The sequence below is a fragment of the Mus musculus genome, chromosome 7 (genome assembly GCF_000001635.26).
Source record: "Mus musculus strain C57BL/6J chromosome 7, GRCm38.p6 C57BL/6J".
Taxonomy (NCBI): Eukaryota; Metazoa; Chordata; class Mammalia; order Rodentia; family Muridae; genus Mus; species Mus musculus.
In genome coordinates, this window is record NC_000073.6 from 28,356,366 (window position 1) to 28,494,360 (window position 137,995).

At 49.8% G+C, this 137,995-nt stretch overlaps 7 protein-coding genes, 1 non-coding gene and 1 pseudogene across 24 annotated transcripts; 4 read left to right on the forward strand and 5 right to left on the reverse strand.

Annotated features, from left to right (window-relative positions):
* Window positions 1-3,237: 3,237 nt before the first annotated feature.
* Window positions 3,238-16,316, reverse strand: Plekhg2 (pleckstrin homology domain containing, family G (with RhoGef domain) member 2). Of its 10 annotated transcripts, none has more exons than XM_006539441.3 (19): window positions 15,495-16,316; window positions 14,750-14,880; window positions 14,513-14,677; window positions 13,873-14,132; window positions 13,696-13,796; window positions 12,456-12,522; window positions 12,314-12,360; window positions 11,926-12,076; window positions 11,609-11,746; window positions 11,270-11,470; window positions 9,088-9,180; window positions 8,917-9,003; window positions 8,552-8,585; window positions 8,360-8,461; window positions 8,106-8,267; window positions 7,933-7,949; window positions 6,461-6,634; window positions 5,443-6,343; window positions 3,238-4,896 (listed from the first exon to the last, which is right to left on the reverse strand). In XM_006539441.3, exons 4-19 carry the CDS (start codon window positions 14,110-14,112, stop codon window positions 3,440-3,442), a joined length of 3,972 nt encoding a protein of 1,323 aa, XP_006539504.1. In that variant the 5' UTR covers window positions 14,113-14,132; window positions 14,513-14,677; window positions 14,750-14,880; window positions 15,495-16,316; the 3' UTR covers window positions 3,238-3,439. The 10 variants fall into 10 exon arrangements, with proteins under 10 accessions (XP_006539504.1, XP_030097801.1, XP_006539500.1 ...); XM_030241941.1 differs by having other exon boundaries at window positions 13,873-14,129; window positions 15,495-16,036; NM_001083912.1 differs by lacking the exon at window positions 14,513-14,677 and having other exon boundaries at window positions 3,239-4,896; window positions 8,106-8,144; window positions 8,220-8,267; window positions 13,873-14,129; window positions 15,495-16,297.
* Window positions 16,317-16,633: 317 nt separating this feature from the next.
* n-TIaat16 lies at window positions 16,634-16,728 on the forward strand. Its single transcript has 2 exons — window positions 16,634-16,671; window positions 16,693-16,728. It is a non-coding gene; the product is annotated as a tRNA-Ile (tRNA).
* A 3,690-nt stretch (window positions 16,729-20,418) lies between these two features.
* Zfp36 (zinc finger protein 36) lies at window positions 20,419-22,863 on the reverse strand. The gene is made up of 2 exons (NM_011756.4): window positions 22,809-22,863; window positions 20,419-22,128 (listed from the first exon to the last, which is right to left on the reverse strand). Exons 1-2 carry the CDS (start codon window positions 22,830-22,832, stop codon window positions 21,193-21,195), a joined length of 960 nt encoding a protein of 319 aa, NP_035886.1. The 5' UTR covers window positions 22,833-22,863; the 3' UTR covers window positions 20,419-21,192.
* A 6,018-nt stretch (window positions 22,864-28,881) lies between these two features.
* Window positions 28,882-36,325, reverse strand: Med29 (mediator complex subunit 29). Its single transcript, NM_026042.3, has 4 exons — window positions 36,086-36,325; window positions 34,725-34,783; window positions 34,447-34,531; window positions 28,882-30,659 (listed from the first exon to the last, which is right to left on the reverse strand). The coding sequence occupies exons 1-4, from the start codon at window positions 36,296-36,298 to the stop codon at window positions 30,417-30,419; spliced, it is 600 nt and encodes a 199-aa protein (NP_080318.2). The 5' UTR covers window positions 36,299-36,325; the 3' UTR covers window positions 28,882-30,416.
* Window positions 36,326-36,630: 305 nt separating this feature from the next.
* Paf1 (Paf1, RNA polymerase II complex component) lies at window positions 36,631-43,018 on the forward strand. Its single transcript, NM_019458.3, has 14 exons — window positions 36,631-36,889; window positions 37,304-37,333; window positions 38,678-38,770; window positions 39,053-39,174; window positions 39,264-39,330; window positions 39,406-39,507; window positions 39,587-39,692; window positions 39,769-39,837; window positions 39,919-40,022; window positions 40,245-40,361; window positions 40,456-40,584; window positions 42,083-42,188; window positions 42,294-42,384; window positions 42,461-43,018. The coding sequence occupies exons 1-14, from the start codon at window positions 36,843-36,845 to the stop codon at window positions 42,883-42,885; spliced, it is 1,608 nt and encodes a 535-aa protein (NP_062331.2). The 5' UTR covers window positions 36,631-36,842; the 3' UTR covers window positions 42,886-43,018.
* A 138-nt stretch (window positions 43,019-43,156) lies between these two features.
* On the reverse strand, window positions 43,157-79,826 carry Samd4b (sterile alpha motif domain containing 4B). Its single transcript, NM_175021.3, has 13 exons — window positions 79,773-79,826; window positions 67,071-67,472; window positions 57,507-57,977; window positions 51,571-51,810; window positions 51,104-51,213; window positions 50,866-50,952; window positions 50,004-50,322; window positions 49,589-49,674; window positions 49,124-49,242; window positions 47,499-47,697; window positions 47,255-47,378; window positions 45,459-45,542; window positions 43,157-45,252 (listed from the first exon to the last, which is right to left on the reverse strand). The coding sequence occupies exons 2-13, from the start codon at window positions 67,264-67,266 to the stop codon at window positions 45,224-45,226; spliced, it is 2,064 nt and encodes a 687-aa protein (NP_778186.2). The 5' UTR covers window positions 67,267-67,472; window positions 79,773-79,826; the 3' UTR covers window positions 43,157-45,223.
* Window positions 79,827-81,103: 1,277 nt separating this feature from the next.
* Gmfg (glia maturation factor, gamma) lies at window positions 81,104-91,865 on the forward strand. 5 transcript variants are annotated; one of them, NM_022024.3, is made up of 7 exons: window positions 81,104-81,209; window positions 85,069-85,165; window positions 85,304-85,353; window positions 86,855-86,904; window positions 88,488-88,570; window positions 89,552-89,625; window positions 90,007-91,865. In NM_022024.3, exons 1-7 carry the CDS (start codon window positions 81,207-81,209, stop codon window positions 90,076-90,078), a joined length of 429 nt encoding a protein of 142 aa, NP_071307.1. In that variant the 5' UTR covers window positions 81,104-81,206; the 3' UTR covers window positions 90,079-91,865. The 5 variants fall into 5 exon arrangements, with proteins under 5 accessions (NP_071307.1, NP_001277479.1, NP_001034281.1 ...); NM_001039192.2 differs by lacking the exon at window positions 81,104-81,209 and adding an exon at window positions 84,572-84,676; NM_001377092.1 differs by lacking the exon at window positions 81,104-81,209 and adding an exon at window positions 84,626-84,703.
* Window positions 91,866-95,527: 3,662 nt separating this feature from the next.
* On the forward strand, window positions 95,528-111,877 carry Lrfn1 (leucine rich repeat and fibronectin type III domain containing 1). 4 transcript variants are annotated; one of them, XM_006540438.2, is made up of 5 exons: window positions 95,528-95,679; window positions 98,132-98,164; window positions 101,594-101,648; window positions 102,262-103,698; window positions 110,224-111,877. In XM_006540438.2, the coding sequence occupies exons 4-5, from the start codon at window positions 102,293-102,295 to the stop codon at window positions 111,116-111,118; spliced, it is 2,301 nt and encodes a 766-aa protein (XP_006540501.1). In that variant the 5' UTR covers window positions 95,528-95,679; window positions 98,132-98,164; window positions 101,594-101,648; window positions 102,262-102,292; the 3' UTR covers window positions 111,119-111,877. The 4 variants fall into 4 exon arrangements, with proteins under 4 accessions (XP_006540501.1, NP_085039.2, NP_001135393.1 ...); NM_030562.2 differs by lacking the exon at window positions 110,224-111,877 and adding an exon at window positions 105,630-105,767 and having other exon boundaries at window positions 95,620-95,679; NM_001141921.1 differs by lacking the exon at window positions 95,528-95,679 and adding an exon at window positions 95,873-95,971 and having other exon boundaries at window positions 110,224-111,183.
* Window positions 111,878-120,912: 9,035 nt separating this feature from the next.
* Window positions 120,913-123,510, reverse strand: Gm6518 (annotated as a pseudogene).
* Between the last annotated feature and the right edge of the window lie 14,485 nt (window positions 123,511-137,995).

The following is a 137,995-nucleotide window of genomic DNA, read 5'->3' on the forward strand; positions in this document are numbered from 1 at the left end:
GGTCATTCCCATAGGTGAGAAAGGCTCCATGAATAGCAATGACATCTGGCAGAAAAGTGGAGTGAGGTTTGCTGAATAGCAAGTAGATGCGTGGCTCAGTATTACCTGACATGGTGGCCCTGTGATGGTGAAGGGGGGTATCCCTGAGAAAACTTAGTGGCAAAAGTATGCTCTGCAGCAGCTAAAGGCAATGAAAACCGGAGAAGGGTACGTACCCCACCCCACCCCACCCCACCTGCCTTTTTTAGAGACAGGGTCTTTCTACAGTGTTCTGGCTGTCCTGGAACTCCCTCTGTAGACCAGGCTGGCCTCTAACAGAAATCTGTTTACCTCAGCCTCCAAAGTGCTGGGGTTAAAGGCATATGCTATTATGCCTGGTCTGGTGTCACTCTTTAAGAAGGGCTTTTGCTGTGTTGCCAAGGCTAGCCTGGGGTATCCTCCTGCTGCCTCAGAAGCAGCTGGGACTCCAGGCACCAATGTCCTCCAACTCCTTTTTGAGCCTGACTACAGCTGTATGCAGGTTGATGGGTGGGCAAAAGCCCTCCTGGTCCTGGTAATCTGGGGCTTTGAAGCATAGATAGGAGCTGTCGTGGGATAAGGAATGGAACTCATCAAAGGGAGACGGGGCTGAGGCTAGCCTGGAACCTAGAGGCACAGCTGGAACACATCTGGAGAGGGGAATTGCTTTTCTTCCTCTTGCCAGGCTCTGGAGCAGACAGCCCTTTCTCCCTCCCTGCCTCCTTTGAATGCCGGGAATTCCGGCGCCGCTGGGAGCCCAGGCCAGGCTGGGAACTTTCCTACAGCTGGGGGTGGCTGGGAATGTGCAACTCTGCAGAGGAGGGGAGGGCCAGCCTCAGTTCTGACCTTGGGGGAAGCCTCCAGTCACCAGGGTGTAAGGGGGAACACAGGACTCAGCTGCTGCCCCCAGACAAGAGTCCAGGCCCAGTGGGCACAATGGCATTCAGTAAGTAGACAGCTCCTTGGGCTGGTTGACTCACAAGTTCCCTCTTGTAGCCCTGGTGGCTCTTGGCACTAGATGGGCAACTCAGGCTGAGAGGATTTGTCCCTGCTAAGCCCCTTCCTAAGAGTGAGACTAGCTATAGCTAGGTAAGGCACCTTCTTTGTGTCTGTCTCCTCTTCCTATTTTTTTGGGTTAAGAGTGAATCTCGCTCTGTAGCCCAGGATGTTTCCTTATCTATAATGCTTCAAAACAAGGAGCTGGAGAGACGTTTGTGGTTAAAAGTGGTTAACACTGCTCTTACAGAGGACCAAAGCTCAGGTCCCAGCATCCATGCTCATAACTACCCACCCACCATGCCCAGCTCCAGGGGCATCTGACTCTTCCTATAGACTCCAGGGTCACTTGTGTAGACACACATACACAATTCAAACAAATTCCCCAACAATGAAGGACTGGGTTGAGATGAGGTGAAAGTCCAAGGTCCTACATTCAATGCCCAACACTGCAAACAACACAAAAGCCATCCTCACCCTCGCTGTGTCGGGGAGATAGCTCATAGCCGAGCTCTCCAAAGAAAAAAGCCCCAGTTTGGTTCTCAATGCAAAAGAAAACCAAGTAGAACCCTCATTAACCTCTTAGGGATGCCGAGGGCCAGGACAGGATGAGCTCACAGTGACAAGCTTAAAGCCAGAAGCTCGTTTGCTCTAAAGCACAGCCTCTGGCTGTTAGCCAAGGGCTAACAATCAGATTCCTGAGCCCCGTAGGTCAGGACTGGACCTTGTGTGTGTGTGATTAGACTGACTCCCTGGTGAGTCACGGGTTAAGGTGTCCCTGAGAAGTGACAGGATATGTTTACTGAATGCTAAGCTCATTCTGAGAAGTGGCTAAAGACAGGAAAGCCAGAGCTCTTCGAGGAATGTCTCACACCAAATACCACCCTGGCCTGGGGACGGATGCCTTAGAATTCTTGGGAGGATTATAGACAGTGAAGGAAGGAGCTGGCATTCTGTCATCAAACAAATTGTTTAAATTATGCTGCCCTGCAGAGCACTGCTGGGCGGGGGTAGGATTTAACAAAAAATACCCTTTGTCTCCACTACAAACTTGAATTATTCTGTGGGAGGCAAGAGTATACTGAGGAATTACAGAGGTCCCAAATGAGGAGGGATGTGGGGTGTGTGTAGGGAGGTTGGACACAATAGTCAGAATATTCATGGGAAAGGGGGGCCTGGGTGTTCCCAGGAAAACCAAATGAGGAACAGAGCTCCCACAACCCCATCTTAATCTGCCCTGGTGTCAGCATGGAAAGGTCCTGAGGTGGTGTTTTGTTTTTCGAGACAGGGTTTCTCTGTGTTGCCCTGGCTGTCCTGGAACTCAGAAATCCGTCTGCCTCTGCTTGCCGAGTGCTGGGATTAAGGTGTGCGCCACCACGCCCGGCAGGTCCTGAGGTTTTATGGTACCTGGAAGAACCCTATCAAGGAGAGACGGCAGTGTGGGTGTGTGAGGTGCTGATGATTAGAAATGGTGGTAGTAATGAGGTGTGTAGATGAAATGGGTAGATGGACAGATGGAAGGATGTGTGGGCAAATAATGGGTGGAGATACAGATGTAGATACTGGATATATTCAGATGGGAGAGTGGAATGAGTCAGAGGTGGGATGAAGAATATAGTTGGATGGATGAACAGGAGTGTAGGGTAGGAGTTGATGATGTGTAAGATACCTGAGAGGAAATGGACAGAGATGGATACTGGGGACATGGATTTCAGGTCTATCTGGAGGAAGGTGCTTGACTTTGTAGCCTAGGTTGCCCCCAAACTCCTGGGCTCATGGGGTCCTCATTTCAGCCTCCCAAGCAGCTGGAGGTGTGCACCACCATGCATGTTCAGCTTTCTTGGACAGGTTAGCATAGTTCTGAATGCCTCAAAACCACAAACTAGGATCTGACAGTTTCTAACGGCCCCCAGGGAGCTCTAGGGGCCCCGTAACACACGCTGGCTTTGAACTTGCTATGTAGCCAAGGATGGCCACAAATATCTGACCTAATCTTCATTCTGCACAGATTTCAGGTATGCACTATCACACCCAGTTTTATGTAGTGCTGGGAATTGAACCTAGGACTTTGCACATGCTAAGCAAGCACTCTACCAACTGAGCTACATGGCCAACCTAAGCTACAGCAAATATTCTTAAGAGCTTTGACATTTTGGGCCACATCAGCCCTTCCCATTCATGGTGTCTGCCCATTTCCCATTACCTCAAGAAAGGCAAAACACACAGCGTTTCATAAAATTAATTAACAAAATAACCATGACCTCAGGAGGGCCATCTGTGGACACAGACTCCTGGGCTAGAAAGCTACAGCCATTTCTGGACCTGCGTCCAGGCTCTGGATGTCATAAGGATAGGTGGCACCTGGTGAAGAAAGTTCTTGAAGCTTAGGAAGCCTAATGTCCAGGCTTACATACGGAGAGCGGCATCAGGAGCCTCCTGGGCCCTGGGAAGGCCCAACGGCTCCCGGGTGAGGGGCTGCCAAGAGAGCAGGGTGGTTTAGCCGGACCTGAGCTTTGGCTGGTCGTAGCCGCCCACCACCTCCTACCTGAATACTAACTGTGGTGGCATAGCTGAGCCTCCTGGCTGGAGGGGCTGGGGGCTGGGGCTGAGGTGGTGGTGAAGGTGCCCGTGATGTGGGGGCAGAGGAGGACCAGTGACCCTGGGAGGCTACCGTGCCCTCTCCCCCAGGTCCCTGGCGCCTAGCCAAGCTCTGGCTGATGTATGAAGCTGCCAGGTACCTTGAAAGGGCAGCTGCACTGGGGCCCAGGAGCTGGCGAGTGGAGAGCGAGGGGCTATGCGGTGGGGTCAAGTCCAAAGACTCTGAGGTGGCAACACGAGAGACTAAACCCCTTGGTTTGGGTAACTCCATGGTTGTCTGAACTGGGGAAGTAATTAGGCCTTGCAGATCCTGAGAGCATCCTTGTTCAGTCAAAGGCACGGCAGCTGCTGAAACAGGGCCATCTGTGGTGTTCTGTTGGCCCAGTGAAGATAAGAGTCTGGGAGCTGGTGTGTCTGTGAGGCTGGGCTCTGGACCCAGACACTCTGGAGCGTCCTCCTGCTTGTGGGAAGACAGGGGCACTGTGGCCCTGGTGTCTGTAAGGCCTTGCAGCTGGGACACAGGGATGACCGCTGGCACCTGAACGTCTTGGGACAAAGATGGTAGAGGGTTGCATGGGATGCTGCAGTCCGGACGACCTTCCTGTGTGGGCAGAGGTAAGGCACCAGGACCCTCCATGTCTGGGAAGTCAGTTGACAATGGCAGTGGGGTGGTGGCTGGGATCTGCTGGTCAGGGCTACTTGTGCACACTGGCAAAGGGCTGACAGGCCGGCCACCAACAACAGCTAGACCCTGATCAATGCTGACGTCTCTTTGCTCGGCTCCTGGGGCCTTGTTTGGGTTCTGGCTGTCTTCATGACCTTCTTGCTTGGACAATGCCACAGTGTCTGCCTGACACTCTTGGCCAGGAAGGGAGGTGGTGGACTGAACCTGGATCTCCACACAGTTTCTATGCCCAGCTGATGGAGTGGCAGCGGGAACTTGGCTTTGGAGCTGGCTTGTATCAGGCAAGGTTGAGGCAGTTGGGACCTGGACATCTGGAGGCTCTTGCTTAGGCAAAAGGGATGTAGAGGGAACCTGTATGTTCTGGAAGTTGCTTTGCCCAGGTAAAGGGACAGGCGGTGGAATGGAGTTACTACTCAGATGGCCTTGCTTGGACAAATCTGAAACATTTAGATTCTGGCCACTCAGGTCATCTCCTTGAATACACAAAGGTGTGGCAGCTTGAACCAGAACAGCAGGGCCCAGAGGGACAGACTCCTGGGTGCAGTTCAGTGGGAAAGCCAGCTCACATACAAGCACATGTCCAAATGCAGGCAGGGCCCCTGTATGCACACAGACACACAAAAGGATCAAAAGTTAAGTATGTAGCTCAGCAGGTCACCAGCCTAGACTCCCCCAGTGAGGGGCTGGGGGTGTGGCCCAGTGGTAGAGCCCCTGCCTAGAATCCCCCAGTGAGGGGCTGGGGGCGTGTCCCTGTGGTAGAGCCCCTGCCTAGAATCCCCCAGTGAGGGGCTGGGGGCGTGGCCCAGTGGTAGAGCCCCTGTCTAGAATCCCCAGTGAGGGGCTGGGGGGCGTGGCCCAGTGGTAGAGCCCCTGCCTAGAATCCCCCAGTGAGGGGCTGGGGGCGTGGCTCAGTGGTAGAGCCCCTGCCTAGAATCCCCCAGTGAGGGGCTGGGGGCGTGGCTCAGTGGTAGAGCCCCTGCCTAGAATCCCCCAGTGAGGGGCTGGGGGCGTGGCCCAGTGGTAGAGCCCCTGCCTAGAATCCCCCAGTGAGAGGCTGGGGGCGTGGACCAGTGGTAGAGCCCCTGCCTAGAATGTGATAAAGACCCGAGGCCCTAGCACCACAGGGGGTAAAATGTTTTAGTCACCTGGTTCAGCCTCTTCCTGGGGTGGGCAAGGGGATGGCTGGGGTTGGGCCAGGACTCGAGGTCTGCGGCGGGGTGCATTGGTGGATGCCCTAGTCTCAGCTCGTTGCATCTGCTGGATACGCTCACTGTAGAGCCGAGCCAACTCTCGCACCCGCGATGCTGACCGCTCTGAATGTGGCATTCCTGTCTTCCCGCTGGTGCTGCCTCCTCTAAGATCAGAGTCCTCCAGGATGAGCAGAGGTTCTGGGAAGCCAGGCCGGGCCAGCTGCCCCTGCTCCAGAGCTTGCCAGGCACTCCGGATTTCTGAACAAGAGCGGTATTCCAGTTCTTCCGGGAATCCTTGGACCGAGGTGCCAGCCTCCCTCTGCACAGCTGAGAATGACACGCCTTCTGTGTCATCCTCCTGCCCCTCTCTGCTTTCTGAGGGGGACTCACTCAGTCTTCCTGGATTGCTCCCACTCAACAGTTCCCTCCTGGTGGCTTGAGGCTGGGCTGCCTCCTGCAGGGGTCCAGGGAGCCAGGAGCCACAGGGAAAGGAGGGGGTGGTGGCCAAGCTGGGAATGTCAGGCACAGTGGATGTGGGTGAAAGGCAGGGTACCTCAAAAACACCAGAGATATCAGAGAGACAGGGAAGGCAGGGAGCCTCAGGAATTTCTGGAAGGCTGGGCACTTCACTGGGAATGTCAGTAAGGCTGGGAATGCAGGGAATTTCAGCTGCGCTCGAACCTTCCAGCCCCTCTAAGACGTGCAGTGGGGAAGGCTCGCGTTCATCTGTCTCCAGGTCCTCCTCCTCCTCCTCTTCTGAAGACTCTCGGCTGGGCAGGGATTGGAACGGGAGGGGTTCGCTTTCAACTGGCACCCGGGAGTCTCTGGGGAACTTGGGAATGTCGTGGGTGGCTGGCTATAGTGGGCACACAAAGAAAAGCCAAGATATCAGGCCAATGGGGTGGGCAGACCGGGACCATGGTCTCTGCCTGCCCAAGTGCTTCAAAACTACTGCCATGGCCTGTCAGCTCACCCCCGAGTCCCTGAGGCCTCTCTGGTTCAGCAGTTCTAGGATCTCCTCAGTTATGGAAGTCCCCGACGGGTCCAACGTGGGAGGCCCAGCATCCTCCAGGTCTTCAGGAGGGCCAGAAGCAGACACTGGCTGCAGCTCAGATGAGGGGTGGAGCTCTCCTTCACTGCCAGCATGCTGTGAGGAGGAAGGGCGGAGAAGCAAAGGCCAGGCAGGCTCTGAGCCCCAAATGCCCAGCTCCCCTCTTGCACACTAAGTAAGTCAGGATGACCCCTCCACCACCGTATCATTTTCTTTTCTTTTCTTCATACAGGGTCTTATGTAGCCCAGAGTGGTCTTGAACTTCTAATCCTCTTAACTTCTCACCAAGGTAGCCTAGCTTCACCACAACCCCCCTTATAAAATAAGGTGTTTCTGGGATGGAACTCAAGGACTCCTGCATCATACAGGATATTCTACCACTGTCATTTCACGCCCATTCCCCCCCCCTCCAAAAAAAAAAAAAAAAAAAAAAAAAAAAAAAACCTCTTGAGAGACAGGGTTTTACTCTATAGCCTGAACTGGCTTAGAACTCAGTATGTAGACCAGGCTAGGCTGGGCCTGAACTCTAGAGATCGCCCCGCCTTTGCCTCCCATTAAAGACCTGGATTTTGCCAGGATTAAAGATGTGTGTGGTACCACACTACACCTGACCTCCTGACCTGCTAGCCCTTTTGTATTTTTATTTTCACTTGTTTGGTTTTCTTGAGACAGGGTTTCTCTGTATAGCCCTGTCTGTCCTGGAACTCACTCTGTAGACTAGGCTGGCCTCAAACTCTCAGAGATCTGCCTGCCCCTTTCTTATCTTTTTTTTTAAAGAATTATATTCATCTACTTTATGTTTATGAGTACACTGTAGCTGTCTTCAGACGCACCAGAAGACAGCATCAGATCCCATTACAGATGGTTGTAAGTCACCATGTGGTTGCTGGGATTTGAACTCAGGACCTCTGTAGAAGCAGTCAGATGCTCTTAACTGAGCCATCTTTCCAGCCCTCTTTTTTTTTTTATCTTGAGACGGGAATTCACCTATGCAGCTTCAAACTTCTGATCCTCCTGTTTCGGTTTCCAACATAGTTTGAATTGCAGGCATCTGCCAGGACACCTGGCTTAAGGCCCCCTCTCCCCGCTTTGAGAGTCTCATATAGTCTAGGCTAGCCTAGAACATGCTTGTAGTCAAGGATAACTGACCTCCAAGTCCTCCTGCCTCTATCTTCTGTGTGCTGGGCTTCCAGGCTTGTGCCAGCACATCTGGCTTTATGTGCTGCTAAGGGCTCAAACCTAGAGTTCTGTGCATGCTGGGTAAGCACGGAACTAACTCTGCTATGTCCCCAGGCCTTTAACCCATGCTTATTCTGACCCAGGGTTGTATAATTTCCCGTCTCCACCAGAGCTGGGGATTTAGGTGCCCAGGCTCCGACAGGGGCCTTTCTTACCTTGACTTGAGGCTTATCTGGGGATGGAGAAGAAGAGAAGAGACAAGAACAAGACACAGGAGTAAATTATTCCCAGTGACTGATCAGCTGCCCCCTTCGTCCCCTCCCAACCACTCCCAGGCATCCCTGGAAAGAGACATGGACAGACTGACAGACACAGACCAGTCACTAACCATTCTGGGGAAAAATGACATAAGCTTCCTTTGCTGGCTCTGGGGGAAGGAAAAAGGATGTCAGGAGGCCAGGCCATTGGCTCCCTGGGTCCCCTTCAAGTGGTGGGTACTCACCAGACTGCCTGCGGCCACGGCGACTGCCAGAAAGTCTTGGAGATGGAGCTGTGGGAGGAAAGGTCAGAACTCAGTGTGAGCACAGCCCCTCAGCCTTGGGAGATGGGCTGGGGTCTGAACCCACATTCTGTTTCGATTACCTGGGTTTCTTCTGCCGGGGGTAAAACCTGGAGCATCTCGAGGTCGGGGAGAGTCCAGTGGGGATGTTGGGGGTTCTGGGATATGTTTGCTCTTTGGAGCACCTGTGGCGAGAGTTGGGGGACTGTCTACTTTCTTGGAAACATTTCCTCTCTTGGCATAGGCTCACAGGCAGCCCTAGCCCCCGGACTCACAATGTAGGCTGTTTTCCAAGAGAACTTGCTTTGCCTGAAAGACAGAGAGGTGGAGAAGTGTTGGACGGATAGGGTTGGGAGGGCAGATGCTGAGAATCAACCATTCCCAGGAACAAATGGCTGCTTCTGATGCCAGGCTGGTGCCTGGCAGTTCTTGCCCACAACCCCACAGTGGAGTGTTACTGTCCCTCCAAGAGATGAAATGGAAGGCTGGCAATCACAACGCAAGATCGTGCTGGATTCCAAAGCCAGAAAGCAGAACTCTGCATGTTTAGCCATCAGGGAGCACAAGAGTCCCACTGGTATTACTCAAGGGTCTGCTGCGGAGACTGGCTCTCAAGGCCACTTTTTGGGCAGGTCCATACCTTGGCAGGGATGGAAGCCGGGTGGTTCTCAAAGAAGAGGCGCTGGAGACAGTGGATCCACAGCCGTTTCTCTTCCTGGTTCTTGGCCTGGGGTCAGGTAGATGGAGGTGAGGGGTTCTGGGTTCTGAGCTGAAGCGGGAATGGGGTCAGCCCAGCGCACCCTCTGTATACCTGGAACAGGTGTCTGTGCTTGGGGATGGTCAGGTCTGACACCTTAAATCCTAAGGGGTCCCGCGGAGTCTCGCTTACGCTGAGGTTACAGCACTGAGGAGGGCAGAGAGGGCAGGAAGCTGAGCGCGTCCTGCACAGGCGCCCTTCAGAAAATACCGGGGCTCCCATCTGCCACAAAGACGCTTCCCACCAGCTGTTTTGCCTCTTAATCCATCACTGATTCTGGTCACTCTCTTACCAGACTCCTCCCTCCTTTCATGAAGATACACTCCCTCCTCTTTCTGACTCCCACTAAGAGACTTTCCTCGAATTTTTAAATGATGCCCAAGTCTATCTCTTTCAGGTATTCTGACTGACTACGTCCTAAAACTTGATCTGCAGGTCAGGCTGGCCTCAAACTCACAGACATCCACCTGCCTCGAGTGTTGGGATTAAAGGCATGTGCCACCACCACCAAGCCCCTACCAACATTTTTCAAAAGTCTGAGACTCACTATGTAGCTCAGGCTGGCCTCAGAGTACTAATTCTGTTTTAGCTTTTCCAAGGCTGGGGTTATAGTCATGATAACCACACAGCGGGTTTCCCCCACCCCCTTTTGTTTTTGAACTCAGATCTCACATCTCCTCAGTTGGCCTCGGTAAGCTGTAGTAGAGGAGGATGACCAGGGACTCCCAGAAGGACAGAATCCTGTCTGTCTTTATCAAGTGCTGGGATACCAGGCGTGCACTGGCACAACTGGTTTATTCTGGGTTAGGGATGGAACACGGGGTTCTGTTCATGTGAGACTCTAACCACTGAACCACCCCTGCTAGCTCATGGCTCCTGCGTGCTTTTTTGTTTGTTTGTTTGTTTGTTTTTCTGAGACAGGGTTTCTCTGTGCAGCCTTGGCTGTCCTAGAACTCACTTTGTAGACCAGGCTGGCCTCGAACTCAGAAATCTGCCTGCCTCTGCCTCCCAAGCGCTGGGATCAAGGGTGTGTGCCACCTCTCCTGGTTTCCTGCATATTTTTTAATTCCTGAAAAACTGCTGGCTAAATATGATGACACACACCTGTAGACTTAGGACTTGGGAGTCTGAGGCAGGAGAATTAAAGCAAGTCTGAAGTTAGCACGGCCTGCATAGCAAGTTCCAGGCATCGAGGCTGGAAGGAGGCTTAGTGGGGCAGAAGCACTGTGTGCCTCCTGAAGACTGGAGTTCAGCACCCCATCTCCCCTTCCTGTTTCCACAGGCGGCAGGACAGAACTGAACGGAGAGCTCTCCCTACCACCCCTTCCTCGCACACATGCAAGTAAAATAACGTGTGGGCATCACATGTGGCTCTGTCTGCCCGTCTGGGCTTGCTGCCTTTGCTTTCTCACATTCTAAAGTCCTCTCTCGTCTTTAACCCCAGCACTCGGGAGGCAGAGGTACTGTGTGTTTGTTAGAGGCCATGCACAGCTATACGAGACCATGTCACGTGTATCTGGGAGATAGGCTATGGGCATGTGGGTCCATGTGTCCCTGGAAGCCAGAGGCTCTGGACCCCCTATAGTTGGAGTTTAGTGGTTTCGAGCAATCTAATACAAACACTAGGATCAAATCTGGATGCTCTACAAGAGCTCTCTCTCCAGCCCTTACATTTCTATCTATTTTACGTGTGTATGGGGCATGTATGCATCACCAAGTGGCCAGTGGAGGTCAGCGGACAAGTTTGTGGCATCTTCACACACTGGTTCCTGTGGCCACCAGCTACGCTCACTGTTGCTTTTTTGGCTGGGTTTTGAGACAGGGTCTGGCTCTCTTTGTAGTCCTAGTTACCCTAGAACCTGGAGATCAGTGTGCCCTCCTGAGACAGGATCTCACTACATAACCTACGCTGGCCTTGAGCTCACCTGTCGGTCTTACTGGCCTCAGGCTTTTACTTCAACCCCCCTGCCTCCCCAGTGAGCTACCATGCCCTACTTCTAGCCGTTAATGTTGTTTTAATCAGGCTGCCCGGGACTGGTCTTGAACCTTTTCTGTAGCCCAGGTTAGTCTTGAACTTTTGGTCTTGTCTCAGCCTTCCCAGTAACTGGAATCAAAGGTCAAATGTCACTGGGCGCAGCTAAATATGGTCCTTGGAAGCCAGTCTGTCCCCTTTCGGGAACTCAGGGGAACATACATTAGTTCTGACTCTCTGAGCCAGACCCCACTCTATACTCACAAAGATGTGGCCCTTGTAGGTGTATTCAGGCCCCCGACGCTTGGCAACCAGCAGCATCCGGGAGAACAAGAAGAGGAGGCGCTCACCCCCACGAAGCCTGGGGCCTCCCCCGCCTCCCCCTCGGAAAGTGCCTTCCAGTACTAGCTCTCCAAAGGCGCTGAGCTCCGGGCCAGTCCAGCCACCCAGCCTCCGCTGCACTTCCTGCTGGGACCACATCAGGCATAGAGACAGGCCCAGGTTGGTGGCACACATATACAAGCCAAAACAGAGGCGTTAGTGACCGGGACACACTGAGCAACATCCCCCAGCTCAGGTGCCCCAGCCCACCCCGGGGGCCACCTGCAGGCGTGCAGCATGCTCTTGCTTGCGCTTCATGTCATTGATGTACCAGGCCACTGCAGTCATGGATACAATGGCTTCCTCCACCATCTCTCGCCCTCCACTGTCTGGGCCCTCTGCCCAGTGCTTGCCCAGTTCCTGACAGTCATCCAGCAGGGTAGAAGGATGGGGGAGAAAAAGAGAAAAGAGGAGTGAGACAGGAGGCAGAGCAACATGAAAGGGGAGGGGCAGACCACAGACAGTCAGGGTACCAGGGGTGGCTGTTAGACCCAACCATGCCCCCTCTCCACAAGCCAGGCCTCAGGGGCACAGCTGACCTGCAGCAGGAGATGGTACTTCAGGATGCGCTGAACAGGCTTCAGCAAGAAGCTCTGCAGAGGCAGGGAGTGACGGAGCTGGGCCTGACGCTCCTGTAGCCACAGAGTGGCTGGCGGGGACACTGACAGCTCTCGGAGCAGGGCCAGGGAGCTGGGGGGCACAGCATAGATCAGTGGTGGCTGGCACTCCAGCAGGCAGGGCTGGGAGGAGGTGGCCAGGGTCAGGGATGATCAGGTCAGGGTAGTTAAGGAGGCCAGTGACTATCAAGGTCTAGAAGGGGCTGCCCCTGGGCACAGGGTTGGGGGCGGTAAAGGGTAGGGGGTAGTGGTTTGGCACATTGGCTCGTGGGAATACCCGGGGGCCAAACAGGGACTCCCTTTGCCTCACCTTGGGTAGTTCATGCAGTACAATGTATAGATGTCAAAATCTTCGCTCTGTGGGGACATGGGAGTCAGCACCACCTAGATCCCCATGGCCCCATGAATCCCGGCCCAGCGTCCGTCCCCCAGCCTCAAGCTGTCCTACTCACTCTTTGCACGAAGCACTCGGCGATGCCCCCTGCACTGCTGCAGCCTTCCAAGTCCTCCAGGAGCTCACTGTGGGCGGGCAAAGGGGAAGGTAAAGGGCTTGCCTGCCCCCCTGTCCCATGACAAGACTCCAGAGGGCAACAGACAGGTAGGAAGGAGCCTCAGATGGCTACCCCAGAAATTCTGCCTCCTCACGGCTTCGTACTATTCAGCCTGATAACCCTGGCATGGCTGGCATGTCGTGACCTAGGGAGTGACACCACAGCCCTGGGAAAGGGGGTGTTGGTAATGCCCAACTAACTTAGGCAGCTTAGAATGTGTTGTAAGCCAGGGAGTGGTGGCACTATCCTGTGATCTCAGCTATTTGGGAGGCAAGGAAGGGGGACAGAGAGTTCAAGATCACTGTGGGCTACTTAGTGAGATTCTGGTCTTAAAGCAGCAGCAGCAGCAGCAGCAGCAGCAGCAGCAGCAACAGCAACAACAACAACAACAACAGAGAAGAGCTGAAGACATAGCTCTGGACGCTGAGGCAGGAGGATCTCAATTTTGAGGCCAGCTTGAACCACACCAGGAGACCCTAGGTGTGGTCGTACATGCCCGTAATTCCAGCACTGGAGAAGTGAGGGCAGGATAATGAGCTCTGTATCTTCATCCACCGAGCAAACTCCAAGCCTTGTTAGGAGAGGCTCTGTTTGTCTCAAATAATAAGACAAATTTAAAAAGCTTCTCTTTTACTGGGTGGTTGGTGGCGCACACCTTTAATCCCAGCATAACAGAAAGCAGAGGCAGGCAGATCTCTTGAGTCTGAGGCCAGCCTGGTGCACAGAGTGAGTTCTAGGGCAGCCAGGGCTACACAGAAAGACCATGTCTTGACAGCTCCATTCCCCCTAAAAGAGCTTCTCTTGGGATTCTGAGATGCTACACTTGGGCCCCAGTGTCTTCTTCACTAGGGCAAACAACCAACTAGGTTTGTCCAGAGCTCAGGGTGTCCTAGGCTCACAGAAGTGCAGTAGTAATTTGGGACTGGACATTCAGACTGGAGGTCTGAGAGCCCAACATGGCATCTGTATGGTTCTATACTTCTTCCCACGCTAGGTCCTCACTGTCCCCATCATGTCACCACACTTCCCATGCCAGCCCACACAAGGCCACTGACTAAGAGGCACTCAGGCTAGTGTTAGGCCACAGCCCCTCCCCTGCCACAGCAGCCAGTCCCCTTGTGGTCCCCTTCCTGTCCCTCACCTGCTAAACTCATAGATGTCCTCGATGTTGGCAAACAGTGTGCCCACCTGCTCCATGTTCAGCCCCAGGGCCCTGCCATCCATCAGAGGGCCTAGGTAGTCCTGTGGGGATGACTGGTTACAGAAGCCGAGGGCCTGGCTTGGGTCCCCACTGTCTTCAGGTACCTGCCCACCTCACCTCCACGATGCTGCGAAGGTCGCGAACATACGCCCGCTCTGTCTCCACAATCTCCCTGGCCACTCGTTCCAGCCTGGAGGGTTTCACCGAACCCTGGATTCCCACAGGCAACAGGTGCAGGCGTATGGGGGGCTCCGGTAGGGGCTCTGGCCTGGAGGCTGAGCAGGCTGGAGATGGGTCCCCCTCGGAGCCCACAGTGCTCAACGAAGTGGAGCTGCCAGAACCCCTTGGAGAAGCCATGGTGGTGGCTGCCTGCGCTGCTGAGGTAGGGAGCAAGTGGTCAGGGCTTCCCAGACACACGGTCTTACGGTCCCCATGGTCACCCACACTCAGGTGACAGTCCCCACAGGTCTCTGCTCCACTCCTCTACTTCTCCAGTCTGATTCAGTACCTATCAATGCTCCTTCCTCTCTGGGACCTAAACCTCCAGTGCTTTTATTCACATCTTCCATCAACCACACCTATCGTTGTGAATCTGCCCAACTGACCTTGTCACTCACATAAGCACAGGCCCTTTATGTTCAAGTCCAAATTCCTCACACGCACGGGGCCCCATCTAATGCAGCCATGGTAGAACCCTTCACCCAGTTCCCTTTCCACCACTCAGCTCTCAACAGCCCCCCACCTCTTCACACTCAACTTTGTCCAGTTACTTAAAGGTGCAGCTGTGAGCCTCTGCACATACTGCTCCCTGCATGCAGAATTCTTCTTTGAGTCCAACTCCTTTCTCCTGAATTCTCAGCTTAGCAGTCTCCTCCGTGGTGACAGGGCTGGGCTATGTTGGCCATGCTCAGCACTAGGCCAGCTATAGAGGGATGCTCATTGTCCTGAAGGAAGGGACAAATGCCCACAGGCTCCACCTGTCTGGGCTGCTCACCTGTTGGAGTGTCACTCACTGCTGCGCAGTCGCAAACTTCACCTTGGTGGCCACACCCGAGCCTAAGGCTGGGTTTGGGCAGGCTCAATCCCCGGGCTCCCTCGGGCATGATTGAGTGGCACAACTCCGACCTACAGAAGAGACCCACTTCTTGGGAACTAGACTTCACCGGTCTCTCGGCCGCTCCTACTCACAGATAGGGTGCTGGAAGCTGATCTAAACTCAAGGAGGGGCCCCAAGAAGATACAAAGTGACAGGAAGAAGGGGCTGAGAATACAAGCCAAAGATGGAAAAAGGTTGAGACAAAGAACGAAGACAGCAAAAGTGCCTGAGTCTGCAAGTCCCATCTGTCTGGGGGCCCCCCTCCCAAGGCTCAGGGATCCTGGGAACTCTCAGGCTCAGGCTGAAGCTGAGGGCGAGGGGCAGGGCTGGGAAAAACCGTGGGCGGGAGAGGCCGCGGGGTCCCAGGGGAGGGCGGAGGCTGGGGGACCGGATGCCAGGGTCCTACAGACTGTTCCTTACCCCGCCCAAGACGGCGTACTGGGGCGCTGGCCCCGAGTCCTCCACCCAGCTCCAGTCGGTCCCTCGGCGCCCCAACCGCGGTCCCCACCGTTGGATTCTCCCCTGTGCAGTTGCAGCCCCCAACTCCAGCCGGCGCCTCCGCTACCCCCCGCCGGCACGCCCCCTCATTGTTCCGCTTCGGCGCCGCCCCCTCCCCCAGCCCCGGGCCCCTCGCTCCCCTCACCTCCCGGGGAGCCACGGGCCTTGGGGTCGGGAGTCCCGCGCGTCTGGACCGTAACGCGCGATCCCTGGGGAGGCTCACAACCCAGACTTAAGGTCGTGAACTTGGGGTTCTCGGACTCCAGAATCCGGGGAGAGTTGGGATCCGGAGTCCGAAGTCTCGGTGTTCTAAATAGAAGATGCTGCAACCCTCTACTCGAGTCTCAGACCAGGGCGCTGGGGACCCAAACTCCTCAGTCTTCTAGGTAGGGCTGTGTGTTGTCGGGAGCACCGGGATTCCAGAGTTTCCAGAACCCGAGGGGCAGGAGTGAAGTCACCTCCGGGAGGGACCGCAAGGACTGGCTAACTCCTCGGTCTCCTGGAGGTGATGGATGCTGCAGCCCTAAGTCGAGGCGCGAGGTCCTGTCCCCAAGTGGCTCCAGGAGGGGGTCTTGGACTCAGAGTTGGGACCCCGTGGGAAGGATGCACGGCCACAGATCCTACGGTCTTCGAAGCCGGGTACGGGACGGGCCTCCAGCCTCGGGGCTGACTTCCCGAGCCCCGGGCTCCTCCAGGAGGGGGCGCTGGACATCAGAGGTCCCGGCCCCTCTGCGGGAGCCGGGACTTGCGGGTCTCTTAAAACGCGGGACAGAGTTCCCGGACGCCTGGGCCCAAGACTATGAACGCCTCGGGCTCCGGGATGAGTGTCCTGGGGCTCTGGGGGCAGCGGCAACGCCGCATCTGGGGCGGGGAGAGTCGGGTCCCAGATGTGGGGCGGGGGGCGGCCGCCCAAGGCTTCTCCTCCCCTTTGCCGCCGCCGCGGCTCACATCCTGTTCCCGCCTGCTGGGGGGAGGGGCCGCCTTCCGGCACGCCCTCCCGTAAAGGCTTTTAAAATCCCCGCCCCCTACTCTGAATAATTGCAAGCAAGCGGTTCCAACGGCGAGTCACCGCCCACATTCCAAGAGCCTAGAGCCGGGAGGACTTTTTACCTTTTACAGCAAGGGCCCAGGAGGCGTGAGAATCTGGAATAGTCTCACACTCTTGTTCTTATTGGTCGATCGGCGGGCTTTATATTTGCATATGCAATGTTGGGCCGAGCCGTTCAACAAAGTCCTGCGACTACAACTGACTGAAGGACTTTGTGGCGCGAGGGTGCGGCCGGAGCTCCAGTGGCGCAATCGGTTAGCGCGCGGTACTTATATGTCAGTGCTAGGCGTAAGCGATGCCGAGGTTGTGAGTTCGATCCTCACCTGGAGCACTTCTTTTTTTAACTCATCTACCTCTTTTCTGGTGTTCTCTCATCAGTTTAGAAGTCTTCACATTTTATAATTTCAATCAAATGTTTTGGCTTGTTTGAGACAGGGTCTCACCATGTAACTCTCTGGCTGGTCTGGAAGTCATTATGTAGACCGGGCTGGCCTCGAACTCACAGAGAGCGCCTGCCACTGCCTCTGCCTCTGCCTCTGCCTCCCTAGTACTGGTATTAAAGACGTGCGTCACTGTACCCGGAAACTACAGAATTTTTGAAGAATGAACATTTCTTTGTGAATTTTTTGCAATGGTCTGTGGAACAGTCCCAAAGTTGCAGTTTCTATTCTGGTCGCCAGAGGGCAATAACGTCTCTTATTAGATGGCCTGGGCGTCAGATAAAATCCAAATCTCAGATCCCAGGGATGGATGGATGCTTACAACACACTCTTTATGGATATTTGTCTTCTACAGGTTTCTGAACAGATTTTTTTTTTTTTTTTTTTTTTTTTTACTGACCACTCACTAGGAACTGTATCCTCTGTCTCTGAGGACTTGACTTTTTACTAAGGAGACTGAGTACTGAAAGTCTACGAATTAAGTACTTTTTTTTAAAATTTGACTTTCCCTATGTTACCCAGACTGGCCTAAACTCCTGGCTCCCTCACCATCTGGGAGTGTAACTGTATCGTTAGATTAGCTACTGATAAGTATGGATAAGTAGGGTGGGATGCAGATTATCATAGCTGTCATGGATGGACTGTTTTTATTTTATGTGTATGGGTGTTTGGCCTGCAAGTGTGTCTGTGTACCATGTTCATGCTTGGTGTCCAAAGAGACTGGAGGAGGGCGGCAGATCCCCTGGAACTGCAGTTTCAGAGGGTTATGGTGCAGGGAATCAAACCAGGTGCTCTGTCAGAGCCGCCAGTGTTCTTAACTGCTGATCCATCTCTCCGGCCCCAGGGGAGATCTTTGAACAGACAGACACCTGGAGGAGGGGAAGGAGCCATGGGAACACCAGAGAGATGTTCCAGATAACACTCTAAGGCTGAAGATGGGTGTGTTCGTGGAGCAGGTGAGAAGAGGTGGGGGTGTGGAGATGCAGGCTGTTGGCTGTGGTGAGGATTTTGACCTTTGTGATTTGCCTCTGGTGTTCTAACAAGCTTCCGGGAGCAACTTACTACACAGGTCCTTTTAGAACTGGATACTAGTAAGGTGGGCTTTCGATGAGAGGGCCCTGGAGGCTGGAGTGAGCTGTAGTCTTGGCTGTGTCTCCGGAGCAGGTCTAAGGGGCTGGTGTCACAGCATTCCTAGTGTCCAAGGAGGCCAGGAGAGGACTCTGGATCCTGTGAAATTGGAGTTGTCACCTGTCATGTGGGTTCTTTGCAAGAGAAGCAAGCCCATTCTCTTAATCTCTCAGCCATCTGTCCAGGACCTGGAGAGGTTATATACTTAGACCAGGATTTTTTTGTTGTTGGTGGTGGGTTTTTTGTTTGTTTGTTTGTTCTTGGTTTTTTGAGACAGGGTTTCTCTGTATAGCCCTGAGCCCTGGCTGTCCTGGAACTCACTCTATAGACCAGGCTGGCCTCGAACTCAGAAATCTGCCTGCCTCTGCCTCCCAAGTGCTGGGATTAAAGGTCACTACTGCCGGGCTAGACCAGGGTTTTGCAGACGCTGAGCAGGCACTCTGTACTTAGCTACACCCCCAGCCCATGGTGAGTGAGTGAGTGAGTGAGTGTGTGTGTGTGTGTGGTGTGTGTGTGTGTGTGTGTGTGTGTGCACGTGGAACATGAGACTTTTTTTTTTTTTTTTAAGTTTTCGAGACAGGGTTTCTCTGTGTAGCCTTGGCAGTCCTGGAACTCAGTCTGGCCTGGAACTCAGAAATTTGCTTGCCTCTGCCTCCCAAGCGCGCCACCACGACCGGCTAACGAGAGACTTTTTTTTTAATTATTCTTTTTTTTCTTTATTTTGTTTATGAGTATACTGTCACTGTCCTCAGACACATCAGATTCCCATTGCTGTGGTTGTGAGCCACCATGTGGTTACTGGGAATTGAACTCGGGACCTCTGGAAGAGCAGTCAGTGCTCTTAACCACTGAGCCATCTCTCCAGCCCCCGAGAGACTTTTTAAAAGGCACCAGTGCCAGGGTAGTAGCTGTGTGCTTCTGTTTTCTAGTGTCCCTCCGTTTCTTCCTCTCAATGTCCAGTGCTTGCTTCTTACCTCTACCTTCCGGGTGCCTCGGGGAATTTTGAGTTTGTTTCCCTCACCCACCCCTGTTCTACATACCAGGGCCCGAGCTCGGTCTCACAAGGGAGGCAGTTTCCTGGGAGAGGAGATCAAAGGTCAGCAGAATGGAGTGAAAGAGAGGCAGGGTGAGAGGAAGAGTGAGGTTAAGAGTATACAGTTAGGAGGGAAGCAAAGGGTCTAGCAGGGAGGGCTACAGTGGGAGCTCATTTCAAAAACAAGCGGAACAAAAGTCTCAGGGGCTAAGAGACAGAGGGGAAACGGGGAGGAGCTACAGCAGTGGGTGGGAGGAGATGGGGAGAAGAAGAAAGAAAAGAGGAGGGCGGAGAGGGAGGAGGCTGCGAGGAGGGGAAGAAGCGGAGGAAAACGAAGAGGGGCGGGGCGCGGGCCCTGACGCGGGCAGCTTCCGGGCGCGGCCCGCCCAGCCTAGGCTGGCTGCCGTCGCGTCCTTTTTCCTTGTATGGTCGGACGACGAGGCTGCCCTACTCCTGCGCCCCGCGAGCCGAACCAGACGAAGTTCCGGAAATGCCCGATCGGGGTCTGCAGATGCTCGAATTCTGGCCAAGACTCTTAAAGTGTCTGGAGACTCCCAAGTTGCCTGGTGCGGGGGGCCGGAGATTCCAAATGGAGCCTAGAATTCTCACACGTCTTTAAAGCCTCTGTCCCAAACCGGGAGGGTTCATATCTATAATCCTAAACATTCATAGGGTTGAGGCTGGAGGATTGCCAGGAGTTGCTCGGGGTTCATAAGGATACCCAGTCTTCCCTTTTTCCCTGCCCTCCCCTACAAACAAACAAAAAGTCCATAAAGGGTGAGAGGGCTCAGCAAGTAAATGCGCTTGCCACGAAGGCATAAGACCTAGTTAGATCCCGGGACCCACTTTGTGGAAGAGACCCGATTCTTGACTAACACTACACATTTACAAGTCAGGCATGGTGATCTGAGCTTGTTATCCCAGCAGGAGGTTGCTGAGAGTTCAGATAAGTTTGAGCTAGGGTCGACTTTATTTAAAAAAAAAGTTAAACTAAAAAAAGTCCTCTATCAAGTCCGCCCAAGCTGTCTGCGCAGGGTTCAGAGTCCCCTAGGGCCCCCGGCTTTGGGTGACCCCTGACCCTGGCCGCCTGGGCTCGCCTTCCCGCACATTCCGTCCTCGCCGCCCCGCCCCACCCCGCCCTCCTTCCTTGGCCCTGTGGGGACGGAAACATCCCGTTCCTGCCCGAGCTGGGTCAAGAGCCGGAGGGACAGGACCAGAGCACCCCTTACGCCAGAACTAGCTCTCCTTGTTCCTACTGGGTGACCTCATCTCGCCACGCCTCCTCAGGTGAACACCCGGGCTGGTAACGTCACTTCCTGCCAGGTAAGCGCCCCCAGGCAGCACTGCTCACGGAAAGGTCTGGAGGTCAGTTTACCCACCATCACAAGGCTGTGAGCCGCGAAAAAGACAAATTTCATCTCAGTTCACACTCAAGATTTTATTTAAAAATTCCAACCCCCCCCAAAAAATAGACTTGTACGGTAGCAATATATTAATATATTATAGCATATACTTAATACAGTATCAGTTTTAACATTACAAAAAGAAAAACGGAGTAGACGACCCAATATATATAAATACTATAAAATCTTAATACAATAAATAAAGTCGTCATAAATAAAGGGCCCACTGGTTGGGGGAGAAGGGATTTGGCAATGGCTTTGGCTATTTGCTTTAGGAGGGAAATTTGAGCACCAGGATTCTCAGGAGAGGCTTCGACCACCGGACACTGAACTTCAGGGTCTAGTAAAAATTAGGATAGTATTGTGGGAGCCGGCTCTTCACAGCACTTAAGATTCCAGGAGACCAGAGTTGCAGAGGGGCTGGTGCATACCTGTAACCCCAGAACTTGGAAAAGGCTAAGGCAGGATTATATTGAGTTCAAAGCCAGCCTGGGGTACCATAATAAGCTCCTATCTCAAAAACAACAGAAGACTTGGGGCCTGGAAGACCAACTGTCAACTGTCTCCCTCAAACATCTTAGGTACCCTAGGAACGGATCCACCCAAACACTGAATTTGCAAACTAGGGACCTGCCCCAGCCCAGCACCAGGGAAATGGGTTATTGCATCTTGGAATGTCCAGAAGATGGGACTTATTAACTTAGAGGAGTGCCCCAGGTCCCCACAGCAATGAGCAGTCCCTGCCCTCTCTTTGAGATCTAGCTGATCCATACTGGGTAGGTAGGCACTTGTCACTCAGAGACAGAGATACGATTGAAGATGGGGAGACGCCTTGGGGGTGCAGGGGTCTGGGGAGGCCCAAACACCCCTGCCTCAAAGACAGGTGAGTCTGACCCCCCCAGGCTGCTGCCGCTGCTGGCGTAGTCATCAGGATCGGATCCCAGAGAGTGGGCAGATGGGCTCCGAGCCAGGCCACCCAAGGGCCCCCAGATGGTGCTGGGGGTAGTAGACCTTCGGCAGGAGGGGCAACAGGCCTGGTTAGGGTCTCTTCGAGTCACAGGGGTCCCAGGGGCAGCAGAGAAGGCAGAAGGGGAAAGTGGAAGATCCCCAGGGGGCGGTGGGGAGCTGGAAGGCGAAAAGGAACAAGAGGACAGGGAAGGGCCAGAAAAGCCTGGAGGTGGCGGCGAGCTTCTGCGGCCTGAGGGCAAGCCGGAGAAGCTGATGCTTTGTCGCAGCACATGGGGCTGGCCAGGGAGAGCTAGGTCCTCGGTGGGGTTGTGGATGAAGTGGCATCGAGAGCCATAGGGGCAGCGGCCCTGGAGGTAGAACTTGTGGCAGAGTTCCGTTTTGTACTTGGGGTGGCGATTGGCTTGGCGAAGTTCACCCAGGCCGTGAGCAAACTGGCACTTGGCCCCGTAGCGACAACGCCCGCTTTCTGAGTAGGTCCGACAGAGCTCGGTCTTGTATCGAGAGGAGGTGGTGGGAGTTGCAGTAGGCGAAGTAGGTGAGGGTGACAGCTCAGGGCCTGGGCGGGGAGCCAAAGGTGCAAAACCAGGGGGTGGGGGTACCCAGCCACAGCTTCGGCCCTCCACCAGGCTAGTGGAGCGGCCAGTCAGGCGAGAGGTGACCCCAGACGGGATGGAGTCCGAGTTTATGTTCCAAAGTCCTCCGAGGGATTCGGTTCCTCCGTGGTCGGATGACAGGTCATGGCTCATCGACTGGAGGCTCTGAGAGGAACAGGGTTCGGTTAGGCCACCAGAAAAGGTAAGGTGACGTCGCCCCGCCCCTGTTGTAAAGCACTTCACGAGCTTGCCAGTCCGGTTTGTGGGTTCTCGGCCTGAGCCCCACCCGGCTCACACAAACTCCAGGGAGAACCTGACTACAGAGATTTGAGTGTTTCCACATGACTGAAGGTAATCCAGAAGGATCTAGGAAGCCCAGTATCCCCGATCGAGAGAGGGTTCCCCCCCAAATCAAAGCACACTGCTGCTCGCCAACTTTGGGCCTCTAGGACTCCCCCCCCCCCCATATGACCGCCCACCGGGCGCTCGTTTCACAACTTGAAGGAGCCGGCCAAAGCTGACCCAGGAGGCCAGATCTCTCTAGAACTCTTACCCTGTCAACTCCCCCCCTACCTCAACCTTAGCACCTGCTTGGCCACCAAACCGCGCCATGGGCAGCGAAGGGCACTAGACAGGTGTGATGCCGCTTCCGCCCTACGCGAGTGACAGCAGTGTGCCAGCTTTTCGTCCCAAGGGGATCGCCGGTATCTGGACCGAGGCGCTAGGCTCGCTGGCTCCCTCTCTCATTTCCAGCCAGCCAGGGCTAGTCTGAGAAGGTACGGAGGCGTCCCGGGCCTAAGTTTGGTGCGTCGGGGATCCCGGGATGCTGTCTAACAGGTACTCACCTCGTAGATGGCAGAGAGATCCATGGTGGCGCGAATGGCCTTGGTGAAGAGACCGACTGTCGGTTCGCAGAAGTCAGGCTGTGGCCCGCAGCAGGAGCTTTCTCCTTTTATGGGGCGGCCTGGGGGCGTGGCCACTAGAGCTTCCGGGACGCGCCCCCGCGGCGTAGCTCGGCCGGCCTGGTACTAGGCCCCTTCCGCCTATCTGCTGGTTAGCATGCAAAATGTGCCTGAACTTGGCCCTCCCGCAGCTCCGGCCCCTCTCGGGGGGTAGTAGGGAGGGTTGTGTACGACCAACTGGAGGTGATGGTAGCGGGGCGTCCTAGTGTTTTTCAGAGGTGGAAGGCAGTCGGGAAGAGAACTGGGGCAGAAGTGGGGGCAGGGCTCTAGGGACAATTGACAAGGGCAGAGACTGAGGGCGTGTGCGTGTGAGACAGACGGGGGCGGGGAGAGACAAGTTGGAAGAGACAGAGATGGCCAGAAGCCGAGAGAAAAACAAAGAGACAGTGAGAGACATTCACAAGTAGGATCTGCTGGTTTAGGACTGTGATTCCGGCCCCTCAGGGAGGCTGAGGCAGGAGACTGGTAGTTCAAGGCCTGGCTCCACTATACAGTGGGTTCTAGGGCAGCTTGAGTAACTTGGTGAGACCCTTTTCTTAGGAAGTAAAAAGATGCCAGATCACTGATGGCCCAAACTTTTAATTTCAGCACTTGGAAGGCAGAAGCAGACGGATTTCTATGAGTTCGAGGCTAGCCTGGTCTACAGAGTGAGTTCCAGAACAGCCAGGACTACACACAGAAACCCTGTCTTTTTTGTTTGTTTGTTGTTTTTGTTTTTCGAGACAGGGTTTCTCTGTATAGCTCTGGCTGTCCTGGAACTCACTTTGTAGACCAGGCTGGCCTTGAACTCAGAAATCCGCCTGCCTCTGCCTCCGGAGTGCTGGGATCAAAGGCGTGTGTCACCATGCTCGGCTGAGAAACCCTGTCTTGAAAAACAAAACAAAAGACAAGACAGTGGCATATGGTTGTAATCTTGGCATTTGGAGGTGGAGGAAGGGGGATCAGGCGTTCAATGTCAGACTAAGCTATTGATTGAGTTCCAGGTCCTACTTTTAAAAAAAAAAAAAAAAAAAAAGAGAAACCACGAAGGTAAGGAGGAAGTAAAACGAAGTCTCAGCGACTTGGTATGTACTCCTTAGAGCCAACCCTATTATAGAAAGAAAAAAAGATGACATTTACAAAGTGGGGAGACAGTAAGACAGGGAGAGGGGACTGGGAAACAAATCTAGGCGAGGAAGTGGGTTACAGAAAGATAGAAAGGCGAAATAAAAACTTAAACCTGAAGGCACAGAACCTGTAAGACAGTTGGTCCAGGTAGGGACCGCTCTGAGCTGTAGCTCAGCAGTGCCCTTCCAACCCCCTAGTCTAGCATGGCTGGATAGCACATTTACCCAAGCTGCAGTTTAAATTAAGAGGTTTTGCTTCCGAAAACTCAAGGTTGGAACAGCTTACGTCTTTTATTAGGGAGGAAGCTCTGCTCTATTGAAAGAATGGGCCACCTTCAACGTTGAATGGGTTTCTAGTAATGCAAGCAGTCTTAACTCAACTCTCTGGAGATCTGTAAGGTTTTTGCTTTTCAGTCGGTCTCCTTAGCCGGCTTGGAACTTGCGATCCTCCAGTCTCCACCACCCAAGTAGTGTTAGGATTACAGGCATGGCCGCCACACCCAAGTCAAAAGTGTTATTTCAAGGATATCTCCAGTGAAAAAGAGTTCTTGTGTATGGGGGTTATCATTGCCAGGAGTGTAATTACCATGCTGGGAAGTTCTCACACGGTGCGTTGCGTATCGAGGTAGGGAGATTCTGCCAGGCTACTTACTGGCTTGCCTCATAGGAGAGGGGGTTGGGGGGAATCCCTGGTGCAGCGCTTTCTGGGGCCAAGGGGCCTTCCTGGGCTGGTCCCGTGAGCAGGGCGGGCCATAGGCTGCTGTGGCACGGTTGCGGCCTCCCGCTCGCCCGTGACTCACTCGCTTAGGGCGGGGGAGGGGGGGCTTCCTGGAAGCCGTGACGAGGACGCTCAGCCCGGACGCTTGGGTTCCTTCTCTTGTAACCAGGGTTCCAGTCTGTTGTAAACAGTCTCGAGGACAACGGGAAAAGAAGGGAAGGAGGGGCACAAAAACTTGCCTCCCGCCCAGTTTACAAATCCCTGAGCCAGCCAATTTTAGGACCAAACGCAAAAAGCGAGGGTTGGGGTGGGGCATGTCGGGGTTTTTTGGAGGCCAGCAGGGACTGGATCATGGAGGAGTAATTCCAGTTTCGATTCCCTGGAGACTGGGAACCTTTTGCCATTCCTGACTCAGCCTGGCCCCCTCCTCTATCTGCTGAGTCACTGGGATTAAAGCTTGGATGCCTGGTATTGGGCTACTCTCTAAAGGATGCGGGCGTTGGGGATAGAAGACGGTTTAAGCAGGACAACCCCTCTGAAAATGAAGACTTTAAGCCGTAGGACTCACAAAGTGTGTCGTCATCTAAAATACGGGGCCAGGTGCTAGCTCTTTTCTGCCCCACACCTTGTGCCTTGGCTCTCAACCCGTTCCTTTCCTTGTCCAGTGGTCCAGACACACAGATCACCTCCTTCAGCACCAGGAATCCAGGCCCCACTTATGCTCCCTTAGACTCGCGGCCCTCTTCCCTCCGACCTAGAGGTCTAAGACTTAAAGATCTAGGCCCCAAGCCCCTTTTCTCTGGATCTAGGAGTCCGGGGTTCTGTCCAGCCCCCGCTTGTGTGCCCCAATCCCAGGAGGAAGTTCATAGCCTGACTCCTCCCTGCTCCCCACGTAGCCAGCGGGGAAAATCCGCGGCCCAGACAGTGGCCGGGAATCCCCTCTGGAATGACGGTGGGGAAGGGGATGGCCAAGGTCCCTCAGGGCAGGCGGCCACGTCCTGTGCGCGCTGGGGTTGGGGGCTGGGGTAGAGAAAGGGGCGGAAACCAGAGAGGCTAAAAATATAGCAAGCACTTCCGGCCTAGGGGGAGGTGAACTCTGAGCTGAGTTTCCAGAAAAACAAGCAGGGACGGGAAACGCGGGGGTGTGAGAGCCAGTGGGCGGGCAGGGGCCGTGTACTCGCAGCACGTGTGTGTGTGTGTGTGTGTGTGTGTGTGTGTGTGTGTGTGTGTGTGTGTGTGTGTGTGTGTGTGCCACACGCAGCACGTGTGTGTGTGTGTGTGTGTGTGTGTGTGTGTGTGTGTGTGTGTGCCAGTCGTGATTGCCTGTGAGTGTGGTCCAGGCAGGGAGGTTGTTGCATGGGAGGACAACCAGTATGCCACCTGTACTGTGCCCACTGTATGGGGAGCTGTGCTCACTCGGCATGTGTTACGGGAAGTTCCTAGTTATGTATTTGTGGGCGCGGGTGCGGGGACGCGCCTGTGAACCAGTGCTTAAGGTCCCCATAGAACAAACAGGGTAAATAAATTTGAAGCCACCTCTATGTGTGTCACTGACTACTCCTCATGTGCTGCAAGTGGCCTCTGGAGAATTGTCAACTGTAACTACTGCAGCTGTCTTTGAAGGGACTTCATGAGAACTGTCACTTCCACCCCACCCCCACCCGTCTGTGTGTAACTGAGCCACCGTGGGATCTGTGCTAAGTGTGTCATTCCTAGCAGGTGCCTGGGTGGCAGGATTGTACACATAGCTTTCTGTGGCTCACTCAGCACTGTTAGACTCTGTGTACAAATATTATTTGTGGGTCTGTGCCCTTTATGTGGCTATCTTAAAGGTTGCCTGTTCCTGACAGTGTGGTAGAATTGAGTCTGGACATAGTTCCTCTATGGACCCGTCATAAGGCAGTGAAACCAGTGAACTTTGGTGCTTGACGTAGCTGCAGGCGCGTGATGGGGAGGGCTGCTGTGCGGCGCTTCTGTGTCTGCTTCTGTGGGCAGAACAGACTTGCACACACTGGCATCTGGATGCTGAGTGCCTGAGCCAATCTTATCTGTCCCCAGCGAATGAGGCGGCTCTGCCGCAGAGCTGAGTCAGCCTGTGATGGGCAAAGTCTTGATGGGGTGAGAGATAGTGGGTTAAATGGTGGTTACAGGGTTGGGTAGTCACGTGGTTAGATAGTTGCTTTAGTGTTTGTGGCACTTGGTCATCGAGCAGGGTCCATGTGTGTGGGAGGATGGCCAATGTGCTAATCTCTGCTGGGGGGTGGGGCATGTGCCCACAGTCAGTCTTTGTCTTTGGGGGAAGCAGCCTGTAGAATGTGAAGCAAGTTGGCCTCGAACTTGCCGCAAGCCTCCCTGCTTCTGCCTCTCAAATGCTGAGATTACAGGCATAAGCCACTTTGGCTGGCTGTGGTTTTTCATCTCACACACATCGTCCCTAGTGTGGGGTCCCTAGTGTGGGGTTATCGTACATGCCTACTCAGCCTTCCTCTGTGCCTGTAAGGCAGGGAGAAGGCTAGTCTTAGCAAGGACCTTCATGATCCATTCGGGCTTTCTCCCGTGCGCTCCCTGAATCTAGCTAAAGACTCTTCACTCTTCCTGTCAGAGGCTGGCCCGTGCTCTGCAGTTCCTTCACTTTTGCTGTGTGTCCAGAAGACCTAATTCCTTCTCCTTCAAGTCTGCTGTCACTGGCTTGGCAAGGGTTTCTTTGACACATCAGCTTATTTTTGTTCAGCCTGGTCTCAAACCATCCTCTTGCCTCAGGCTCTCAAATGCTAGTATTATGAATGTAGGCCATCAAACTCCTTTTAAAAATGTGTGTAGAGGTCAGAGGACAACTTGTGTGAGTCAGTTGTCTCCTTCCAACATGCAAGCCTGAGGGACTGAACTAAGGTCACTTGGCTTGGTAGCAAGTGTGGTTACCCACTGAGCTACCTCAACAGCCCAGACACCTATCTCCTTTTTCCTCTTACGAGACAGGATCTCACTATGTAGCCCTGCCTGACTTGGGAACTTGTATTGGTCCTCCAGCATGTTGGGATTACAGGATTAGGTACCATGTTGTATCTTGTTCATCTCTGGAATCTTCAGCTCAAAAACTGCCATGTTTTTTGAATGAATATAAATTGGTGCTTATCTTCTATGGTGTGGGCTTGTGAAAAACACACCTGTCACCCCATGGTCTGTTGTCACCCAGAGTGTGGTTTTAAGCAGTAAGGCTTTGTATCCTGGGTGCCACGCCTACCTGCATGTGGTGTGTCGACATCACCCCAAGGGGCCAGCTATACTTGTCTCCTTGAGCCACAAACTGCCATAACCCAGCCAATGTATAGTGAGCCCCTGGCTGGAAACTGACGTGTTCTGCCTTGGACAGGATCAGTGTTTTCAGTTTTAGGCCAGAACACTAACGTTAACAAAGAATGGTGAAGGAGATGTGCGCCCGGTGCACAGATGACAAGACCCGTGAGTCTGATGCAGCACTTTGGGACCCAGCTCATTGCTAACCACATAGGAGTCTAGGGATTGCTGAATGAAGGCTTGGCTTTTCTCTTTTGGCTGAGATGAGGTCTTATGTCACCCAGAATGGCTTTGAACTTGCAGTTTCCTTGCCTCCACCTCAAGACATCAAGGCATTTTCTAAGTATAGTTAAAGTCCATGGTGGTACAGCCCTATAGTCCTAGGACTTGGGAGCCAGAAGCAAGATTTCCAAGTTCAAGACTAGTTTGAGCTACACAATGAGACCCTAACTCAAGAAGCAAGATGAATATGGTGATGCACTGTAGTGGCAATTTTGGTTTCTTTTAAAACACAGAAATATAAGAACGTTTCCATTTTAATCCTAGGGGTGGGACATGGGGGCTGCTTTGGACTGTTTGAGGCAGTGGACTATGATTTGCCTCGTGCTCTAGCAGAGGCATGGCTTAGCCATCTACAGATAGTTTCTGCGACTGTGTGATGTTTGGAATTCTGGAACTTTTCAGATGGCATAGAAGTGGTAGAGCCCAGACAGGCTTGGTGGGTAGTTGTTGATTGTTTAGGGAGGTTGGCTGCGGTTTGTTAGTAGCCATGGTCAAAGACAAAACAACCATGGTCAAAGACGAAACAAAAGGAAAGAAATCAGATTCAGAGGTTTTCTTAATTCCTCTCTGCCTTGTTTATCCAGTATTAGGAGGTAAAACTGGGTCGGGGAGGGTAAAGGGTAGGGGAAAGAACCACAGTGCACTGAAGACCAGCTAAAGTGCACACCTGCAACCAACACGTGTACAGCAAAGTGGGAGCGCCTAAGCCGGCCGGTGTGTGCAAAGGGCCAAGCAACAGGATGGCAAGAGAACCTCCGTGCCTGAAAACAGGAGAAACTGTGGCCTAAAAGGCTTTCTCTATCTCCACACAGGCACCCCCTTCCATACACCCTGTACGTGTAAGCAAGCACTCCCCACACACTCACACGATATAATCACAATACTTGGCAAGTAATAGCAGGTAGGTTCTGTTCCATGGCAGCCTGGACTATACTGTAAGGCTAGCCCCGGCTATGGAGTGAGAGACTGTCTCTACAACTCCAAATGAAAAGAAATGAGGCCCATGATCAAACTGGTGGAACTCGCCTTCCCTGCAGAAAGACCATGCAATAGTCAAGCTAGGCAGGGAGGAATGCCTGAACAGTGTATACATTCTCATTTTGATCATTTTCCACTTTTCCTAGTGTGATGATCTGGGTTCCTGTACATCATGGAGGTCTCCACAGTCTCTGGGACTTTTGTAGACACAGGAACCTGGTGACATGGGAACCAGGGCCCAAAAGATATGGGGTGGGGCAGTTCCCTAACCAGTCTGTCACGCTAGCCTTTCCACTGGCAGCCGGGCCTGGTTTGTAGTTCCATCCAGCACTTGTCCAGGCCCACAGGCTGGGGCCTCCCCTCCCTCCCCAAAGCCCCCTCCCCAGGGCCTGTTTCCCGGAGGAGCTGGGGTCTTCCCCAGAATCCATGATTCACTCAAGCTGGGGCCTTTTCACTTCTGCTTTGGAGCTAAAAATATAGAGACCAAGGAGTCTTGTTGAGCAGGCCTCCCCACACATTGCACAATATCCCCCCTCGGCCCCTCCCCAGAACAGCTAGAGAGCTCTGCTGACGCAGGGTCCAATGTGGACCCAAACTTCTCCTAGGTTGTCTGTGCTGAGGTCAGGGCTTACGTTCACGCGCTGCTTTTGTGAGCCAGAAAGTCCCTTCCTGTAGCCCTAGTAACCCAGGCATTTTGGTTCCTCTTGTATAATACGATCCCAGTTAGGTGTTGGGGGCAACAAAAGGGGACTGATTGAGATAGGATGGCAGGACTGGAAAAAGGTGGGTTAAAAGGAAATCCATACACTGGGACAGACTGAGGAAGGTCTAAAGGGCTCAGTTAGTGCTAACCCAGGGCCAGGTGGGGAGTCAGAGTCCCCAGAACAGAGGTAATCATCGGCCCAGTGGGAAGGTCCACTCCAGGTTGGGGAGCAGCGTGGGTGGAGGCAACAGTGGTGTGGTGGTGGTGGGGTTTGAGGTCTGTGCTGTCTGCAAGACTCTGCTGCCCCCTGCTGGTTTCAGCTGCATTACTGTGGCACGGACAAATCAGCAACAGGAACCACCTGTTTTGCCTCAGGCCATACTTCATTCTCTGCCCCTCCCCGAAAGACCTCAGAGGCTGCCCCCAGGGCCAGTAGAGGGTGCAGTAGTCTTTCCAGTGACCTTGTTGGCACAGTCCAGCAGGGCAGTATGAATGTCTTTGGCACAGGTGATCTGGGCTTTGATGACAGCCAGGTACTGTGGGTAGGGCAGACTGTCTGGCTGCACTGCATCTGGCTTTGTGGCTGTGGGTACCAGTGTTGGAGAGTGTTTGGCGCTGTCACAGCTCTGTGAAAGGCACTCGTGGGCCAGGCGCTGTGGAAAAGAGAACAACAGCATCACTTTCCTGGATGCAGCCTCCTCTCCCCCCAACCTGGAGCTAAACTGATGGGCAGCCAAAGTCAGACTGGGTCACCCAGCACACGTGCCTACTTCTCTCTGGGATTAGGCTATTAAATGTCTTTGCTGCCGGGCAGTGATGGTGCACACCTATAATCCCAGCACTTGGGATTTCTGCAGGCGGATTTCTGAGTTTGAGGTCAGCCTAGTCTACAGAGTGAGTTCCAGAACAGCCAGGGCTACATAGAGAAAACCCTGTTAAAAAAAAAAAAACCAAACAGTTTTTGCTATTCAGTTAGAGATTTGCTACGTAGACAAAGCTGTCCTCAGACCTTTTTTATTAACTTATTATTATATGTAAGTACACTGTAGCTGGCTTCAGATGCACCAGAAGAGGGCATCAGATCTCATTACGGGTGGCTGTGAGCCATCATGTGACTGCTGGGATTTGAACTCAGGACCTTTGGAAGAGCAGTCAGTGCTCTTACCCCCTGAGCCATCTCGCCAGCCCCGTCCTCAGACTTTTTCCTCTACTGCTTCATCCTCCTGAGAGCTGGGATCATCAGTGCACATATCTGAGCTGGTCAGTGGTCTGTCTGTAGGTAAAGATGCTTGCTATCAAGCTTGAAGACCTGGGTTCTATTCCCCAGGACTCACATAGTAGAAGGAAAATAATCACCCCACGATGCCTGCTGTCTCTGCGTGTGCACAATGGCAGGGCCCGACGACAAGAAGATGCAATAATTAAAAAAAAAAAAATTACCCAGGGCTGGAGAGATGGCTCAGCAGTTAAGGGCACTGATTGCTCTTCTAGATGTCCTGAGTTCAATTCCCAGCAACCACAAGGTGGCTCATAATCACCTGTAACGGGATCTGATGCCCTCTTCTGGTGTGTCTGAAGACAGCTACAGTATACTCATATACATAAAATAATTAAAATCTTTGCCTGGCAGTGGTGGTGTATGCCTTAAAACAGAACTACCAAGTGCAGTGGCACGCCCAGTTCCTTAAATGGGTCGGATGGTCACCTCTCCTGCCTGGTGAGAGCAGGTGACAGACAGATGTGTGCCACAGGAGATAAGTGATAACTGTCCTAACTACACCCAGGCTTGGGGTCCACTTAATGGCACTGCACTGGCAGCTGCCTTCTGTCCTGGTTCCCTCCAAGGCTGCCATTCTCTTCACTGCTCAGGTCCCTCCCAGCCTCCCACCACCTCCCCAGAAGGCTTTTTCTGAGTCCTTGCCTCAGAGGTGACTCCCTTGTTAGGAGAAATCGTCCTAATTCAGCCAAAGTAACTTAATCTTGCAACAAAACTCCATTTAGCTGTACTGTGTGCCAGCCTGTAGTAAACCCTGTCCTTCCCATGGCTGGACAGTGTTTGCTGAGGCTAGCAGAAACCTTGATAAGAGCCAGGCGTAGGAGTATAGGATGGGGGTACGTGACCGTACTCCCAACTGAGAGGTGGAACAGGAAGTCCAGTCATCCTTTGCTACATAGCAAGTTGGGCTCATTTTAAAAAATAAACAGTAAAATTGAAGGTTGGTGGCAAGGGTTGAGACTTCGCAGTGGTGTGGCTGGCCGTCCAGTCCTGACCTCTCCCAAGCCCCAGCCCACAATGTGTTACATGAGCTCACATCACCATGCTGCACTCTGAACCTTGTTTTAGTGGCTATGCCCTTATTTGGAAGGTGAACAGAAGTTTCTTCTATAGCTCCGGCAAAATCATTTCATTTATCACCTTTCCTTCCTAATTCCCACCATAGCCCTGGGAACTCTTTCCCCAATAGTCCATCAGTCTTTTGGCCTGGCAAAGCCTCCAAGTTTCTGTCTGTCCCCAATTCTTCCTCACAGCTCAACCAGGAGCCTCCTTGGGCTCCCAGCTCCAGGCTCAGGCATTTTTAACATGCCCCTCATTTCCTCAAGAAGAAATGTCCTCACTTCAAACCCTCCAGCACTCTCTGACACAGGGGTTACATGCAGTCTAATAAGACCCAGCCTACCACAGCTCCGCAGGCTCTACTGACAGGCCTGGAAGTGACTGAGTGGGGTCCTGGGGATTGAACTTACAACTTTACTTGTGTTACAGAAATTCTGCCACTCAACTAAGTCCCCGCTTCTCTTGGCCCCAGTGCTCCTAGCCTAGGCTAGTCTGGAACTTATGGCAGTCCTCCAGCATCAGCCTCTCAAGTTAAGACTGCAGACTGGGCCGGGCGTGGTGGCGCAGGCCTTTAATCTCAGCACGTGGGAGGCAGAGGCAGGCCAATTTCTGAGTTCGGCCAGCCTGATCTACAAAGCGAGTGAGTTCAGGACAGCCAGGGCTACACAGAGAAACCTTGTCTCAAAGAAAAAAGATTGCAGACTGGAACCAACATACCTAGTTCTTCTTTTTCCCTTTTAAAGCAAGATGTCACCCAGCCACTCAGACAGGTCTTGAACTTTGATCTTCCTACTTCAGCATCTTAAGCAGTGGGATGATAGGACTATACCACAGGCTTGCTAGCCTAAGGGAACTTTTGTGTGTGTATGGTTGAGGGTGTATGGCCAAAGGTCAACCTCATATGCTGTTTCTCAAGGCTTGCTGCCCCGCCCCCCTGGTTTTCTTTAAGGTAGATCTCTCACCAGGACCTGGAGCTAGCCAATTAGGCAGAGCTGGCTAGCTACTGAGCCTCACACATCCAGTTAGCTCTATCTCCCCAGCTCTGGGGCTGTAGGTATCCACTGCCATGCCCACTCCCCCTGACCCCCCAACACAGGGTTTCTCTGTGTAGCCCTGGCTGTCCTGGAACTCACTCTGTAGACCAGGCTGGCCTCTAACTTAGAAGTCCGCCTTAGCCAGGTGTGGTGGTGCATGCCTTTAATCCCAGCACTTGGGAGGCAGAGGCAGGCGGATCTGAGTTCGAGGCCAGCCTGGTCTACAGAGTGAGTTCCAGGACAGCCAGGACTACACAGAGGAACCCTGTCTCGAAAAACCAAAAAACCAAAACCAAACCAAACCAAACCAAACCAAATAAACAAAATCGGCCTGCCTCTGCCTCCCAAGTGCTGGGATTAAAGGTGTGCACCACCACCACCCGGCCATGCCCACCTTTTTAATGTGGGTGTTAGGAATAAAACCTTTCCAATCACACTACAGCCTAGGTGTTACTGCCCACATCTCTCACAGTCCTGGCCTAGGCTTTATCACGTCTGCTTCTCGGTCTGCTCATTCAGGTCTCCTCAGTTTTGCCCTACCCCCAAGAGCTGAAGCCTTAAACTCATATCAGTCCCTAGTAAGGAAGCATAGGTCCCCATACCCTCCTCTCAGGCCCTGTCCTTGTTGCCCTTCTGGCCAGATTGTCAGGTGGAATTCCATGTTCCACCAGCAACCTTCTGTGAGTCACTCTCTCACATGCCCCTGGGCTTCCTCACCCCACAGAGCTTGACCACTCTGATCCAGGCTGTGTCATCACAGCCTTGACCACTCTGAGCTGTCCATCTTTGGTCTTGTATTTGTCATTCCACTGAACTAGCAGCTCTGTGAGGGTGACAATCAGGATAGATTTCGCCCCCAGCTTCAACTGAAGCGCATGTCTAGCACAGAGGAAGTGACCGCTGGCTGAAGCTGGGCATGGGGGTGCATGTCTGTGATCTTAGTACAACCAGGCCTGCTTGGTCTATAGACCTAGTGCTGGGAGAACCTGGCTACTAAGTGATACTATCTCAAACTGTTCTTATGGTGAACTAAGCAGAGCTTAGTCACAATGGCTCTAGGGAGCTCCTCACCAAGCAGAGTTCCAGCTGATCACAGAGTGCGTAAAACTCCTCCAAACACTTGTCAAAGCGCTGCAAGGGTGCGTCACTGCTCTTCCTACGGCCAGAGAGAAACAGTGTGAGGAGGGAAGTGACTTCCAAGTTGAAACATCTGTATGTAGATAATCAAGTGACCACCCAAATCCTAAAGCCAGGCCCAGGGGAATCCAGGTAGGGCTTAAAAAGGAGGGGGTGGGGCAGCAGGGGAGGGGTTTCTATGGTTGAGGCAGAGAAGACAGAAGTCCACTTACTGTCCATTGTCAATGTTAGTGTTCTGAATCAGATTCTGGGCTGCAACCTTCATCAAAGTCTAGTTTTAAAAGGACACAGAGAGAGAGAGAGAAGTAAGATACAGGAGATGAATGTGCACAAACAGGATAACTCTGTGTTGAGAGTCACAGGCCTTTTCCGCTTACACCTCCATCCTGATGCTAGAGACTAAAGCTCACTACCACCCCCATAGCAGTCTTCCCCCGCCTCCATCCCTCCCTCCTTCGTTCCTTTTTTTGTTTGTTTGTTTTTTGAGGCAGGGTTTTTCTGGGTAGCCCTGACTGTCCTGGAACTCACCTCAAACTCAGAAATCCGCCTGCCTCTGCCTCCCAGGTGCTGGGATTAAAGGCGTGTACCACCGCGCCCGGCCTTTCTAAAGGACTTTATTCTTATAAGAGTACACTGTAGCTGTCTTCAGACACACCAGAAGAGGGCATCAGATCTCATTACAGATGGTTATGAGCCACCATGTGGTTGCTGAGATTTGAACTCAGGACCACTAGGAAAAGCAGTTAGTGCTCTTAACTGCTGAGGCAACTCTCTAGCCCCCAATCTCCCTGTAATTTTTCAGTAACCTGCTCTCGTTTGGAATTACCACTAATAGCTTCCTGGACATACCCTTTATCTAGTCATCATGGACTGAAATGACACTTAGGCCGTACTTCTGCACGGAACTTAACCAGAACGGTTTCTCTTTTTACTCTTCTCCTCCTGCCTCCCCCACTTCCATCTAGTTTTTTGGGACAGGGTTTCTCTGTGTAGCCAAGGCTGTCTTGGAACTCAAAAGATTTACCTTCCTTTGCCTCCAGAAGGCAGGAATTAAAGGCTTGCACTACCATACACAGTTAAAATTGTCATTCATGCTGGGCATGGTAGCGCACGCCTTTAATCTCAGCACTTGGGAGGCACAGGCAGGCGGATTTCTGAGTTCGAGGCCAGCCTGGTCTACAGAGTGAGTTCCAGGACAGCCAGGGCTATACAAAGAAACCCTGTCTCGAAAAACAAAAAAAAACAAACAAACAAAAATTGTCATTCATCCTCATCTCCTTTCTCTCCACAGGGTTTCACTATGTAGACCCTGGTCGGCCTGGAACTCTATAGACCAGACTGGCCTCGAGCTCAGATCCGTCCCCCTCTGCTGTCCCAGCACGGGGATTAAGAACGCGCCACCACTACAGCTGACCGGAGCTTCACTTTGGTTAGACACAAACACAACACAGCTAGTCTGTCTTCTCTTCCCGACCTACGATCTCTCCTTCAACAAACAGCCCCTCGGCGCTCGTCCCCGGAGCCCGCCCGCCCGCCAGCCAGCCCCTCTTGCTCCCCGCGCAGGGCCCATCACCTGGAGACTCTCCTTCAGTTGCGGGATGAGCATCTTGTAGCGCTGCACAGGATCGAAGTCCTGCTGCTGCTGCTGCAGGAGCCCGCTCTGGGCAGAACCCACCAACTGGGTCGGTTGTGGCTGTTGCTGGGGACCCGGACCCCCGGCAGAACCCGGGCCTGACACACCAGACGCAGAGGAAACCGCTGCAGCCTGTGGCTGGGGCGCAGCCATTTTCCTCCGCTAGAACGCCGGAAATGCGTCATAAATGCGTCTGCTCCGGTAGCTCCTCAGCTTTTTCAGTTGGCTGACCTCCTAGTTAGCCATGCCTTACCGACAGATTAGCCAATGGGAGAAGAGGATATGCATTTTTCTCCGCCCTCCCAAATCCGAGGCCATGAGTGGAATATCTTTTCGCCAATCATAAGAGGAGTTCCCCCACGGCTCCGCCCCTTCACCCACAGCTCGCCAATCACTGTGAAGGACTGACCAAACTCTATTTCCCTGAAGGCCTTGCGGCCAGGAGCGACCTGTCTAGTCTTCTGCGTCTTGGTAGCAGTCGGAGCGGGAGCTGCAAGTCTGTGTCCGACGCTGTCTGTGCTCTTACTTCAGTCACACCCGAGCCCTTCTCGTCGGCCCACTTCATCCCCTTTCCCCGCGGAGCCCGGCGTCTACGGGAGCCTGTCCTTGGATCCGGCGTCTCTCAAAGTCGGTACGCCACTCAGCGTCCGCCTGCGGCCAGCGAGGACGCCTACCGCGCCGCCGTCGCCTGGTCGCGATGGCGCCCACCATCCAGACCCAGGCCCAGAGGGAAGATGGCCACAGGTAGGTCTCCTGTCACCTGCCGCTTCATTTTGTTTTGTGAGCTGCAAGCTGGGGACTAGGCCGAGGGGGGCTGCTTGCGACATCACTGATTCCCTCAGGTCGGCCCCCGAGGTCGCGCAGCGCTCACCCCCGATGAAGGGGCGGTCCCCCCTGGGCTCTGCGGTCGCTTCCTGGTCCCCTGCTATTCAATTTCGGAATTGCACCTTGCGGGAGGGAGTCAGACCTCAGTCTCCTTCAGTGAAGCTTCTGGATTGCTCTCCTCAGGGGATTGAGCATCTGGCTTCATGCTTTATCACCATCATCACCATCACTCCTTCAGAAATTCGGGGGCCGGCCTTTCCACTCACATGGCCAACTCTTGACATCTCTCTCTCTCTCTCTCTCTCTCTCTCTCTCTCTTCTCCCCGAAACCAGGCCCAATTCCCACCGGACCTTGCCTGAGAGGTAAGCTCCCAGCTCCGTTTTCCAGGAGGGGTGGAACACGAACAGGGGAGGCGGTTAGGGGGCCTTTTTTGTGCTTTGGAGAATCTCATAAAGTGGCCCAGACTGGTCTTTGTGCCCCAGTCTCATGGGTGCCGGGATTGCAGCCTTATGTGCCCAGCAGCACAGGCCTAGGGTTGTGTGTGTGTGTGTGTGTGTGTGTGTGTGTGTGTGTTTAAATTGTACACACCTTAGCTCTGAGTGGCAGTCTAAAGACATTTCCTTAGGCTGGACAGCAGGCACTTTCACCTGCTGAGGTATCTTGTCAGCTTGAGGCAGGGTTTGTTTGTATGTAAGTACACTGTAGCAGTCTTCAGACACCCCAGAAGAGGGCATCAGATTTCATTGCAGATGGTTGTGAGCCACCATGTGGTTGCTGGGATTTGAACTCAGGACCTTAACTGCTGAGCCATCTCTCCAGCCCGTTTGTTTTTTAAAGATTTATTATATGTGAGTACACTGTAGCTGTTTTCAGACACCCCAGAAGAGGGGGTCACATCTTGTTATGGATGGTTGTGAGCAACGATGTGGTTGCTGGGATTTGAACTCAGGACCTTTGGAAGCCGCAATCAGTGCGCTTTTTTTTTTTTTAAAGATTTATTTATTATTATATATAAGTACACTGTAGCTGTCTTCAGACACAACAGAAAAGGGCGTCAGATCTCATTACGGGTGGTTGTGAGCCACCAGGTGGTTGTTGGGATTTGAACTCAGGACCTTCAGAAGAGCAGTCAGTGCTCTTAACCGCTGAGCCATCTCACCAGCTCTTCGAGCCTGTTTTTTAAAATTGTTACTACTACTCTTTCTTTTTTCAAGACCGAGTTTCTCTGTGTAGCTCTGGCTGTCCTGGAACTCACTCGCTCACTCTGTAGAGCAGACTGGCTTCAAACTCAGAGATCCACTGCCTCTGCCTCCCCAAGGCTGGTATTAAAGTGTGGGTACTATTAATTCTTTTGAGACAAGAGTTTCACTTTGTATCACTGACTGGTCTGGAACTCACTATGTAAACCATCACTAGCTTAAACTCTCAAGTGATTTGCCTGTCTCCCAAGTGCAGGGATTAAAGGCCTGTGCCACCAACTTAAGCCATTTATATTTTTAATTAGATGTGTAAGTATGTACATGTTTGTGTAGCTGCCTACAGAGGTCACAGGTGTCAGGTTCCCCTTGTTACAGGTGGTTGTCAGCAGCCTGATGTGGGTGCTAGGAACCAAACTTGGGTCCTCTGCAGAATAAATACTCCCTCTTAACTGCTGAAGTTATTTCTATAGGTCTGCAAGACCTAGTTCTGGGCCTCTGTTTTCTTAGGTCTGGAGTAGTCTGCCGAGTCAAGTACTGCAATAGCCTTCCTGACATCCCATTTGACCCCAAGTTCATCACCTACCCCTTCGACCAGAACAGGTAGGACTGAATTCAAGAATGGAAAAACTACTAAAAAATAGTTCATTGATGGCAAGGACTGCTTATTTCATTGCCTCAACCTTCCTCGGACTGGCACATAGGAGGTGCTCAGTAACTACTAATAGAGAAAGCAGTATGCAATACCCTTCTTACTCAGAAGTTGCCAATGCTGGACGCTTGCATTCAGAGTTCCTCTCCATAGAAGCTTAGCTTCTAGGAAGGGAGCATGTTGGGGCGTGAGGGTGGATCATAAAACTGTAACAGTCATGTTTTCCCTTCTAGGTTTGTTCAGTACAAAGCAACCTCCTTGGAGAAACAGCACAAACATGACCTCCTGACTGAGCCAGATCTGGGGGTCACCATTGATCTCATCAACCCTGACACCTACCGCATTGATCCCAATGGTGTGTGGGGAGACAGGGAGGGTCTGTTCCAGGCCAGCAAAGGCCAGGCCTGGGTATCCCTCATGGTCCTCCTGCCCCTTACCCCCTAGTTCTTCTGGATCCGGCTGATGAGAAGCTTCTAGAAGAGGAGATTCAGGCTCCCACCAGCTCTAAGAGGTGAGGTGGGTCCCACAGGTACTGGGTGGACTTTGTCAAGCATGGGACCCTGAGGTGCCTGGTTTTCCTCTTCAGATCCCAGCAGCATGCAAAGGTGGTACCGTGGATGCGTAAGACAGAGTATATCTCCACTGAGTTCAACAGATATGGCATCTCCAATGAGAAGCCTGAAGTCAAGTAAGTAACAAACAGGTGGGAAGGGGGCAAGACTTTAGCAATGTCCAGAGGCCCTTAATGACATTTTCTTCACTGCTAGGATTGGGGTTTCTGTGAAACAGCAGTTCACAGAGGAAGAAATATACAAAGACAGGGACAGCCAAATCACAGCCATTGAAAAGACTTTTGAAGATGCCCAGAAATCGGTAATTGGGGGGAATAGAATAGAGGCAAGAGTGTGGCTCAGGGTCTTCCTCTTTCTCACCCTTTTTGTTCTATCAGATCTCCCAGCATTACAGCAAGCCCCGAGTGACACCAGTGGAGGTCATGCCTGTCTTCCCAGATTTTAAGGTCAGACTCAGGGAAAGAGGCGGGGGTTGCTACTTGTGCCTGTCCAGTCCTTACTAACTTTAGTATCTTTCTATTTCCCAGATGTGGATAAACCCATGTGCTCAGGTCATTTTTGACTCAGACCCAGCCCCCAAGGACACAAGTGGTGCAGCTGCATTAGAGATGATGTCTCAGGCCATGATCAGGTCTGTGGTCTTGCTTTCTACCTTGTGTGCTCCTTGCTGCCTCTCCCATGTTTGAGTATTTTTGAGATGGGTTATGATCCTGTTGTCCTGGCTGACCTCTAGGCTCCTTGCATTCCTCCTGCCTCAATCTCTGGAATGTTGAATGTATAGGCATGTGTCACCACACCTAGCTTTGTTACTTCTTTGCTTTTGACCTTTGTACCCTCTTCTCCCCCAAACCAGGGGCATGATGGATGAGGAAGGGAACCAGTTTGTGGCTTATTTTCTGCCTGTGGAAGAAACACTAAAGAAACGAAAGCGGGACCAAGAGGAAGAGATGGACTATGCACCAGATGATGTGTAAGTGGGTTAGGGTTAGGGTCAGGGTCAGGTTTTAGAATTCAGAAGTATGTCTCCTCCTCATGAATCAATGGGCTGTGTATCTTCTTCCCAGGTATGACTATAAGATTGCTCGGGAATACAACTGGAATGTGAAGAACAAGGCCAGTAAGGGCTATGAGGAGAACTATTTCTTCATCTTCAGAGAGGGTGACGGAGTTTACTACAATGAGCTGGAGACCAGGTACTCGGCACTGTTTCATGACTTTGGCCCTTTGTGGTCCCCCCCCCCCTTTTTTTTGAGACAGGGTTTCTTTGTGTAGCCCTGGCTGTCCTGGAACTCACTTTGTAGACCAGGCTGGCTTCGAACTCAGAGATCCGCCTGCCTCTGCCTCCCAAGTGCTGGGATTAAAGGTATGCACTACCACGCCCCCCTCTCCCCCCTTTAAAGACCATGCTAGGACAGCTACAGCGTACTTACATATAATAAATAAATAAATAAATCTAAAAAAAAAAAAAAAAAAAAAAAAAGAGAGCAGCAGGAGCCTGCTTATAAATGTAGGCTGGACCTGGCTGTGGTCTTAATGCCATAAACCAGAAAGAAAATTTTCACATAATGCAGGATATAAATCTAGTCATTTTTCTCACACATGATAGGCAAGTGCCCTCCTGTATGATACATTCCTAGTCTCAACAGTTTTTTTTTTTTTTTAAAAGATTTATTTTATTAATATATGTAAGTACACTGTAGCTGTCCTCAGACACTCCAGAAGAGGGAGTCAGATCTTGTTGCGGATGGTTGTGAGCCACCATGTGGTTGCTGGGATTTGAACTCTGGACCTTCGGAAGAGCAGTCGGGTGCTCTTACCCACTGAGCCATCTTACCAGCCCGTCTCAACAGTTTTAATAAGCTTTTTGTATGTGACATGTTTATGTTCATGCGTGCACATACTGGAGCCAGAGGTTGCAATCAGTTTTCCTTTGTTGCTTTTATTTTGTGTGCATGTATGCATATGTATATAGTCATATGCATGACCTGGCATGCACTTGGATGTTAGAGGATAACTTGGGGCAAGAGTTATTCTTTCCTGTTCCACCATGACACTTTACCAACAGAACCATCTCCTATACCCTTCAGCAGGTTTTAAATACTTGACACAACTTCAAAAGTGTGCCCTTGTTGTGTGACCTCAGAACCTTTCTCTGAGGGCTGAAAGCTAACTTGTCCTAGTGCCAGTGGTTCAATATGGCTCTGATCCTGTTGTCTGGCTGGAGATGTGAAAACAGGCAGTGGCATCACCTTTAGTGAGTACTACAATACAGCTGCAAGTCCACTGCTCTTCTATTTAAAATCCAGAAACACACGTTTGCCATTTTCTTGGTTTTATGCTTTGGATAAGAGGCCTTGGAAAATGACTTAGCAGTGATGAACACTGGCTGCTCTTCAGAAGACCTCAGCTTATATCCCAGTTCCCAAGAGATTCTGATGCTCTCTTGCGGCTTCTTGGGGTACTACAACACAACACACATACAGGCAAACCACCCATTCAATTAAAATCTTGAAACAAAAAAAACCCTGAAAACTTAAAAGTTGGGTAAGTCAAACCCGAAATACCATCTTTCACATCCACTGTATGTATACTTTGTCCTCTGTTATGTTCTGGGTCAAATATTGATAGGGAACCAGATGTTAGACTGGTCCTAGTGGAGCCCAACTCCCCTTCTGCAATTGTCCACTGCAGGGTCCGTCTAAGTAAGCGCCGGGCCAAGGCTGGGGTTCAGTCAGGTACCAATGCCTTGCTTGTCGTCAAACACCGTGACATGAATGAGAAGGAATTAGAAGCCCAGGTAAGCTGTACTGGCCCAGGATGCCCAAAGGGAGTCTAGTGGGTAAGGATGGCATCAGAGGTCTGATAGATTTCTTTCATCTTCTTCCCAATTTGCTGGTTTCAGGAGGCACGAAAGGCCCAGTTGGAAAACCACGAACCAGAGGAAGAGGAGGAGGAAGAGATGGAGGCTGAAGAGAAAGAAGCTGGGGGCTCAGGTAAAGGATTAGTCACATCCTGGGAGCCCTGGGAGGGTGGGCATTGGGATCTCACCAGTCCCCTACTTCCTCACAGATGAGGAACAGGAGAAGGGTAGCAGCAGTGAGAAAGAAGGCAGCGAGGATGAACACTCTGGAAGTGAGAGTGACCGAGAAGAGGGTGACAGAGATGAGGCAAGTGACAAGAGTGGCAGCGGTGAGGATGAAAGCAGTGAGGATGAAGCACGTGCTGCCCGGGACAAAGAGGAGATTTTTGGTAGTGATGCTGATTCAGAAGATGATGCTGACTCTGATGATGAGGACAGAGGGCAGGCCCACAGGGGCAGTGACAATGACTCGGACAGCGGCAGTGATGGTGGTGGCCAGAGGAGCCGCAGCCAGAGCAGGAGTCGTAGCCGGAGTGCCAGCCCCTTCCCCAGTGGCAGTGAGCACTCAGCTCAGGAAGATGGCAGTGAAGCAGCAGCCTCTGATTCCAGTGAGGCTGACAGTGACAGTGATTGAGCCTCAAGGCTTTCTAATGAGATCAGCACAGACACCATTTTTAGGGCAGGGAAGCACTTTTCTAGTTGTCTGTTTTGTGAGCTTTTGTCACTACCCCTCAATCTTTGCTGTTAATAAACCTAACTTCTCTTGACTTCATCTCCTAAAGTCTCTGTTCCCCTTCACATCATCTTGCCGCTGCCGCCCCCCTTCCCCCCCCCAAGAAGTACAAAATCAAGTCCCCATGGATTCCCAGGAAATGCATCATAAGAAAAATGAAGAGTCTTTTTGGTTATTTTGTTTTTGTTTTTTTTGTTTTCCAAAATAAGCCCAGACCATTAACAATCGAAACTTCAACAAATAAGTCTTTTCCAACAGCGAGAAAAATGTACAGTTACTCAAAGCTGATTCTGCCAGTGGGGCTGGGGACAGAAGTGGGTAGGGTAGGGTGAAACCATGGAGGGGCATGGGGGTGGGAGGGTCAGGGTCCTGCCTGTCAGAGCGAGGCCGCCTGCGTCCTGCACTCTGCTGTCAGATGGGTGGGAAGCTCTCACCTCCCTCTTGGGGAGGGTATCCCTCATCACCTTCCAGTGCCAGGCAGGGTCAGTCACCCTGATGGGAAGTGAACAAGACAAGACTGGACCGGCTTGTGGGGGCGAGGGTCCCATGAGAGGGACACCCTGCTTATTCCAAACAGGTGGCCTTTCACCCCACTTCCCACTGTTAGTGGGAGGGGCCGGAGAAGCCTGGGAGTTAAGAGGGGGAATGATCAAAGGCACAGAAACCTGGAGGGCCGGGGTGGGGACTTGCATAGGTTGATGAGTGTGCAAGAGGTACATAAATACACCTGACACCCCGCCCAGCCCGGCACTGGGAGAGGTGGTGGGGACCACAGGCAGGTCCCCAGGGCCACTCTACCCCCTGGCTTCTTCTCCCTCCCTGGGCTCAAAGCAGGGGAGGTCCACAGACCAGGAGGTAGGGGCAAGGTCTGGGGGGATGGGCTGATAGTGCAGGGAAGGCTTTCTTTTTTCCTTTTTTTTTCTTTTTTCTTTTTTTTGGTTTTGTTTTTTCCCAACATTTTGTATCTTTAATAACATACACAATGGTTACCAGCCATATTCATAACAAAAGTTATTCATAAAATGTATCTAAAAATAACATTTTTTTCCTTTTCGTGTGAAAAGCTTGAGAATGTCCCAATGAGGGTGTAGGTTGAGGGGAAAGAGGAGTTTGGAATAGGGGACCCTGGCTTCCCCACAGCCTGAATCCCAAATTCCCTCCCTCCACCTGGGCCCCAGCACCAGCCCTCATCAAGAACAGGGAGTAGAGGGTTTATGTGACTCAGGCTGGGCTGCACCTCTGGGTTATGATATAGTGTTCCACTTACATGAGGTCATGACATAATGGGGGTGGGAAAGTTTGACAGAGAGGGTAGGCAAGAAAACAAAAACCCAACACCCCCCATTCCCTGGTTCCTACCCTCAAGTCTTGCACAGACCTGGGGAACAGAGAAGGGTTATGTTGGTGGGGGGAAAGGGACATTAAGGCAACAGACTTCCTGACCTCACTGAGGGCCTGGGGCTGCCCACCTTCAACCTCTGCATCTGGGAGCCGGGGCTGGGATGGGGAAGGGCAAGAGGGTCTGCAGGAGGGGGCTCTGCCCTCTCCTCATAAAGTTCAGGCCCCCCCTGCCACTGTCCTGGCTCAGAGAGAGGCCTAGGGATTCTAAAAATGACAGGGAATGATCAGAGAAAAACCGTTAAGAACTATATAAATATGTATCTTAAATAGGCCTAAGAAATTAATTGTAGAGAACCTCTGATAAACAGGGTAAGAAAAAAAGGAGGAAGGTGGTGCCTGTCTTCAGGAATGGTAGGAATGATGAAAGGTAGGAGGTAAGGGAGAGGGGCTCTTTTCCAGTGACATACTGGTGGAGCAGGCTGTCCACACTGCTCATTCCCCCACTGTCATGTGTCTGAAGGGCAGGTTGCGCAAGGTGACTGTCAGTTTGTCTCTGAGGAAGTCTGCTCTCTTGGGGAAGGACAGGTGTCAGCAGTCTGAAGGAGGCAGGGGTAGGATGGGGCTAGTGGGGGATTTGGGAGGGAAAAGGCAGGCAGTCTGGCCAGTCCTTGCCTCTGGCTGCCCTCTCTGTCCCTGGCCTCAGCTGAGATCCCTCAATGGGCCTGGGAGTGAGCAAGGCGTGTGCCAATGTTAAACAAAAGTTAAGAGGATGAGTAGAAAAATATCAGAATGTATAGCTGCGCCAGCCCACCCTCTCGCTGCTGAGGAGAAGCCTGTTGGGGGATGGCCCCCGCCCGCCGCCCAGGGAGCCTATGGGTGCGCTGGGCTGTGGGTCCCGTCAGATGGTGGAGGTTTTGTCTGTCCCATCTGTGGTAAGAAAGGGAGGAAGGGAGGAAGGTCAGGAGCTGGTGGGAGGCCTGAGCAAAGGCACTCACATAGCATGTCATCCCAGGCAGGCCCTCCCTGGAGTCTGGCCTCCCCTTGGGACCCTCAGGATGGCTCCAAGTTGCTGTGTTCAGAGCTGGAGATGCTGGGTAGGTGGGAGCTAGGTCAGGGGAAGAGGAAATGCTCACCACCCAAGGCGTGTTCTGTCATGCTCAGACACAGAGACTCCAGGGTAGGATTGATCTCCAGGTCAGGCCCAGGTACCGGGCAGTCTGAGTGGGAGAGAAGAGAATGGTGGTGGTGAGGGGAGGGCCAACCAGAATGGAGAGAGGGAAGGGCCGGCAGACAGAGATTGCTAGCATGGGGTTGGAGCCAAGAGATAAAGAGCCCAGAAAGCATGCATACAAGGGGGTGGAAGACATAGCTGAGAAGAGACAAACACAGGCCTAGGGATGTCACAATGTAGACAGGGAGACAGCCAAGGTAGGTAGGAGTTGGGTAATGCAAGAAAGGCCAGACTTTCCAGAGAGGAAGTGATGTGAAGCCGAGGGGGAGTTCTTGGGGGCCACACACAAGCTTTGACTATTTTGGACAGGGACTCCAAGTTGCCTTGGGCAGTCTGGGCAGACACTGGGCAGCTTCTTGCTGGTTGATGGCCCATTCGCTATGCCTGGTGTAAAGCTAAGCTAAAGCCCTTCCTGTGCCTACTTGGACTTGTTCCCGCAGACAGGATGCAATCCAAGCAGGCTCAACAGGTGGCACAAAACAGGACAGCAGCTATGGTGTCTGTCCTCAAAGTACTTCTCAAAAGACCTCTTTAGCACCTGCACAAGAGCTCAGGTACCACACTGCTAAGTACTTTGCCTCATCTCAGGATATCTGAGCTTTTGAGCTGTACTCCTGGGGTCTGGCTCCTATCTTAAGCCTCATTTCATCCCAGTTCCAGGAAGACCTGTTTCTCTATAAAACAACCTTTGAACTTGAATACTCTTTATAGTTGAGTGCTAACTGGTGAGGCGAGAACACATTTGAGCACCCTTCTAATGAGTATCAGGGAGGGCTCCACCCAACAAGTGTAGGAAGGCTGCCTAATGGGCTGGTTGGAACAGTTCCCACCTTTTGCACCTATGGCACACCCATTCACCTGACACCATTTACACAATATATATCCCTATGGTGTGCTAAGCCTCACTCTAAGATGAACAGACAGGAGATCTCTGAGATCACAAATGGAAGCCTACAGTATTTCATCAATTCACAAACTCCACTGACTACAAAGTTTCTGACTGTAAGAATTTATGTCACCTCCAAATTTAAGACGTGTCTAGAACAACTCACTGAAGCCAGCTTCCAGTCACAGATGTCACACCTAGTCCAAGCATGCAGGAATACACCAGCCAGATACCACTCTACCTTGTCCAGTCAAGCAGGGACCCAGAGCTGCCTTATTTTTGATCTCTACATGCCACTAACCCTCCTGGCCTCTGACCTCCAGGCTGATGTGGGCAGAGGGGAGTGAGCCCACTTTCACTACCAAACCTCATTAAGAGGTATAGTCATTGGTTCCAGTGGTCACCAGCCTCTGACAGAACACAACTGTCAGGTGGGCTGACAGGTTACAACTCTTCCACAAAACCTTCACTGACCCCTCAGGTTATAAACCCTTCTGAGTTTTAAGTGAGCCTATAAAGAGACAGTGACAGAACAATACCAACACTGAGACCATGGCATAGGGAAGGAAAGACATGCAAACAGAGGGGGAGCTGAGATAGTCAGTGAAGGGGAGAGAGCCCGATAGACTTAATGGACATACAAGGAAAACGCCTCCCTAAAGATGTAGGGACATGGGGGATGGTGCATAGCCTGGTGAGACCTGCTACAAATCCGTAGGGGAGAGTGAATGTGATATCCAGGTGAGCAGACAAAAGTCAGCTAAGGAGGTTGGCCAGGCTGAATGACAGAGGACAGAGGCAAGGCACCTCACCTGGAGGGAACATGAGAATAGCCTGGGGTGACGAGTGAACTGGGAGCGAGTGAGTGCGCTGCACAGAGCTGCGGCTCTGGCTGGGCATGCTGTTGCTGCCTCCAGGATTGGCAAACCACAGGTTCTACATAAACAGGGGGAGAAAGTGTCAGGGTGAATAGGAGAGGCCCAGGTCCAAACACACATCCCAGGTACTGCCACCTCAACTCCAGAAACACCTGGACCTGGATAGCAGCCGGCTCACCTGTCGGCCCTGACCCCCAAGACTGGGGCTGGTAAGGGCATGTCGAGGAGAGACACCCCCAATGCCTGAAGGGCTCAGGAGGCCCATCCTGCCAGGTGGTAATGCCCGAGGAGGCATTGGGAACTGCCGCTGGGTCCGCCGGGCAACACCCATCCCCACAGAGCCAGCTATGGGGAGCGAGTTGGAGCCAAATGCCCAGCTGTCAAGAGAGCAGAGCACAGGCTATTAGCTTAGGTAGAAGGTCCATATCTCCTGTCCTTCCCACAATTCCAGTGGGTAGGACAAAACAGCAATCTGTTCTGAGCTAGGATCCCTTGACCACGTCTTTGCACCCTATATTTCAGTTTCTTCCTGACCCAAGGTGGAGGTGGGGAACAGAGTGAGGTTTCTTTGTACCCTTCAAAGCAGTTCTTCAAATGTCACTTTTCAATGAAGAAATGTGTTATCTGGTGTGAAAAGAGACCTCAGAGCCCTCTACATACCGGTAAGGAGACAAAGGTACAGGAGTAGGGTCCACTTGACAGATATGTGCTGGGTTTTTGTCACCCTAGCATCTATGTGGTGCTGGAGATAGAAGCCAGGGCCTTATGCACAGTAGACAAATTCTCTGTACACTTGTATTGTTCATGGTTGGATTAGACTCTCTAGCTGCCTTTCTTTGCTCTCTATTCCAGCAGTCAGGCAACATTCCTTGTATCTTTTTCTCTCCGGGACAGAGAGCTGACAGGAAAGTATACAGTGGGTCTACAAGATGGCTCAGCAGGTAAAGGTGCTTGCCATCAAGACTGATGACCTGAGTGTGACCCCTGGAATCCAGATGGTTTAAGGAGAAAGCTGACTTCTAAAAGTTGTCCTCTGACCTTCACATGTGCACCATGGCATGGGTGTACCCACACATAACATAAATAAACGCTGGAAGAGAGTATTGTGCTGTGACCCTGCGGGCCCTCCTTCTAACAGCTGCAGATCACTGTCATGGTTCTACCTAATACTTACTTCTATGCCCTATGGCATGTAAGCTAGATCATGTGGCATAAAGCTACCCACTTTGTTCTCCAGATTTGAAAGCAAAAGTTCCCTCTTCTCTCTCTTCAAAGCTCCACTGTGGCTGCCAATGACCATGATGCAGTTTCCTTAAGAAGCCTCTCTGACTGAAGGCTTGTTCTCCCTCTTAAGGACCCCATCTCTTAAATTCTTCTCAAGGATAATGAAATGGCAGTGCCTTTCCACAAATCAAGCTCTCTTTCCATGAATTCCCACCTCCTCATTCTGCAAACTGTAGAAATCTACTTGCCTCTGCCTCTTGAGTTAGGATTAAAGTCCTGTGCCACACCACAATTAGCCTTTTTCTCTCTCCCTCCCTTTCTCTTTTTGGTGTTTTTTGAGACAGGGTTTCTCTGTGTAGCCCTTACTGTTCTCGAACTCAGAGATCCAAGTTCCTCTGTTTCCCAAGTGCTGGGATTAAAGGTGTGTGCCACTACATCTGGCCTTTTTTCTTTTCTAAGTTGTAAACTCTGTACTGATGATCTGGGTAAGTACAGCAGGGGGCCTGTTTCAGAACACAGCAATCATCCTTTTAGGCATCCACATGCCAACTCCATCTGCCTAGGGAGGTGCCCACCTACCCCTTCTGCTGCCGGTAGCTCTGCATGTCCAGTGCAGCTTTTCGAGGGAATGTCCGGAGGAGTTTCAGCACTTGCTGCTTCCAGGACAGCAACCGCTTCTTCTGTGTCTCTGTGAAAGCCTGGAAAGGGGGAAGAGGAGGATGCTGGACACAGAGGACCACATTTATAGGTTAGCTTCGAGAGACAGGTACATAATGGTAACTGAGTGTAGTTGTCTCTCCCTGTCATCAAGAAGAGCAAGATGCAAGAAACCCTGACCCAGCAGGGGTGCTTTTTGAGTTGACTTGGGAAACTTGGACAAATATTGGCACCAAGAGCAGGGATGAGCAGGTAGAAGGTGGCCACTCCCCACAGGTGTCTACAAAAGCTAAGCATCTGAAGTCAGCACTGGGAAGGATGGGATGCCCCGGGGCACCGCTGAGCTCTGAGGGGGCTCCCTCTTGGGAGCCCTAGCAAAGGTCCTACCTCATGAGTCAGGCACTTTTCGATGAGCTGGAGGTAACTGGTGATGTTCTCCTCGTCTGGTCGGGACACCAGCAGCTGGGTGCATACTGAGGAACATGGAAAAGCGCAGAGCTTAGTTCTAACATACCCTCTGCCATATTGCAGCCTTCCCAATACCAGCTGGTGGGTAGAGGAACAAGAAACATGGGCTAGATGAGTCCCAGCTCCTTTGCTTAGAGGGCAATGGCTAGTATCATCACCCAGACAGGCATGCTAGAAGAGACCTACTCATACTACATCTCACCTACTCACGAGGTTCACCTCTAGGGTCTTTAATAAGAAGCAATGCTTCCCTTCTCTAACTTGGACTTGATCCCCGGTGCCTGGGTTCAACTGGTATTCAGCCTCAGGATTCTGGGCTAGACACTACTCTCACCTTTGCCCATCACCCGTGTAAACTGGCTGGGGATGTCTCCGTCGGCGACGGGAGCTGGGGCTGGCTCACTGCTATCAGAGGGGGCTGGAGCTGGTGGAGGAGGATAGTTCTCTGCAGCTGGAGGGTCCTTGGCCTCAGTGCCCTTGTCTGATCCAGGGTGGGTGAGGGGAGGCTCAGCACCTGGCAGCAGCGGCTCCCCCCGACCCTCATCCTTGGCAGTAGGGGTGGCCTGAAGGACACTGTAGGCCTTGATAGGAGTGATGATGATCTGCTGCAGTTCCTGCAGAGCATTCCGCAGATTGCCACCTTCCAGCACATCCTACAAGGGAGGACATAGCTAGGTCAGGCACAGACCCCAGGGTGATGAGACTCTGAGACGCCTACGCAAGGTTCTAGCAGAGGCCAGAAGAGGGCAGCTCTGGCTCATCAGCCAGTTAGACTCCTTTTTTCCTCCAAAGAAGCAGCAGACTATCAGACTAAGACAGTTAAGGAGAAGGAAAAACCAGAAGAAGGAAGCAAGGAAAAGACAGAAGGAAGATAAATGGAAGCAGATTCAGGATTGAGTGGAGAAAAAAGTCAATGAAAGGAGCCCTTACACATCTGCAACTCATCCACGAACTCACCCACTCAGGTCTACTGATAACGGATGGAGACATTCTGGAATCACAAACCAGGACAGGGAGGGAAGACAGGGAGAGCATGAGAGGGAGCCTCTCAGCAGCAGCAAGTGAGCCCTTTGAATACAACTTGCTCAAGGTCTCTAGAATCCAGTTTCCCATGGCCGGGGCCAGCAGAGGTCAGATTGCAGCTCCCAACAAGATGGATCCAAAGCCTTCTACTTGCCCAAACCACAGGGCCTCACCTTCTCTAGGGACTTGAGGACGCTCTGTCTCTCCCGCAGCTTTTGGATGCTCAGGGCTATCTTGTGCCGGGCACCTTTGGTGACATTCTGTGATGAGGACAGAAGGAGACAGGAAGCAGAAAATAGGTAAGGAACATAGGGGTAATCCAACAGAGAGCAGAAATAGAAGAGGCTTGATGATAGGAACAGCAGGCAACTGTGCTGGCCCACCACCTCCCCAGTGCTCTCTCAGATTCACCTGCGACTCTAGGTGCTGCTCAGTGAGGGTCATCATCTCTTCGTAGCTCATCTGTGAGAACAGAGCAGCATACTTGTGCAAGCGGAGGCTCTTGAGCCATGAGGGCACATCTATGGAAAAGGATGGAGGATAGGTCAAGAAATGGATGCTGGTGATCAGAGGGAGGTTGTGGGCAGAAGTCAGGCATAAGCCAGCAGTAGCCTTAGAAACTACAGTGGGCTGGAGTCAGAAGCTGCCATTTTAGACACCCTTCCCTAACAGGATACCCGATTGATCTACTGAGCTGCCAGGATGGGATCCATGATTTATCTCATCTATCAATTATCTGAGCTCTGGCTGGCTGGGAAGGTTATCTATTATTTTCAAACCTGTGTCCTCCCTGAGGTGGCAGCTACAGGCAATTTTCTGTCCTTCTGGCCTAGCCCAAGCCCCAGAGCAGGGTTTCTAGTATTGTCCCCTGGATGCACCTTTCATCCCGCTGCCATCCTCCTGGAAAGTGTTCCGGCTGGAGCCCTGCTCCTCCGTCTGCTCACTGCCAGAGGAGGCCACACTGCTCTGTGGCGAGAGGGGTGCGTGGTCGGGCGTGGTGAAAGCAGCCCGGGCCCCAAGCTCCTCTGGACTCGGCCACTCACCAGGGGCCTGTGGGCTCGTAGGGATGAGTGACATGGAGCGCTTCAGTGGGCTAGGGTGGATTTGGCAGGGGAGACCTGGCCAGAGAAGGAAAAGCAAGAGGTCAGGATAGGGTATCTGAGCATAAAAAAAAAGACCATGGCCCGATCAATCTTATAATCCTCAAAGGGGAAAGAGCCAAGGGACTGGACTTCAAGGGGAGCTGTCTACCAGATACTGTTCAGCCTCCTGCCTGAACACCCACCTTCCCAGCATGATGCCCGGGGCCTATGAACGTGCCCCACCCTTTTACTCACACTCATCCAAGCCCAGCAGCTGTGGCTGGGATTAGTTTCATGCCTAACTAGATTCTTTCATTCTTGCTGCTTATAGCCCCTTGCATTACAGCAGCCATGCTGGCTGTTTTTAGAGGTAGGGTTTTTTGAGACTGGTTCTCACTTTGTTGCCAGGTTGACCTCAAACCCAGTGATCTTCTTGTGTGCTGTAATTACAGGCATGTGCCACCATACTCAACTAGACAACAACCTTCAAATGTGGAAATTCGGCCTGTTTTTAGATCCTGGTGGCTTCCTTCAAAATCCAAACTCTTCTATACACCTGAAAGCCCTAGCCCCTAGTTAACTCTGATCTCTCATCTCCTACAGTCCAGTCCTTGGCTCAAGACCATCTCATCCTCATTTGACTGAAACCACCCCACTCCTCTTTTGAGAAAGGGCCTCTCAAAATATTCTTGTGCTTCTGTCTTTTAAGCGCTGGGATTAAAGATACATGCGACCACTCTGGCTCTCTGAACACCAAATGCTTGCTCCTGGTTCACACCAAAGGACTTTGGCACCTGCTCTGTTGTGGCTGATGTTGGTCATAGGTGCCGCAGTAGAGAGAGAAGCTCTCCAAGATGCTCAGCCTTCATTTTCCCAAAGGAACAGAGGCATTTAGCCTTCTTGGAAAAAAGACTGACACCCTGACTAGTTTACTCGTTATTTCTACTCAATCATTACAGAAAACTAATTGTGGCTGGGAAAGGTTCCAACCACCAGTTACCTTGCCCTTGCTGCCCGAGAGCAGACAAACCACACAAATCTTTTATTACGGCTATCCATAGTCAAAAGTAAGAATTCTGGGTTTGCCAGGAGTATAGCACCAAGGTTTGTGCAGCTGCAAGCTCTCATGTAGTACCAAGTGCAGACTTTTCAGGGAGACATCTCTTCAAGGTTCAAACAGTCTCAAAACAATCTCTCAGCCTCTACTCATTCACCCAAACAGTAAAGGCTTTGCTGAAATATTCCACTCAAAGCCAGACACAAAGGCTTCACTTTACGTATCACTGCACTATAGTTCTTATTTGCTTTCTTTTAAAACAATATTTATTTTATCTATATGAGTACACTGTAGCTGTCTTCAGACACACCAGAAGAGAGCATTGGATCCCATTACAGATGGTTGTGAGCCACCACGTGGTTGCTGGAAATTGAACTTAGGACCTCTGGAAGAGCAGTCAGTGCTCTTAACTGCTGAGCCATCTGTCCAGACCCCTATACTATATTTCTTTACTTTCTTCTTATCCCCTTTTCTATGTTACTGAAGACACAAAGAACCCAGGATTTCCTGTATACTAGACAAACTCTACCACTGAACCCAGCCCCACATTCTCAACTCAGCAATCTTAGCAGCTGGCAGTTACCTCCTAAGGCCTACATTAAGTCTTCTATCCTGTCAATGCACTCAAATTCTCCATTCCAATTACTCTCCTATCTTTCCGTTAACACCAATCACAAGCCAGATTCTCTTGCTTAGTTAACCAACCCCCTTTGATCTGCTGTAAAGCAGAGACCTACATACTGCATTATCATATCCTCAACAACCGCAGGGGGATGGCCCAGGAAGCTGCTTCCTTAGCACTTACAAATAAGCCAACAAAGTGTCCCTTGTTACTTTCAGGAGAAGAGGGAGCTTAAGATAGGGTGTTGCTATTGTGGCCTGGCACTTACTATACAGCCCAGGTTGACCTCAAATTCATGATCTCCTGCTTCAGTCTTTCAAGTGTTGGGATAGGTATACACCATCATTCTTAGCTAATGAACTGCTTTTTATAAACATGTCTGTGACTAGACCTCACATCTCTATTTTTTCCTGGACTGAATCCAAACTGACCCCCTAAGAGGCCTGTAACTCAGGATGAAGTCAAAACCTTTTCCCTATTTCATAGTCCACTCCATTTCTGAGATAAGCAAAGGGCTCCAAGTTGGTTCTCTAGGCAAGACAGCAAACACCCAGACGCTGCCACTGTCTTTTCCCTGACCTATCACTGCTTCAGTATTCCTTTCAGCTTCTGCCTCTGGGTCTTGCTCAAGCACCTCCTTTTGGCCCCTGAAAGCTAGGCACTCGTTCCTCTCTGTGCTGGCCAGTCTCTTGTACTGGTCTGTGGGTTTATGAAGAACAGCAACAGGGCCTAATCTAATCACTTTTGCACCTCAGGCTCAGGGCAGTATACATCACACAGAAGCCTTCCAACTGAGTTTCATAAAGAACAAATGAGTGCTAACAGGGCCTGCGAGCTCAGCACAGGGAATCCAGCAGTCCCCGTGGTAGCCTAGAGAGAAAAAGAAAAAGCCAAAAAGCCTGGTTAGGTGAGGACAAGGCCCAGGAAGCTGAATTCCTTTGCCCCAGTTCCCACAGGGAGGAGAGAAGAGCCAGAGAAAGAGTACAGGCCTTGTTCTGATGGTGAGGCTGAGGTCCCTGTCAGTGCCCAGTGACACCCTACCCAGGAGGCCACCCTGACACAAGCCCCGAAGCACCTTCCATTACTATCTGTGACAATATTGATGCTCCTAGTCAGAAAGTTCTCCAAGAGAGGATACTGACTGGCCCACTGCACACAGCCAGTGTCAGGCTCTGCTATTACCCAAGAGCCTGTTGAGTCCTCTACTCAAGGCTCCTTCCAACTTTCTAGACACTGTGGACTCTGGCTTCTGCCCCATTTGGGGCCTCTTGGAAGAAGACAGCACTCTGGGCCCCGAGGTTGGAAAACCATCAATACAGGCCTTTGTGCCTATCTTGGTGTGCTTGGCCACCTCTGTTCTACCTTCTTAGCCAAGGAGTGGGCTGGTGAGGCTGAGAGGACAGGAAATTACCCCAACTAGAATGACCATGCAGTTCCTGAGGAACCCTGCTTGGCCTGTGCTGGGGTGGAGGCTGGCCACTGACTGAGGATTATAAAAACAGGAATGTCGGCTGCAGATCCATGGCCTTGTACTCTCCAAGAAATCCTGCTCTGTCCTTGGCAGTACACCAAACTCACCCTGCCTGCCCTCCCAGGCTAATCTTTCTTCCCACTCAAAAATATTTTAATTGTTTCCTGCTTCCTGCAACTGTCTGATATCCAAATGTTTCATTTTATCCTTCAAAGCCCTAAATTGTGCCCCTAAGTTGTGAGTTCAAATCCTAATTCTACTACCTCTAAAATCAGTGCTCTTGGATAGGAGCCTGTCTCTTTGTCCATATGCAGTCCTCACTGGTTGCAAGTTAGCCTAGCATGCACTAATATGATCACTCGCACAATTTATAGACCTGTTTGCTACCCACTGACCCTCTACTGGACACCACCATGCCTTTCAATCATGCTGTGCCCTCTACATGGCATGGTCCTTTCTTTTCTCTTTTGCTCCAGAACCCTATCCAACACTGAAAGCTTTGGTCCTTCAAAGCTACTGGAGTGCCAAGGTTACAGCTCAGCGGTACAGCCTTGTCTAATATGGCCACAATTCTGAGTTCTACCCCAAGTGTTGCCAAAAGGGAAAGCAAAAACAAAAGAGTTCTGAGCCAGGGAGCACAGAGGCAGTGCAGTATACGTGTTCAGGCTCTGAGATCCAGAGCCATATTGCCTGGATTGAATTCTGACATCATCTTGGGCAGATGACTTCTAAGACTAAGCCAAGTTTTAGAGTTTACAGCTCTGAAGTCCTCAGACTAGCTCCGAGCAAAATGCTCAATATTTCCCAGTCATAATAACCATTATTAATATAGCTTCCAAAGCCAGTATAGAAGTATGGTATTCCAAAACCAGAAAACAAATCCAAGGTAATTAGGGTTGCTAGAGTTCTCTGGAAATGCCCTATCTTCCCTGGCCTACTTTAACCATAGCCTGCTGAAAGGGGCTGACTACCTAAGGCTAAATTTTGAGCATTCACCTTCAATCAGGTCATGCTATTCACTGTGTCTTACACTGCTCATCTCAGCTAACGTTTCAAAAAGGCACCTCAATACCAGCTCCTATTTCACCCAACCTCTGGGCTTAGCTGGTCAGGGCAGCACTAGTCAGAGGTAACTCTGGCCCAGACTGCTCAGGGCCAGAACTTTGCCAGTTCCACTATTTATTCTATGTGAGATCTCAACTATGTGGTTTCAGTTCATTGAGTTCTAAGTCCTCATCTGTGAAATGGGCCTAATGGTCTAGGAGGCTTAACTGAGACTGTATCTGTAACAGTGCTGCTGAAAGCACTTGGCCCTAATGCTCAGATATAACAGCTGATGCTCTGCAGTATCAAATTTACAGATATATTTCTCATGCTGGAACATAAGACCAGAGACAAAAATCCTGAGAGAGCTAAAGAGAACTCAGGTATGGTATCCATTCCTGTCATGGGTCCTCAGCAGCCAGTCAGGTATCATAAATGTTGACAGGAAGTGTGGACAGATACTTCAGTGGTTAAGAGCCTTTGTTGCTCTTGCAGAAAATTAGGGTTCAATTCCCAGACCCCACATGGTAGTTCACAACCATCTGCCACCCCTACCCCCCCAGTCAGGGTTTCTCTGTGAAGCCCTGGCTGTCCTGGAACCTATTCTGTAGACCAGGCTGCCCTCCAGTGCAGAGATCTGGCTGCTTCTACTACCACACCTGGCCTATCTGCTACTATTGTTCCAGGGGATTCAACACCCTCTTCTGGCCCCCGTGGGCAATGCATGCAAGTGTACAGATATGCTCGCAGACTATCCAACCACACTTTAAAAAAATGTTAAGAGGGTTATGGCACCTCGTGTACAGGCGTGGCAACTAAGCTTTCCTTCAGGCTGCCACTAGGAATATTATAGGCTGTGAAGCTTCAGATACCTGGACTTTTCAAGAGAAACTAGAAATTCAGTTTTTAAAACTTTGTATACTAAATTTATTTAGGAACAAATCAAGAGCAAAAGAGATGGCTCAGTGGTTAAGAGCACTGGCTACGATGAAATCAGAGGACCTGGGTTTAATTTGTGCAGCCTCATAGCAGCTCACAACTGTCCATATCATTAACTCCAGTTCCACGTGATCTGATACCCTCATCTGGCCTCCAAGGGCAACAATCAAACAAATAATAAACTGACATACCTAGAAGAAAAACATCCATATACATAAAATAAAAATTAAAAAGGAAGCTGGGCATGGTGGTGCACAGCTTTAATCCCAGCACTCAGGAGGCTGAAGCAGGTGGATCTCTGAGTTTGAGGTCAGCCCAATCTAGAGAGTGAGTTCCAGGATAGCCAGGGCTATACAGAGAAACCCTGTCCTGAAAAAAATTAAACAAACAAACAAACAAACAAATTCACTCAAATATGAGTTCCTAAGATACAACTACAGGTTAGATTTAGCTCTAAGAAGGTCAGTTCACAATCTCTGCACTGCCTCGGACATAAAGTTGAGGCCAAGAGGTGTGATGGGACTTGCCAAGCACAGAGCAAGAGAAGACAGCCCAGTTTATTTTCAAATAGATATGGCACCTAGGAAGATGTCCCCCACCTGTGTTTGCATTGCTCCCAATACTGTTGATGGCCGGCGGCACAGAGCTGGATGGGTGGAAGGGTACGTGTCCATTTTCCCTGGGTGGCTTGTCCTGCCAGCCTGGCCCTGCCTCTCCAGGGGCCAGCTCTGCAGGTCCACCCCATTCATCTGAGCCCTGGCGTGAATGGTAGGAGGGCTCTGGCCGGGTGCGGAAACCACTAGCTAGCCGCTCTTCCAGGTGGCTCAGCCAGAGGGCTAGCGCATTGCGGTCCTCCAGTGTGGTGGCTGGGTGGATGAGGGCATAGGAGAGGAGTTGGCGGCTCTCCTCAATGAAGGCATTGCTCTCGATGGAGTAGGCCAGCACTTTCTGCAGCAGTCTCATGTACTCGGACTTGGCCTCCGTGTTGCCTGGCTGGAGCAGGGGCAGATGGGACAGCAGGAGGGACACCACCTTCTCTTTGGACTCCTGTTGCCACTGGCTGACGATGGCTACAGTGGGAATAAAAGAAAACATCAGGAGTGTGAGTGGACACTATCAAAACCCCAAAGCCCATGGTCTCTCCCTCGACTCTAGCCTCTACCTTTCCCATTTATTACCCTTGACCATGTCCCTCACAGAGCTGAGACCAAGCACATGCTCCCACTTTTTTTTTTTTTCCTGAGACAGGGTTTCTCTGTATAGACCTGGCTATCCTGGAACTCACTCTGTAGACCAGGCTGGCCTCAAACTCAGAAATGAGTGCTGGGATTAAAGGCGTGTGCCACCACGCTCAGCTACATGTTCCCACTTCTAAAGTCATTCTTGCTAGTTCTATCATCCCTGTCCTCAAACACCTGTAGTGACCTCCAGTCCAGGCAGTCATGTGGAAGTCCTCTCACAACATGAAGGCCCGTTTCTTTGCTGTATCTACCTGCCTACCACCACCATCAATACAGCCTCTTGTCTAAATGGAGAAGGTGCTGGAATGCAAGTTTGTTCTCTGGCATAAGATGATATAGCGTCATCACCAGTTAGACCTTAGGTAAGTCACTTTAGATCTCATTGAGCACTGATTTCTTTGTTTGCTTTTGGAGGCAGATTCCTGCTATGTAGCATAAGGTAGCCTTAAACCTTCTCCCAAAATACTCTCTACCTGTAAAACTTGAGAGGAAATTATAGTACCTGATTCACAGTGCTGGCTTGAGACTAATGAGCCAATAAGAAAAGTCAAGTGGGGCTGGTGAGATGGCCCATTGGGTAAGAAAGGCACTTGTTCCTGAGTCTAACAAGCTGAATCTGATTTCTGGGAGGTATACTCTGCCAAAAACCAGCTCCCTATAAATTGTCTTCTAACCTCTATATTGCTATGGCTTTCAACCATGAATGAATGAGTAAAAATGAGCGAATGAATGAATGAATGAATGAATGAGGAAAAGCTAAAAATAATGGATTATGGCCTAGAATCAAAAACGCTATAAATGGTTGCTGCAATTTTTAAAACTGGTTTCTCTGCCTCCAAGCGACCTCCTCTAATCTGTTCTGTCCATATAGGTGGCTTTATCTTTCCAAACCACACTTAAGTTTCTGACCAGAGGTTTACTATGGCAGCCTGCAACCAGACCCAAATTCAAGAACTCACAGTACATAGCAACTTCATTTCTATGCCACTCCTCCCAACACCCGCATCATCAGATACTGATTCAGCACGAATGGACCATCCCATCTTCCTTGGGCCTCAACTACACTGTATTCATTCAAGCTCCCACAGTGAGACTGATTCAAGGGTTCAGCTGTAATCACTTTTTTAAAATAAAGATTTATTTATTATATATAAGTACAATGTAGCTTAGCTGTCTTCAGACACACCAGAAGAGGGCATCAGATCTCATTACAGGTGGTTGTGAACCACCATGTGGTTGCTGGGATTTGAACTCAGGACCTATGGAAGAGTAGTCAGTGCTCTTAACCTCTGAGCCATCTCTCCAGCCCCTGTAATCACCTTTTTTTCCTAGCCAAATAATAAATATTAATTCTGTCTTTCTTTCCACTCCTAGAACTGTGGACTGAGCCTGAGGCCTAGAATGTGTTGTTCAAGAAACAGTCTACCACTGAGTTATATATACTCTAAGCCTTCTTTTTACTTTGTACTTTAAGATAGGGCTTCACTAAAAGTGGCCCAGGCTAGCCTTGAACTCATTCTGTAATCCAGAGAGGCAATGAAGTGGTGGTCCTCTTGCCTCAGTATACTAACTAGCTGCTCTTTCAAGCCTTAACCAACAGGCCAATTATGGTTGTTTATGTCCATGTGTGTCCATGTCTGTGTCTCATGGAGGTCACAACCTGTAAGAGTCAATATTCTCCTCACACTATATCGGTCCCAAAAATCCAACTTAAGATGTCAGGCTCACCTGCAAGGGCCTTTACCAAATGAATCATCTGCCAGTCCAGTTTGGTTATTTTAACATGACACACAAAATCAATATGAAATACTTGATAAATCTGAGTACCATCTCCTCTATATGGTTCCAATTTTAGCAGACGTGCTCTTACAAGAGCGGTAAGCTCCAAATTGGTTTTTTTTTTTTTTTTTTTCTTTTCTGAGACAGGGTCTCACTAGGTAGCTCAGTCTGGCCGCAGGCTCTGATTCCCTCTCCTCAGCTCCCTAAGTACCGTGCCCTCCTGCACTAAGCTCCAGCTCTGCTCCATCAAGGAAACTCAGAATCCTCCCTACAGTGTAGCTGTTAGGAACTAAGTGAGGCTCAGTTTAAGGTCAGTCCTCTGGAAATAGTTTTTTACTTTTTGTTATTAGTATTGTGGTCAGTGTATTTTTTTATGGTTTCTTCCTTTTCAGCAATATACAAAGATTCTAAAGGTACAGGCCAACCAGTCAGCCTAGGAAACAGAATGGGATTAGACCTCAAAAATCTAGATACAGCCAGGCAAGATGGTGCAAGCCTATCATCAAGTTCAAGGTCTGCAGGAGATACAGGGTAAGTTCAAGAGCAGCCTTAGCAAAAGCATATCTCAAAAGAAAAGAGAGGGAGGGAGGGAGAAGGATGAGAAGAGAGAGCATGCACTGGGGATCCAGCTCAGTGGTAAAGAGCACACATCTAATGTGTATGAGGCCTCACATTCAAAATAAGAGAAAAAAGAAAACGTCATGTGCCTGTAGCCACAACGCAGAATGGACACACAGATACTTGCAAATTACTCCTCTGTACCTTTTGTCTTAATTCTGTAGTCTGGAATTCACATTAGTTTCTAATTCTACTTAAATCTGTAGCTCTTGGAGTGAATCACACAACTCAGAACTCCTGGGGTCTGGCCTGCAAGTCTCTGCTCTCTGTTTTCTTGGAGAGCCCCTGTTAAAGTGACAGGAAATTCATCCATTCAAAGCCATCCACTCACTTTATGACCACAGCACCAGCCCAAGAGTAACAGAACTAGCAGTACTGCAAGCACTCCTCACAAGGACAACAATGATGGCTGACACTGAGTGCATGTATGTGCTGTCCACCCTTAGCTTAACCATTTTATTATTTCTACACACAAGTAAGACCTGGGAAGGTGAAGTGACAGGACTGCAAGTGACAAACATGAAATCTAAGTTGCATGTCCTGGAAGAAACTTTCTCCATTTTATTTTAGGTGTCTTTCTGCATGTGTGTTGGTGTTTCATGTGCATGCAATGCCTGTGGAGGCCAGAAGAGGGTGTCAGATCCCCAGGTACTGGAGTTAGACAATTGTGAGCCAACATGTGGGTGCTGGGAATGGGCCTGGGCCTCTGGAAAAGCAGTCAGTGGTTACTGAGTCATTCCTCCAGCCTTCACTGTAACTTTCCATCTTCCAGTGCCAATGCTTTCAGTCTTGACTCCTCTTACATTATACCTGCCACTTAAAGCCAGGAAAATGCCTCTCCCATCTATCTTTATCTGAACCAGCTCTCAGTGTCCACAAAGTTCTTTCTCCAACCATCACAATATTTAAAATTTAAAATAAAATTAAAATTCTGAAGTGGGACAAGTTCTTCCTTAAGTCAGGAAGCCTTTTCTAGCCTATCCTTCTACCTCCAACTGGCATGGAGTCACATAACACTTTGATATCTTTCTTTTTTGGACTTAGTTCCAACCTTTCATTCTTGATGAGAAATACAGCAAGTAATATTAAGGACAAAGTCAAAGGCCTTGTATTCCAGCTGTCTGTACAAGAAGCACAGGGTTGCTGAGATGTGGGCTGCTCAGATTTAGGTAAGGGTGTCTGTGAAGGATTAACGGTCTGCATGTAGTTAATGTGCAAGATGTGGCTCAGTGATGGGTCTTTTTCTCCTTGCTCCTGCATCCCTACCCAGACTTCTCAATTGCTGTTGTTTAGGCATTACAGTGTAGCCAGAGGCATCTAAGACACAGAGAAGCCTTGTCTAAACCTCCCCCACCCCCAGAGTACTGCCAGGACCCCAGGGCTATGGGATGCAGCTTCTCCTCTGGTACTGCCAGGGGACGCGACAGAACAGCCTCAAGGGTTGGGCTCAAAGGAGGACCTTGTTCTATTGCCCAGAAAGGAGAGAGTAATTCTGAACCGATGAAGGCTGACCCTGAGGAAATGTGTGCTCATGTGTCTGAGTGGTGGTGGTAGGAAGGGCGAGCCTCCCAGGACTGGGAAGCGTCAATGAGCACTGGAATGAGTCCAAGGAATGTGCATAGCCTCAGGCCTCTTGGGGTGAGCCCAGCTGGGGATGCAGATGACGGGTGGGGATGGAACTTCTAGTTTCCTGCCCAGATCAGAAAACTCTGGCCCAGAGTTAGGCACAGCAGGGGCCCAATGAATACCTGGACGATTGACCCAGACGGTCTGTTGGTAGGTAGTGGTGTCTACGTGTGTAATGTGCCCTCTCTGGGATTCCAAACATTCAGTTATCCTGCCTTAAGTTCTAGCAGAGTATATTCTGCAAGTTCAAAAGGAAAAACCTGCCTGGGTTTAATAAACAAACAAACAAATTAATTCTGCCTCTGTCTCCACGACTCAGTATACTGTAACCATGGACCAGTTCTTTAAATTCACTGAATCTTGGTCATTTCTTTATGCAACAATGGCTGTAAAGTTACAGGGTTGTAGACAACAAGGGTGCAAAGCACCTGGCATGAGCAAGTGCTCAGCACATGAACACAAACCTCCACTGTCCCTGGGTGGAAATCTTTCTTGAGGCTATTAACCCGTGGCTCACTTAGCACAGCACAACTGGGACTCCCCTTAAGAGTTCCCACAGGGTTGGGGACATTTTTGCAACTATTTACCAAAACCAGACACATGTCTGCTCTTAAGTTAGAGGCATATTTTGTAGTGATAAAATGCTGGAAGTGGGTGGACTGGGTTTGGGGAACCAAGCAATGCAAGAATGCCAGCAGTTGCTCCTGTCAGAGATGCAAATTTGGACTCTGAGGACACAGAGAAGGTAAAGTAGATTGTGTGAGTGCCCTCCTTAGCATGATGGCCATGGGATGGAACTGGACAGGTAACCCAAGCAAAGTAGGTCATGACCCTTGGTCCTGGCAAATCATAGGGAGCCAAATGTATCTTTGAGACATAGAGGAAGCCCATTTTTATATGTTTAGTGTTGTAACAATCATGTTGGCCTCTCTGGCACTAATCAGAGGGGCTGGGGCTTGGCTTCAGACATACTCTTCTCTGCCTCACCCAGCTCACACAGACACGCGTTCACATTTTTGTTTGATGAACTATGTCAGTAGAGCCTGAAAGGGAAGGGTGGGGGTATCAGAGGATGAGTTCTGGTGACTCACTCACCATGGCCCCTTCTGACCCCTGTTTTCCCACCCAAATTCAGGGAGCCAGAGAGGGAGAGGCTTAAATCTGCTAGATATGGAGACTGACTCAGAGGACTAGATGTAAGAAGAAATGCAAGAACTGCAGACCAGGAAGAGGATGAGGAAGAAGAGATCTTAGCTGCCCAGACCCAATCTCCAGCTACCAGCCCATGGGAACACCCTTATGATTCAAGACACATTCAGCAGCCCAAGACTGCTGTTGGAGCTCCAAACAGCAGAGAACTAGGATAAGTAGGGCTGATGACAACTGGGAACTCTAGGCCTCTCTGTCCTGGTTGGTTATTTTTGTCAACCTACCACAATTTAGAATTTTCCTAAGAAGAGGAACTTCAATTGAGGCTTCCAGAAGATTGGCCTATAGGCAACCCTGTGAGACATTTTTCTTGATTAATTATCTGTGGGTGGGCCCAGACCACTATGGGCAGGTGATCCTGAGTGGTATTAAGAAAGCAGGTAGAGCAAGCTATGAAGAACCAGTAAGCAGTGTTCCTCTGTGATATGTGCTTCAGTTCCTACCTCCAGGTGCCTGTATGGAGTTCCTGCTTTGATGTCCCTTCAGAATGGACTGTAAGCTTTAGATGAATAAGCTCTTCCTTCCCCAAGTTGCTTTGATCAATGTGCCTACCACTCTAAGACAGGAGATGGACCTGAAGGACATGAGTCACAGTGCTTGGTCTTTATAAGAATCTGGACCCCTCTCTGGGCCCATCCCTTCAGGATTCTCACTTATTATTGGGTCTGGGGTGGGGGTGGGGGTGTGAAGATTCGGAATCTGTATTTTAAGTTGTTCTGACCCTGAGATTATGATAATACATGAGTGGGAAACACAAAGGAATGAAGAACCATAATGAGCAGAAAGAAATAAAATATCAGGAGAGACAGCTTTTCCCAAGGGCCATGTACCAGTTCCAAGAGGCAGGAACAAGCGGATTACTGGGCAAGTCTACCTAAAGGTGGAAGTGACAGGAGATACCACCTCTTTAGACTTAAAGTCACATCCATTAGGAAGTATTTAAGGGCCCCACAGACTTTATCCATGAGTACTTTCCTGAAAGTGATGCTTTGCTGTAACCCCGACAGACATCCTTCGTGCTCAATATGGGTTATGCCAAGGTCTCCCTCTCTTCTCTCATCTGTTTTCCTTGCCTCTCTACCCATCAGCTTCATAGAAAACTTCTCAAAACATGACAGAGATGTAAGATCTTGGCTCATATATTCACTATCATGCAATTCCTAAACAGTAGTCCTCCAGTACTAGCTGAGCCCTCCCCAATATGCTGATGTAACTGTTTGGAAAGGGCCTCCACTGTTTTGTATAGCATAACGTTCACAGACAATGTGGTAAGAACAAAAACTTTAGAATAACATACCTTCACACTAGGAGCTCCAGAGCTATTTAGAGATTCATCCTAGAGCTGCTTAAAGCATCTCTACTACAGCTTGGAGGAGCAAAACCAAATGGACCAACCAGGTGGTAGACAGAGCTAGTGGTCAATTACTCCCAAGTAAAAGTTGATTCCCTACTCTCTAGCCCAGCAGTTTTCAACCTTTGGGTCACGACCCCTTTGGGGATTGAGTATCAGATATCCTGTATATCAGATACTTATTTTATGATTCATAATAGCAAAATTACAGTTCTGAAGCAGCAATGAAATGATTTTATGGTTGGGGGCCACCATAACATGAGGAACTACATTAAAGTGCTGCAGCATTAGGAAGGTTGAGACCCACTGTTCTAGCCTAGTCTGTGACTCAGAGCAAGTCACTCAGCTTCCCCATCCATAAAACAGGCTTCCCTTACAAGTGCTGTGAGCGTTAGACAGCAACAGACTGCGCATGCCTGTAACCTCAGACTTAAGAGGCATAAGTCACTGCATTGCAAGTTTGAGGCCAGCATAGACTGTAGGCTGAGATCCTGTCTCAAAAAATGTAAAAATCTAAGGCCAAGTGTGGGAGTGCACACCTTTTATCCCAGTACTCAGGAAGAAGCAGAGGCAGGTGGATCTCTTAAATTTGAAGACAGTCTGGTCTATATGGAGAGTTGTAGGCCAGGCAGGGGCGCAAAAATGGGACCTTGTCTCAAAAAATAAACAACCCAAAACCAATAAAATGACAAAGCTCATAGAAAATGTGTGCACTCATATTGCACAGATCATCTCATAACACATAAGATCAGGAAAGAAGACCCCACATTTAACCTTCTATAGCAATTTTTTTTGGAAGTTTTGAAAACAAATGCAAAAACTGAAAGTGCTCTAATAAATTAACAGTGAAAGCACATGGCTGACCTGATAAAACAGATAAGGCTCAGGACATGGTAGTAAGGAATATGATGAAGCTGTGTAAAACACTGGCTTGTCCCAAGGAAGAACTGCCCCACCTCTTCAGTGTGGGCAGTTACTCACTAAACAGACCTCCATCCTTGGGTTCCAGAGCAGGGGAGCCTTTTCTTTGGTGGGGAGGTTGGCAAGAGTGGAAGATGGCTGAACTCTGAGTCTACTGTAGCTAAGCTGTGCTCTACCTGATTCTGATCTGCCTTACATCAGGCCTACGTGACTCCTAATATATGTAACTATCTTCTGTTGTATGCGATACTTTTGCAGCTTTTACATCCAATTCAGTAAGAAATGAGGGCCTAGATGAAATAACAGAGGCCAAGTAGCTCTGTGGCTCCCCAAATTCCCAATCTTGGAAACCCATGATAGAGCCCTCACCTGTAAAACAGGGATCTAACAGCACTAATCTTGTAAGGTCGTTTTGAGGAGTGCTAAGTATGACTGACAATAGAAACAGTGACTGTCACTGAGTACCCAGGCATTGCTGCTTCTCAGGCATTATGCGAAGAACTCCACCTACATGAACTCACTGGCTCCTCATAAGTACCCTAAACATAGGTAGAACTATCATCTTTACTTTAAAGATGAGGAAACTGAGGCATAATTATTGCAACTAACAACTGTTACTTCAGTCTAGGCAATGTGACTCAAGAGCCACCAAAGGACCTGACCCAAGTTAAAGGGCATTTGACTTCAAGAGCGAAGTTATGAAAACTGCTGTTATGAAGATAAAGACAGAAAGAACAGAGGTGACTCTTCAAGGAGTCCCTCGGTCCCCTTCTCAGCTAGCTTTTGGTTATTCCCAACTCTCCTGCTTTTCTAACTGCCACCTCCTACCTGTGTAACTGAGATCACCCAGCTAACTGTGTCAAGGCCCAGAAGCTCCTATGCTTTTTAGCAGGAGCCTTTGAGACAGTTCTTTGGACTGACTGTTCTTAGACTCTAAGGACAGGTTCTAAGGATGTCTGGCTCACCTATCCCAATGTTAGCTTCAGGGGACAGAGTGCCTTCTACTGGGTACTTAAAGAACTGGCATACATCTACATTAAAAACTCTCTTGAAGCTGTTTGTGGCCTGAGACCAACCTACTTTTGAAAGTAAAACCTCCAACCCTATGGGTTATGGAAGACTTCTGAGATCCTCTCCTAGCTGAGTGACTCATTTCATGATTTACTTGCCTGTTCCTTTCAGTAGCTAAAACAAGCTAGCTAACATCCTTCCTCTATGTGGGCAGTTTCCAGTTTATAGTGCCCTCCTTCTGGGAGTCCCCATTCCACACCTGAGGACAGCTGACAACAACACACCCCCAGGAGACCAGAGAAGCACAGAACATGTTTCTCAGCTCCGATGTTGGTTGGCCTCTGTGGCACCTGGCACCTGCTCTTACTCTCCCTACTGTACTCCCATATCTAGCGGCAGAGACTCACCAGCACTGTTGGCCTCTGACTCCAGCAGGTGGATATCATTGCAGTCCGCCAGCGAGTGCTCCAGGCAGAGCTGCAGAAAGCGGGCTTGGGTACGGGTGACCCGCTTCAGAAGGGACAGCAGGGCCACTGTCTGTTCACACTCATTCCAGCCCTTGAACCAGCTAGCGAGGATGCCCACTTGGTCTCGGAACATCATGGTGCCAGGCCTGGGGCCAGGGTTGGGGGACGGCGGTGGCAAGGGCCAGCGCCGTCACATGGTCTCGGCTCTGGGCTCCTGTTACCTCTCCCCTAAGGGCCAGGGCTTGAGGATGTCCCCTGGCGTGGTGGCAACGGGTGGTGGGGGGAGGAGGGAGCCTGCTTACATCAGGGGAGGTCTTGGTCCAGCCACACCTCTCCAGGCTCCTGGAAAAGAAAGCAAAGGGATCAGAGGGGGTGTAGGGGTTAAAATTGTCATGGATAAACTACTAGATGGGGCCCTGTTCACATTTTATGGAGTTTGTTCTAAGTTTCTGGGAAAAGCCAGCAGCAGATATTGAACCAGCTCCTCTCCAACTGAGGACCCAGGGAACAGGCAGGACTGGCACCCCTTCAGGCCCTGACCTTCAGACACTGAACCAGCTCCTCTCCAACTGTGGATTTAGGAAGCAGGTATGACTGGCACCCAAGACCAGATCCTCAGAGACAAAGGAAAAGAATTCCCTCATGCACAGACTGCACAGCACCAAAGGAGGTGGGTTCAGATCAAAGATTAGGTCAAAATGGTGTTCAGAAACAGGAAGGAAGAGATGATGTACATCTGGGAAAAGACCTGAATGAAGGAAGGTTTGGCTCAAAGTGACAAAGCAGACATATGACCTGGAAGAGAATCCCTGCCCTTGCTAGTCTCATGCTGCCTCCTCTTAGAGCTGGACAGTGATTGTTCAATAGCAGAAAAGAACCTCAGAGTTCCTTAACTGCTTCAAACTAAACCCCACAATTCTGGCTTGAGAGTAGAGGGTGGAGCAGTGACCCCAGTAGAAATGCTAGGTATGCAGACAGCAGATGTTGACAATAAGAGCCCAGGACACGAACATGGATAGTCTTGTTTAAAGACCACCACCATAGAGATCTCATGCCCTTCAACCCAGCTCTGCTGCTCTGGAAGAGGTTCGTCTCTGAGCTCTAAGACTCTACCTCTCTACTGTGAGGTAAAGCCCTCCCAGCCTTTCTCTTCAGTCCTTGAAGTCAGCTTCTGTCCTAAAACTCTGAGGTAGAAGTCCCCTTGATTTTTCAGGAGACCAGATTGTGATCAAAGAGCCAAAAGAGTGCCAACTTAAAAGGAATAGGCAGATTAAAAAGCAAAGACACTGCTGGGCGTGGTTGGCGCACGCCTTTAATCCCAGCACTTGGGAGGCAGAGGCAGGCAGATTTCTGAGTTTGAGGTCAGCCTGGTCTACAGAGTGAGTTCCAGGACAGCCAAGGCTACACAGAGAAACCCTGTTTCCAAAAACCAAAACCAAAACCAAAACCAAAAAAAAAAAAGAGACTTGTATATAATGGAGCTGTCCAAGGATGAAGCAGGTCACCACGTGAGGAGGTAAGAAGTCCCTTAAGCAGAGGGTGGGTGGGAGTGGGAGTGGTTCCGCCACTGGGTGACAGCTCATGTGATATCAGACCATGTTACTATTTCAGGGGACCGTTTATGATGTGAGGTTTGATATACCAAAAGATTTACAGCAAAAAGATGACCAAATTATCAGGCAAAAATGGTGCATATTTCCACCCATTAATTCCTTTACTATGTTGTTACTTTTCCTAAGCAACAACATCATATCACCCATAAGATGCTGACTAAACATCAATCCAGCTTCTTCCATCAAAGCCCTGGGACAACATGAGGTCTCAAATGTGGTGCTCACCAAGCTAGGCTTTCAACAGAGCTGGCCACTGGGGACTACACTGAGTTGCATAGTACAAGGCCTGTTTAAAGGCAGAATATACTATTCCACTCTAATCAACTGTTGCCACGTGGGAACAGATTTGTATTAATTCTTCAGATTTTTTTTTTAAACTAGAAGGGAAAATCTGGCTTTGAAAATAAAATTCCCTATTTTTAAATGTTGGAAACTAATTCACATTAAAACAGCAACTGTGAACTACAACACAGAACAACAAAACCCCAAAACATTGTGGCTGTGGTCCTTGAAAACTGGAAATAGGCCAGAAGCCAACTAACAATTCCTCCCCGGGCCCTCTGTGGTCTGTATCTTCAAGCCACCCAGATGTGCAAGGGACATAACTGGTAGGGAGGACACAGGTGGAGCAGGTTCTAATGGTCTGCAGTGGAACTGGGGGTTTCTACAAATCAACCCATAAGACCAAACAATGGAAAACCATCCCTTAGTTAAACCCAAAGACCTGAGTTTGATTCCCAGAACCAACATGATAGAAACAACTCCAAGACGTCTTTCTGACCTCCACATACATACACACCATGGCACATGTGCTTACACATACCACCCACCCACCCATCCACACCCACACAGTAAAATGTAATTTAAAAAACGTTTGTTTGTGGGCTGGTGAGATGGCTCAGTGGGTAAGAGCACCCGACTGCTCTTGTGAAGGTCCAGAGTTCAAATCCCAGCAACCACATGGTGGCTCACAACCATCCGTAACAAGATCTGACGCCCTCTTCTGGAGTGTCTGAAGATAGCTACAGTGTACTTACATATAATGAATAAATAAAATCTTTAAAAAAAAAAAATTTGTTTTAAAAGATCTCCAAAATTGAAACCAGCTTGATCTACACACCAAGTTCTAGGTTACTTAATAAAGATTCTGTCTCAAAAATAAATAATCCATTCCTAATGGGACTGGAGAAATGGCTCCGTGGTTAAGAGCGCTTGCTGCTCTTGTAGAGGACTTAGCTTTGGTTCCTATCAACCGTATGGCAGCTCATAATCATCTGTAACTCTAGTTCTAGGAAATCCAATGCCCTCTCTGGTTCTCTGCAAATACTTGTGCATGTACTAAACATACATATATGCAGACAAAACACGTTCACACATAAACCTTTAAAATAAAGAAGAAAAAAATGACACAAGGATTTCCGTGAGTTTATAGCCAAATTGGGCTACCCAGCAAGTTTGAAGCCACTCAGGACTACATAGTAAGATTCTATCTCAAAAACAACCTAAAAGTAGTGATCTTAGGCTAGGGAGATAGTCAGGGGCTAAAACATACAAGCGGGAGGATTTGAGTTTAGATTGCTACAGTCCAGGTAAAGTAAGATGTGATAACCCCTGCTGCAGTGATCCTACATGGGTGAGAGATGGAGACAGGAGAACCCCCAGAAGTTCACAGGGCAGCTATATCAAGTGGTGAATAAGAGGCAAACTTATCTAAACAAGGTAGTGGGCAAGCACCAATACCCAAAGTTGTACTCAGATCTCATAATTCCTACCATGGCTCTCACACACTTGCAGCTACCCACATAAATGTGTTCCCACACACTCACAGAGAGGGAGGGAGGGAGGGAGGGAGGGAGGGAGGGAGGGAGGGAGAGAACATGAGATTGAGAACATAAGAAAGAAAAAAGAATGATCAGGACAGAAGGATGCTGAATACTGGATGTAGGTGGTACATGAAAATGAATGGATGGCCCCTTTCCACTGAAATGCAGAGGCCCTTGGTCCCTGTGTCCCTGAATCCCACCTCTTTGTTTGAAATGAGACAGTACCTAAATAAGGCATTTGCACCAACTGTCCTATGGCACCTCATATATGTACCATCTTTCCATGATGGGGTTATCTGTCAAATAGCCATTCTGTCTTCTGGTTCGAACAATGAGTTCCCTTTTAACCTTTGAACCCTTCTTCTGTTACCTTGTGGCTCACTGCTTTTGAATGAAGCCAACATAAATGGAGCATCTTCAAAGAGGTAGAAGGAAGGGGCTGACCCAAGGGCCACAGAGCCTGAAGTCTCCTTACTGGGCTAAACTTTAGTTCAACAGATCAATAAACACACTCCTCAGCCCTGTTAGAACTGGATTTCTTTCTTACAACAGTCTTGGCTACTTAAATATAAAACTACATCCACCACTGCTCTGGTCTCTCTGTCCTCACATGGCCAAACCTGAATCTTCTTGCTTTTGAGGAAAGCCAGGAGAGGGCCTGCTATAGCAAGCCTCTAGACAGTTAGCAACATTGCTGACATCTGGTCCGATTTAGAATGTATAACTTTCTTGGGAAGTACCTACAACCCCAGAGGTAAAAAAAATGGAACCAAACAAACAGCTGAGAGGTACCAGAGAAAATTTTCCCCAGGCTTCTTCCTTGGCCTCCAAAAGTGAGAAAGGACATGGACAGGACAAGTACTCAGTCAGCATTCACCCCCCTTGCCCAGGTTTCACTGTGCAGCCCTAACTATCTTGGAACTCACTCTGTAGACCAGTCTAGGCTCAAATTCTTTCTCCTGAGTGCTGAAATTAAAGGTGTGCACCAGCACTGTCCAGCTCAGTCAGCTCTCTTCATTTAGAAACAGAATTGGGTAGGTCAGGTGATCTGGCTCAAATCCCAGCTCTTCCACTGACACTACTATGGCTGTTGGCAAGTAATTCAGCTTCTTTCTCAGTTATACTGTGAGAAGACTTAGATGACACCATGTATAGGAAGACAACTAGTCAAAAGCCTTCCTCTCCTGCAACATATACTGTCACTCACAGGCCCTGCTAACAATTCTTCACAGGTGAGTTCACCTAGATCCTAGACATCTACCTTTGCAGTTTGTTTGAGACAAGTTCTTTCTATGGAACCCAGGCTGGCCTTGAACTTGAGATCTGCCTCCTTTAGCCTCTCAAGTGCTTGGGATCTAATTTAAAAATATATGTAAGGCTTAGGGGAGGGGGCTGTAACTCAATGATAGTGTACTTGTCTGTAAAATGTGAGAGTCTGGGATTTAATCCCTCTCAACACACACATACATAATACATAAAGATCACATACATTAATAAGACATGATTTTACAGATGGGAAAAATGAATTAGACAAAGGAAGTCACTACTCATGATTGTATAGGATCTGCAAGGCCCAGGCACTATGCTTTCAGACCTCTTGCTCTTAATAAAGATGCTGAAGCTCCCTAGAAGTCACTATTGGTGTCCAGAAATCAAGGTTATGCAGTATCTTTTCACACACGATCTCTGGGTACTATCAGTCTCCCCATCCATTCCTAGCTTTTATAGTTTCTGACTTAGGCCTGAGGAACACACATTTTATAAACAAAGGAATAGGCTACTTATCGAACACATAAAAAAGTATACCATCGGGGGCTGGTGAGATGGCTCAGTGGGTAAGAGCACCCGACTGCTCTTCCGAAGGTCTGAAGTTCAAGTCCCAGCAACCACATGGTGGCTCACAACCAGCCGTAATGAGATCTGATGCCCTCTTCTGGTGCGTCTGAAGACAGCTACAGTGTACTTACATATAATAAATAAATAAATAAATAAATATATAAATCTTAAAAAAAAAAAAAGTATACTATCACCTCACTAAAAAGAGCCTTTTTACCGGGCGTGGTGGCGCACACCTTTAATCCTAGCACTTGGGAGGCAGAGGCAGGTGGATTTCTGAGTTCGAGGCCAGCCTGGTCTACAGAGTGAGTTCCAGGACAGCCAGGGCTATACAGAGAAACCCTGTCTCGAAAAACCCCAAAAATAAAATAAAATAAAATAAAATAAGCTTTTTCTGTTAATGAACTGTTCTGGGGAAACAAAGAGAAGCCAAGCAGGGCTACTGGAAGCTAAGTGCAACATGGGAACTCTGAGAAAGCCTAGAGTAAAAAGGAAGTTGCATTCCTCTTCCTATACCAAAAGCTCTTGCTTCTTTACCTCTCACAGAATGTTCCCTACTCCCTCGTCCTCCTATAAAATTGTCACCTTTGTAGATATTTCAGACTCTCTTGTCATCTGTTTCTTTCCTCTCCTGAAGATACAGTCTTTTCCCCTGAAGCCAGGGTCTTGCTATGTAGTTAAGATGACTTAGCACTGGAGATCTTCTTGTCTCCTGAGTGCTGGGATGACAGGCATATATGCCCTAAAATCACATTTTCTTTTTGGGAGGAGGGGGAGGGGTGGAATGGATTAGGTCCTGCTATGTGGCCCTGGCTAGCCTGGAATTCATGTAGCCAATGTTACACCTTAACTCAATATGATGAACTTCCTTCCTCTGCCTCACAAGCTCGGAAATGCTGGGATTTGGGGCATGAACAACTACAACCTCCTGGGTTTTTTGTTTTATTTTAAAGAGGGGAAAAAAAAAAGGGTTGGAGAGATGGCTTAGTAGTTAAGAACACTGCAGGTTCACATGCAGATTGAGAACTCATACACCTAAAATAAACAGATATATCTTTTTTTTTGGGGGGGGTGGTTTTTTGAGACAGGGTTTCTCTGTGTAGCCCTGGCTGTCCTGGAACTCACTCTGTAGACCAGGCTGGCCTCGAACTCAGAAATCCACCTGCCTCTGCCTCCCAAGTGCTGGGATTAAAGGCGTGCACCACCACGCCCAGCTCAGATATATTTTTAAAGAAAAAGGCTAATTCATCAAGCATGCAAGGGCACAACAGATATGGCTGTAACAGAATTGTCTGCCTGATTCTAGTTTTCTTTTTAAAGACTTCGTTTATTTTCCTTGTATGTGTTTTGCCTCTATGTATGTATCAATACCTGAAGAGGCCAGAGGAGGGTGTCAGATTCTCTGGGATCAGAATTAGAGATGATAGTGATCTGTCATGTAGGTACTGGGAACTGAACAGCCAGTCATCTTAACTGCTGAGCCATCTCTCTAGCCCCTAGTTCTTTATTCTTAGTGGCAGCTACAAAAGTCCTTATCTGTGTCAGGAAAATGGCTCAATGGGTTAAATGCATGCTACCGAGCCCAACAACCAGAGTTTAATCCTTGAAACCCACATAGTGGAAAGTACTAATTCGCACAAGTTGTCCTCTGACTTCCACATGTGTGCACTATTATTTGTATGCCCAGATATGTTCATAATCACAAATAAATGTTCCCAATCCTCTTCATCAGACCTCAGATCAGACCTATCCCCAACTTTCCTCAAAAGGAGGAGCTGATATCTTTACAGGTGGTATTTCTTCAAGGGCTGCAGCTCTTCCCATTCTCACACTGCCTAGACTGTAAGAGGCTTGAGTGCAGGGAAGGTTATGGTTATATGACACACTGCTATACCATAGCATCTGGCAAAGAGCAGGCTCTCAAGAAACAGCTATGACACATTTCCCCACTGTGCAGCAGTTCTTCCCCTGCATGCAGCAATGCTAGGTTTAGAATGTCTCACTTCCTGGTCTTCCCACAACCCGTGTCACTCATCTTTCCTGCTCATCAGGCTCAGTTGTCACCTCTTCAACAAGGCCATTTCTGGCCACTCTTGTCTATAGTAATCACCTTTTACACCCATCCATTTCTTCACACCACATATCACATTCATACTTCTTTTTAAAATGTTAATATTTTATGTGTGTATGAATACGCATGTGTCACAGTTTGCATGTGGAGGTCAGAAGACAACTTGTGGTGTCAACACTCTCCTTCCACCTCTACATGGGTTCTGGGAATCAAATTTGGTCCTGAGGCTTATATACCAATTGCCTTCACATGATGAACCACCTCACTAGGGCTTACATTTCTCTTAATGCAGTATTTCTTCTCCCCCATCAGAATGCAAACTTCATTAGTTCAGGCCTTTCACTATTCTATCCTCAGCTATATCTCCAATACCTAAAATAGTTCCCTCCATGAATTACTCAATGAACACTTATAGGTAGGGACATTTAAGATTTGCATAGTTCTAGTTCACTGGGTAGTGGTGGCACACACCTTTAGTCCCAGCACTTGGGAGGCAGAGCCAGGTGGATCTCTGTGAGTTCTAAGGCCAGCCTGGTCTACACAGTAAATTCCAGGACAGCCAGGGCTACACAAGAGAGACCCTTTCTTGAAAACAAAGCAAAACAAAACAATCTTGCATAGTTCTTATACTTCTCTTTTATGACCTGTCTTTAACCATGACCTGACAAATTTGCACCAAAACAAACAAAGCCTCTCCAAAGTTCTAGGCCCTAGAAATTCAAAGGATTGAATCCCAGGACTACTGTAGTCTATGTTCTTAGGCCACTCACCTCCTTCTTGCCTCTCCTAGTGAGATCTTGAAACAATGTCAGTAGGGTCATACTCTAATGAGAGCAGGGAATTATTGGGGATGGGGACAGAGAAAAGGAGGAACCATCAGTACTCATAAACTTCATGGGATAGAATCACAATCCTATTTGGTTCAGCGAGTAAGAGACCCAGTTGTAGAACACAGAACCCCAAATATATCCAAAGATCTTCAACCACCAACTGTCCCACACCTACTAGGTGGAGAAATTGTTTCAAAATGGGATTCTTACAAGTTTTTTTCTCTTCTTTCCACTGTGGCTACTAAAGAAGTAGAGTTTAAAGCTGGGGTTGCTGAGGGCAACAAGCAGAAACCTGGTAAGAAAGAAGCTACTAACTCAATGGAGAAATGTGAAGGTTGGAACTATTATCTGAACCTTTGGATGCAGCTATAAGCAGTCTGGATTTTTCAGTAACATGAGCCAATTAACCCTCACCTAATTCCCCTGCACACCTCCCTCCCATCCCTACTGGAGCTTAAAAAAGGCACAGAGGTACTTTGTGCCAAGATTCTACTACCTTTTAGGGCCTGGGCTAACATACTTTCTGCTCACAGCACTCAAGTGTATGCAAGGCATTTGTTTTAAGTACTTTACATGCATTAACTTAGTCCAAGAAGTAAGATATCATTATCACCTTCATTTTTTCAGCTGTAGAAATGAAGGGTCACACTCAACTCCTATCTGAACAGAAAATCCAACTATCTAACCCAAGGCATTATCATTTTGGGACAGGCAGGGCTCACAGACCTTCTATTAGTCCCATCTATCCTTCACCTCATCGTATGTAAAATGAAGATAGTCGTAGTTTATCTACCTCAGGCTCCTGTGAATGTGAAATTACACAGATAAAGCATTTAAACAGCACCTAGCAAACAGTAAACAGCAATCCCTGTTACAGCTGTAGGTCACTCCAGTACAGCTGTGAAATACCATGCAAATGAAAAAGTACTTCCTTCTTTTAACTCTACTCATAGACAAAAGATACTAAGGGTGAGAGATGAAGATGTCTTGAGGCTTCGCATGTAGCTAAGTCATTAACCACTTCTTTTGTGCTCCAGGCCCTGAGTTCAGTTCTCAGCACCAGAAGACAAAAACATACAGTGTTTAAAAGTGTGTTATCTGTCTAGGAGCCCCTCATTGTGGTCCTGATTCCCACAGAACACTACCTCACCTAAATACCACCTATTCCATGAAGTCTTTTCAAATAGCTCAATTGCCACAGCAATCTATACCTCATGCCTTTTAGTGCATCTGCCCAAGCTCTCTACTGATTCCCTAAAGTCAGTATTTATCTTGAGGTCTCTATTTCCTCTTCTTGGCCCTAAAGAGAAATGGATTCTCTTGGGAAGAGCTGAGAAGACTATAGAGATCTGAAACTTAGGCTGAGAAGCTAACCCGATGAGGTGAGGTAGGACACTAGAACAAAATATAGGATAGTTCAGAATCAATGCCAAGAAAAGTTTCATGAATAGAAACAGTGGGGGCAAGAGTATAGGCAAGGAGAAAGTGATGAAAGGGAGGAAGGGGTGGGGAAAGTGTGCCAGGCATGAATGGGGAGTGGGATCTGAGAAAGTTGGAGCTACCCATTCTCTAAGAGTGCCCACTCATTCCTGGGGAACACCTGGCACATTCAGATACATCCTGTGCTTCTCGCTTCCTGTCTGGTGAGGGTATGTGGGAAAGTGCAGATAAAACTATAAGCAGGAAAGGGAATGGTGCTCTATAAAGTACACTGAGGGCCCTTGGCATCTGAGACACAGAGTGGAAGACCTGAAGATGGCCATATGGAGAGAGAAATGAGGAGATGAAAGGGACATGTATGTTCATGGAGGCAGCAATTTAAAGCAAAAGCAGCAAAGGCTCTGTAGTGGATCAGAGGGGAAGAAGGAGACAGTGCTGAGGGAGAGCTGAAAAGGAACCATTCAAAGGCAGAATCTGAAGTAATTACTCAGAGGGTGGGGTAACCTTGTGGAGAAGCCAAGATCCTTCCAAAGTGGGTAAGAAGTCTTTCTGGAGGATGGGTACATCACACAGTAGATCCTTGGGAAAATGAGGGTCTGCAGCAGGGCTTAGAGGCACATTTTAAGCACTCTTTCAGGGAGACTTTTTATTAGAGAGAGAGAGAAAGAGGGAGAGTATGAGAGAGAGAGAGCAAGCCTCTTAGAAGCAGTGGTTCTCAAACTTGAGAGCACACATCATAATCACCAGTAGCATTTGTTAAAAACTCAGATTGTTGAGCTCTGCTTTGAGGTTTTCTGATTAAGTCTGAGTAAGACCCAAGAATTGGCATTTTCCAACCAATGCTGCTGCAGGTCTAACTAACCATATTTTGGGAGCCACTGACAGAGGGAAAGGGAGTGCTTCAGTAATGGGTCTTCAAAAATGAAAGGAAGAAAGTTGAAGTGAGTCCTCAAAAAGTTTCTAAGTAGGTGTTGAGATCTTTCCACTTCTGAAAGGAGAGACCTATGGGGGTCATGTCTAAAAATAAAGGAAGGAAGGAAAGAAGGAAGATAGGTAGGTCAGTCAGCTGGTCTATTGAGAGAAGTCTTCAAGCACTAGGATTCCAGAAGTAGAGGAAGTTTGGGAAGGGAGAGTCTGAAGGATGCTGGGGCCCCTGCAGAAATAGTGGGGGAAGTAGGCTGAGTATCCAGAAGAGTTTATAATTTCAAAGGACTAAGAATGGAGGGATAAGAGAAAGCAAGAAGAGATTTAGCCTAACTGGGATTCATCTGACAGATTCCTGAAATAAGACTGGGGATGTCAGAGAAGAAAATTGAGGGTGGGTTTCCAGAAAGTGCTATAGATTACCGACACGGGGCTTGGGAGAAAAATCTCTAAAGAATGTCTTAGGAAGTGGTCTTCTGAGAAAGGTCCTGACAGAGGGATTTTTAAATACAGGGTAGGGTAGGCATTGGGGGGCTTTATGAGAAATCTCAAGTTTAAAAACAAACAACCCCCCCCAAAAAAAAACCCCAAGCATATAGGGCTGAGGGAAGAAGACTCCTAATGAAGACCTGAAAGCATTGGAGTAGGTTTTCCACAAAGAATTCTGGGTGTTCAGCTATACTGAAGAAAGATTAGGTAGGTATGCAAGGCTTTCTAAAGATGGTTCTAGAGAATTGGGGGTGGGGGAGATTCTGAGGAAGAGATAGCTAGAAAAGTCTTTTAATAAGAAAGTCTGAGAAAAAGAAAGAACTAAAGGCCATCTCAGGGTTACTAAGTTCTGTGATGCATGGGGGTCCTGAAAGCTGTAGCTTAGAGGGGTGTTTCAGTATTGTAAGGAAGAGTGTCAGAAAGTTTACCAAAGGCTAGAAAGGGAGTTTCAAATTTTCAGGTTATCCAAGAAAAGTTTGAGAAGAATAGAGGCTATGAGGAAACTTTTTTGGAGTCCGTACACTATTCTTAAAACATGTGGTGTGTGTTACTGGAAAGGATTTGGGATACAGAAGACAGGCTTTGGAAGAGGTTTTGGGAATATGAGAGGAACTCTGGAGATTTTCAAGATTAGAAGGTGTAGAGGCTGAGGAGAAAAGGGCTGGGGTACATGAGATTACCTCTAGAGCATTCCAAGCTGGGGAATATTTGTGTAACATGAGTTTGGAAATCTATAGAAGGGTCTAAGAAATATGAGAAGAGGACAGGGCGTATATAGGAGGTGGAAGCAAAGAGAGGAGAGGAGAGGGTCCTCTAGGTGAGTTTTGGCATCTAAGAGCACTTCCTGAGTATCTGAGGACGACTGTTCTGGGATATGCAAGCTCTTTAAGGATGATGTAGTGTTCACCAGGGACATCCTGAAGAATTTGGGGATAAGAGTGAAAATCTCTAAGACTTTTGGAATGGGGAGAGGTAGAAGGGTAAATTCTTGGGGGTATTTGAAGAAGTCTGAAGGAGAGATGACTTGAATATGTGATGCAGATGGGGGGGGGGTTAGATGCAGAGAGTATCTGGGGGCGGTTTAGGGGCTTTAAGGTTCTTCCTGGGGGAGATGCCTGGAATATCTGTGCTGTGAAGACAGATGACGAGTAGCCACCAAGGAATGTGTTGCGATTCAGGAGGAAGATGTGAGGAGAGAACCAAGGACCAAAGGGCGGGGATCCACAGGGAGCGTCCCCAGAGGAGGCAGTTGAAAGCTGAGGGTGGTCTCCGGGGAGGCCGCTGGAGTCGTGCGGGAGGACCAGGCAGATGTGTGCCGAGTCAGGACAGAAGTCCCCGGGCCCGGCCCCTCGGCTAGCCCCAGGGCGTGACGGTTTGGGAGGGAAACTGAGGAAGGGGCCCGGGTAGGGAGAAACGGGCTGAGTGCGGAACCCTAAGGGGTCCTCCAGGATCCTCCGGCCTCCCGAGGCCCGAGTCAGCCGCCCGCCGCAGCCCGCGGCGCGGGGTCCCTGAGGGGGCGGGGCCGGCCGCGCGGCCTGGGTCGCCCTGAGGGGAGCGCCGCGCGCCTCGACCGCCGCCGCCCCGCGCCCGCCGGCCCGGCCTTGCCCGAGACTCACCGCCTCGGCCTCCGCCGCCGCCGCCGCCACCCGCACCTCCTCGGGCAGCCGCCGCCACCCGCGCCGCTGCCGCCGCCGCCGCCGCCGCCGTCGCCCCCTCTCTGGCCCGAGAGCTCCCCTCCCTCCTCCCGCACCGACCACCGCCGCCGCCGCCGCCGCCGCCGTCGCGCTGCGTCACCGCGCCGTGCGTCACCGCCCCTGGCCCCGCCCCGGAGGGCCACTGTGCGCCAGCATTAGCTCACACCCTATTGACAGACGGTGAGCCCAGCCAACTGGCGGCGAGGGCAGACCGAAGGGTGGGAGGTGTGCGGCAAGAAAGGCGGGGTCTTGGCCTGGAGGGGAGCGACAGGGCTGGAAGGAGGCCTGAGAGGCCCGCCCCCTCCTCACTACGATTGGTCTGACGAGAAGGTGACGGACAGACGGACAGGCCCCGGGCGGAGAGCAGAGGGCCGGGAAGAGGAGGGGCGCGCGCCGCGTTGCCCCGGGCAACGGTCTGGCGAAGCCCGCGATTGGACCTACGGACCCGCAGGGGGCAGTCTCGCGCCGGTCTAACTCAGTAGCGGCGAACCCAGTCACAATTCCTCATTCTGGCGTTCAAGGACCCCCTCCTCTCCGCCCCTCGGTCACACCCCGCCCAGGGTTTGTGTCCGGTAGTACCATCGCCCTTTGGGATGACAATGCTGCCTCCTGGCTCCTGGTATCGATCGGCCGCGCCTCAAGTGACACCTCAAGATGAGCGAGGTCGACCCTTTAAGGGTGGAAAGAGATAAGACCCCACACATAAGAGGCTGTCAATAAATGGAGATTGCTTCCATCACTCTTGTCGTGATCTTAGTCCATCCACAAACTGTCCTGCGCTGGGGTGAACTGACTGGAAAGGGGCCGGCTCTCCAGAAGGGTGACAGCAACGTGGCTTGTTCCGAGAACTCCAAGAAATACAGTCAGGGTGGAGTGTCGAATTTACGACAGGGAGTGGTAGGAAATGAGCTGCGGCTAGATGTTTGGCCACTGGAGGGAGTATGCACTTGTGCTAAAGGCACAGCGACTAGAGTGACGGGGCCAGTAAGGTCTTGGGGACTTGGGAGTTTGGAAGGGACGCCTCTAGCTTACATAGGGAAGTGGGGTGAGAAGGAATGAGACACAGAAGAGAGAACCCAGGGAGCTACCTGGGGAGTTGGGGCGGGGTTGCATCTGGAAGGGACCTTGGGGAGGGAGGAGGTGCGAAGTAGGCGGGACACTCAGGTGGCCCATTGAACTAGCCTTTTGCCACTGGCTGGCCACAGGGCGGAAGAGAAAAGTCCAGGACAAAGCCCTCTGGGAGATTGGGTCCCAGAGGAGAAGCTCAATGTGGGACAGCCAACACTGAGGTCAAGACCATTGCCCCACCTCGGGCACAAATTGAGGCTGGAGACCAGGATTTAAGGATCATTAGAGATGGTAATTGAGGTTGTGGGAGTTTGTGACCAATCCCAAGGAGGGTATGAGGGGTGAATGGAGACAAGGCTCAGACGGAATTCTGAGAAATGAGGGCACATGAGTTGAGAAAAGAAATGAGTACTAGACCAACATTGTGAAGATGGCACAGGAAAGAGTTGACGGGAACTGGGCTTAGCGGCGCGTCCTATCCCAGCAGAGCATTTCTGTAGGCTTGAAGCTAGCCTGGTCTACATATTGAGACCCTGAACTCGGGAGGCAGAGGCAGGTGGCTCTCTGAGTTCAAGGCTAGTTTTGTCTACAGAGCGAGTTCCAGGACAGCCAGGGCTGCGCAGAGAAACACAGATATTTTAAGTCTTTTTTTTTTTTAAGATTTATTAATTATGAGCACACTGTAGGTGTCTTTAGACAGACCAGAAGAGGGTATCAGATTCCATTGCAGATGGTTGTGAGCCACCATGTGGTTGCTGGGAATTGAACTCAGGACCTCTGGAAGAGCAGCAGTCAGTGCTCTTAACCACTGAGCTATCTTCCCAGCCCACTCCACCTTTTTTTTTTTTTTTTTTTTTTTGGTCTTTGGAGACAATGTCTTTTTAGATATTCATGGCTGGCCAAGACTCCTGCCTCAGACTCCTGAGTGCTGGGGTTAGAGATCTGTACCACCACACAAGCTAGAGAGGGAGTTCTTTGTTTTTAAAATAGAAGAACTAAAATTGTATGGAGGCTTAGGAGAAGATTCATCAGGGGTCAGGGAGAGATCATAGGAAGAGTTGGGAAGACTGAAGAGGTACCTGGCAGGTGGGATGGAGACCAGTGATGGGACCTGCCCATTATTAAAAAGGGGAGCCAGCACAGAAAGTCAAGTGGAGCAAGAACTTAGAAATATTTTTTTTATTTCTTCACTAAAATACATATGGTTTTCTCATAAGTTACTTTGCCTTTATTTCTTCTTTATAGAACAGGTGGCTTTATGAATTGATTTTTTTTCCAAAATTTGGGCATATAAATAGGTCACATTACCCAGGAATTGTTTCAAGGGAAGGGGAACTTGTGTATCTGTGTGGGACACTCATGAGATCAAAAGGCCAGGCCCTGTGTATGATAATGCCTGCTCTCACTGAGCTACACATAACCCCTCAATGCCCATTTGTTTATTTTATCAGATTTTCTAGAGTTTGTGTTTGTTTGGTTTTGGGGTTTTGGTTTTTTTGAGAAGGGCTTTTCTGTGTAGCCATGGCTATTCTGAACTCACTGTATAGACCAGGCTGACCTCAAACTCAAAGATCTGCCTGTCTCTGCCTCCAGGGTGCTGGGATGAAAGATGTTCACAGCTACTTCTCCGCTGCCAGTGCTCTTAACTGGTTCTAGATGGCGAGCTATCTCTGGAACACCTGTTTTTTGATGTTGCTTTTTTTTTTTTTTTTTTTTTTTTTTTTTTGAGACAGGACCTTGTGTATGCCCAGGCTGGCTTCACTGTAATCCAGGTTGGCCTCAAATTTGCTATGTAGCCAAGGTTGTCCTTAGCTCTTGATCTCCTGTCTTTCTTTGCCTATCAAATTCTAAAATTAAAGAACTGGCTCTGTTTTGTTGTTTTTGACAAAAAGCTGAGCTATGTAGCTCAGAATGGCCTGCAGGTCCCCATCCTCCTGCTTCTGGCTCCCCAGTGCTGGAATTGCAGGCACACATCATCGTGCTCAGCTAGAATCTCCTGTGTCCTTTTACATTTCTCATTAGAGTTTATTTGTTTATGTTTGTGCATGCATGAACACGCCACGTCCCACTTGCGGAGGTCAGAGGACAATTTGTGGGAATCAGTTCTCTCCTTCCATGTGGGTTCAAGGAATGAATTCAATTTTTCAGGCTTGGTAGCAAGTACCTTTACCTTCTGAGCCACCTCACCGGCCCTATTTTGGTCTTTTGGTATGCAGTGTCTCTGTGTAACACTGGCTCTTCTGGAGTTCACTGTTGTCACCTAGGTTGGCCTCAGACTTGGCAATCCTGACTGCTGGAAGATATCTATATCTATCAATGTATATTATGTATTATGTTATATAATTAATAAACATTGCAATTATATTTAAATTGGGGGCTGGAGAGATGGCTCAGCAGTTAAGAGCACTGACTGCTCTTTCAGAGGTCCTGAGTTCAATTCCCAGCAACCACATGGTGGCTCACAGCCACCTATAATAAGATCTGATGCCCTCTTCTGGTGTGTTTGAAGACAGCTACAGTATACTCACATAAATAAAATAAATTTTAAAAATTTAAAAATTAAAAAAAAATTATATTTGAATTGTATAGATTTAATTAAATATATTTAGTTATATATTTATAATTATATTATATACACATATATAATAGTATATAGATGTATATATAAACATACATATTACATATATATACTTATTACATATACATACTTATTACACACACATGTATTACACACACATATATATATACATATAATAAGCTGTAACTGTTTGGGCCTTTTCTATGCCTACCCTTGCTCCCAAATAACACAGAGACCATTATATTTATTTAATAGCTTTGGCCTTAAGCTAGGCGTGTTCCCAAATAGCTTGTAACTCAATTATTCCATTTATACTAATCTAAGTTCTGCTATGTGACTTGTTACCTCTCCTCGGTTTCATACAGTCCATTTCCTCCATGTCTACCACGATTGATTCTTTTCCAGAGTTGCTTTCTCTGTCCAGAAGTCCCACCTTGCTCTTCTGCCTTTTGCTATAGGCCATAGGCTTTTTATTTTAACCTATCAGAGGACACCTGAGGTAGGCAAGGAAGGACAGAGACACATCTTGACACAGTATACAAAAACATCACTCCAACAATAGGCCACCATTTTCATGGTAGCATTTATTAATTTTTGAGACAGGGTTTCTCTATGTAGCCTGTCACTGCTCTAGAGGCAGTGGGACCTGGGAGAATGGAGTTAGTAGAATGGTTGAATTTAGCAGTGGGTGACAGCAAACTTTAATCCCAGCACTTGGGAGACAGAGACGGGCTGATCTTTGAGTTCAACGCCAGCCTGGTCTATAAGAGAGGACCTATACAGAGAGACCCTGTCTTGAAAAAACAAGAAAATAAAGAATAAACGTGTTTTCCACAGTACCAGACTTATTTCCTCTTTTTAGGCATCTCTATCTGGGAGATAGGTGAAGTTTTTTTCTCTTCACAGCAATCCCAGACCAGAGTTGCAAATTTAACTAGGGCCACAGTGAGGCAGTATTCGAACCCCCATCTTAGTGACTGAAAAGCCTCACAGGTTCTGACAGATGCAGGGAAGGAAGGAAGGGGAGGAGCCCTTTGTGACAGTTGTCCTAGGCTAGGCATAAACAGGATGTGGTGTTAGAGGAAAGCTTCCCCCTTTCATAGCCCATCCCTCTCAGCCTGGGGTCCCCACCCCTAGAAGACAGAGGAACTGAGAAGAGGCCTAAGGACAGAAAAACATGGTCAGAGGGCCTGGGTGACAAGGAAGGGTGAGGGGGCCGAGTTCAGGGTGACCTGGATGGAGGTCAGATGGGGGATGAAGGTCACAGGCAGGAAGGGAAGGGACCCAGTCTTGACAAAGCTTGGTCGTAGAGGTAGAGGCCTCAGGCAAGCAGATGCTTAGGTCTTTTGGAGTAATCCAAGGGAATCCTCCAGGAAGGTGGTACCTGGCCCCTGTGTGTCCCTCGGAGCTGAACTGTGTGTCTTAGTAACTGCCTCCCTATCCAGGTGTTTGCCAAAGGCCACTCATCTAGGCTAGTTTCAGCGTCTTCATTGACTTACGAAGATACTTGGGTCAGGAAAGGGGCCAGGTTAGAAGCTAAGCCGGCTCAGCTCTTCCCTGTCCCATTGGCAGTCGGACTCCCTGGTGGTGTGTGAAGTGGACCCGGAGCTAAAGGAAACATTGAGGAAATTTCGTTTCCGAAAAGAGACCAACAATGCCGCCATCATAAGTCAGTGACCTCTGCCCTCTCAAGGGTGGCACGGGGGGGGGGGCTGTCGGGGGGGGGGGAACAGCAAGGCAGGGAAGTCTGGGCTGGTGTCCCCTGGAATGGCGAGGGGTCTGTAATCTGTGTTCTATCCCTCCCCAGTGAAAGTGGACAAAGACCGGCAGATGGTGGTGCTGGAGGATGAACTCCAGGTGAGGGGCTGGGATTCTGGACATTCCAAATACAGGAAGATGTCTGGGGACAAAGTTGGGAGGGTGCGCCAGGGTTGGATCAGCTACCTCATAAACAGGGCACCGTGACACATGCTTTTCTAATGCTGGCACTCTAAGGGTGCAGAGAGAGGGACCAGGATTCAAGGTCATTCTTGGCTACAGTGTTAAGTTGGAGGCTAGCCTGGACTACACAAGACCCTGTATCAAAAAGCCAAATAAGGCTGGGTGTGGTGGCACTGACTTTTAATACCCCAATGCAAGAGATAGAAGCAGGCAGATTTCTCTGTGTGCTTGAGGCCAGCCTGGTCTACAGAGTGAGTTCGAGGGCAAAAAAAAGCCAGGTGCTTCAGTTAGGGTCACTATTGCTGTGATGAACCACTACGACCAAAAGCAAGTTAGGAAGAGAAGGGTTTATTTGGCTTACATAGCCTGAATCACAATCCACTGAGGAAAGTCAGGGCAGGAACTCAAACGTGACTGGCACCTGGAGGCAGGAGCTGATGCAGAGGCCATGGAAGAGTGCTGCTCACAGGCCTCTCGTGGCGTGGTCAAACTATTTTCTTATAGTACCCGGGGCCACCAGCCCAGGAGTGGTATACCCACAATGGAGCTATGTTCCTATATCACTAAAGAAAGTGCCCTATAAGCCGGGCGTGGTGGCGCATGCCTTTAATCCCAGCACTCGGGAGGCAGAGGCAGGCGGATTTCTGAGTTCGAGGCCAGCCTGGTCTACAGAGTGAGTTCCAGGACAGCCAGGGCTATACAGAGAAACCCTGTCTCAAAAAAACCAAAAAAAAAAAAAAAAAAAAAAAAAAAGTGCCCTATAGACTTGACCTAAATCTGATCTAATGGAGGCAATTTCTCAATAGCGGTTCTCTCCCCTTGAATGACTATAGCTTGTGTCAAGTTGACACAAACTAGCCAGCACAGGAGTTAAATAAAAAGAAAAGGTTGGGAGGACAACTGTACAGAGCTCTTGCCTGTAGAGCCAGGTCCTAGAGCTTAAAAAAAAAAAAAAAAGTTTTCATTTTAGATAAGGTAGCCCAAAGCCACTAGCAACCCTATATAACTGGATAAACCTCCCACTGTGGCTTTGCCGTCTGCAACAGCCTTCCTTCCTTCCTGCTGGAGCTAAGTCTGTTTGGCAGAGAAGGGTATTGACCAGGAAGAGCTAAGCTCCCTTAGGCCCCCTAAAAGGAAGTATACTAAAGCGGTTACCATGGGAATGCAGATTCAAATCGGAACTCTGGCATTTACTATCTTGTGCAATGTGGGGCAAGTCCCTTGACACTGCCGGACCTCAGTTTCTGTAGCTGTCAAAGTGGGCATAATAAGACCTTCCCATAAGGGTTCTGAGAAATCTCAATGAGTCCACATGCACTTCTTCTTAGCAAAATGTCTCTGCATGTTTTTAAGTGATCATTTAATAAACCAAATGACAGTCATTTGTTTGTTCCCTGTCTCTTTCTCTCTGCCTCAGAACATCTCCCCAGAAGAACTTAAGTTGGAATTGCCAGAGAGACAGCCCAGGTATATGGGGGGAAGGGGTAGAGTGGGGGAATATGGGTAGGGGGTGACAGACCTATAAACTGGGGGACTGTTGGGCTCTAGTTCTCTTTATGGGCTCAAGATCTCTGTGTTTGAAGCCAAGAAGTCATAGTCTAGAAACTTTTGTTGATATAATATTATTTTATTGCAGAATTTTCACTAGTATGTTAAAGAGCCATTTATTTGTTTTATGTCCGTGAGTATTTTGCCTGCAGCTATGACTATGTACCACATACGTGCCTGGTGCCTGCATAGGTCAGAAGACATCATAGATCTCCTGTGACTGGAGTACTAAGCTACCACATACGTGCCTGGTGCCTGCATAGGTCAGAAGACATCATAGATCTCCTGTGACTGGAGTACTAAGCTACCACGTGGGGCTTGGGAATGGATCCTAGGTCCTCTGCAAGAGCAGCAAGGGCTTCTAAAAACTGAGACATCTTTTCACCTCTTATACCAATAATTTTTTAAGGGGTAGACAAATCAGGAGAGCATTTTAAAAAATTTAAGGACAGGTGGTGGTAGCATGCACCTTTAATCCCAGCACTTGGGAGGCAGAGGCAGTTGGATCTCTGTGAGTTCGAGGCCAGCCTAGTCTACAAAGACAGTTCCAGGGCAACCAAGATAGTGAGCTCCTGTCTCAAAAAAGGTTTTTTTTTTTTTTTTTAATTTATGAGTATGCATGTTTTCATGCATGTCTATGCACTTCATGTCCATAGAAACCAGAAGAGGGTTTTGGATCCCCTAGAATCGGAGTGACAGAGCATTGTGAGCAACTTTGTGAACCTGAACCCAGTCCTCTGTAAGAGCAACAATGGTTCTTAACTGCTGAAATATCTCTTCCAGCACTTCCCCTTTTAAAAGAGGACTTAATTTATTATTTATGTGCGTGTGTCTATGGGAGCCACCTGACACTGGGTCCTGGGAAACTGACCTGCAGCCCCTACCTAAGAACAAAAAGTACCCAACCCCAGAGACATCTCTCTAGACCCTCTTGTTTCTTTGAAACGCAGTCTCCTGTATACCAGGTTGGCTCTGAACTCAATATACACCCAAGAACAGCCCTGGATTCCCAATCGTTTCACCTCTGCCTCGCAAGCACTTGGGATTACAGCTCTATGCTCTAATGTCTGATTTCCATCCTCCTGCTCTAGCCTTCTGAGTACTGGCATCAGAGGCCTGTGCCACTCTGCCTGACTCAAATTGGTCTGTTCACATCTTTCATCCTGACTCAGACCCCAAAAGAAAGGGACTTTTGACAACTGCAAAGAGCCAGGGCCCAGAAGGGGACCTCCCCTCCCAGAAGGGGTTCGATGCTGATTTTGTTTAGAGTTTTATCTTACAGTTTGTCTTTTCTGTGAAGTCCAATCGATCAGATTGTGGCACTTAGCACCTTGGCTCACATGCAGTTCCAGCTCCTGGGTCAGGCACCCAGCATGCAACTGCTGAGCCAGCCCTCAGGGCCCATTGCTGGGATAGGGAAGTCCCGGGCCTAGCCCCAGATTTAAGGATGTGAACTCAGAGCATCGATCGCGCAGCTTCTCAGGTCTCGTTCTCTTCCGTAGGTTTGTGGTCTACAGCTACAAGTACGTGCATGATGACGGCAGGGTGTCCTATCCTTTGTGCTTCATCTTCTCCAGCCCCGTGGGTGAGGACAGTGTCTTAGATTCTCTGGAGCAGTGTGTGTGAGAGAGAGAGTGTTTGTGAGTGTGTGTCTGTGTGTGTTGGGTGTGTGTTTGTGAATGTGAATGTAGAGTGTGTTGAGTGTGCATGGCTGTGTTATGAGTGTGCGTTTGTGAGTGTGTGAGTGAGTGTGAATGTGTGTGTGTGTCACTGTGGAGGTGTCAATAGTAACCAGGTATGGTGGCACACACCTTCTAAAACCAGCACACAGGAGGCAGAGGCATGCAGATCTCTGTGAATTTGAGATCAGCCTGGTGTGAATAGCAAGTCCCAGGACAGCCAGAGCTACATAGAGACTCTGTCTCAAACAACTCTCCCTAAACACACACACACACACGCACACACACACACACACACACACACGCACACGCACACACACCATAGCCAGGCATGGTCATGCTCTAACTGTGATCTCAGCACAGAACTTGGGAAGCTGATGCCAGGCCCGACTAAACGACAACTAATCTGAACAAGTCGGGCAGGCAGGCATGGTGGCTCAAGCTGTTAATTCCAGCACTCAGGAGGCAGGGGCAAGCAGATCTTTGTGAAATCAAGGCCAGTCTTGTCTACACAGTGAGTTCAAGATCAATCTTGGCTACATAGCGAGACCCTGTCTAAGGAAAAGAAAAAAAAAAAGAGTAATCATGTGAATGTGTGTGTGGGTGGGTGCGTTGTACGTGGGAGCTGAGAAGTGAAGGCAGGCATTTAGATTCGTCAAGAACTCATGGAATCCTGTTCATGTTACCTGGAAATCCCTGACAGGCTTCTGACTCTTCTCCCAGAGACCCTCACTATCACTTGAAGCTCCCAAACAAATGTAGAAACTCTTGAGGACGGATGACTTTCAAGGTCCTCCTCCAAGGACCTTCTGTGCCTACTGGACATTCCTAGAGCTTTACCAGTTATGTCGCGTTCCCCACCACATCCATCTCCCTTTCTCACACAGGCTGCAAGCCTGAACAACAGATGATGTACGCAGGAAGTAAAAACAGGCTGGTGCAGACGGCGGAGCTTACCAAGGTCCGGAGGGGCTCTGGAGGGGCTGGGCAACCTGAGGGTCTGAGGGAGGGAGCCAGGGGCTGGACCCCTGGGGTTGGTGGGCTGGGGGTAAATTCTAGACCCCAGAGAGAAAGGCTGGGCCTAGATCCTCAGGTCTGAGGGAAGTGGGATGGGCCTGGACTCCAAGGTCTGAGAAAGGAGGGATATGGAGGCTGGGATTTCTGGATTTGAAGCAGGAGGGCTTCTTGACAAACAAAGTAGGAGGGTGACTCCTGGGTTTCTAGTAGGAGGACTGGGGTACGGACTCCTGGGTTTGGAGGAGGATGGCTGGAATCTGGACTCCTGATTCCTAGGGGGTTAGGAATCCTCATTGGATCATAATGCCGATTGCTCTTTATCCAGGTGTTTGAAATCCGCACCACAGACGACCTCACCGAGACCTGGCTTAAGGAAAAGTTAGCTTTCTTTCGTTGACCTTTGAGCCAGGGATTTGGAATCCTTACTTCTGAAGGCTCAGATTGATAGGATATGAACATCCAAGAGCGAAATAAAGGTTAAAATTTCAGGAACTTAATAACGACATGGTATCTGCAAAATCTGAGCCTCTTTGTTGGTGCCGCCGGACAGTCCCTACAGTTCCAACTTTGGCCGGGAGGGGGCGGACGTTTCCAGCGAAACCAAGCTGGTCCCAGGAGAACAGACACCTGTTTCTCAGAAACCAAGGGAGGGGGGACTATGGGGTTTCCTTGGATGGAAGGTGGCCTGGGTCCCCTTAAGGAATTTGGAGAAATGTTTGAATCAATGAAGGGTCACGCCTAAGGGGATAAAGACCCTCGAGAGGAGAGCGCGGGCACCCTTTTTCTCCACCTGTTTCCCCCGCTCTGGGACAAGAAGGCATCTTTGGCGCCAAATGCTACTTTTCTCAGCCCTCAGATAGGAAGAATTTAAAGGCCAAAAGATGTCAAAAGATCAAAATGTAATTGCTTCAGGCACTCAGGAGGATGCTGAGGGATGGATGTTTTGAGGTTTTGCTAAGCTTGAAGGCCCAGGACTGTGGGGAGAGAGAATTCAGAACTCTCAGTGAGCCCCAGAGGGCTTGAAGAGTCAGGGAAAGGATACTCCCTATACGCTAGCCTTTTTTCTTTTTCTTTCTTTTTTCTTGGCACATCAGGGCATTGAATTTTCTCAAACCTCTGTTTCTCTTTGAAGGACATGTGTTGAGCACCCAAGCCATACAGGGCTCTGAGATGGGCAGTCACCACAAAGATGAATCATACTTTCTCTGCTTCTCCCAGTGTCTCCCATGGCTCCTCAATCCTCACACCCAAGGCCCCTGGAACTCCCTCCCTCCACCTCTTTCCAGGTTCCCCGTTGAGAGGTGGCCGTTGCCATGGTAACAATGACACAGTGACCTTGGGCCTGGGCTGTCCCTCCCCCAACCCTGGTGCTCTTAGACGAGCCTAAAAGGGAATTCTAACCCTGCCTCTCCCTCTCAGCCTTCAGATTCTTCCCCCCTTCAATCCGTGTTCTTTTATCCCCAGTCAAGACAAACCCTTGTCGAGAAGTTCTGCATAGAATATCTCTAAACTGGGCTATGGAGAAATGCCCTTAGCTTTCCATGTTCTGGGACATGTGGATCAAGCTGTCTCCGCCCTGCTAGAGGCTCCACCCCACCTATGTTTCTTCTGATCACAGCCTCAGTTCCCAATGGCTGGAGGTGGGAAAGAGAGGTCTGGGGATAAGAAGAGGCATCGAGGCCAAGCAACCGCCGCTGGCTTGCCGAGATCATGGAACTTGTCACAACAGTCACAACCTCAAATGCATAACAGCTAACTCTCCCACTGAGCGCTTCCTACGAGTCAAGGATCTGTGGGCACCATACGGGCATAGTTTAATTAACCTCACTCTGAAGACAAAGAAACCGAGGCACAGAAGGTGAAGCCATAGACTATCCCAGGCCCAAAGACCACACTATGGTTTTTTTATGCAAGAACTCAACAGCCATTTCTTTTCCCCCTCCATCCTCACTATCCTTCAGAGTTGAACTGGCTTTTCGGGTAGAACTGCAAATAACCCAATCAGAAAGGACCATGTAGGTGACTCGCCCAATCAAGAGCAAATCTGGAAAGCAAAGACTAACCAAAGGGGCGGAGGGGTGGTTCGATGGGTTCAGTCTTTTAAGAAGTACCAGCACCCTGATGTTAACTTATTTATTTACTTTTTAAAATTTTGATGTATTTTATTACATTGTATTTGTGTGTGTGTGTGTGTGTGTGTGTATTCTTTGGGCAGGAAGGCAAAAATGCAGAGTGTGGCTTAGGCATTAGTGGGTGGGGCTTAGACTTGTGGGTGGAACCTAGGATAAATACTATAATTAAGTCTCGAAGTGGGTGGTGGTGGTGGTGGTGGTGGTGGTGGTGGTGGTGGTGGTGGTGGTGGAGGAGGTGCAGTGATCGGGTATGACTGCAATCCCAGCACCTGGAAGGCACAGGCAGGCGGATCTCTGTGGACTGGAGGCCAGTCTGGTCTATAAAGTGAGTTCCAGGACAGCTAAAGCTACTGAGAAATCCTAATCTGGAAAAACCAAAGAAGAGTAAGAATCCTGAGTTTCAGGTTGGGCGTGGTGGCGCACGCCTTTACTCCCAACACTTGAGAGGCAGAGGCCCGCAGATATCTCTGAGTTCAAGGCCAGGTTGGTTTACACAGCAAATTCTGGGCCAGGTTGCCATACAGAGCTAGATTTGTGCTTTAGGGCAGGGCTTAAGAGGCAGCAGGTAGCCCTGGCAGTAGTGGCACATGCCTTTAATCCCAGCACTTGGGAGGCTGAGGCAGGCGGATTTCTGAGTTTGAAGTCAGCCTGGTCTACAGAGTGAGTTCAAGGACAGCCAGGGCTACACAGAGAAACCCTGTCTCAAAAAACCAAAAAAAAAAAAAAAGAGGCAGCAAGCAGGTGGGGCCAGAATTGGGGGTAGGGCCTAGGTGAGGAATTATAGGCTAGGTCATGAGGTCATGAGGTTGGAAGATGTGTTGCAGGAAGTAGGGCTCGGGTTAGTTCTTTCAATTACCTCTGCATCGTAGGCTCTTCACTCATTATCCATTATGTGTTCCTGTTACCTTCCCCTCTGCCCACACCTCCAGTCCAGGGACAATGTCACCCCTCTTTTGGATGCTTATGTGTGCTTCCTCTTCATGCACATGCTATGCTGCCATTTATTACTGTGTGACCCTGGGCAAGTGACTAGACCTCTCTGCCTCAGTGGTTCTCATCTGTAAAATAGGGATAGTCAGAGGAGAGCCTTCGTAATTGAATGCCCTAGAATCAGTGCTACATCTGTCTCGTTTGTTTGCTGCAGGTCTTCTCCTACTTCATTATGTGTGCTACGTGTGCACACATGTGAGTGTGTGTGTGTGTGTGTGTGTGTGTGTAAGGCAGAGGTCAACTTCAGGTGTTGTTTCTCAGGAGTGGCTCACCTTATTTTTATTGTTTTATCGTTGTTTTTAATAATTTATTTATTTTTCTTTTATGTGCCTTGGTGTTTTACCTGCACACATGTCTGGGTGAGGGTGTCTGGTGCCCTGTAACTAGAGTTACAGTTGTGAGCCTCTATGTGGGTGCTGGGAATTGAACCAGGGTCCTCTGGAAGAGCAGCCAGTGAGTGCTCTTAACCGCTGACCATCTCTCCAGCTCCCTACCCGAACTCAGAGATCAGCCTGCCTCTGCCTCCTGAGTGCTGGGATTAAAGGCAGGAGGCACCATCACCTGGCTTTTCTTTCTTTTTAAAATTATTTTGTCCATGTGAGTGTTTTTCCTGCCTGTGTGTCTGCACACTATGTGCATTTCTGGTGCGTGTGGAGGTCAGAAGAAGATGCTAGATCCCCTGGGACTGGAATTACAGACAATTGTAAGCCACCACACATAGGTGCTGGGACTTGAACCTGGGTGCTCTGCAGTGGCAATCAGCACTCTTAACAAATGAGCCATTTCTGTAGCCCTGGTCTACCAGGTTTATGAGACAGAGTCTCTCACTGGGGCCTACGGCTAGCAGATTAGGCTACATGGGGTGGCCGAAAAGCTCCAGGGATCTACTTGTCTCAGCCTCCACAGAGCCTGGGTTGCTGGAGTGAGCCACCATCCCCCTGTGCTGCACAGCAAGCTCTCCACAGGCTCAGAGATCTCCCCAGTCCTTTTCTCCTGCTGTCTCCTCAGCCCTATACTCCCTTGCTCATGTGGAGATGGTGTCTGGAGAGTGTGGGCAGGCAGTCTGAGAGGGGAGACTAGGAGCATCCCCTGCTGCTCATCTGGGTTTGAATTGGACGATTGTCATCTGCATTGGTGAGCTGTCCTGGGGTTGGGGTGAGGGTCTCCCTATGGGGGGGGGGTCCCTAAGTGGAAAGTGTTTGAGACACTACAGATCTGGGGACTACAGTAAGGTAGATACTGAGAATTTTTCCTTTTTTTTTTTTCCGGTTCTTGCCACTGTGAGTTTTATTTTTTTTTGGGGGGGGGGAGTAAGGGTGGACACGGGAGCAGAGGCACCCAGCGCCACGCCTTGGAAAATTGAGGGAATCAAGGACTTGATTCCCGCTCACAGCCCTGCAGAAGGATGCCAGATCTGTCAAGATCAAGAAGAACAAGGATAATGTGAAGTTCAAGGTTCACTGTAGCCTTTACACCCTGGTGGCCACAGACAAGGAGAAGGCAGAGAAGCTGAAACAGTCCCTGTCCCCAGGTTTGGCAGTGAAGGAGCTGAACTGAACCAGATCTTTGCATTTGACTATTAAAAACTCTGAAAAACTCTATATATTTTGAGGGGAGGCCTTGCTGAGTTTGGGAGTTCATGTGTATGTCAGAAAGTGAAGGAACATGGCCTGAGACACCCAGTGGACTCTGAGAAAAGGGCAGGAGGTAGGCTCTGGGGTAGGAGTTAAACACTGAAGGTCCAAACAAGGAATAAGTAAGGTATTCAGGGATCTACAGGAGTGAGAGTGAGGAAGGGGTTGCAGGGGGCTGAAGGCAGCAGGACTGGTTGCTGGGAGTGAGGGGTGGAGTGGGGGTGGGTGAGGTGGGGGTGGGAAGAAACCTACAGCAAATGGTGGCAGAGGTAAACCAAGGAAGGGGTGCTCTGAAAGGGACAGAGGGAAAGTTCCAAGGTTCCCAAGAGTGTTAAAGGAAGACCTGAGGTATCATTGGAGAAATGAGGAAAGTTTAAGGGTTTCCCATAGGGAGAAGAGATGGTTGGCGTTCCTCAGACATTAGCCATGGCATACAATTGCTACTGGTGGACAGGGAACAGTTTAAAGTCCTTGATGGAGGGAAGACATTGCTGGGGTTGGATCAGTTTTTACTCTGGATGGCTATGAAACATGGCGTGGCTCCTCAGGGTTCACCAGTGAATCAAGCTATGGTAGGCTCTTTATGGACACTGACATATAGTCTGAGTCCTCCCTGGATTTCGGGGTGTGGTCTGTGGACCATCTATCTGAGCCTTGGGTATGATTTAGGATGACTGGGAGGTAGGTTGGTATCTGGATCCCCTGGGATGTTGTGATATGACCTGGGGGGTGCTTCTGGAATTAGAGGTATATGGTTTAGGGTTCCTGACAGGGTGTGCCTCCACCCCTGTCTGAAGTCACGAAAAAGAGTAGAACAGTTCCTGGTTCCAGGTGGCTCTCCAACATGGTCTGGGGCTTCAAAGACCCGCACTCTAAGGATGTGATGGAGAGAGCAGGGGTGTGTGTAGGGGGTCCAAGTAGCCGCTGGGGCGTGGTCTAGGGGACAGGGGTGGGGCCGGGGCGGGGGCTGGACCAGGGCGCTCTGCAGTGGAGAGGGGGTCTGCGGCGACCTGGGAGTGCGTGTGGCCGCCCCACCTCCGGTCCGCGCCCCCTCCCCCCCTTGCGGCGGCGACGCGGAGGGCGGAGCGCGGCGGCGCGCGGGAGGGCGGGCGGGAGGCGGGAGGCGGGCGGGAGGCGGCCCCGCGGCACCGCGCCCCCTCCCCCGACCCTCCCCCCACCATGGCGCGGCGCGAGGCGGCGGCGGCGGTGGGGCCGGGCCCCGGGCCCCCTCCCCCGGGCTGGGTGAGCGTGGCCCACGGCGGCCCCGGGGGCTCTTTGGAGGCGGCGGGCGGGGGCGCGGGGACGAGCGTGCCCGTGTGTCCGCGGCGCTGCGGCGGGGCCCGGCGTGCGCCGGCCCGCGGCCCTGTGTGTGCCGGGCGCCCCGCCGGTGTGGCCATCCGGGCGTGTGCGGGGCCGCGGTCGGCCGTGCGTGTGCATGTGTGCATGTGTGCGTGTGTGCGCGCGTGTGTCCCACACACTCCGGGGCGCCGGATCTGGGGGGCTGTGGCGCGCCCGTCCGAGGGGCTGTGTGCAGGTGTGTGCGGGGGCTGCGCGCCCAGGTGTGCGGGGGGTGGGGGGGCCCAGCGGGCCTTTGCGCGCGTGCGGCTGGCAGCGTTGGGGGTCTGTGTCCGGCTGGGTTGGATGTCCATGCGAGGGGCTGCGGTGCCGGGTGTGTTCGCTCGGGTGTGTGTGTATGTGTATGTCTCTGTGTGTGTCCGTGTGTGTGTTGTGTGCGGTTTGGATGTCTCCAAGGGTGTGTGTGTGTGTGTGTGTGTCTGTGTCAGGTATCCTGCTGGGGTGGGGGCTGAGGCTCAGCGCATAGTGGGGCCAGGTCTCCGAATAGATGGGGGGGGGGGGACTTGGCTGATCCCTCGGTACATGTCAACTGGAGGGGGGGGGTCCTCAGTGATCCTTGGGGGAGACGGCCATGTCTTTCTCCTCTTCTCCGTGGTTGGTTGGGGAGGGGGGATGGGAGGCCGGGAGGTGGACAGATGGAGGAATGAGAGGCCGAGGGATGGACAGATGGGCCCTGGGGTGGGGGCTGAGGGTTGGAGAGTGGAGGGTGGGGTTGAAGACCTGGCCCTTCCCACCCCACCCCACCCTAACTCCCCCACCTGCCGGGCATCTGCAGATAGCGCCCCAGTTGCCTATATCTTGATGGTAAGGCTGGGGAAACTCTGGGGGTTCCTGGTGGCAGAATCTTGTTGGAACCCGGCTTTGGGACTCAACCCCTTCCTGATGGAATCCCACCTGCTGAACTATATGACCTTTGGCCCTGGCTTGTGCCCGATTCTTTTTGGAGAAGGGTGTAACAGGGACTGGAAGGGGTGTTAGAATGTATTTGGCCTGGGAAGTAGGTGGGGCAGGAGAGCCAGGGCCATGAGGGATGGGTAGCAGTGACTGAGTGTGAAGCTAGCTGTTCTGTTGACTGCTCTGGGCTTTGGTATTTTGTGTGCATTTACAAGTGTGTTGGTTCCTCATGGGACTGTGGCCTGAGTGTATCTGCCATGGGTGAGCCTCTTAGAGTGCTTACAAAGTGCCAGTGTGCTTGTTCATGGCTTCCTGCTTTGTCAGTGTGTGTTCGTGCCAGGGGTTCTGTGTACATGTGTGAGGCGTGCACTGACTGTGCACGCGTGTGTCTGTTGGTGCTTTATCTGCTCTATGACTACCCAGTGGGAATATGTGAAGTTGCACGAATGTGTTTAGGTGTGTAAGAGTGTGCACCTATGTATCTTTCATTGTGCAGGTGAGTCTTATATGTGTGAGCCACTGTGTGTTGACAAGTGTGCAAAGGCTATATAGACGTAGCTGTCTGGTTGTCTATTAAGGGGCATGTGGGCTTTTCTGTAGCTGTACATCTGTGAGTGTGCAACGGATAGCCTGTGTGTATGTGTATATGAGTGTTGTATGCAGATATGCCAGCCTTGAGGGTGTGTGTCTATCTTGGGAGTCCTTTCCTACTTTAGTCTCTGGGGACCAGGTTCTGTATGTTTAGGCCTGTATCTCTGCAAGATACATGTGTACCTGTGCCTTGGGCACAAGATTGACCCTAATTCTGGGTCTAGTGAGTGTGATCTGTAGCACACCAAGGCGTAGTGTGTGGTCCTGGAACACAAATGTGACTGTCTCCTGGGCTCAGTGTCCTGAAGGGTATGGAGCACCCAGACTGGGCTGGTGTTCCCTGGGCGAGCTCGGGTTCGGACTCACATAGATCGGGATGGATCCCCCAGTGTAAATGTGGACAGAAAGGAGATGGTAGGAACCCTAGTGCTTCTGGACTCTGGATACCACTCATGTCTTTGAAGTTTGGGAGCCCAGATGAAAACTCTTAAGTTCTAAAAGAAAAGATGTCTGGCCCATATTTCTGAGTCTCAAAAAGAGAAGGCTGGGAATTTGAATTCTAGAGCTGCTAAGAAGAGTGGGTAAATTCCATAGTCAGGAGCCAGTGCAGGAGGGATAAGGTTTCAGAGATCCTGAGACCTCAGAGGGCAAAGCTCACATGCAGGACCCTGAGACGCAGTCACTTAAGGTCTAGACATGACTTTTAGATCCCTCTGAGAGTATGATGATCCTACAGCAGGAGGCCTGAGAAAGTAATCGCTGTAAGGATTCCCTTGGCTTAGATGATCTCCAAGGTAGCTTTTGGTGACTAGAAAAGAGCTCGAAGATGCTAACTGGTTTTGTTCTTTTGCAGGTACCGGCCCAGGCCCTGACTCCTTGAAGAGAGGTGAGTATACTACCTTGGGTTGGGGAAGAGATATGGGGTAAGAGCACTGGTTGTGAGCCAGCCCAGGCCCAGAGCTCTACCTAAGTGGACCCAAGTGCAGGATACCACAGTGTCTGGGGAGGCAGGTGGCCACTCCCAGTGAAAAGTGGAAATGAGCCTATGAGAATTGGAGTTGGGTAAGCGTTCATTTCATGGTGGTCAGGGGGCTCAGAGGGACCCATATGTCAGGATGTGACATCTCTCAAGATAGGTAAAATGATCAGGAAAGTGGAGTCCCTTTATATCAGCAAGGCTCCATGAACTTTTCTCGGCGTGAAATAACCCCAATGAATGGGGGAATATAGCTCATTTGTAGAGCACTTGCCTAGAATCCATCAGTGAGGGACTTGGGGTGTGGCTTAGCCATAAAGTATTTGCTTAGAATGCACAAGGCTCTGTGTTCCACCCCCAGCATCACAAACACACACACACACACACACACACAATATGTTAGCATCATCTAACATTGATGTAGCATTTATGTAGTCTAAAGCTAACCTAAGCACATTACAAAATATTCTCAGTAAGCCCTCTTCAAAGTGCGGTGAGGTTACCAGGGGCCATCATTGTCATGGGAGATACAGAGGGGGATGCTGCTTCACCCAAAGCCATGCACACCTGGGCCTTCCAGTGTGGCCTCTGGCAGAGGGATGGGGTCTGACCCGTGGTGTTATGATACCTTTGGGTAAGCTCAGGATGTTTTCTTTGCAGCTGTGCAAGGAGAAAGTCTTAGAACAGGGTTTTGGGTCCTAGAGACCCCAAGCAAGCAGATGCCCTACCAGGGCTCCTAATGAGTTAGAGGCTCAACTTCCAGACTGGGGTTTCTAGTTAGTACAGAACAGTAACCTAGAGGGATAGGAAAGTGGAATCTGGGTGGGGGTGCTCAGAGATGTGCTGCCCTGGCCCTGCCTCGGTTTCTCCCCTCAGCCCCATTCCTCTCTCTTGTTTCTTCCTTGTCTCTCCCCTCCCTCTTTTTATCACTCTGGCTCTGTCTCTTCTGTTTCCTTTTTCACTCAGATGTTTGTTTGTTTCTTTATCCCACTGGTACCTTATCTTTGGTTTCTTGAGACAGTGTTTCCATATGTAGCCCAGGTTGGTCTGCATCTTTCAATCTCTTGAGTGCTGGGGTTATAGGTATCTATCACCACACCTGGCTGTCCCCTTTTTGCAATGTTGGGGATGGAATCAAGGACCTCCAGCATGTTAGGAAAGCATACCACCACTGAGCCACACCCCAGCCCCTCACTGGGGGATTCTAGGCAGGGGCTCTCCCACTGAGCCACGCCTCCAGCCCTTCATTGGGGGATTCTAGGCAGGGGCTCTCCCACTGAGCCACGCCCCCAGCCCTTCATTGGGGGATTCTAGGCAGGGGCTCTCCCACTGAGCCACGCCCCCAGCCCTTCATTGGGGGATCCCAGGCACAAGTTCTGCTGAGCCATACCTGGAACCTGTGTCATCTTCTTGGGAAATCCTTTCTCTTTTTGTCTGACTCTCAGTCGCTCTCTCTGTCAGCCCATTCCTCCCGACTTGCTTCCTTCTGACTCTCTCAGCCTTTCTCTGACTTTCTTGGTTCCATTCTTCTTCCCCTGGGTAAAAAGATCAAGGTCACATATGGCTACCATTCCATACAGATTCCTCAGAGGTTGGTCAGCAAGGGCTGGGGTATAGGACAGGGTGGGATGAAAATAGCTTTCAGGACGCCCCCTTCCCATCCTTTCCTCTTTTACCACCCCCCCACCCAGCCGCCCACCCTGTGTTATGATGGGAGCTGACATGTCGTGGGTTGCAGCTGCAGGAGTGGGGAATCCCTGCCGGAAGGTTTTGCCTGGAGCAGAGGCATAGTGTGTATGCATACACGCATGTGCCTGTAGGCATGTATGGGCCTCCTGTGTACCAGTTGATATCAGTCAGCCCCGCTTGGGAGCTCAGATGAACCTGGAAAGAAATCACACTCATCTCCAGGCTGAGATGGCAAATTCTGATGTTTTTTTCTCAAGCCTTCCCGTCTTTTCAGCTTTTTTTGTCTATTAATTCAGGTGGAGGACCTTAACCTTCATTGAGTGCTTATTGTGAGCTACTCAGTACTGTACTCAGTGGTTCCAATGCAAGAACTCAGTGTGTATGCTACTGCTTTAATATATAAAGTGAAGAGATTTTGTCCTGTCTGTGTGTGGCACCACACACCTGTAATCTCAGTACTTGGGAGGCTGAAGCAGAAGGATCAAGAGTTCGAGGCTGGTCTCAACCGTATAGCAATAGCAAGTTTAGACTAGCATGGTCTACATACTGTCAGGCCTTAAAAAACGAGATGGGCCTGGCAATGGTGGCACGCGCCTTTAGTCTCAGCATTCAGGTGGCAGAGGCAGGTGGATCTCTGTGAGCTCCAGGACAGCCTGGTTTACAGGGCGAGTTCCAGGGCAGCTAGGACTTCACAGAGAAACCCTGTCTCAACAACAACAACAACAACAACATAAACAAACAAACAAACAAATAAATATTAAAAAACCGAACAGGATAAGTGTGTTGCATGCACACCCTTAGTCCCAGCACTTGAGAGTCAGAGGCAGGTGGATTCATGGCCAACCTAGGCTACAGAGTGAGACCTTATTGCCTGAGGAGGCTTGTGAGTTCAAAACTAGTCTGGACAACATAATACTACTACTGTGGCTCAAACAAACAGGTGAAAAATAACAAAAATTTTAAAAAGGAAGAAAAATGAACTTTGGCGTAGGCATGGGGTCATTGCTGTGGCCTCCTAGAGTTAGCAAATGAGAGAGTCAGTTTTACTTGAATGCATTTGATTTTAATGCCCTTGCAGGTCAGCAAGACGGCGTAGCAGGTGAAGGAGCTTGCTGCACAAGCCTAGTAACCTAAGTTCGATTCCTGGAAGCCACATGAAGGTGGAATAAAAGAATCAGTTCCACAAAGTTGTCCTCTGACCCAGCACACGTGTGCAATATTCAGAATAATAATATTTAAAATGAAAACATTTTCTCTATGTTAATGTTTCTCATTAATGCACAGACCCAGGTCTGTCATTGCTATCAGTAGGCACCCAGTGGTGTTGCAGCTAACAATTGTTATGTGTTAAACCCTTCTTTTTTTTTTTTTTTTTTTTTAAAGATTTATTTATTACATGTAAGTACACTGTAGCTGTCTTCAGACACTCCAGAAGAGGGAGTCAGATCTCATTACGGATGGTTGTGAACCACCATGTGGTTGCTGGGATTTGAACTTCGGACCTTCGGAAGAGCAGTCGGGTGCCCTTACCCACTAAGCCATCTCACCAGCCCCGTGTTAAACCCTTCTTATGTGCTTGCTCATGAGTGTACATAATCCTCACCAAAGTAAGGCCTGTGTTTTTTTTTTTCTTCTCTCTCTATTTTACAGATGAAGAAACCGAGATTCAGAGAGGTTCAGACACTTGCCCCAGGTCACACAGCTAGTAAGTGTCATAGCTGGAATTTGAACTAGGAGTTGGACGTTGGACGTCTTTGGTTCTACATCTCAGCCAACGGTGATTTCAGAGTATCTGGTTGGCTGGGAGGTCATGGGATGTTGGGGAGCTCCAAGAGGCATGATAGGTGGGAGGGCTGAGGACATCGGAGTAATGCAGTGGTAGTTTGCCAATTACTATGGAAATGTTGTAACCAGATCTGGGTGCTTTGACCCAGATCTGTAATTCTTGCCCTTGGAAGGCAGACACAGGAAGATTCTGAGTTCAAAGTCAACCTGGGATATACAGTGAAACTTTATCTCAGAAAAAGAAAAGCCAAGATGGTGGCACATGCGTTTAATCCTAACCCTGGGGAGGCAGGGGCAGGCTGATCTCTGTGCGTTTGAAGTTAGCCTGGTCTACAAAGCAAGTTTCAGGCCAGGCCAGGCTATATTATGAGACTCTATACAAACAAACAAACAACCACAGGAAGAAAGAAAAAGGATGGCCATGTATGCTAGCTGCTTTGAAATCTGTTGTCCAGAGCCCATTCATTGGGGGATAAAAGATCCAGTTTGACTCTCAGCAGCACACCCCAGTTGACTATCTTCCTTCCCTCCAGGTCTCTCCCATTCCTGCCTCCCCCCTGCACCATGGCTCCAGGCCCCTTCTCCTCCGGGCTCTTTTCGCCACCACCTGCTGCTCTTCCCTTTCTGCTGTTGCTCTGGGCAGGAGCATCTCGAGGCCAGCCCTGCCCTGGTCGCTGCATCTGTCAGAACGTGGCACCTACGCTGACCATGCTGTGTGCGAAGACGGGCCTGCTCTTTGTGCCACCCGCCATCGACAGGCGTGTGGTAGAGCTGCGGCTCACTGACAACTTCATTGCGGCTGTGCGTCGTCGAGACTTCGCCAATATGACCAGCCTGGTCCACCTCACCCTGTCTCGCAACACCATTGGCCAGGTAGCAGCCGGCGCCTTTGCTGACCTCCGGGCTCTCCGGGCCCTGCACCTTGACAGCAACCGCCTGGCAGAGGTGCGAGGGGATCAGCTCCGGGGCTTGGGTAACCTCCGCCACTTGATCCTCGGCAACAATCAGATCCGTAAGGTGGAGTCGGCAGCCTTTGACGCCTTCCTGTCCACCGTGGAGGACCTGGATCTATCCTACAACAACCTGGAGGCACTGCCATGGGAGGCGGTGGGTCAGATGGTGAACTTGAACACCCTCACGCTGGACCACAACCTCATTGATCACATTGCGGAGGGCACCTTCGTGCAGCTGCACAAACTCGTGCGCTTGGACATGACCTCCAACCGTCTACATAAATTGCCCCCCGACGGACTGTTCCTGAGGTCCCAGGGCGGTGGGCCCAAGCCACCCACCCCATTGACGGTCAGCTTCGGTGGCAACCCGCTGCACTGCAACTGTGAACTGCTCTGGCTTCGGCGCCTGACCAGGGAGGACGACTTGGAGACGTGTGCCACGCCCGAGCATCTCACTGACCGCTATTTCTGGTCCATCCCGGAGGAGGAATTTCTATGTGAGCCCCCGCTCATCACACGGCAAGCAGGGGGCCGGGCCCTGGTGGTAGAGGGCCAGGCTGTCAGTCTGCGCTGCCGGGCTGTGGGTGACCCCGAGCCCGTGGTGCATTGGGTGGCACCTGATGGACGGCTGCTGGGGAACTCCAGCCGGACTCGGGTCCGTGGTGACGGAACGCTGGATGTGACTATCACCACCCTGAGGGACAGCGGTACCTTCACTTGCATAGCCTCCAATGCTGCGGGGGAAGCCACAGCACCTGTGGAGGTATGTGTGGTACCTCTGCCACTGATGGCGCCCCCACCCGCTGCCCCGCCGCCTCTCACTGAACCTGGTTCTTCTGACATCGCCACACCAGGCAGACCTGGTGCCAACGACTCAACCAGTGAGCGCAGGCTTGTGGCTGCTGAACTCACGTCTAGCTCTGTGCTCATCCGCTGGCCGGCCCAGAGGCCAGTGCCTGGCATCCGTATGTACCAAGTGCAATACAACAGCTCTGCAGATGACTCCCTAGTCTACAGGTGAGTGTGGTACTGCAGCTCCGGGACCTCCTCTCTAACCCTGACATCCTGTCCTCCTTTCCTCTCACCTGCCCATTCATCCCCCTTGACCTTGCTTAGTTCCAGCTCTGGATAGGCCTGTAGTGCCCCCCCCCCCAACGCAGTCTTTGTATTTCATGCACTTAGGAGATGTTTGTGTAATACTTAGCATGAGCCAGTGCAGGGCTGGGCAGTGGAGTTATAACAAGGAGCAGGGACTGATGCTTTAGGATTGGTATCCTAGATTTTGGGGAGCTGAGGCAGGAAGACAGCAAGGACAAAGCTTGCCTGGACAACTTAGAGATACTCTGTCTCAAAATTTTAAAAAGTAGAAAAAAAAAAAAGACAGCTGGAGATGTAGCACAGTTATAGTGAGATAGTAAGAAGCTAGGCTGTCGCTCAAAGTAGAGCCCCGCTCAGGGAGGGGCTGGGGCGTGGCTCAGTGGTAGGGTAGGTCCTTGCCTAGAATCCCCCAGTGAAAGGCTGAGGGGTGTGTCTCAGTGGTAGAGCACCTGCCTAGAATCCCCCAGTGAGGACCTGGGGGCGTGGCTCAGTGGTAGGGCCCTTGCCTAGAATCCCCCAATGAGTGGCTTGGGGGAATGGTTCAGTGGTAGGGCCCCTGCCTAGAATCCCCCAGTGAGGGCCTGGGGGCGTGGCTCAGTGGTAGAGCCTCTGCCTAGAATCCCCCCCCCCCCCCCCCCCCCCCCCCCCCCCGTGAGGGGCTGGGAGTGTGGCTCAGTGGTAGAGCCTCTGCCTAGAATCCCCCAGTGAGGGCCTGGGGGCATGGTTCTGCAGAGCACTTGCTAAGTTGGGGAAGGCACTGAGTTCCATCCCAGTACTGCCAAACAATGAATATCTCACGGAGTTCATGGTCAACATCACTTGATCTCCAGAGGCCTTTGATCATGAGTCCCACTAGTTAACATTATGTCACATAAAACACACATGTTTATAGTTATATTTCTATTTCTGTCAATACTGCTTGCTATTCTAGTCCCCTACATTATAGAAACAGAAAGCAAAAAGCGTGAGAAAAATAGAAACATAATGTTCTAGTTTGGTTTCTATTGCTTTGATAAACACCATGACCAAGCCAGGCGGTGGTAGTACACGCACGCCTTTAATCCCATTACTTTGGAGGGAGAGGCAGATGGATCTCTAAGTTTGAGGATGTCCTGGTTTACAGAGTGAGTTGCTACACAGAAAAACCTTGTCCAACAACAACAATTACAAAAGACAAAAAAACAACAAAAGCAAGTTGGGGAGGAAAAGGTTTATTTTTCAATCTTACAGCTCGAAGGTCACAAGTTCATCAATGTGAGAAGTGAGAGCAGGAACTCAGGGCAGGAACCTGAAGGCCATGGAGGGGTGCTGCTTACTGGCTTGCTCCCCATGGCTTACTCAGCCTGCTTTCTTATATAACGACCCAGGACCACCTTATATAACATTCTCAGTGGTGGGAATAACTACAGTGAGCTGGACACTCCCATCCTATGTCAATCATTAATCAAGAACGCCCCCCACCCTTTACAGGCCAGTCTGATGGAAACATTGTTTCAGTTCAGATTAACGGATAAACCTAGTTTGTTTTAAAGTGCTAAAACAGTAACTAGTGCCTATGAATTATTTCCATGCCCACCCGGATTAGAAGCCACTGTCATAAGGTTATAGACACATGTCAGTTGCTTTTCCTCACAATCTCCAGAGTTTGTTGTCTTTTTCTCTTCCTTGTCTGTCTCTACTTTCTCTTCCTCCTTTCCCAGTAGGTATTTCGATTTCGACTGTGCTGTACTGGGGGGTCCTGAGTTGGGTGTGGCTCTGAGTCATAGAGAAGAAAAGATAGAAATGCATAGAATAAGAGTATATTTTATTATTATTGTTATTGTTATTATTGACAGGGTCTCTCTTTGTAGTTCTAGCTGTCCTGGAACTCACTATGTAGACCAGGATGGCCTTGAAATCAGAGTGCCGCTTGCTTCTGCCTGAGCCCTGGGAAAAATGACCTGTGCCATCACCGCCTGGCCCTGAAATAAAAGTTTATAAGGAAATAATTACCTAACCCCTTTCCATCCTTACTTGGGAAACAGTAGGTATTCATTATATGTGCTTCCCGAATTTAAAAAAAAAACAAAAAAACAAAAACAAAAAAACCAGCTCTGAGTTAGACATTGGTGCCACACGCTTGTGGTCCGAGCACCTTGGGAGGCTGAGCAGGAGGATCTTCAGTTCAAGGTCAGCCTGGCTTATGCAGTGCCTTTGAGGTCAGCCTGGGCTACACAGTGAGATCTTGTCCCAAAAAACCCAATAAAGTAAAATAAAATAAAATGGCTGCTTCCATTGTGACCATTGGCAACTGCGCCCTGAAGAGACCATTAGACCAGTCCCTGCCCTGAGGGAATACACAGCCCAGTGGGTAGGGGTGGGGCCCATTGGGAATCAGTACCTGATCCCTGTGGTCCCTCCACCTTCATAGCTTATCAGTACGGCTCCCAGTCACAGACCCTGGCACAGCAGGGATGGTACATAGTGGGTACTTGATAAATGGCTGTTGGCTAAAGAGGAACATCTTGTTCTTGCCTTCCTTCTGCACTGTAGAGTCTGCTGAGTGCCTGGCCCTGGGCTTCACTTTCTTTGGGTTACTAGAGGGTTGGGAGCCATTTCCCTGTCAGTGGTAGCCCCAGGAACTTGAGTGTGCTTAGCCCTTCAAGATAAGCCTGGCTCTTGGCCTCCATCTGTGTCCTTGTCAGCCACTGTGCTTGCCAGGGGCTCTCTCTTCCCTTGGCTCTGCTTTTGTTTTTGAGGCACGCTTTTGCCTAGGCTAGCCTTCAGCTCACTATGTACTCCAGGCTGGCACAGAACTCATTATCTTCTGAGACTACAGGGACTGTATCACTACACCAAGTACACACTTCCTCATTTTGCTTTGGCTGTCAGGACTGAGGACATTGTGTCAGAAGCCCTCCCTAGATAGACAGACGGACACATTCTTACAGACAGTCAGCAGACCAAGGCCCCAACAGAAACTCTCACAAATTATGTACAGAGATGCAGCTGTTTGCTATAAAGCTGTTACCATCACCTCTATTTATTTCATTAAAAAATTTTTTTAAAGATTTTATTTATTTTTATTATATGTAAGTACACTGTAGTTGTCTTCAGACACTCCAGAAGAGGGAGTCAGATCTCGTTACGGATGGTTGTGAGCCGCCATGTGGTTGCTGGGATTTGAACTTCAGACCTTCAGAAGAGCAGTTGGGTGCTCTTACCCACTGAGCCATCTCACCAGCCCCTCATTAAAATTTTTTAAAATTATTTTTTGGGTGGTGGTGGCGCACGCCTTTAATCCCAGTACTCGGGAAGCAGAGGCAGGCGGATCTCTGAGTTTGAGGACAGCTTAGTCTACAGAGGAAGTACTAGGACAGCCAGGGCTACACAGAGAAACCCTGTCTCAAGCAAAGAAAGAAAGAAAGGAAGAAAGAAAGAAAGAAAGAAAGAAAGAAAGAAAGAAAGAAAGAAAGACAGACAGACAGACAGACAGACAGACAGACAAGAAAGAAAGAAAGAAAGAAAGAAAGAAAGAAAGAAAGAAAGGAAGGAAGAAAGGAAGAAAGAAAGAAAGAAGAAAAATTACTTAAGTGTGTCATTTAACATTCTTAAAATTATGCGTGTGTGTGCGTGTGTGCACGTGTGCCATAACATACATATGGCAATCAGAGGACATCTTGTGAGAATCTGTTCTCTCCTTCCACCATGTCTTAGGGGTCAGATTCTGGTTGTTACATTGGTAGCAGGCTCCCTTACCCACTGAGCTATCTGGCCAGCCTTTATTTTATTTTTATTCATTCATTTTTATGGTACTGTTGATTGAACTTAAGGCCTCACATATGCTAGGCAATCCTCCTGTAATAAACCAAGCTCCTCACTGGGGGATTCTAGGCAGGGCCTCTACCACTGAACCACGCCTCCAGCCTCTCACTGGGGGATTCTAGGCAGGGGCTCTACCACTGAGCCACGCCCCCGGCCCCTCACTGGGGGATTCTAAGCTTGTGCTCTACCACTAAGCCACACCCTCATTTCTCTTTCTTTTCAGTCACAGAACTCGATGCTCTGTGGGAGAGATCATTTGCTCTCACCGAGAGCGGCAGAGCTGTCTTTCATATGCTTGAACGCACACTTATTGAATACCTAGTGTTTGCCAGGCAGGGATGGTGGGGAGATGGATGATGCGTTTCTGTCATTTGGATTGTGTGGTTTTTCATCGCTCTTCACTGTTCCTCTCTGATCCATAGCCATAGTGTGGCAGGGTGGGGGAAAGCTCCAGACCCAGTATGTAAGCAGATCTTGGTGGTCGCTTCTCCTCAGTTGGGCAAGGATACTTCTTCCCCGAGGGCCCCAGTTCTATCCTGCATCCTCCTTTGCAGATGCTTGTATAGATAGGATGGCACTGCAGGGGTTAACTTCCTCTCTGCAGCCATGGGCTGAGGTGACATCCAACAAGAAGCCTGCTCAGCTGCTTGCTCTGGTCTGACAGCCAATGAGAGACTCGTGGGCCCAGGCTTTCTTAAGGAGCCAGTGACTGTCCTTGAAAAGGGGGGAGCCCCTAGCAACTGGTTATTTGGGGAGAAGATCCAAGGAAATCCAAGCCTCAAGGAGAAGAAAAGGGAAAGTTACAGCCAAGAAGGGGGACAGGGCAGCTTGAGGTGGGTGGTTTATGGAAAATGAAGAACTTAAGGTGGGGTCTTTTGGGGAGGGTGGGACCTATGCCTGAAGTCCAGATGGCAGGGACCTTCTTGGAGAGGGTCTCAGGACCAGCAGGCAGCAGGCCTGTGGGGCTCTGACAGGTAAGCACGCTCGGAGACAGGGCATGGCTTTTTGGAGGAGGTGGAACTTGTTCTGCATGGTATCAAGCAGAGGAAGGGGCGGTGCTTGTCTCTGGTGAGCCACTAAGAGCCTTGGCAAGAGAGGAGAGCTTGCGCGGTTGGTTGCAGCGCATGCCAGTCAGGGCACACTCCACACTCTGGATTCCCTGAGGCTGGAAGTAGCCCAAACAGACTGTGCCAAGATACGCTCATCAAAAGACACCTAAGTCTGGGAGGGAATGTCCCTAGGGTGGATCTTAGAGGGATGTAGAGGGTGCAGCGGGTGAGATGGCTGAGTGGCTTAAAAGGCACTTTCTACCAAGCCTGTTGACCCGAGACTCGAGTTCAATCCCTGGGTCACATATGGTGGAAGGAGAGAACAGACTCCTGCAAGTTGTCCACTGATCTCATCTTTGCACACACGTATATACACGTTAATCAAAGTAATTTAGATGAGGTCAGGCCAGTTAACAATGATATTGTTGTAGACTAAATGTAATCGAAAAAGAGACAGATGGGCAGATATCCTTGGAGTGGGAGCCCACAGAGTTGCTGGAAACCCTGGATGGGACATTAGCTCACAGTGACATCCTTAGACACCCTGGGCTTTGTTTGGGTGCGTTAACTCATTCATTCCCTGTGCTGTCTCAAGGATATAGGAATTCTCATTGTTCCTGTTAGAGGGAAATGGTACACAGAGAAGTTAAGAAACAGGTGTGTGGTCACAGAGCTAGCAAAGGGCAGAGAGGTGGCTCCCGGGTATTTAACTGAAGGACTTTGCTATGCTATGTACCTTATTTGAGAGGAGGCTATAGCAAAGAACGAAGCCCATGCTTGGCTACAGTTTAGTCAGTTGTAGATAAGTATGTGGAAGGTATGCTTCAGTGAATTGGTTCCTGGAATTCTGGTGGTACAACGAAGAGCGTTCATAGAACAGCCGGTTGCCTCTAGAGGAGCTGTCCCAAGGTGCCTCGAAGGGCTTGTAAGCCAGAGTGCAACTTAGAAGGGCAGTGAGTGGGAATATGTAGCTTAGGTGCTTTGGAAACTGAGCCAGGAGCTGGGGCTGGCCTTGCAGCATGCTCCCTTCCGGAAAGGTAAGAGTGTATCAAAGAGGAGAGTGGAGTGCTTGCAGGAAGTCCTGGATTTGTTCCCTATCACCACAAAAACAAACAAACAAACAAACAAACAAAACCCAGACAAACCAATATGTACACATCTGTAAGCCTGAAATTCCAGCATTCAGGAGGTGGAGGCTGGTTGAAGACCAGGGACTACCAGTCCACCACCCTTAACTCCAATGTCCATCTGAATGGAGGAAGGGCACACAGATTGGGGGGGGGGGGGTGGCCATAGCATTGATCTCCTTAAATGATAGCTGTGTACAGGGAGAGTGAGTGATAATATTCCAAGGTAGAGCAGAGATAGTCCCAGTAGGTGATGCTAAAGTCCGGTGGTTCTGGAGGCGTGGCATATAGATGAGGGGGGTGTGGTCTGGAGCAGTGACGAGAGGCTGGCATTATATTGACTTGAATGGATCCTGTAGTCTGCGTAGACGCCAGTAGCATGGTTTCCCACAGTTAGGGTGTAAAGTGAAGGGACATGGTTAAGAGTGGGGCTAACTGCGTCCTGATTGCACCCCTTTCCACAGGATGATCCCTTCTACCAGCCAGACCTTCCTAGTGAATGACCTGGCGGCTGGCCGCGCCTATGATTTGTGTGTGTTGGCAGTCTATGACGACGGGGCCACCGCTCTGCCGGCTACCAGAGTGGTGGGCTGTGTGCAATTCACCACCGCGGGAGATCCTGCACCATGCCGCCCGCTGAGGGCCCATTTCTTGGGCGGCACCATGATCATCGCCATCGGGGGCGTCATCGTAGCCTCGGTCCTCGTTTTCATCGTTCTGCTCATGATTCGCTACAAGGTGTACGGAGATGGGGACAGCCGCCGCATCAAGGGGACGTCCAGGACGCCCCCTCGGGTCAGCCACGTGTGCTCTCAGACCAACGGCGCAGGTGCGCAGCAGGCCTCCGCCCCACCAGCTCCAGACCGCTACGAGGCGCTGCGGGAGGTGGCTGTCCCTGCGGCCATCGAGGCAAAGGCCATGGAGGCCGAGGCGACTTCCACTGAGCTAGAGGTGGTGCTTGGACGCTCTCTGGGTGGCTCCGCCACCTCGCTGTGCTTGCTGCCCTCCGAGGAAACTTCTGGGGAGGAATCTAGGGCCATGACCGGCCCTCGAAGGAGCCGTTCGGGGGCCTTGGGGCCTCCAACTTCAGCGCCCCCAACGCTAGCTCTGGTTCCTGGGGGAGCCCCGGCCCGACCGAGGCCACAACAACGCTATTCCTTCGACGGGGACTACGGGGCGCTGTTCCAGAGTCACAGTTACCCGCGCCGCGCCCGGCGGACAAAGCGCCACCGGTCCACGCCACACCTGGACGGGGCCGGAGGGGGCGCGGCCGGGGAGGACGGAGACCTGGGGCTGGGCTCCGCCCGGGCACGCCTGGCCTTCACCAGCACCGAATGGATGCTGGAGAGTACCGTGTGAGCGACGGGCGCACGGGCACCGGGACGCCTGTGGGCCGCACTTAGTTGCCCAGCCCGGCCGGATGCAGGGGAGGCTGGAGAGAAGGGACGCGCGAGGGGCGGGGCCGGCCGCCTCGGGATTGGTGGCAGGTCGCCGGCCTCTCCGACTCCACCCCTCTGCCCCGTCCCCCGCGCGCTCGCGGACCTCGCCGGAGCCGGTGCCTTACACAGCGAAGCGCGGGGAGGGGCGGGGCCCCCCCACACTGCAGCACTGAGACACGAGTCCCCTACCCTACCCGGGACCCTGGGGCAGGGGCGAGGGGCCCATTCCTTGTATCTGGCTGGACTAGATCTCTTCTGCCCCGCGGCGGCCTCCAAAGCCTCCAGTCCCCTCACTCAGCCCCATCCCTGGTCCCACCAGTCTGGTTTGGAGGGAGGGGCTTCTCCTTTTTCCCCCCTACGTCCTTGTCTTTCCTGCCCTCTGTCGTCTGTTTTAAGTCCTTCCCTACTTGTCTCCCTTTTTTTCTGTCCCATGGTCGTCTCTTCTCCCTCTGTCCTCCCTTGTTTCTTTATTTTTTTGTCCAGTGTCCGTGTCTTTCCCGATTCCCTGTCCTCACCATCTTCCGGGCAGGTCCCACAGAAGGACCAGACTCTTCTCTCTACCTTCCTTCGCCCCACAATGAATCCCCACACAAACAAAAACCAAATCCCCTTCTCGGAGCCGGGACCCTCCGCCACAGCAGAATTAAACTTTTTTCTGTGTCTGAGGCGGCTCTGCTGACCAGTGTGTGAGTGTGTGTTTTTGGGGACGGGGGACGGGGGACGGGGGGCGAGGGAGGGGCTCTGAATCAGACTGAAGAGAACATGGCAGTGGGAATGGGGAGACTGGCAGGCAGACTCGGAGGTGGGGAGAAACAAAAAATGATAGTGACAGATGGCCAGTATGTTGGTCACCTTTAAACCATCACAATTATCCATACTGCTAGCCCATCTTAGAGATGCGGACGCTGAGGCCAGGTGGAATAGATAACATGTCCTGGCATAACCAGAGGGTAGAAAATTGAGATTAATTTATTTAATATTGATTCCAGCTAGTCATAATAGCCCTTACTTTAAGCCCAAAACTCAGGAGGCAGAGGCTGGGGTGGGGGAATCTCTGTGATCTTGAGGCCAGCCTAGTCTACAGAATGAGTTCCAGACAAGCTAGGGCTACATAGTAAGTGAATCTCAAAACAACATTAAAAACAACAACAACAAAACCCCTAGCAATTCTACATGCAGTATTCACTTACTGATTTAGTATGTGGGTGTGTATCCGCACGAGCTGCTGCAGTCACCCATATGTGAATGCCGAGGTCAAAGGTAATGTTGGGTGTTTTCCTCTGTCACCCCCCTCATTTTTTGAGACAGAGTCTCATTGTAGCGCTGGCCAGTGAACTCCAGTGTCCTCCACTATCCACTTCTGCCTCCATGCTGGGTTTATAGATGATTTCCTGAGTGTATTTGGGGGTCTGAACTGCCCCATGTTTGCATGACAAACACTATTCGCTGAGACATCTCCAGCACATCAAGCACATACATACATACCTGAGTGTGTGCAATTCATTTTGACAGTCTCCTGTGTAGCACTAGGTTGCCCTGGAAAACCCCTATATAGGTTAGGCTAGCCTCTATATATGCATACCTGTGTGTGTGTGTGTGTGTGTGTGTGTGTGTGTGTGTGTGTGTGTGTGTGTGTGGTTTCTGACAGAGTCTCCCTATGTAGCACTGTGTTGCCCTGGAAACTCCCTAGAGTAGGCTAGCCTCCCTTTTTGTGATCTTTGCCTCTCCCAAGTGCTGGGATTGAGGGTTTACACTACCGTACCCAAATGCAGAAGTACATACAATCATTCATACATGCACACACACATATGGCTGGCTTCAAATTTGTGGCAATCTTTCTGTCTTTGCCTCTTGGGTGCAGAGATTATGTGTATGTACCAACATAAACATTTTTTTTAAGACAGGGTCTTGATAAAAATGTAGCCCAGGCTGGCCTTGAACTTTCAATTATTCTTCCCTATCCTCTGGAGTGCCAGGTTTATAGGTGTGTGTTTTGGGAAAACAGACTTAGCAAAGCAGGTAGGAATTGGGCACGATGGAGCATGCCTGAAATACTGATACCTGGGAGGTAGAAACAGGGCACTCAGAAGTTCAAGACTGGGTTGCCAAGTTGACTCAGTGAGTAAAGACCAGCCGGGCGTGGTGGCACATACCTTTAATCCCAGCACTCAGGAGGCAGAGGCAGGCTGATTTCTGAGTTTGAGGCCAGCCTGGTCTACAAAGGGAGTTCCAGGACAGCCAGGGCTACACAGAGAAACCCTGTCTCGAAAAAAGACACTTGCCACCAAGCTTGACAATCTGAATTTGATCCCTGGGACCCAAGTGCTATAGCACATGTGAAATCCCCACAAAATTAATTGATTGATTAACTGATTATTGATTAATTAAATTAGGAAAAATATTAGCCAGTTGGTTGGTAGTGGTGCACACCTTAAATCTCAGCACTCTGGAAGACAGAGGCAGATGGATCTCTGAGTTCCAGGCCAGCCTGGACTACAGAGTGAGTTTCAGGACAACTGGGGCTACACAGAAATAAAACAAAAACCAAAAAAATTATTTTAAGTTCAAAACTAGGGAATAGAGAGATGGCTCAATGGTTAAGAGCACCCACTGATCTCATAGAGGAGCCAGGTTTGGTTCCCAATACCCATTTGGCAGTTCGCAAGTGTCTGTCACTCTGGTTCCAGGGGATCCCATGTCCTGGCTTCTGTGGGCATGTGTGTGGGATGCGCAGCATGCACTCGGACATGCTACACATAGAAAAAAAATCAACGTTTGGTTTTATATACACATATATAATATATATTATATATATGACAAGTACACTGTATCTGTCTTCAGACACACCAGAAGAGGACATCGGATCCCATTACAGATGGTTGTGAGCCACCACGTGGTTGCTGAGAATTGAACTCAGGACCTCTGGAAGCCATCTCTCCAGCCCCCAATGTTTGGTTTTAAAGAGTAAAGAGTTGAAGACTGCCCTCTTCTACATGCAGACTTTGATGCAGCTTGGCCTACATGAGACCCTGGGTATTTTTGTTTGTTTTTGCCAACAAAATATGGTTTGTTTGTTTTTTAAAGGCAGGTTGATTTGGGTAAGATGACACAACTGAACTCCTAGCTACTCAGGAAGCTGGTACAGACTGATTGCTTGAGCACAGAAGTTTGAGGCTAGCCTGGGCAACAAAGCCAGACACTGTCTTAAACCTGCAAACATCTCTAGCAATAAAAGGCAGATGGAGCAATTTCTGCCCCATCCTGGACTTGAAGCCCTTTCTGTCCCTGCCTGGCTGCCCTCACTGTGTGGGATAGATGTCCAGAGTCTATTTTACAGGCAGAGGTCGGAACCAGAGGGGACGTCCCTGTCAGAGGGCTCCTCCCTGGTCTGCTTCCCATGAAGAAAAGAGTGGAACTGGCAGTTTGCCTCTGGAGCTGTGTCTGGAGACTGGGGAATGGCTATGGTGACCCTAGCTGAGCTGGGGCCTCCAAAGCCAGCTGTTAAAGGAGTAGGGGAGGAGCCCCCTGTGCTTACCTGTGTGAGCATAAGTGGACCAGGGTCTGCTGGGGAGTGGAGGGTGATGGAGGAGGGGCTATGCAGGGACTGAATAAGGCAAAGGTGGTTTGGGCCAAGTCAGGGACTCTGGGCATCTCAGTGTTTGCAGATACCCTGCCATGAAAACTCCTTCCTAATCCTGGTGAAAAAGGAAGAAGGCTTCAAGCTAGCCAGGGGCCCCCTGAGGCCTTGGGGGGTGGAGGGGAAAAAAGCAAGACAGAAATAGAAACGGAGCCAGAGGGAGGAAGCTGGTCTGGGCAGAGAGGGTGGGAGGCAAGGACAGCAGCACTGGAGAACTTCAGGCCAGGCAGATCCCTTACACTGGCCCAGTATACATGTCATTTATGAAGATCCCTGTGTGCACAGTGCTCCCACCAGCTGGGCTCTGTGCTCACATACCCCACCTAATATGCAAGTCAGTATATCATAGAACCCAAGGCACTACACATGACACCCAGGAAAGGTCATTACTGCTGTAAGAAGCAGGGGCACAATATATAGCTCTGATTGCTCTGTCACTCAAGGACTGATAAAGCTTTACTGAGTATGTGCCATGTGCTTGGCCCAGGATAGAAGCTTTCATGATGAATAAAATATACAAACTGCTAGGCCCGATGGCAAAGCCTGTAATCCAGCACTTGGGAGGCAGAGGCAGGAGGATCTCAAATTCCAGGCCACTCAAGGACACAGTAAGACCCTGTCTCAAAAATAAAGGCCGCAAAGAAGAAAATGGCCCTGGTAGAACATGTGTATGATCCCAGGATTCAGGAGACTGAGGCAGGAGGATCAGAGGTTTGTCATTATAAGTTTAAGGTCAGCCTGGACTAATTATTTCTCTTCCTCAATATACCAAAAAAAAAAAAAGTTTCCATTTGCTTTCTTCTTTCCTGCTGACTTTATTGGTACAATAAAGACCTGTAGGTTCTGCACCCATTCTGTGACCATGCAGCATTAAGCTTAGGATTTAAAGCTATCATTCTGAGGAAGGTAGAGAAAAACACAGAAAATTTGTCTGTGACAAACTTCTAAATTCCAAATATAGTCATATATAGTGATATAACCGAATGGTATTTTTATTAATTTTTATTTTATGTATATGGGTGTTTTCCTGCATGTCCATCTGTGTACTATGTCTGTGGTCTGTGCCAGAGAAGGCCAGAAAAGGAACCGGGGTTACTGGTGGTTGTGAGCTGCCATGTATGTACTGGGAACGGAACCTGGACCCTCTGGAAGAGAAGCCAGTGCTCATAAATATTAAGATACCTCCAGCTCCATAATAGAATGTTTTAAATATTTGACATATTACCTGTCTTTTCTTATCATCTCCCCTTGTCCTTAGCATCTCACTGTGTAACCTGTCTAACCAAAAGTTCCTGTGTAGTCCAGGTTGGCCTTGAACTCACTCAGAAACCCACCTGCCACTGCCTCAAAAGTGCTGGGCTTAAAGCACCCACTGCCATGCCAGGCTTTCTTCTCTTTTTAAAGATTTTTAGACAAGATCTTGTGTAGCCAAGGATTAAACTCATGATCCTTTTGCCTCTACCTCTAAAGTGTTGTGATTATAGGCACAAGTCACCGTGCTTGTACATTCATTCATTCATTCATTCATTCATTTCTTTATGCACTCATTCATTGTGTATGCATCTGGTGCATGTGGACGACAAAACAATTTGCGTTGTTCGTTTTCTCCTTTCTTCCATGCACTCCCTGGGATTGAACTCAAGTTATCAAGCTTAGTGACAAATGCCTTTATCTGCTGAGCCATCTCACCAGCTAGTTCTGTCTATCTATCTATCTATCTATCTATCTATCTATCTATCTATCTATCTATCTATCTATCTATTTATCTATCTATTTATCTATCTATTTATCTATCTATCTATCCATCCATCATCTATCTATCCATCTATCCATCCATCTATCCATCATCTATCTATCTATCCATCTATCCATCCATCTACCCATTATCTATCTATCTATCTATCTATCTATCTATCTATCTATCTATCTATCTATCTATCTATCTATCATCTATCTATCTATCATCTATCTATCTATCTATTTATCCTCTATCATCTATCTATCCATCTATCATCTATCCATCTATCATCTATCCATCTATCATCTATCCATCTATCATCTATCTAGCCATCTACCTTTATATCAATTTTTTTTGTTTTGTTTTGCTTTCCAAGACAGGGTCTTTCAATACAGCCCTGGCTGTCCTGGAACTCACTGTGTAGATCAGGATCTCCTAGAACTCACAGGGATCTGTTGAAGTTATGCCTGGCTCTGCTTCCCAGACTCATGCTCCCAGAAATAAGACTCAGACTCAAAGTATATTTACAAATACCTTGGTCATATAGCTAGGCTCTTCTCTGACTAGATCATAACTAAAGATAACCCATTTGCTTTAACCTCCATCCTGCCACGTGGCTGGTTACCTGTGCTCAGGGACCATGTGCCCGTCTCCTCACGTCTTCCTGGGCAGATCTCCCTGTGCCTGGCTCTATCCCAGAATCCTTTCTATCCCAGAATCCTTTCTCCTACCAGATGTTCCACTTCTATTTCCTGCCTAAGCCATAAGCCATAGGCTTTTTAATGGACAGATGATACATTGATACAATACATAAGTTATTCTCTCTACAGGGATCTGCCGGCCTCTGCCTCCCAAGTGTTGGGGTTAAAAACACGTGGCACCATGTTCAGATGGGAAGGCATGGCTAATTCTGGAACCCAGACGTGTCTTGACTAGTCTGATTCGGGAGACCCTCCTCCCTCCTCCTCTTAGTTGCCAAGATCAGTGTCCTGCAGTCCTCCCCCTGCCTCCAAGAGCATGCGCTTCTGAATAGTGGGGCACTCTCTGCCTTTGCCTGCTGAGTTAGTTCTTCATCAGACCTGGGTCTCTAGAATGACCACATTCTTGTTCAACACACACTTGTCCCTTGGTGCTCCTAAGTGATTGGATACAGACATCTGGAGATGCTGGAGTCCCTCATACAGAATGCTCATGGGGCCACACACACCTTCCTTTTAAATCCTCTCCAGATGACAATCAGGCTACATTCATTGTAACTGAGATACTATTTGGGTTTCTGTGTGTTGTTTAGCAGAGTGTGACAAGGAGAATCCTGGACATGTTAAGTCTAGACACAAGGTGGATTTGGAGTTTCTGAACATGTTCCATTAGAGGTTGGTTGTATGCATGAATGCAGAGATTCTGGGTACAGAGGTCTGAAATTATATTCATGTCTTGATTTTTTTGTTTGTTTGTTTGTTTTGAGACAGGGCTTCTCTGTGTAGCCCTTCCTGGCTGACCTGGAATCCCTCTGTAAACCAGGCTAGCCTTGATCTCAGCAATGAGCCTGTCTCTGCCTCCCAAGTGCTGATTAAAGGCATGTACCACCACGCTAAACTTTTTATTTTTACGTGTGGGTATGTGTGTGTGGGGTACATATGTGTACATGGGTACAGGTGTTCACAGAGGCCAGAGGCACCAGAACCCCTGGAGATTCAGTTCCAGGCAGTTGTGAGTCACCAGATGTGGGTGGGTCCTGAAAACTGAACTTGGGTCCTCTTCAAGGGCTCATAACAGCTAAGCTATCTCTCCAGCTGCATTCCCAGCCCCTCAACTCCCCACATCTCCTCCCCATACCCTATGGTCTTGTGAGAAGCTAACACCAAACACCAAAGTGGTATCCTTTCCCCCCCCCCCTCACTCTTTCACTATGTAGTCCTGAATGACCTCAAACGTATACATTTCCGTATCTTGATGAAGCAATGCATTCTTAAGGCTGGAAAGATGGCTGGTTCAGGCGGTAAAGTGCCAGCTGCACAAGTATGAGGACCCGAGTTCAAATCCCCAGAACCCATGCAGGAGTGAGCAGAAGCCAGATATGGCGGCACGTGCTTGGAATCCAGTGCCAGGGAAGCGTAACTAGGAGGATCTCTGGGGCACACTGAACAGCCAGTATAGCCTAACAGACAAGCCGTAGACAGTGACTAAGTCAACAAAAGGAAAACAAACCAAGGTGGACAGCTATTGACAGGTGACAGCTGAGGGCGTTTCTCACCTCCACGTACACACTCACACACATCTGCATGCACATGAGCACACACATATATACACACATAGGCACACACACATGCACATACACACATAGACACACATACACACACATACACACACACACAAACTAGTGGAAGATCCACTAGAAATCAGTTTTGTGAGACAAACACAAAATCGCAAACTCTATGTTCAGTAGAAATAGTCTTGCCTCGCCTCACCTTCTCTCTGCTCTGGGTCTAACTGCAGCCATCTTCCTAGGGGCGGGCTGCCAGGGGTAAAGGTTCCTCTCCAGACTTGCATGTAGATCTTTTTTGTTTGTTGGGTTTTTGTTTTTGTTTTTTGTTTTTTACTTTTTGGTAAGATGTCAAGTATCCTAGGCTGGTTTTGAACCGAATAGGTAGGTATCTTAGGATGACTTTGAACATTTGACCCTCCTGCTTCCACTTTCTCAGTGCTGAGATTACAGGTGTGTGTGCACCGCCACACTCAGAATAATATATGTGCTTATATTATTTATTTACTTACTTACTTACTTACTTACATTTGGGATTGGAGAGAGAGATGGCTCAGTGTTTAAGAGCACTGACTTCTCTTTCAGAGGACCTGGGTTTGATTCCCAGCACCCACAATCATCTGTAACTAGAGTTACAGATGATTAATGTCCTCTTTTGGCCTCTGTAGGCACCAGGCATGCATCTGGTACACAGACACACGTGCAAGCAGAACACCCATACACATATAATAATAATAATAATAATAATAATAATAATAATAAGAAGAAGAAGAAGAAGAAGAAGAAGAAGAAGAATTTTAAGACTTACACACCCTAGGGTGGGTGTCAGAGACAAGTTGGAGGGTAAGTTCTTCCTTCCACTATGTGGTTGCTGGGTATCAAGCTTATGTGTATAGGTTTAGAGCAGAGTGACTGTGCAGGTCCAATACTCTGTGTGATGATAAATTCCTTTTTGTTTTTGCCATATGAGATGAGTTCTTTCTTTGGATGTATGTGCACCTGTGTGCCGCACGCATTTGTGTGAGCTTGCGTGTGGACACAGAAGCCAAAGGTCAATACCATGTATCCCCCCCTCAGCTGGTCGCTTTTGGAAAATAATGTAATGATTTTTATTTTATGCACATACATGAGTGCTGGCATGTATATATGTATACCATGGATGTGCCTGGTGCTCATGGAAGCCACAAGAGGGCATCATGTCCCTGGGACAGGAAATTATGACAGTTGGGAGCCATTATGTAGGTTCTGGGATCCCAACTCAAGTCCTCTGCAGGAGTAGCCAGTGCTGCTGATCTCTGAGCTGTCTCTCCAGCCTTTGACCTGTGTACTACGCGTTATAGTGTTTATGTACTTTTTCACATATATACACATGTGCATGTGTATGGGGGCCTGAAGTGCATGTTGAGTGTCTTCTCATTTTCTCTTTACCTTATTTTCTGAGCCAAGGTCTACAGCTAGATTTGAAGCTTGCCATTGCTAGATTGGCTGGTTAGCTAATCCCAGGAGCCCTTCTGCTATATCTGCTTCCAAAGGTCACTGTTACTTTTTTTTTTTTTTAATAGTTCCTGGGGATCAGGTCTAAGGCTCTCACCCTTGTGCAACCTCTCCAGCTTGGTTTGGGTTTTTTATTCTATTACAGGAGATAGCATCCTGGATGAGAGATCCCCATCTGTTCCAGAAACAATGTTAAAGAGGAGATACACAGTGGGTGCAGACTAGAGAGAGACCACAAAGCATGTTTGTAAACACACGAGCACGTGGCCAGGCCACACAACAACACACCTTTGTTTAGCCTCTGATTCAGGGAGGTGGTCCCTTAGATACACATCACAGAAGACAGACATACAGACACACACTCTTGAGTGTCTCCTGCGCCATGCAGACACGCACACTCAGTCACATGCTCATAACCATTCATGAACACACACTCAAGACCACACATGACTGAAGACTCCGACTCCTCGTGGTTTATTTGCATATGTTTGCATAAATTATATAAAAGTAGAAAAATAAACCCAGCCTGGGCTGCAGCTTCATAAATGGTGAAAGGAAATAAATTAAGGTGGGGTGGGGCTGAGTTTAAAGTCCATTGTCCTGGATGGGCTGGGCTGGGTCACCATACTCAGACACACTGGTCTTCACTGGCCACATACTTGAGGTCCCAGGTGAGCAGGCGAAAGAGGTTGAGGGTGACAGAGGCCTCCAGGCAGCCAGGGGTCTCCTGAAAGGACATGGCTGGCTCAGGGTCTGCTGGGCCTCAGAGCTCCCAGGCACTGCAGACCCCAGCCCCTTGCCCAGACTCACCTTACTCTGGGCCTCCTGGAGTCTGTGCAGCCAGCGGGAGAGGTGGCGGCTCAGGGGCCTGTGCTCTGCTGTGGGCTGAGGCTGTGTCTGTGGACAGAGGATGGGGACCGTGAGGCTGCTGCTAGGACACAGGGCAAACCCAAGTGGCCGGAGGCACAATGGGGAGGAGCCAGGGACCCAGGACTCACACAGGTCTGCAGCTGGGAGTGGATGTGGCTCAGTGTGTGAAGAGGCTGGCCCAGGATGGTGGCCAGGGCTGAGTCAGTTATGTTCTCCCAGACCTTCAGGGTCAGGGCCACCTCAGCTTGCAAGGCCTTGGGGTGCTCCTGGACCTGAGGTGAGGTGAGAAATAATAGGCAAGAGGGCTGAGGTAAGGGCTGGGAAAATGATTCTGGATGTTTCACCAGAATTCTCCACTGATGAGTTGGAGGCATGGCTCAGTGGAAGAGCCCCTGCCTAGAATCAGCCCCAGTGAGGGGCTTGGGGCGTGGCTCAGTGGTAGAGCCCCTGCCTAGAATCCCCCAGTTGAGAGGCTGGGGACATGGCTCAGTGGTAGAGCCCCTGCCTAGAATCCCCCAGTGAGGGGCTGGGGGCGTGGCTCAGTGGTAGAGCCCCTGCCTAGAATCCCCCAGTGAGGGGCTGGGGGCGTGGCTCAGTGGTAGAGCCCCTGCCTAGAATCCCCCAGTGAGGGGCTGGGGGTGTGACTCAGTGGTAGAGCCCCTGCCTAGAATCCCCCAGTGAGCGGCTGGGGGCGTGGCTCAGTGGTAGAGCCCCTGCCTAGAATCCCCCAGTGAGGGACTGGGGGACGTGGCTCAGTGGTAGAGCCCCTGCCTAGAATCCCCCAGTGAGGGGCTGGGGGTGTGACTCAGTGGTAGAGCCCCTGCCTAGAATCCCCCAGTGAGCGGCTGGGGGCGTGGCTCAGTGGTAGAGCCCCTGCCTAGAATCCCCCAGTGAGGGACTGGGGAACGTGGCTCAGTGGTAGAGCCCCTGCCTAGAATCCCCCAGTGAGGGGCTGGGGGTGTGACTCAGTGGTAGAGCCCCTGCCTAGAATCCCCCAGTGAGCGGCTGGGGGCGTGGCTCAGTGGTAGAGCCCCTGCCTAGAATCCCCCAGTGAGGGACTGGGGGACGTGGCTCAGTGGTAGAGCCCCTGCCTAGAATCCCCCAGTGAGGGGCTGGGGGCGTGGCTCAGTGGTAGATCACTTACCTAGCCTATGTGAGCCCTCATTTGAGTCTCTATCACCATACATGTCCCAGTCCCCACAAAGCATAGGTAGGTTGGGCTGTGAGGGTAATGCGGTGCAGGAGGAAGGTGGTGTAGGTCATTCAAGGGGACAGGTGATGAGTAAGCAAGAGGGATCCAGAGAGCAGGGCACATGGGTAGAAATACCAACGGAGAGGATGCAGGTGAGGAATAAAGGGAAGGGAGAAGACAGGTGAGGAGGCAAACAGGTGGCAGCAAACAGGAAATCTGGGCTCTCAGGCTTGACAGAGCAGGGAAAAGGGAACAGGATAGGGAGGCGGGGACCCGGGCAGAGGCGGGGGTGGAGGCGGGGTCCCGGGCAGGGGCAGGAGTGGGGGCGTGGTTTGCATGGAAGATGGAGGAAGGAGAGGATCACAGGCGGGTTCTAGGAGATGAGAGACAGGGCAGAGGCTGTGTGAAGGGAATAGGTAAGAGAGGAGAGAGAACTCTTAGAAAGTTCTTAGAGGGGGAAGCAGGATGGACTGGGGTGGCAGACAGACTGGGACAGAAAGAAAGAGAAAAGAGGAGCCAGGCATGGTGCCCTGTGTCTGTGATCCCAGCATAGTTGGGAGGCTGAGGCCAAGGGTCTTGAGGACCTTAAGACAGGCCAGCCTGGGCTACAAAGTGAGACTCTGTGTCCCCTTCCCTGCAGAAAGCGATGGGAATAAGCCAGCTAAGCATGGAAGAGGCAGCATTTGAGGGACAGAGGGTTTGGGACAGGCACAGGTTAGCCCACACAGGAGAACAGGGGGCTAGTTCACAGGAACAAGAGTGAAACAGCCTGGCAGGAGGATTTGAACTGAGCCCATAACAGAAAGATAGACTTAGAGCTGGTCAAAGCTGGAAGGCTCAAGCCTAACCCATAGCAGAAGATTAGAGGTTAGCCCACAGCGGCAGGCTACCATCTTCATCCCAGTAAAAATGACGTAGGGTGGCCCATTGTGGTAACGGTGACACACTAACGCCTCCTTGGCTTTCTTAAGGGCAAAGAGCTCCCGTTATGACAGAGACTGGAAACTACCAAGGTGACAGCCTGATCCGGTTGGGGTGGGCTTGGAAGGAGGGACAGAGCCAGCTGTGGCCAAGCCCAGCACCATGGTCACCAGACCCAGCAGGCACACTGTAGCCATGCTCAAGTCCCAAGAGTCTCCTGAGCTGCATGGCTCTGCTTTTTAGGCCAGGCTACAGGTGCTATCCTGGATGATTTCAGAGCAGAAGGGGGAATCGGGAGATAAGGGAAAGGAAAATTTGTGCTTAGAGGCACTGATGGGCGGAGCTAATCCCTGGGCCAGGTAAGTGATCCAGTGTGGGTGTGGCCAGGTCAGGAAGGAAAGAGAAACTGAACCCAGTGTCAAGAGTCTGTAAAACTATCTCTTTCAGGTCACCAAAGCCTGGGGCTCCCAATTTAGACTACATTGGTGGTGGTGTGGTGGGGAAGAAGGGAAGGGAGTGAGGGAGAGAGGGTGTGAGCTGGCAGAAGGCTCAAGGTCACAGGGGAGGTGGTGGAGGGTGGGTGGGTGCATGTGGAAGAGGCTGTCTGACTGAGGAGAGTGTCTCAGTAAAATTCCCATGAGTAATTTCTGCTATGACTGTGAGGTTTATTTTTCAGGTGTCATCTTGCTCGGGAGTAGCCTGATAGCTGGAAAGGCTTTGTTTCTGGGTATTTGAGGATGTTTGGGGAAGAGGCGGGCCTGTGAGTCAGTGAGATGTGCGAGGTAGGTCCTGTCTTATGAGGGGCTGAGAAAGACAGTGGGTCAGGACACTTACTGGTGTAGGCTTATGTTTTTCAAAACCTACTTTAATAAGGGTTCTTAAAGGCTTTAACCTCTTTTATAGCCCTCCAACTGAAGGTAAGGGAGGAAAATGGCTGACAGGACAAGGGGGCATGAGTCTGCTTAGAAGTAGTTCTTTGGGGCGATTCCAGTCTTCGTTGTCAGCAGTCAGGTCCACTAGCAAAACACCAAACTCAGCAGCAGTGGCTCGATCCAGAAGAAACCAAGAGGCTCTGCCAATCGCACAAGTCCGCTGAAGCAGCAAGAAGCAGCCGAGCCGGAACACCACCAGAAGTTCTTTGGTGTGTTTCTCTCTACAAAGTCATGAGAAGAGCAAATCAGAGAAGAAAGCAAGGCGAACCAATGCAAGTGTGTCATCAGCAAAGATCAACAAAGACCGACACATTGTCCACTGTCTGTTGGGTGGTACTCATATTCTTTCCAAACGTCACATGTCCTTCCCAAGTGTCTGCTTTAGCAAAACATCATGTGCCCTTTCACCGGGCAGCTTCCAGAAAAACACCACATGTCTGTTCTCAGCAAAACACCCTCCCACATGTCTGCTTCAGCACAAACATCCTCTCATAAGACAGTTTCCAGAGAAACATCACATGACACAGCTGAGTCTCCAAAGAAACCAGAAATTCCCACTTTATACTGGTCTTGCCGAGGACCTGGCTTATCTAATGGTAGCACACAAAGGTCTGTAATTTCACTTCCAGCGTTTTTGATGCCCTCTTTTGGTCTCTGAGGGCACCAGGTACAAATGTGATACAAATATACACATGCAAACACTCATATGCTAAAAATAAATAACATTTTAAAACAACAACAACAACAACAAAAACCAACAAGAACAACAAACCCCCACAAAATGGAGCCCAGTGGTCCATCACTGGCTGCAGGCTGTGGAGGGGTACATGACTGTGTAACCTGTAAGGCTGTCTCTCAGAAGAACCCTGGCCTTTATAATGGTTACCCCATTTTTCTGATGACTTCCTTGGGGTCTCTCCGCTGATTAGTTACAGGCTGAGGTGTGAACTGAATTCTCTGTGCCCACCCCATTGTGCATGCCGCTAAGAGATGGGACGAGGGTCTGGGCAGAGATGAAGCCCGGTGTTGGAGCCAGTGCTTATAATCCCAGCACCCAGGAGCTCTCTCCACAGGCTGTGGGCATCTAAGGCCCTGTCTGTAACTGTGACAGAGTGTGTCCACAGAGCCTGTAATCACAAGAGGATTGAATGTTTTGAGACAGGACTGAGCTGTATAACAAGACCATCTCCAAAAGCAAAGGAACAGAGATGGGCTGAGAAGATGGCTCAGTTGGTGAACGTGCTTGTCCCCCAAGCATCAGGTCCTGAGTCTGATCTCCAGGACCTCTATAAAAAGTCAGTATGGCTGGCAGTCCTGGTGTGTGCCTTTAAACCCACCACCTGAGAGGCGGAGGCGCAGCCCGGTCTACAGAGTGAGTTACAGGACAGCCAGTGCTACACAGAGAGACCCTGTCTTGAAAAACAAAGCAAAACAAACAAAAAACTTGAGTACAGCATTGCATGCCTGTGATCATTGTGCTCGAGAGGCGGACAAAAAAAAAATCCCTGGGGTTTGCTGCATAGTCGGTCTCACCAGTTGGTAAGCTTCAGATTGAGTGAGAGACCCACAAAATAAAATAAGTTAAAGCACAACTGAGGAAGAAGACACCTGCTAACAGCTTACACACACACACACACACACACACACTCACACTGACATACACACTCATAAATGCATGCGCACATGTGCACACACACTCTTACACACATACACACTCATGTATGCACACACACACACATGTACACACACATAAACACACACATGAGAAATAAAGAGATATGTATGCACACACGCACGCACACACACACCTCAACAGTCACAAGTGTCTCCTTTCTGACTGTTGGGTAACTTGAAGAGGGACAAGGGCACTCTCTAGGGCCCTCTCGCAGGCTGGGGAAGGGTTGGGGGCTCTGCTATTGTTGGTCAGTCCTGCAGTTATCAGATCCGCACAACCAGTAAGCAATTTCTGTGATGTGTCTGCAGCTTTTATTTCTTCATTTCATCTCAGTTCTCAGTGCCCGGGGTTGTTAATCATACTTTTCAGATCATAACGCAGAGCCACAAATGGCCCATAAGACTCCCCTCCTCTCCAATCCCCACCCCCTCCGTCCGCCTCCCAGACACCCACTTCAGCGGGCTTGATATACAACTGCCAAGAGGCACCGTTTTAATTTGTGACTTTGTCTATGCGTTTCCAATTTACACAAATGAGATTGCGCTATAAATCTACTAACTTTGAAAAAAAAACAAAAAACAAAAAACAAAACAAAAAAAAAAAAACAAAACTTAACACCACATCTCTGAGATCTCCCCACACAGCTGCGGACATCTAGTTCCCTGTGGAACTGTGACAGCGTGCGCCCACAGCGCCAGTACTTACCCACTCGCCCAGAGATGGGCACTTAGGTTGCCTCTAGCTTCCTATTCCCATAAGGCCCACACCTGTCCCCTGTGTGGGAGATTTTTTAGAACCTTCTGCAGCACACCAGCTGGTACCCTCCCACCACATCCCATGGGCGCACTTTTGCACTCACTCGTGGAAAGGGTGGGCAGTCCCCACACACTGTCAGCATCCCACCGATGTGCCTGGATCTTCCGGCTTCTCTAGGCCTTTCCTCTGAGTGGAAGCAGAGCGAACCGGAAGTGGAAGTACCATTAGTGCTTTCTTCAGAGCAATCCCTACCCAGGGACAGAGCTGGAAAATAAATATTACAGCCTTTAGGTTGGCGAGCTGGTGCTCAGTGGGTGTAAGTGTTTGCAGCCAAGCCTGACAATTCAAGTTTAAAACCTGGAGCCCACGTGGTGGAAGGAGAGACCCTACTCTTGCAACTTGTGTTCTGAGATTCCATAAGCACCAAAAATGAACACAATAAACAAATGGAACTTTATAAAAATAAAACAAATGTAATTTGAACATATAGCTTCTCTGTCAGGATCAAGTTGGAGTTGTGTTCTGTATGATTTCTGCACCATTCAGGGACCCCAAATGTCTCAGGTCTGGGAGTGGGGTATGAGAGAGATGGGCACAAGATGTAGAATTTAGCCAGCAGTAGTGACACACGCCTTTAATCCCAGCACTCGGGAGGCAGAGGTAGGTGGATCTCTGAGTGTGTTCCAGGACAGCCAGGGCTATACAGAGAAACCCTGTCTCAACAAAACAACAAACAAACAAGGAGATGTAGAATTTGGGCTACTCACTCTCAGAGGTGGGCAAGCTCTAAGTGTCTCCCTCTACTCCAGCCTGTACTGGTTGCATGATTACATGAGGAGTCTATTTCTATTCACTCAGACAGACAGAAGCAATAGCAGACCCATGAAGGAGCCAATCTAAGTCCAGCTTGCAGAAGCAGAGTTGTTTGGGAGTTACTTACAGGACTTTGGGGGACTCCCCTGAAGCTCCATCACAGGAAAGCCCACCCCAGCACGGGTGAGGACTCATAAAAGCCTGGAGCTCCCTGCACATCTTTGGGGCAGCTCCTCAGAAGAGTCTCCTCTCTGGAGCAACTGCTTACTACTGCTTGTCTGACTCCCCAGAGGTTTCCTTGAGTCTTGTAAGTTACTGACTTTTTTCATTTTGTGCTTTGGTTCTCACCCACTTATGGAGGGCATCCCCCATGTTCACGGTCTTGCTCAGTGTCTAGGCTTTGCAGAGAATGCAAGGTACATAATCAGGAGGTCATGGGGTCACAGGTCATGTCTGGGTCACAGGTCATGTCTGCGTCTGTGTGGTCTTCCTGGTGCTGTTCACCAGAGCTTCCAGTTTGTTGTGGCTCTGTTCTCTCCAGGGGAGCACAATCAGTTAACTGCGTGTGTAAGTGCCACGCCCACAGGGTCCACCCCACCCCCCACCCCTGCAAGATTGTTGTGGGTGTGGGTTATTTGCTTTGTTTTGCTTTGTTTTTGTTTTCTGAGGTCTTGAAGCATAGACCTGACTGGCCTGGAACTCACTCTGTAGACCAGGCTGACTTTGAACTCACAGAGATCCATCTGCCTTGGCCTCCTGAGTGCTGGGATTAAAGGCATGTGCCAGCACTCCCTTGATTTGTCTTTGATTGATTGATTGATTGATTGATTTTATTTGGTCTCATTCCATAGCCCAGACTGGCCTGGATTTCACTATGCACCCCATGCTAGCCTTGAGTTTATGGGTGATCCTCGTGCCTCAGGCTTGTGAGTGTATGTGCCAGCACTGTATTCAACTATGGACTGGAAAAAGACAAATTGTATCTTCACGGACGCTGTACAAAAGGTTTTGGGACAGTGTCTTCTTATGTAGCTTGGACTAGCTAGTCTTGAGCCTTGAACTCACAATTCTGCCTTAGCCTTTCAAGTGTTGAGAATACAAACATAGACCCCACATGGACCTGGGTATACCCCTGCCCCACACCTCTCAGAACTGATCCAAGGGTCCAGGGAGATGGCTTAGGGGATAAAGTGTTTGCTGTACAAGTGTGTGAGCATGCATTAGCAGCCCAGCACCCACAGGAAGAGCTTGGCACAGTGGCACATACCCTCAATCCCAGCACTGGGGAGGAAGAGACTGGGGGATGCCAGAAGCTTGCTGGGCAGCCAGTTTAACCACTGAGCTCCAGACTCAGTGAGGGGCCCTGTACCAAAAAATTAGGTGGACGATCTGGAGAGATGGCTCAGAGAGTTCCAGAGCAGCCAGGCTACACAGAGAAACTCTGTCTCAAAAAACAAAACAAAACAAAACAAGACAAGACAAGACAAGACAAGACAAGACAAGACAAGACAAGACAAGACAAGACAAAAGTTGTGTGGCAACTGATTGAAAAAGACACCTTATGTGAACCCCCAGCTTCTGCGTGCATGTGCACATACGCTTAAACACAGTGCACACCACAGACCCACGTCCATACATACACAAGAAACAAACAAAAACAAAACAACCTGTTCTAGCTACTGGGCACATGCCTGTGACACCAGCACCAGGGAGACTAAGGAACGAGGAGGCTAGCCTGGCTTTGAGGCTAGCCTGAGCTACATAGCAAAATGCTGCACAACCCACTAGGAAATGGGCAGAAGACAAGAAGAGATAAACATAGAGATAGGAGAGAGAGGGGAACATACGGGAAACCAATACAGAAACCAAGAATGGAAAATGCTAGAGACGCCCATGTTGACCTTTCACAAGAGACTGGTGGGATGGCTAATAACCACAGTTAGGAATGCATGCTGAGGCCACAGAGGAAGACGCTCTCTCGTACACGGCCAGGGGAAACAAGACATGCTAGATGACAATACCTCTTTCTGTGCCCCTCTGTTCCTCCCTGTCTTTTTCTTTTTCTTTTTCTTTTTCTTTTTCTCTTTTTCTTTTTCTTTTTCTTTTTCTTTCTCTTTCTCTTTCTCTTTTTCCTTCCTTCCTTCCTTCCTTCCTTCCTTCCTTTCTTTCTTTCTCTCTCTCTCTCTCTTTCTTTCTTTCTTTCTTTCTCTTTCTTTCTTTCTTTCTCTCTTTCTCTCTCTCTCTTTCTTTCTTTCTTCCTCTCTCTCTTTCTTTCTTCCTCTCTCTCTCTCTCTCTCTCTCTCTCTCTCTCTTTCTTTCTTCTTGTTGTTGTTGTTTTTGTTTTTCTGTGTAGCCCTGGTTGTCCTGGAGCTCGCTCTGTAGACCAGGCTGGCCTCGAACTAAGAAATCCTCCTGCCTCTGCCTCCCAAGTTCTGGGATTAAAGGTGTGTGTCACCACTGCCTGCTGTTCCCTGTCTTTCAAAGATTGTGTGTGTGTGTGTGTGTGTGTGTGTTTGAGAGAGAGAGAGAGAGAGAGAGCAAGTAAGTGCAGGGGCAGGAGCAGGAGCAGGCACAGAGATCAGAAAACTATGGTAGTCAGTTCTCTCTTTCTACAATGTGGGTTCCCAGATTTGAACTTAGATTGTCAGGCTTGGTATCAGTTGCTGGCTTTTCTCTTCCTTCCTTCCTTCCTTCCTTCCTTCCTTCCTTCCTTCCTTCCTTCTTTCCTTCCTTCCCTCCTTCTTTCTTTCCTTCCTTTCTTCCTTCCTCCCTCTCTTCCTTCCTTCTTCCCTGCCTCCCTCCCTTCCTTCTTTTCTTTCTAAAAAGGATTTATTTTACATGTATGAATATTTTGCCTACATGCACATATATGTGTACCTTGTGCATACCTAGTACCGGGGATCCTCTGGAACTGGAGTTATCAACAGTTGTGAGCTACCATGTGGGTGCTGGGAATTGAGCATGAGTCCTCTGGAAGAGAAGCCAGTGCTCTTACTCACTGAGCCATCTCCCCAGCCCCTTTCCTTTTCCTGTATTTTACTTTGAGACAGGCTATGTTCCCTAGGCTGTCATCAAACTCCTGAGCTCAAGCAATCTTCCTGCCCCACTTCCTGAGTGGCTGGGGCTGCAGATTCATGCCACTGTGCCCAACAAGAGACTTTCCTGACTCTCACCAAATGATGCTGTTGGTCTGTGCATGACCTTTTGGGGGAGGAAGGATTTTTCCTTTAGGAACTCTTTTTAGTTAGTATATAGAATAATGGGTTTTATTATTACATCATTATGTGTATCATTTTTTCCTATTATTATTATTTTTTTTTGAGATGGGGTTTCTGTGTGTAGCCCTGGCTGTCCTGGAACTTACTCTGTAGATCAGACTCTGGTCTCGAACTCAGAGATCCACTTGCCTCTGCCTCCCAAATGCTGGGATTAAAGGCATGTGCCACCACCCCTTGGCTTCTCTTATTACTTTTTTTTAAGACGTTCTTTTTAACTTGTAAAAAGGATTTATTTATTTTTATTTTACGCAGGTGGGTGTTTTACCTGCATGTGTGTCTGTGTGCTACATGTGTGCCGTGCCCTGGGAGGTCAGAAGACCTGTGACATCCGGAACTGGAGTTACTGTGGGCACTGTCCTGTGGGTGCTGAACACTGAACTTAGATCCCCTGGAAGAGCAGGAAGTGTCCTTAACTGCTGAGCCATCTCTCCATCCTCTTACTTTTTATTTTTAGCTATGTGTATGCGTGTGTCTGTGTGGTTGTCTTTGAACATGTATGTAGGTGTTCAGAGCAGCCAGAGAGGGCGTTACTCTCTTGGAGCTACAGTCACAGGTGTTTATGACTTTCTTTGCTCCCCTCCCTTCAGGACTCCCCACTTTTCTCTTTTCTATTCCAAATAATTATGCTTTTATGGCTTTCCTACGTACACTGCTAAATGTAGATCCTGCACAGGAGAGGAAAATCGTGATATTTGCCTTTGTGAGTCTGGTGTATTTCGTTTGACAGGAGACTTTCCAGTCGCATCCATTTTTCCAGCAAATGGCCCAGGTTCATCCTTCCTGAACAGTAACGTGAGTTTTAACCATTCCCTCTCCGCGGTGCAGCGATTCTCACTGCCTGGGTCGCCTGGGATCTTGTCCCACATGCATACTCTCTGATGAGCTCCAGAGTCAGTAGTTCTGGGGTCCGGTCCCCCAGTCCGTGCTCCAGGCATGCCTCCAGCCCATTCCGGGTTTCTGGAGAGTTTGGACTTGGCGATGGAGGAAGGCGGCTGCACCAGTCACGGCTCTGGGACGTCGCCCAGGTGTTCTTAGTCTAAGAGTTCCCCAGGGAACTGCCCGAGACTATTCTGCTGATGTAATTGCAGGGCAGGGTGAGGAGGGGAGGAGGCGGGGTGGAGAGATACCTGGTGGGTGGGGCCAGAGGATGACGGACAGAAGACTTGGTCGCAAAGAGAAACCCAGGAGCTTGGAATCCTGACTGGAAAATCCTCAGAACCTAGAGGATGGTGGGAGGAGAGGAAGTTGCCCTGACTCACCCCGAATTCTAGCGATGGCGAAGGCACACAGCAAGGAGGGAGATGTTTTTAAAGAAATTGGGGCACGGAGGAGGCCTTTCTTGGAATCTTAGGGGACACATGTAGGAGTTTTGGGGGGGTGCCAGAAGAAAGATGATGGGTTTGGATGACTTGTGCCACACCCCGTAATAAATAATGAGAGTCACTATGCTCCATGAAATGTTCCAGAAGCCGTTTTCTTTTTATTACCCGCCCCCTTAGGCTTTTTTTTTTTCTTTTTTCTTTTTCTTTTTCTTTTTTTTGAGACAGGGTCTCACAGGCTGGAACTCTCAAGCTGGCCTGGAACTCACAGAGATCCTCCTGCCTTTGTCTGAAGGTTAGGATTAACGGCCTATGACACTAACAGGCTCCCCTGCCCCCCCCCCCACTTTTATACAGGCTGGCCTTGAACTCTCTATGCACTCAAGGGTGACCTTAAACTCTCGATCCTTGGACCTCCACTTCTAGAGTGCTGGAATTGCAGGCATGAGCCACTTCACCCCCTCAAACCTAGGGCTTCCTGCATGCTAAGCAAGCACTCTATCCACTTCAGCCAAATCTTCAGCCTCTATAAGCATTTTATGCCTATGATTATGCAGACTCCTCAAGATAACCCGATACAGTGCTGTCTGTGTTGAAATGTCAGTGTAAACAGCAAGCCATCCTTACAGCTCCTACATACACACAAACACAGATCCACACCACACAGACACACAGGTACATACATAGACAGACAGACAGACAGACAGACACACACACACACACACACACACACTGGCATTCTGAGTTAGGATCTCATATAGCCTAGACTAGCCTCAAATCCACCATGTAGCTGAGGAGGACCTTGAACTCCTAGTATTCCTGCCTCCAATTTCCAAATGCTTGCCGGGTAATTCAGGCACTCCCACCATGCCCTGCTTAGAGTTTGTTTGAGACAGGGTTTTTCCTTGGGTATCATAGAACGCCTGATCCTCCTGCTTCACCCTCTTAATCTCTGGGATTACAGAGGTTCAGCATCACTGCAGAGACACCCCCCCCCCACACACACACACAACCTGATCTGTTGTGATGTGTGTGATTGAGTGCCCTGAGGTCACATGACTCTACAGAACTCCTTCACATTGGTTGAGTTGAGGTCACAGGACTGCAGAACTACTTCCCAGATGCCAGGGCCCTGGACTTCCAAGAGGAAAAATGGGTGTCATCAGAGTGCAACAGGTTATCCCTGTGGAGGGCAAATGTGTGGGTTTTCTTTTTTTTTTTTTTTTTAATGTAGAAATGGGTGATTTTTTTTTTTAAGATTTATTTATTTATTTTATTATATGTAAGTACACTGTAGCTGTCCTCAGACACTCCAGAAGAGGGAGTCAGATCTCGTTACGGATGGTTGTGAGCCACCATGTGGTTGCTGGGATTTGAACTCCTGACCTTCAGAAGAGCAGTCGGGTGCCCTTACCCACTGAGCCATCTCACCAGCCCAATGTGTGGGTTTTCAATGTGATACTTCTTGGTTCCATCAGGCTTGTATGGTAATTTATTACTTTTACCTGTTGAGCCATCTTGTTGGCCCTAGATATTCATTTATTTATTTAGTGTGTGTGTTCATGAAACCTTGGTTTCTGTCCTTCTCTTCTCTTCTCTTCTCTTCTCTTCTCTTCTCTTCTCTTCTCTTCTCTTCTCTTCTTTTCCTTTTTTAGCAAGAGTTCCTCGCTGGACTGCTATTAAACAAGTAGGCTAGGTTGGCTGGCCAGCAAGCCCCAGTTTATCTTCTTCTCTTCCCTAGCTTTTTTATGCCGGTGTTGAGGGTCTAACCCTTATTCAGCAAGCACTTTGCTGGCTGACCCATCTCCCCAGGCCTCTTCCTCCTTTGAGAGGTCTTATTCCTTATTTCATTACCTTCCTAACTTCTGTGTGCTGGAATTACTGATCCATTCTGCTATCATGGCTCAGAATCCTTGCTTCTCTGAATTCTCTCTCCCTCCCTTCCTCCCCTTCTTTCTCCCTCTCCCTCCCCCCCCCCCTTTGTTTACTCAGTGTAGTCCTGGCCGGCTGTTCCAGATCTCATTCTATAGATCAGGTTGGCCTCACTCGCTGCCTATGCCTCCCGAGTGCTGGGATTGAAAGCACGAGCCAATACTGTCCATCGCCTCTTGGTATTTTCAATCGATGATTGGTTGAGTCCACACCTATTAAAAGACACCCCGCCCCCTCTCTGTATTATTCTTTGTAGAGTAGAAACTTGGCCAACCTGGCCAGTAGAGGGTGCTACAGGGACACTGGCAGTAACGAAGGTGGCCGGTCAAGCAGTAAGGATTCTGGCCCTCTGGTTTCTTTAGGTGGCAGGACAGGGATACACTGAGATGAAGAAGGGGCAGCTGTCTTGGCCATGTCCCTGACGCCACACGCTTAGCTGGCTAGAGTGTCTCTAGATGTCTCTGTGAAGCTAGCCTAGTGATTGTTTTTAGGTCCTGTCCCAACTCCGAGGGGACATATGCTGAGGTGGAGGGCCGTGGCATGGGGGTGCGGTCGGGAGACTAAAGAAGCCTTCTTCCCACCCAGCTGCCTCAAGCTGCCCGTGCGCTGCCCGTGCGCTGCTGGAGGCTCCTGCCGAGGTCCTCCTGAACTTCACACAGTTAGCGGCACCCTGCTCTAGGCGCCCTCCCACCTGCCTTGCCTGTGGGCATCTAGGGATCCTTTTGTGTTACCAGTTGACTAGGAGAACTTTGCCCTGGTGGTGGCGCTCTGATATCCCATCAGGTTCTTTTTCTTTTTTCTTTTCTTTTCTTTTCTTTTTTTTTTTTTTTTTTATCCGAGACAGGGTTTCTCTGTGTTGCCCTGGCTGTCCGGGAACTCACTTTGTAGACCAGGCTGGCCTCGAACTCAGAAATCTGCCTGCTTCTGCCTCCCAAGTGCTGGGATTAAAGGCGTGTGCCACCATGCCTGGCTCTTTTTCTTTCTTTCTCTTTTGCTTGTTTGATTTTGTTTTGTTTTGTTTGTTTGTTTGTTTTGTTTTGAGACCGGCCTTCTCTGTGTACCCCCTTGGTGTTTCTTAATAATGCATTATATTACCTTCTTCTGTTTAGCAGAGCAGGTGGCCCCTGTGCCCCGCGTGTACTTAGATCCATTTAGCTATTGGTACATGCCGTATAGACACACAAAAAGCACATGGTCTGTACCCTCTATGTCAGCCAGTCTCCTGTGGCTATAACACAAAGCTGAAGACTGGGTACTTGATAAAGAAAAAAGGTTTACTTTGCCTATATTCCTAAAGGCTAAAAGGCCAACATTCGGGCGTGCTATGTGTTTGGCCTCTGTTGCAGATCCCCTTGGCGGTATCACAACAGGGCAAAGAAATGGAAAGAGAAACAGCCTCTTAGGAACAGCTTAATGCACAGGGAAGCTTGCTTCCCAGCAGCACGCTCCTGGAGAACAAACACATCCCGGAGACCAGCATTGTTTCTTACTAGGCCCAACCGGACACACGTTTTACTGTGTGTGTCTTCTTGTCTATCCACCCCTCCCCCACTAGACTGTGGGCTGCAAGGGACCCACACCAAGTAGGTCCATGTTAAATTCCCAGGCCTAAAGTCGTGCTTAGCACATAATGATTGCTTAATATAGGTGCTTTTACTCCTAATTAAAATTTGAGTGTAGCAGAAACTTCCTTCCTGATTTTCTTGTTGGTTTATGTTTATGTTTATGTATGTATGATGTATGTGTGACATATGTGCAGGTGCCTGGACACATGTGCACGATCATTGGAATCCAAAGGAAGGCACTAAGTGTCCTCTGCTCTCAGTCTGTGCCTTATTTCTTTGACACAGGGTCATTGGACCCAGAGTGTTGATGTGCTCGGCTGGTATCCAGCAAGCTACTGTTGCCTGTCTTTATTACCCTACACCCAAGCCAGCATTGACGTTCTTTGTCTTTTAGGTGGATCCTGGGAATCTGGATTCAGATCCTAGTGCTTTCTCAGTAAGCATTCTTACCTACTCAGTCAATTTCCTTATCCCCTGTGGTGGTTTGAAAGTCTTTGGCCTATAGGGAATGGTACCGTTAGGAGGCGTGGCCTTGTTGGAGGAAGTGCGTCACTGTGGGGGGTGGGCTTTGGAGGTATCCTCCTATGCTCGGGCTCCACCCATTGTGGGAGAGAGCTTCCTTTTAGCTGCCTAAGGGTGCCAGTCTCTCCTGGTTGCCTTCGGTCAAGATGCAGAACTCTCAGCTCCTTCTCCAGCACCGCATCTGCCGAGACACAGCCATGCTCCCTACTGTGATAATAATAGACTGAACCTCTGAACCTGTAAGCCAGCCCCAGTTAAATGTTGTCCCTTTAAGAGTTGCCTTCAGGGCTGGAGAGATGGCTCAGTGGTTAAGAACACTGACTGCTCTTCTGAAAGGTCCTGACTTCAATTCCCAGCAACCACATGGTGGCTCACAACCATCTGTAATGGGATCTGATGCCCTCTTCTGGGGTGTCTGAAAACAGCTACAGTATACTCGTATAAATAATAAATACATAATAAATAAATAAATAAATAAATAATATTTTTTTAAAAAAGGGTTGCCTTGGTCATGGTGTCTCTTCTCAGCAATGGGAACCCTAACTAAGACATCCTCCACTTCCTTATTTATGTATTTACTTTGGAGTCAGGGTCTCACTGCATAGCTCTGATTGACTTGGAATTAACTATGTGTGTCAGGCTGGTTTCAAGCTCAGAGATTCACCTACGTCAACCTCTGTAGTGCTAGGACAAAACTCATGTGCCATTGAACCTGATAATCCCCCACTTAAAAAAATAATTTATTTTTATTCTATATCCATTGGTGTTTTGCCTGCATGTATATCTGTGTAAGAGTGTCATAAGCCCTGGAATTGGAGTTACAGACAGTTGTAAGAGTTGTCATGTGGGTGCTGGGAATTGAACCCAGGTTCTCTGGAAGAGCAGCCAGTGCTCTTAACTGGTAAGCCATCTCTCCAACATCCCCACTCCCCCCTCCCCTTTTTTTTGAGACAGGGTTTTTCTGTGTCATTCTGGCTGTCCTAAAACTCACTCTGTAGACCAGGCTGGCCTTTGGACTCAGAAATCTGCCTGCCTTTGCCTCCTGAGTGCTGGGATTAAAGACTTGCGCCACCACTACCCAGTTAGCTCCACCCATTCAAACTTATAAAGCTGTATGGGTTGGTGTGACGTGTCAGCAGCAAAGCCACTTGCCTCTAACATGATGGCCTGACTTTCATCCTTAGAACACACAGTGGAGGGAAAGAATTGATGCCATAGGTTATTTTCTGACCTCCATCTGTGTGCATTTTGGCATGCACATAGGCACACAGGCACACAGGCACACACACACACACACACACACACACACACACTTTACAGGTTGGCTTTTATGTATGTGTTGGTAGGGGCATATGCTACTTGTGTGTGTGTGCCCATGGAGGCTGGAAGAGGGCATCAGATCTCCTGGAGCTGGAGTTACAGGTGGCTGTGAGCACCTGACCTGGGTGCTGGGCACTGGATTCTGGGTCCCAGGTTGAGGACCAAGTGCTGTTAATGCCGAGGCATCTCTCTAGCCCCTTCCTTGTTTTGGGAGATAGGGTCTTGCTTTGTAGCCCAGATTGGCCTTGTGAACTTGAGATCTTTCTCATCTAACTGTCAAGTGTGGATGATTATAGGTGTGTGCCATCACACCGGGTGGCTTTTCAGCTTTCATTTGGATTCTGAAAAACAAATTTATTAAGTATATTAGTCAGTATTATATCAGGCAAAAAAGAGCAGGTTTTTTTTTTTTAAGATTTCTTTTATTATTGTATCTAAATACACTGTAGCTGTCCTCAGACACTCCAGAAGAGGGTGTCAGATCTCATTAGGATGGTTGTGAGCCACCATGTGGTTGCTGGGATTTGAACTCATGACCTCTGGAAGAGCAGTCAGTGCTCCTAACTGCTG

Excerpts from the sequence above, each read along its gene's own strand:
- Plekhg2 (XM_011250408.3), bottom strand. The coding sequence starts at position 14,858 with ATGCCCGAGGGAGCCCGGGGATTGAGCCTGCCCAAACCCAGCCTTAGG. Across the intron at positions 13,797-13,872 it reads ACCTTCGCAGCATCGTGGAG|GACTACCTAGGCCCTCTGAT; the intron begins GTGAGGTGGGCA and ends TCATCCCCACAG. Across the intron at positions 8,268-8,359 it reads CCCCGGCAGAAGAAACCCAG|CTCCATCTCCAAGACTTTCT; the intron begins GTAATCGAAACA and ends TTCCTCCCACAG.
- Zfp36 (NM_011756.4), bottom strand. The coding sequence starts at position 22,832 with ATGGATCTCTCTGCCATCTACGAG. Across the intron at positions 22,129-22,808 it reads ATCTCTCTGCCATCTACGAG|AGCCTCCAGTCGATGAGCCA; the intron begins GTGAGTACCTGT and ends TGTTCCTCTCAG.
- Med29 (NM_026042.3), bottom strand. The coding sequence starts at position 36,298 with ATGGCTGCGCCCCAGCCACAGGCTGCAGCGGTTTCCTCTGCGTCTGGT. Across the intron at positions 34,532-34,724 it reads ACTAACATTGACAATGGACA|GAAGAGCAGTGACGCACCCT; the intron begins GTAAGTGGACTT and ends CTCTGGCCGTAG. Across the intron at positions 30,660-34,446 it reads ATCAGCTGGAACTCTGCTTG|CGCCTGGCCCACGAGTGCCT; the intron begins GTGAGGAGCTCC and ends TCTTTTCCACAG.
- Paf1 (NM_019458.3), top strand. The coding sequence starts at position 36,843 with ATGGCGCCCACCATCCAGACCCAGGCCCAGAGGGAAGATGGCCACAG. Across the intron at positions 37,334-38,677 it reads CACCGGACCTTGCCTGAGAG|GTCTGGAGTAGTCTGCCGAG; the intron begins GTAAGCTCCCAG and ends CTGTTTTCTTAG. Across the intron at positions 38,771-39,052 it reads TACCCCTTCGACCAGAACAG|GTTTGTTCAGTACAAAGCAA; the intron begins GTAGGACTGAAT and ends TTTCCCTTCTAG.
- Samd4b (NM_175021.3), bottom strand. The coding sequence starts at position 67,266 with ATGATGTTCCGAGACCAAGTGGGCATCCTCGCTAGCTGGTTCAAGGGC. Across the intron at positions 51,811-57,506 it reads TGGGAGCAATGCAAACACAG|GTCTCCCCTGCCAAATCCAC; the intron begins GTGGGGGACATC and ends TTCTCTGGCCAG. Across the intron at positions 50,323-50,865 it reads TCCTCAAGTCCCTAGAGAAG|GATGTGCTGGAAGGTGGCAA; the intron begins GTGAGGCCCTGT and ends CCTCCCTTGTAG.
- Gmfg (NM_022024.3), top strand. Across the intron at positions 86,905-88,487 it reads TTGCCAGAGAGACAGCCCAG|GTTTGTGGTCTACAGCTACA; the intron begins GTATATGGGGGG and ends TCTCTTCCGTAG. Across the intron at positions 89,626-90,006 it reads AGACGGCGGAGCTTACCAAG|GTGTTTGAAATCCGCACCAC; the intron begins GTCCGGAGGGGC and ends CTCTTTATCCAG.
- Lrfn1 (XM_006540438.2), top strand. The coding sequence starts at position 102,293 with ATGGCTCCAGGCCCCTTCTCCTCCGGGCTCTTTTCGCCACCACCTGCT. Across the intron at positions 103,699-110,223 it reads GATGACTCCCTAGTCTACAG|GATGATCCCTTCTACCAGCC; the intron begins GTGAGTGTGGTA and ends CCCTTTCCACAG.